The sequence below is a fragment of the Electrona antarctica genome (assembly GCF_951216825.1).
Source record: "Electrona antarctica genome assembly, chromosome: 15".
Lineage (NCBI taxonomy): Eukaryota > Metazoa > Chordata > Actinopteri > Myctophiformes > Myctophidae > Electrona > Electrona antarctica.
The window spans coordinates 2,587,200-2,731,378 of NC_136796.1; the positions used below are offsets into that span (position 1 = coordinate 2,587,200).

Consider the following 144,179-nt stretch of genomic DNA (forward strand, 5'->3'; position numbering starts at 1 on the left):
TCCACAGTTCAAATATGATTATTTTTAGGGGTCCTCAGTTCAAATATGATTATTTTTGGGGTCCTCAGTTCAAATATGATTATTTTGGGGGTCTCCAGTTCAAATATGATTATTTTGGGGGTCCTCAGTTTAAATATGATTATTTTGGGGTCCTCAGTTCAAATATGATTATTTTGGGGGTCTCCAGTTCAAATAAAATCACACTGTGGAGACTTTAAGACATTCTGCCCCCTGGTGGTTGGACTCTAACACTTCACCCGACAGTGACGATCTTCTTTATTACATTTTAATTGTATTGAGTCTTAATTTAGTCGACTACACTAAGACTAAATGATGTACAAATGACTAAAATAGGACTAAAACTAAAATGGTGTGTTATTCAAAAGACTAAATCAAAATTAACACTTCTGTGTGTGTGTGTGTGTGTGTGTGTGTGTGTGTGTGTGTGTGTGTGTGTGTGTGTGTGTGTGTGTGTGTGTGTGTGTGTGTGTGTGTGTGTGTGTGTGTGTGTGTGTGTGTGTGTGTGTGTGTGTGTGTGTGTGTGTGTGTGTGTGTGTGTGTGTGTGTGTGTCCATTGTACTTACTGCTCACACAGACATGCTGAGGAGGAGGAGGAGTCTAACCCAAACCCAGCATAGAGAGGTCCAGTGGGCGTGGTCTGGTAGGTGTACAGGTGACTCAGTGAGTCAGAGCACACTGTGTAGAAGGACAGAGTCCCAGCGGGACGGTCCACATACACTGATACTCTGTTGGAGCCTCTAGAGGGACTGACAGGGAGGACAGTCCTCTGTCCGTTGTGCATGACATAGTACCTGAGACCACCATCACCATCACAGTTCAGACTCCAGGACTTCTCATTCCATCCAAACCAACAGTCACCACCAGCTCCTTTCCTGCTGATTGTTCCGTCAGCCACTGCTATACGAACCCTTCCACTGCACTCTACCTCCCAGGAACAGCGTCCAGTCACACTCTGTGAACTCAGAACCTGTTCACAGACATCAAACCTGTCTGGATGATCAGGAGGACGCTGACCCCCTGACCTCTGTGACCCCCGTGTGACCTTCCTGTTGTCCTCAGACAGAGAGAGGGCTCTGTGTGCTGTGTTTGTGTCCAGTGTGAGACGCTGGAAATCTGATGAGAAAACAACACAGTAAACATTAAATACATCATTCACTGACTGACACTAGCATAGACACACACACACACACACACACACACACACACACACACACACACTGATCTACAAACTCACTGCAGTGTTAATTTTGACAACAGTTTTAGTCCTATTTTAGTAATTTGTACATTTAGTCTAATCTTAGTCGACTAAATTAAGACTCAATACAATTAAAATGTAATAGAGAAGATCGTCACTGTCGGGTGAAGTGTTAGAGTCCAACCACCAGGGGGCAGAATGTCTTAAAGTCTCCACCAGGGGGCAGAATGTCTCTGCACCCCTGGGCAGAGACATTCCACAGTGTGATTTTATTTCAACTGAGGACCCCCAAAATAATCATATTTGAACTGGAGACCCCCCAAAATAATCATATTTGAACTGGGGACCCCCCAAAATAATCATATTTGAACTGAGGACCCCCAAAATAATCATATTTGAACTGAGGACCCCCAAAATAATCCAGTTTGAACTGAGGACCCCTAAAATAAAAATATTTGAACTGAGGACCCCCAAAATAATCCAGTTTGAACTGAGGACCCCTAAAATAAAAATATTTGAACTGAGGACCCCCAAAATAATCCAGTTTGAACTGAGGACCCCTAAAATAATCATATTTGAACTGAGGACCCCCAAAATAATCATATTTGAACTGAGGACCCCCAAAATAATCATATTTGAACTGAGGACCCCCAAAAGAATCCAGTTTGAACTTGGGACCCCAACATTGACAAGCACTTGGAATTGTAGGCATTGAATTTAGTTTGAGGCATTGTGAGCTTGTAGATCTGCTATTTTCACAATATTTTCCACTTTCTTACACTATTTGACATTTTTGGCCATCTGGGGACCCCCCACAATCATCATGGGGACCCCCACAATCATCTGGGGACCCCCACAATCATCTGTGGACCCCCCCCCACAATCATCTGGGGACCCCCCCACAATCATCTACTTTTGGTACTTTAAGTACATATTGATACCAATAAATACTGTTGTACTTTTACTGAAGTAAATGTTGAATTCCAGACTTGTACTGTAACAGAGTATTTCTATATTGCAGTACAAGTTGTCAACATGGTGAGACTCGACGCGTTGAAATCTCAGATCTGTAGTTTTATGAGCGGTGCCTCCTCTCCATTACACAGCTTTGTACCTGTCTGTCTCTCTGTGTACCTGTCTGTCTCTCTGTGTACCTGTCTGTCTCTCTGTGTACCTGTCTGTCTCTCTGTGTACCTGTCTGTCTATCTGTGTACGTGTCTGTCTCTCTGTGTACCTGTCTGTCTCTCTGTGTACCTGTCTGTCTCTCTGTGTACCTGTCTGTCTCTCTGTGTACCTGTCTGTCTATCTGTGTACGTGTCTGTCTCTCTGTGTACCTGTCTGTCTCTGTGTACCTGTCTGTCTATCTGTGTACGTGTCTGTCTCTCTGTGTACCTGTCTGTCTCTCTGTGTCTGTCTCTGTGTACCTGTCTGTCTCTCTGTGTACCCGTCTGTCTCTCTGTGTACCTGTGTGTCTCTCTGTGTACCTGTCTGTCTCTCTGTGTACCTGTCTGTCTCTATGTGAACCTGTCTGTCTCTCTGTGTACCTGTATGTCTCTGTGTACCTGTCTGTCTCTATGTGAACCTGTCTGTCTCTCTGTGTACCTGTCTGTCTCTCTGTGTACCTGTCTGTCTCTCTGTGTACCTGTCTGTCTATCTGTGTACGTGTCTGTCTCTCTGTGTACCTGTCTGTCTGTCTCTATGTGTACGTGTCTGTCTCTCTGTGTACCTGTCTGTCTCTCTGTGTACCTGTCTGTCTCTCTGTGTACCTGTCTGTCTCTATGTGTACGTGTCTGTGTCTCTGTCCGAGCACGGAAAGTTGCAACACGGTAACTGGGCCGGCCCCCTGAACGCGTTCCTGGGGGTCTGGGTTTTCTGGGGACCCCCCGGGGACCCCCGCGCTGTAACACACGGTAACTATTTTTTCCCCCAAAATAATCAAAGTACAGCATAGAGCACAGTACCCTACAATACAGTACAGAGCACAGTGCAGTACAACAATAAATGTATAGTTGCACCGCTCAGTTCACACACGTGTGATTTATATTTCCGGTTGTCTTGTATGGTGTTAAATGGAGCGTGGAATGATGCCAATGATCGACATGGGAGATCACTTGTGACTTTCAAACCAAAACGAGATCCACCTGTGATCTGCACACATCACGGCATCATATATATTCATCATATATTACCTTGTATTTCTTAACTATTCAATTAATTTGAACATGTATATATTTACAATAATCATGAAGAATTTATAGATTTAACATTTGTAAAACATTAAAATATTGGTAGGGTAGGGTAGGCCTACTACTGGCCAATCTTTCATGCATCGCACGTCAGAACTGAACTTATGCCAATATAGACGAAATGTTGTTTACGACCAGGTTAGTGAATGAATGAGGCCCATTGTTTCTGTCAAACCACATGACCTCATCTTGATGGTGTTAAGGACCAGGCCAAGAGCAGAGAGTAGAGAGCACAAGAGTTTTCAGGACAACATCAACCAAGTATACAACAGTGTATAAATGTGAGTGTGTGATGTTGACACAGACAGACAGATACTCACGTTTTGTAATGAGTTGACTCAGTTGAGGATTAGTAAGCCAATCTTCTCCTCCATGTTTCACTCTGTAGGAAGTAGAACAACAATGCATCAATGTCTAATTGTCTAACACAACGTCTCCACTAGCTGACACTACAGTGTTTCACTCTGTAGGAAGTAGAACAACAATGCATCAATGTCTAACTGACTATGAAAACCCACCTCTTCAGACTCCATCTTAGCCCGTAGCCCCTCCCCTAGCCTCCAGTGCCGTCTCCAGGCACTAATCAGCAGGGGGCATACTTTTTTCCAAAGGGGGGCATTTATTTGTATGACAAATAGTCGCCTATTAACAAAGTGATGCTTGAAAAAGGCTACAAGTAGGCTACAATAAGCAGCACCAACAACAAACAAAGAAATATTATAATGTCTTCTGCATGCGTATATTACCTTGTATTTCTATTAACTATTCAATTAATTTGAACATGTATATATTTACAATAATCATGAAGAATTTATAGATTTAACATTGGTAAAACATTAAAATATTGGTAGGGTAGGGTAGGCCTACTACTGGCCAATCTGGACTGGAGGGGCACAAAATCAGATTTGGGGGGGCAATGCCCCCCAATGCCCCCCTGTAGAGATGGCACTGCTAGCCTCGACGACCTTACATGCGTATGCAATGGCCAAATTACGTAATTTAGATAGCATTATGTAGACGTAGCACTCTATAGTGTATATGCATAGTTTAATTGTACAGATATTCTACTGTTAGATTCTTAGCTTACTTATGACTATTTGTGTTTGATGTGTTTCCATGCGTTCTTGCTTACTGTAAATCACTCTGATTAAGAGCGTCTGATAAATTGTGACAGATGTTCATTGTTTACGTCTGATATCCTAGAGTTTCTTTGAGGCACTGCATTGTTCTCTCTGCATGCTTTGTGACGTCGTGTCAGAGTGAATACACTGCACTGTCCAACATGGACACAGCCCAAGTCTACTCACTTGCAGTTCTCCAGGACTGAATCATTCACCACGTTGAGGCTCAGGTCCAACTCTCTTAGGGAGGGATTAGAGCTTACAGCTGAGGCCAGAGCTTCACAGCATCTCTCTGACAGGCCGCAGTGAGCCAGGCTGAAACATACATACATAAATAAATAAATTAATTAATAACACATTTAAATATGCATTATTCCTGGATTTAGAACCTGCTTCCAGCATCTATTAAAGGACTCTCTTGTCCCACTTAGGGTGCCTTCACACCTGGATGCTTTAGTTCAATTAAAACAAACCCTGGCCCCCAAAATAATTATATGTAAACTGGGGACCCCCCCAACATAATCATATTTGAACTGGGGACCCCCCAACATAATCATATTTGAACTGGGGACCCCCCAACATAATCATATTTGAACTGGGGACCCCCCAACATAATTATATTTGAACTGGGGACCCCCCAACATAATCATATTTGAACTGGGGACCCCCCAACATAATTATATTTGAACTGGGGACCCCCCAAAATAAAAATATTTGTACTGGGGACCCCCCCCCCCCCCCCCCCCCCCCCCCCCCCAAATCACATTTGAACTCCAACATATTTATATTTGTACCGGGGACCCCCCAAAATAATAATATTTGAACCGGTGACCCCAAAATAATAATATTTGAACTGGGGACCCCCCAACATAATTATATTTGTACCGGGGGGACCCAAAAATAATAATATTTGAACTGGGGACCCCCCCCCCCCCCACCCTTAGAAGCACTTGGAATTGTAGCCATTACATTAATGTGAAAATATCAAACTACAAGCTCACAACGCCTCACGGTGAGCTTGCAGATCTGCTATTTTCACAATGTTTGCTTCTTTCTTCTGTAATATTAATATTAATTATTATAATATTATTAAGAAGCTTGATAACTGTGGCGTAGCTGCAACGGGTCGCAAGTCGAAAAAAGTCAGAAACTCTGTTATATGATGAAGTAGCCAAGTGTGGTTTATCTTAAAAAAGTCCTTAGTCTGACCCAACCCTTTGGTGTGGGTTGGGCTTTAGAAATGTGCAGATAGTCTGTATACTGTACACTGTATACTGTAACTTATACTGTTGGTTTGTCTACTGTTCAGTGAGAAAACAATGCTGCACATTAAGCTAATCCTCTGGGGACCCCCTTGGGGGTCCAGACCCTCAGTTTGAGAACCACAGACCTAGACTAATATAATGATAATTGATTGGTACAGTAGGTAGATGCAGACTATTGATTATGTATTCATGCGTACCACGGTAAAGATTGATAACTGTGGCGTAGCTACAAGGGGTTGAACGTCGAAAATAGCCGATCTACAAGCTCACAAGTGTTGCGTCCTCGACGCGCTGCGATTCAATTCAGTTCAATGTTACTAAAGTGTCAACTCACAACAAGTTGTCTCAAGACACTTTACATGTAGAGCAGAGAACCAACATAGATCCCACCCTGAGCATTAAGACATTTGGAGACAGTGAGCTTGTAGATCATCTATTTTCGGTGCTCAACCATCTATGTCCAAGTAGCCTGTACATTTGCCTTAAAGGGATATTAATTATTCAATATCAAGCTTATTAACCCTGAGGCCGATTCTACAAAATGTCTTCTAAATCTGAACATTTCTGATGTAATAGGCCGCCGACCCCCATCTGAAAACAGATAGCAGATCTACAAGCTCATAGCGCCCCACCGAGCGCGCCACTCGGTGGCGCGCTCGGTGTAGATCTGCTATTTTTCAATAGATATATTATAACATAATGCTAACAACAAAAGGGGTTCCCGCCCAGAATGGGTTAAAACACCAAAAGGGGTTCCCGCCAAGAATGGATTAATACATTCTTACCACAGCATTCATATTATATTCACATAATACAGTACATAATAAAACAGAAGTGATGAAAATAAATGTGGTAAATGTATCTTACTTTAGAACTTCCAGTCTACAGTGTGGGCTCTTCAGTGAAGCACAGAGCAGCTCCACTAGTCCTGAGTCCTGCAGGTCGTGTCCACTGAGGTCCAATTCTCTCAAATGGGAAGGATTAGAGCTGAGAGCTGAAGACACAACTTCAACGTCTGTCTCTCTGAGATTACAGCCAACAAGTCTGTAAATGCAGATTAAACAAGAGATTATAAATACAAATTATACCTAGTTCACTGTCATGGAAGTTAACTGAAAACAAATTGATGTAGTTATAAAAAAATAAAATACCAATCTAGATGTAAAGAGTGTTTAGAGGAGCAGAGTGTGGGATAGACCAGGGGTTCTCAACCTGGGGGTCGCGACCCCTCAGGGGGTTATTAACCCATTTAGACCCGAGTTAAAAACATTCACTTTGAAAGAATATATATTCAAAGATTTGCGCCACATTTTTACGATTTTTCAAAAATAGCAGACCTACAAGCGAGCTTTCACAGATTGAGCTTGTAGATCTGCTATTTTTCAATAGCTAAATTATAACATAGTGTTTAAAACACCAAAATGGGTTCCCACCCAAAATAAAAATGGGTTAAAAAACTAACTTTTTTTTCTTTTGTAACTGAATAGCTGGAAAATGGAAATTTTGAGTTTACATACACAGTGCATGCATCAACTCTCCTTAATGATTATATCTGGGTTTCAGTATTTATTTATGATGTATGTTCTCTATTATTAAAGGACAACTTTAGTAAAAGATGAGTCTGGCCACGAAAGATCACAGGATCTACTGAATGTGAAGGGGGTGACAAACTAGATCCTGTGGGCCAGATGTAATTTCAATGTGTTAACTACTAACCGAGCCTTTCTGCAGTTCCTCACAGCTGGGACCAGTCTCCTTCGCCCCTCCTCTGATGTGTTGTATTTGTCCAGGTCCAACTCTTCCAGAACCTCCTCTGACATCTGCAGCATGACGGCCAGAGCTGAACACTGGGTCTCAGACAGTTTCTCTTTTCTGTTCTCTGACTTCAGGAACTGTTGGATCTCCTGATGTAATGAGTGGTCGTTCATCTCCATTAGACAGTGGAAGATGTTGATACATCTGTCAGGAGAGACATCATCACGAGTTAACATCCCCTTCAGGTTCTGGATGGCTTTCTGGATCTCCTCTGGGCTGTTCTCTGTCTGACCCAGCAGGCCTCCTAACAGACTCTGGTTGGACTGCAGTGAGAGGCCATGAAGGAAGCGGACTAAGAGGTCCAGGTGGCCATTTTTACTCTTCAGGGATTTTTCCATAGCAGCTTCCAGGAAGTCTGAGAGGGAGCTGTTATTGTAATAATAACGTCCCATGAATGTCTTCAGTACCTCCATGTTCTTCTGTGTGAAACAGTGGAACAGGTAGACTGCAGCCAGAAACTCCTGGATGCTCAGATGGACAAAGCTGTAGACCGTTTTCTGGAACAGCACACTCTCTGTTTTGAAGATCTGTGTGCACACTCCTGAGTACAGCGCGGCGTCTTTCACATCAAGACCACACTCTTCCAGGTCTTCTTGGTAGAACATGATGCTACTTTTCTTCAGGTGTTTAAACGCCATCATGCCCAACCTCAGAAGAACATCCCTGTCAGTCTCTGTGAGCTGCTGTCGATTATCTTTCTTTTTTTTGCTTCTTTTCTTTTTTCTTTTTTCCCCCTCATGAGTCTCATCATACTTCTCCTTCTTAGTGTTTGTCTGAACCAACAGGAAGTGGCAGCACATCTCAGTCAGGGTCTTGGGCAGCTGTCCTATCGTGGTGAGTGTCCTCAACATGTCCAGCAGAACGGTAGCAATGATCCAACAGAAGAGTGGGATGTAACACATGATGTGGAGGCTCCTCGATGTCTTCAAGTGTGAGAGGACTCTGTCGGCCAGCTTCTCTTCACTGAATCTCTTCCTGAAGTACTTCTCCTTCTGGGGGTCTGTGAACCCTCGCACTTCGGTCACCATGTCAACACATGCAGGAGGGATCCGATTGGCTGCTGCAGGTCTGGTGGTTATCCAGAGGAGGGCCGAGGGGAGCAGATTCCCCTTGATGAGGTTTGTCAACAGAGCATCCACCGATGATGTCACTGTGACATCAGAGATGATTTCCTTTTTGTCGAAGTCCAACGGAGACCTGCTTTCATCGAGGCCATCAAAGATGAAGCAAACTTTCCAGGCAGCGAGCTGCTCTGCTGTGACCTTCTTTAACGTTGGGTGGAAATCATGGATCAGGTTGAGAAGACTGTACTGCTTATCTCTGACCAAGTTCAGCTCCCGGAATGAAAAGAGAACCAGGAGATCTATATCTTGATTCTCCAAACCTCTTGCCCAGTCCAGAGCAAACTTGCGCGCAGAGAATGTTTTTCCGATGCCAGCGATGCCATTGGTCAGAACTGTTCTCCCAGGGAACAGGATCTTAAGGATTTTACAGCAGTTGATTGGATCGTCATGGAAGGTCTTCATGTTGGAAGTTCTCTCAAGCTGTATCACCTCATGTTGGCTATTAACCCCTTCACTCTGTCCCGCTGAGATGTAGAGCTCTGAGTAGGTGCTGGTGAGGGAGGTTCCAGACTCTTCCATCATGTTGTCTTTCACTTTATCAAGACTGTCCAAACTGACCTTATAATCGTTCAAATCATCTGAAATGAGGAGAAAATGTATGTTTTAAACATTCAGGTTAATTTATAACATTACATGTTTACAGCACACATTACTAATTAATTACCCCCAGAGAATATGCTTTTTGATAAGAAACATTGCCAAAGGTAACAACACAAGATCAGCTGTCTTTGTCCAGAGTTCGTAATTGTTTAGCTTCATTATTTGCACTTAGATATAATTGATACATACAGTCATTTGAACATTTAGTCTGACTATGAATTTTCAATCAGTGCACATTCTTACTTTGTCCACTTGTGGATTGACTGGGTGTCTTCAGTCCCGGTGTGGTTTGACTGGGTGTCTTCAGTCCAGGTGTGGTTTGACTGGGTGTCTTCAGTCCAGGTGTGGTTTGACTGGGTGTCTTCAGTCCCGGTGTGGTTTGACTGGGTGTCTTCAGTCCAGGTGTGGTTTGACTGGGTGTCTTCAGTCCAGGTGTGGTTTGACTGGGTGTCTTCAGTCCAGGTGTGGTTTGACTGGGTGTCTTCAGTCCAGGTGTGGTTTGACTGGGTGTCTTCAGTCCAGGTGTGGTTTGACTGGGTGTCTTCAGTCCAGGTGTGGTTTGACTGGGTGTCTTCAGTCCAGGTGTGGTCAGACCTTTCGGCCTGAAGAAGGCCGAAAGGTCTGACCAACGTTGGCTACGTGTGTGCGGCCTTTTCTTATTCTTAGTGGTTTGACTGGGTGTCTTCAGTCCAGGTGTGGTTTGACTGGGTGTCTTCAGTCCAGGTGTGGTTTGACTGGGTGTCTTCAGTCCAGGTGTCTGATCAGCCTCAGTCACAACGCCCGTCTCTCTGTGGACACGAATACATATAATAGTCCTTCTAATAGTTTGTATGTACATATTGTGTGTGTGTGTGTGTGTGTGTGTGTGTGTGTGTGTGTGTGTGTGTGTGTGTGTGTGTGTGTGTGTGTGTGCGTGCACGCACATATTTATGTATTCATGTCTGATATAAGTATATGTTCACATGCAATAATAATATCTAATAATATCTTATAGTATATCTTATTAGTGTTGTGTATTTTGTACAGAGGATTGACATACTGTGTATCTGGAGGTCCAGGTTCATTACTGAAGTCAGGAGGTTCTCCTTTAGACGTGTCACTCTTCACAGACAGAAGGCTGGGTGTTGGAGACTCTGCTCTGTGGTACAGACTTCTGGAATCACACAAATAGGCCTAATGTTACAATTATCACTTGAATAATACAAAATACCATGTGTTCAAAATTATTCATTGTTATGTCCCACGAGTGAAATCTTTAGGTTTTATAGCAGATTTTGTATTGACCTGTACTTTCTTTGAAATGTCCATTCTACAAACTGACACTGTTAATAAGATAATCAATCAATCAATCAATCAATCAATCTCACAACATACAACATGAAAACAGAAAATTAGCAATTAAATAATAGATATTGATTTAACAGTGTATATCATAGACAGGACATTGTGCATAGAAGCAGCCAGTCTATATAGTGCAGCTTCACCTCTGAACTCCACATTGTAAAATGGTACAACTTAATTCACAAACTGCACACGTCATAGTAACTTAAACATATTATTTAGCCCTAGAACACTAAACACAGGTGGTTTTCACCCAGACAATTACATTTGTGTAATTTTCATAATGTTTCTGATGTCTGAGGTGGGTGAGGCAGGTGTTTAGTGATAGAGAAAAATCCCATACACGCACAATGGGATTTTCTTTGTTTTTTCTTTTTTTCACTGGACCATTCTGACAAGTCCCAGGAATGGGTGGACCAAAGGAGAAGTTCTATAGAGCGTCGCAGTCCCGCCCCCTACCATGGACCAGGAAATGAATCCCAATGCATTTTTCCCATAGACATTTCATAAAGTATTTATTTAAAGACGGTTTAAAGACGCCGCGGACAAAGCCAACTCGAGTCGTGACAACTCATGACAACACAAACAATATTTTGGACCAAACAAATAATTACAAAGAAGAAAAACAACAAAAAAAGTGTTGTAACCTGCCGTTTTTTTCTTCTTTCCGATAATTTTTTCGGCCCCAAAAATTGTGTTTGTTGTCATGATTTGTCACGACTCGAGTTGGCTTTGTCCGCGGCGTAAACGTCTTTAAATAAATACTTTCTGAAATGTCTATGAGGAAAATTAACGGAGAATCATTTCCTGGTCCATGGTAGGGGGTGGGACTGCGACGCTCTATAGGCTACCAGTCACAGACTACTCTTGTTATCATAATCTGTATTTGTCATTCATGTAATTCACATTTTAATGCTACTCAGAATGTAATGTTTTCATATTTGGAAATGTGCGCTGTCACATGGCATGCATGCATTGCACAAATGTGCAAATATCAATGGTCATACGTCATCGACATGTCATCGACATGTCATCGATATGTCATCGATGACTGAAGTCACAAGCTGGTCACCTGAAAGAGAGAGTGCTTTTTCACAAACAACAGGGTCAATGTTCTTCCAGTCACAGTCAGACTACTGTTGTTATGATATTCTGTATTTGTCATTCATGTAATTCACATTGTAATGCTATCCAGAATGTGTGTAGCAGGCCAATGTAATGTTTTCATATTCGGAAAGGTGTTGTTGTATATTACGGAGCCACATTATGATGAAATATCCATATTGCTTATATGTTATAATATAACATATAAGCAATATGGATATTTCATATTTCACCTATATATGCTTAAGCAGTATATTATACTGCTTAAGCATATATAGGTGATGACAAACAACTGGCTGCTACAGGGAACCCACAAGTTGATATTGGAGGGTCCCCTGCCAAAGTTGATATTGGAGGGTCCCCTGCCAAAGTTGCCGCAGCCAAGAAGCGCCTATAGTGATCAATTCTAAAGGTTTGCTATGAGATTGTAAAGGCTATTGAATTGGACCGTGGATATACCATTGTATAGATTTGGCTGCAATAGTGTTACTGGGGACGCACATGCACGTGCACACCCCACATGCACTATTTGGAGAATTATATAGGGTCTCAAATGTGCGGAGATCCACAGTCAGTTGAGAGTTGACAGAGAGGCAGTGAGATCATGCAAGGTTCCAGATGAGATCGGGGACTGCTATGATAGGACTGCTCTAGGATGGCTCTGGAGTGGACTGATCATGATCATTTGGTAACTAAGCTTTGTCCTTAATAAAATGATACAGAAATAAGGACATGCCTGGTCTTCTCCAATAATTTATGCTACAAGGGTCAAAAGTGCTTCCTGGACACTCAATATACGACAGTGTGCTGTCACAATAATTAACCAGATGATCACACCAGCAAAACTATATGTTATTCATCACTAGTTGTATAGTGTAAAAGGGTAACATATTTTAGTTTCCTCTCACAACATTGCAGCAAAAGGAAAACTGAATAAAATAGCAACAAAACATAATATAAATTGTTATGTTGTGGTTGTACTAGGCATGTAAAAAAAAAAGTGTAGTAGTTACAGGGCCTGGCCAAGAGGGGGCACCAGTACACCAGACTAGGACTAGGCTGTCAGTAGGAGGGAAGTGACTTTATTATGTGGCGATAGAGCTTCCAGTCTGTTTCTCACTTGTGAAATAAACAAGCATAATATTGTACTGTAACCTTGTGTGGCGTCTTTAAGTTACCACAGCAATATAAAATCTTACTAAATATACAATAGGCCTACACTAACAGGTGATAGTTTAAATGTATATGTGGCATACTGTACACTACTGTACACATACTGTACTCATACATACTGTACTCATACTGTACACATACTGCACACAAGCAGCCAGCCTGTCTACTGAACACCACACTGTGATTTGTACCACTTCATTCACAAACTGCTCACACAGTAACTTACAATCTGTAGATGAACTTTGAACAGGGTTGATACAACATTATTAGATGTTATGTCTTGTTTTTGTCATTCATGTAACTTAGCATGAGATCACATTGTTGATGTGAATCAAATGTGAATAAGTTTTACTCTCATGTACCTGTAGTGTACACAAGATGGAACAATAAAGTTTTATTGTTATGTACCTGTAGTGTACACAAGATGGAACAATAAAGTTTTATTGTTATGTACCTGTAGTGTACACAAGATGGAACAATAAAGTTTTATTGTTATGTACCTGTAGTGTACACAAGATGGAACAATAAAGTTTTATTGTTATGTACCTGTAGTGTACACAAGATGGAACAATAAAGTTTTATTCTTATGTACCTGTAGTGCATTTCTGTAGACAGACTTATACCATGTTATGTAGACAGCACTATAATTGCATTGTATGTAGTCATATGCACATCATAGTACATTATGTATAGCATAGTATAGTATAGTATAGTATATGTATAGTTTATATGTATAGTTTCATTATATAGATATGCCACTGTTACATTCTTAGCTTACGGTACGCATGTTTCATGATAAATGCTTTTTTATGTGATGTATTCCCAATGCTTTTTTGTTATTGCTTAATGTAAGTCGCTCTGGATTAAGAGCGCCTGCTAAATGCCTAAATTGTAAATTGTAAATTGTAATGTACACAAGCTGGAACAATAAAGTTGTATTCTTATGAACCTGTAGTGTACACAAGATGGAACAATAAAGTTGTATTCTTATGAACCTGTAGTGTACACAAGATGGAACAATAAAGTTGTATTCTTATGTACCTGTAATGTACACAAGATGGAACAATAAAGTTGTATTCTTATGTACCTGTAGTGTACACAAGATGGAACAATAAAGTTGTATTCTTATGAACCTGTAGTGTACACAAGCTGGAACAATAAAGTTGTATTCTTATGAACCTGTAGTGTACACAAGATGGAACAATAAAGTTGTATTCTTATGTACCTGTAGTGTACACAAGATGGAACAATAAAGTTGTATTCTTATGAACCTGTAGTGTACACAAGATGGAACAATAAAGTTGTATTCTTATGTACCTGTAGTGTACACAAGATGGAACAATAAAGTTGTATTCTTATGTACCTGTAGTGTACACAAGATGGAACAATAAAGTACAACATTGAACCTTGAACTGTAGGCTATTGGAGGATTGACATACTGTGTATCTGGAGGTCCAGGTTCATCACTGAAGTCAGGAGGTTTTCCCATAAACGTGTCACTCTTTACAGACAGAAGGCTGGGTGTTGGAGATACAGGTCTGTGGATGAGATGTTTGTCAGCTCCCTCCTCCTCTCTCTGCTCACACTGACTCCTCTCTGCTCTGTGGATGAGATGTTTGTCAGCTCCCTCCTCCTCTCTCTGCTCACACTGACTCATCTCTGCTCTGTGGATGAGATGTTTGTCAGCTCCCTCCTCCTCTCTCTGCTCACACTGACTCCTCTCTGCTCTGTGGATGAGATGTTTGTCAGCTCCCTCCTCCTCTCTCTGCTCACACTGACTCCTCTCTGCTCTGTGGATGAGATGTTCGTCAGCTCCCTCCTCCTCTCTCTGCTCACACTGACTCCTCTCTGCTCTGTGGATGAGATGTTTGTCAGCTCCCTCCTCCTCTCTCTGCTCACACTGACTCCTCTCTGCTCTGCAGGAAACCTGTCAAGACAATACACCAGGAAACACCTGCGTTATTTGATGCAGAACTGGTCTGTTGCATCACAGACATTTGAGTCCACGGGTAAATATTGTGAAAATAGCAGATCTACAAGCTCACACATTTTTGCCCCTTTCTCATATAAGCCCATGTTTAATCAATCAAGACAGTTCTTATAGTATAGTTTGTTGATTACTTTTTGATGCAGTAATGCTCTGTCAATTGTTCTTGTATTGTAAAGCAGTGGTTCCCAAAGTGGGGTCCGGGGACCCCCAGGGGTACTTGAGGGAGTTCCAGGGGGGACCCAGCTAAATGATAATTTGGAACCAAATGGACCCTTATGGGTCTGTAACTCAGAGCGTGTACGGGTCCATTTGGTTCCATTTGTACACTCTCAGAGTTAAATTAGCATTGATTTTACAATATAAATTGGGGGTCCCAGAGATAGAAATGCTATTAAATGGGGGACTGTAGACTAATGCATGTCTCTTATGGGGGTCCCTGGCATGTATTTTCAAATGGGGGTCCGCGGGCTAATTAGTGTCAATTTGGGGGTCCTTGGCATGAAAAAGTGTGGGAACCACTGTTGTAAAGGTCTTAAAGGCCCTTCATTTGCCACTTTACTGTCATCTGGGGACCCATCCAAAATCATGTGGGGACCCCCTGGGGGTCCCAGCCCACATGTTGAGAACCTTACAGGTGACTCATAACAGTCATAGAGACACACGGGGACTACAAATGTCACGCCCCCAAATGAGACAGCGACCTCTCAACTGTGTACTGCAGCTGCCAATGCAATCCCTATGAGAGGCATCATGAAATACCCTCATTTCACTGGTTCATTACTGAGGCTATAGCGATTTTGATTGTCCTTTTCAATGTCACATACCTGCCATCTCAATAGAGCGTCGCAGTCCCGCCCCCTACCATGGACCAGGAAATGATTCTCCGTTCATTTTCCTCAGACATTTCAGAAAGTATTTATTTAAAGACGTTTACGCCGCGGACAAAGCCAACTCGAGTCGTGACAAATCATGACAACAAACACAATTTTTTGGGCCGAACAAATAATTAGAAAGAAGAAAAAAACGGCAGGTTACAACACTTTTTTGTTGTTTTTCTTCTTTGTAATTATTTGTTTGGTCCAAAATATTGTTGGTGTTGTCATGAGTTGTCACGACTCGAGTTGGCTTCGTCCGCGGCGTAACCGTCTTTAAATAAATACTTTCTGAAATGTCTATGAGGAAAAATCGGGGAAAAATGCATTGGGATTCATTTCCTGGTCCATGGTAGGGGGCGGGACTGCGACGCTCTAAATACATCCTACAATGTACTATAATATACTCCATCAGTTTGTGAAAAGTACTAGCATTGTAATTCTCAAGTCAAAGTGGTCGCACGGTATATACGTAACGGTTGCATCCCTTGAGGTTTTCAATACCCAGATGTATTTGTTGTATTTCGTTTTATATGCTATGTATTTGTTGAAAATGATCTAAACAGCATCTTGCAAGACTATTATTAATACTCATCTGGAGAATTCACTAGGTAGTTGAAAATGTCAGGATGTCACTCCTCCATTTAGCTGGGTTATTTTCCCATGAAACTATTCAGCAAAGTTAATTATACAACAAGTTGACAGCGGTAAAACACACCGTCGGAGCTCCGCGGTAGGTAGAACATATTAGTAAGCCTGTGACATGTTCAAAATATAGACATGAATAACAAAGTCAGTCGGGATCGGGATTCATTATTGAGAATTCCACTCTTCAAAGTTTGATTGATTGATTGATTGAAGAATTTATTAACAGTTTGCAGAATTACAGTACATTTCAAGCACAAACTCAATACAAAGGCTGTTAACTGTGAGTGGACGACCCAATTAAGCATTACACTTGTTTCCAATAGGGTCCACCATGTTCAAATCATCAAAACATTTAGAGACGTACAAATAGACACTTCTATAGACAGAACAGGAATTCATCATAAAGGAGGTAAAAAGGGAAAAGAAACATAAACAGTGAGGGGAAAAAAAAGGGTGGGCGGTGGGGGGGATTCACGTTCAGCTCCGTTAATTTGTTTGTTTTCCTTGGAGGAGCTGCGTTGGGTCCCCAAGTCAGCTCCGTGGCCGTACCTTGAGTTGGCTGTGTGGCCGTGACCGTCTCTTGTCGGCGCTCGTAGCGCCGACAAAGGCAGTGACGTCCCTTAAAAGCGACAGGTTCTCTGTCTGCCGTCTCCCCTCTGCTCCGTTAACATTATGGGTAACTCATTCAAGTGGTAAATTAAATGTGAAATACATCCTCTATTGAGAAAACAACAATATATGTTGACAAAGACACTTCATACATTTGGAAACATATTTTTATTCAAATCAATATAGTCTTCAGTTCATTTCATATTATTTTAAAAGTAGGCTAACTACAGTTGCATTTCAATGGACTTCTATGGGCTGGCCTGCAGTATCCGTGCCAACGGACCAGAAGTGGGGACGCTGTCTCATTTGGGGGCAATTTGTAGTCCCCGTGTGTCTCTATGCCACACAGCAACATGGCAGAGAGGAGTGATGATTGGTTAACATTCTTAGCCACTCCCTGACTCACACTGGCTCACGCCAGCATGGAGGTGTTACAGTGAAATCGGTGACCTGCTGAAATATGTGACAATCGTGTAGTAGACCGTTGAGAACAATCAAGGGAATCTCTTGTTTAATTTCTGTTCATTAAATTAGTTACTTTTAATGACTCTTTACAGTCAGAATTACTTTTTACAATCAGGATACCGAGTCTATTTCTTATTGATTCTTTCTGTTCACCAGTGAAGTGTAGGCAGAATAGAAGCGAAACTTAATCGTTCAACTTTTATGACCGTCTCAACACCCTAAAAACATCATATTTCTTATCAAAAGCAATACATAGCGGCCTGGGCCGTGGCTCAGCGGTCCAGCCACCTTGGCTGGTAATCCAGTCTGGCAGTGTGCCGCGGGTTCGACTCCCGATCCCGAAGGCCTTTACTGCATGTCTTCCCCCCCATCTCTCTCCCCATTTCCTGTCAGCCTACTGTCTGTCCCTCCATAAAAAATATAAAATAAAGGCGAAAGCCACAAAAAAACATAAAAGAAACTGTATAATACCAGACTATAGACATTAGTTCCAGTAAAGTGATTAAAACACTTACCCGATATTAACCTTTAGGCTTTAATCCAACGCAGCAAAATGGAGTCCATATACACGTAGTGTTCAGCTCTCTGTCGTTGTTGTGTCAAAATGGTCGACTGTGTTTTAACACACATACAGTAGGAAGTGTCTAGAGAGGAAACAGGTTTTGCCAGTGTACAGGTGTGTGTGGGTGGGTGTGTGGGCGAAGTAAAGAACGATAGGCATCCAACAGTGACGATGATGTGGTTTAGGGTTTTGTAATAATGGACTCTGACATTTACTGGAGTTGGAACTAGACATGTAACCATTCACTCAACTCACCGTACCTTGTTTTCACAAGTTTTAAAACATTATATTCCAGACAAAGTATTATTTCTCTTACACAAATCCAGTATTTTCTTTCTCTTTCAATTTTATTTTCCTCTTTTCAATACAGTAGCAAATGACAGACAGGATCATATACAGACTACAACATGACGTAACGATATCATCCGCTCCCGACAGGATCATATACAGACTACAACATGACGTAACGATATCATCCGCTCCCGACAGGATCATATACAGACTACAACATGACGTACCGATATCATCCGCTCCCGACAGGATCATATACAGACTACAACATGACGTAACGATATCATCCGCTCCCGACAGGATCATACAGACTACAACATGACGTAACGATATCCTCCGCTCCCGACAGGATCATACAGACTACAACATGACGTAACGATATCCTCCGCTCCCGACAGGATCATACAGACTACAACATGACGTAACGATATCCTCCGCTCCCGACAGGATCATACAGACTACAACATGACGTAACGATATCATCCGCTCCCGACAGGATCATACAGACTACAACATGACGTAACGATATCATCCGCTCCCGACAGGATCATACAGACTACAACATGACGTAACGATATCATCCGCTCCCGACAGGATCATACAGACTACAACATGACGTAACGATATCATCCGCTCCCGACAGGATCATACACAGACTACAACATGACGTAACGATATCCTCCGCTCCCGACAGGATCATACAGACTACAACATGACGTAACGATATCCTCCGCTCCCGACAGGATCATACAGACTACAACATGACGTAACGATATCATCCGCTCCCGACAGGATCATATACAGACTACAACATGACGTAACGATATCATCCGCTCCCGACAGGATCATATACAGACTACAACATGACGTAACGATATCATCCGCTCCCGACAGGATCATATACAGACTACAACATGACGTAACAATATCATCCGCTCCCGACAGGATCATATACAGACTACAACATGACGTAACGATATCATCCGCTCCCGACAGGATCATACAGACTACAACATGACGTAACGATATCCTCCGCTCCCGACAGGATCATACAGACTACAACATGACGTAACGATATCCTCCGCTCCCGACAGGATCATACAGACTACAACATGACGTAACGATATCCTCCGCTCCCGACAGGATCATACAGACTACAACATGACGTAACGATATCCTCCGCTCCCGACAGGATCATACAGACTACAACATGACGTAACGATATCATCCGCTCCCGACAGGATCATACAGACTACAACATGACGTAACGATATCCTCCGCTCCCGACAGGATCATACAGACTACAACATGACGTAACGATATCCTCCGCTCCCGACAGGATCATACAGACTTTTGAAACAGAGATCAGGCTTTCCTCCGAGGTGGTGGAAAGCCTGGTGAGGCGAGGTTAGGAGTCAAGACAGTTGTGTGTGTGAGGTTCGATGTTAGGGAAATATCCTGGCCAATGGCATTGCAAGACTAAACCATAGGATCCAATGTTGATTACCCATATAGGCCGACTTCAAGATACTCCTCCTGACCTATAAAACCTTAAACGGACTCGCACCACCTTACATGTCCAGTTTAATAAATATATACATCCCTCCAAGACCACTACGCTCTCAGGATGCTGGGAAACAAGACACAATAAAATAAGGGTTGGGGGCAGAGCTTTCACACATCGTGCCCCCTGTCTCTGGAACGCTCTCCCTCAGGATGTCAGAAATGCAAACTCCCTGGACATTTTTAAGTCGAGGATAAAAACACACCTTTTTTCTATGCACTATACGGTTCCGCCTAGTTTGAATCTGTATGAGCCACAGCTATGCACATTTTACCATGTTTAGTCAAAGAACAGAACAGGAATTAATCCTGTTTTCCTCTTCACTATGTTTTTTATTGCCATGTTTTGTGTCTTTGATTAGTTTTTTGATGTAATAATGCTGTAAAGTGCACAGAGACCCCTTGGGGTGATTATGTACTGTACATAAAATAAACTGATAAACAATTTACAATGTAGGCATTTAGCAGACGCTCTTAATCCAGAGCGATTTACATTAAGCAAGAACAAAAAGCATGGGAATACTTAGCCGCAATTTGCAACTCTAGATTTTTTTATAATGGGATGAATCTAGAGTTGCAATACCCTCCATTGACTCCCCACTCATCATTTTGCGTTTGCGATCTGCTTGTCTTAAACGACGTTAAACTCACCAACATTGCAGCTGTAGTCCAAGCTTGAATTATTCTCTTTCAATCTGCAAAGCTTGTTTTTCATAAAAATCCCCCGTAGACATGTTATGAGCTACTTTCTGTCAAGAAATTCTGTGCAAGTGATTCTTTTTCTAAGTTCTGGAGTTTGGAAGCGCTCGTCGTATGTCACTGAACGTCCCTGCATGCATCTGTTTCGCATTTGCACATAATGCAGGAGGCAGCAGCGCGACCCCTTAATACAAACGAGCGCTTCCAAACTCCAACATTTCTTCTTCTTGACAGAAAGTAGCTCATAACATGTCTACGGGGGATTTTTATGAAAAACAAGCTTTGCAGATTGAAAGAGAATAATTCAAGCTTGGACTACAGCTGCAATGTTGGTGAGTTTAACGTCGTTTAAGACAAGCAGATCGCAAACGCAAAATGATGAGTGGGGAGTCAATGGAGGGTATTGCAACTCTAGATTCATCCCATTATAAAACAATCTAGAGTTGCAAATTGCGGCTAGGGAATACTGTTACTTTCAGTTTGTTTTGAGTTCTTTTTGGTTAATTTTGCATTAAGTTTATTGTTTAATTTACAGTTAAACACCCGGCTTATGTCATGATATATCCACCCTGCAATCAAAATAAACATTTACACAATCGTGGGATAAAATGTAGTAATTTTAGGATATACTCTATGGTAGGTACCCTCAGACATACAAATAGACACTTCTATTTAGTCAAAGAACAGAACAGGAATTCCGACCCTCCCACAGCAGGCTCCACACACACACACAGCTCCTGTCAGTCCAACACACACACACACACACACACACACACACACAAAGGTAAGAGAGAAGCTTGTCATTGTCGCTGTGATTATTTGTGTTTTGTTTGTAAACTCAAAACCGTTAATTCCTTTAACTTTATAGGCAGATTCCCAAACAATGGTGTGTGTGTGAACCTCAGAAGACACTGTGAGGGTATAATTCTACCCTAAGACTCTCGTTAGATGTTTTATTTTTTATCGATTCTGACATTTAAAATATAAAAAAACATCTGCGAGCGTCTCTAATCTTAAGGCTATGGGGGTGATTGAGTCATTGTTTAGTTGTTTAGTTTAAAGGGAAATACTGATATATAGTGAATGATATAGTCTGTCCCAAATGCTACGTTAGCATGCTAGCCTAGCCACACCATAGTATAAAGTGCCACAGAGAGTGACTTCATGACAGCAGGGATTTCATTTTTTGGTTGTGGAATGTTTAATTTATTCTGTTTTTTCGTGGGGTTTTATGTCTGTGTTTTTATTTTAGTTTAGTTGTGCATATTAGTTACAGTTCCAGCTGGTGTTGTGTTGTTGTTGCTATTGTACTGGTTATTCAAGCCAGTGGTTCCCAAACTTTTTCATGTCAGGGACCCCCAAATTGACACTAATTAGCCCCGCGGACCCCCATTTGAAAATATACGCCAGGGACCCCCCATTAGAGAAGATTCTTTACGGCTCTAGCAGTGACTCTCAACTATTTAAATTTCAAGGACCCCCCAGTGTGACATGCATATTAATCTACAGACACCCATTTAATGGCATTTCTATCTCTGGGACCCCCAATTTATATTGTAAAATCAATGTTAATTTAACTCTGCCACCCTAACGGGTCCGTTTGGTTCCATTTGTACACTCTCAGAGTTACAGACCCATAAGGGTCCATTTGGTTCCAAACTATCATTTAGCTGGGGACCCCCTGGAACTTCCTCAGGTACCCCTGGGGGGTCCCCGGACCCCACTTTGGGAACCACTGATTCAAGCTATAGCTATAGCAGCTATAGCTAATTGACACATTGTGACTGTCAGTCAGTTGAGTTGAGTTGAGTTTAGTTCAGTGGTCCCCAAACTTTTTCATGATGTCAAGGAAAGGACCCCCAAATTGACACTAATTAGCCTGCGTACCCTCCCCCTCCCTCCCCCTCCCCATTTGAAAAGGTATGCCAGGGGACCCCCAAACAAGAGCAGATTTGGAAGAGGCTCTAGCAGTGATTCTCAACCATTTTCTTTTTTGTTTAGCTTGTTTATTTCCATTATGAGATCATTTTTGTTCGTTTTCTCTCAACCATTTTCACCCCCAGTTTGACATGCATTAGTCTACTTTAAGTGTCAGAGATAGACATGCCCTGATTAAATGGGGGGGTCCCCCCATTTAATCAGGGCATGTCTATCTCTGGGACCCCCAATTTAAATAGTAAAATCAATGTTCATTTAACTCTGATAGTTTTGTACACTCTCAGAGTTACAGACCCATAAGGGTCCATTTGGTTCCAAACTATCATTTTAGCTGGGGACCGCCTGGAACTCCCTCAAGGGGTCCCCCTGGTGGTCCCCGGACCCCACCTTGGGAAGCGCTGGTTTGTTTTAGTAATGTGGCTTGGCTGTTGTTTACAGAGGCTGACTGTCTGGGCCACAAAAGGCTCGACTGTATTTCTATATTACATTAACATGTTAAAGCCATGATGGTGTAATGAAATGAAATGAAATCTATATTTACCCAGGGTATCTGGGCTAAGCTCAAGAACTTGTTTCCCGCCAGGCCCTGCTCATAGAACACATTTCATCGTAGTGGTTGATGCCTTGTTCAAGGGCATTTCAGCGGTGGTAATTTTAACGTGTCGGACGGCTGATTCGAACTGGGAACCTTCCGGTATCTAGACCGCGCCGCTATCCGTTCGGCCACCGCTGCCGCATGTCAGCATGTGACTGACGAGGCAACAAGAAGGGTGTGCTTTTTATTATCAATGCGGTCTGTCTGTTATGTTATTACTGTGTGTGTGTGTGTGTGTGTGTGTGTGTGTGTGTGTGTGTGTGTGTGTGTGTGTGTGTGTGTGTGTGTGTGTGTGTGTGTGTGTGTGTGTGTGTGTGTGTGTGTGTGTGTGTGTGTGTGTGTGTGTCTGGCTATGCGGAAGTGCATTAGGTTCTCATTTAATGTAGGTGAGCGAATCTAAATGAAAGTGGTTCTCAACCTTTTCCCCCCCAAAATAATCACATTTGAACTGGGGGACCACCCAAAATAATCACATTTGAACTGGGGGACCACCCAAAATAATCACATTTGAACTGGGGGACCACCCAAAATAATCACATTTGAACTGGGGGACCACCCAAAATAATCACATTTGAACTGGGGGACCACCCAAAATAATCACATTTGAACTGGGGGACCACCCAAAATAATCACATTTGCACTGGGGGACCCCCCCCCCCCCCCCAACACACACACACCCTTACAGACACTTTGGAGTTGAGGCATTCAATTTAGTTTGACTCGGTCCCACAGATAAATATTGTGAAAATACCACCTGTGTGCAACCTAACACACACAAACACACACGCACAAATTAACTGTATATATGATGCTTTCGGGTGTGCCAGTACAGTGACAGTACAGTACAGTACAGGGTACAGTAGAGGGACCGCCACACGGTAACTGTCATTTCTCAACCGTTTCGGACACGGGGCGGCACGCCGGAAACGGGAACCCCCACATGGATTTGCACCACTCACTTCACACGGGTGTGATTTTATTTGTTGATCTGCTATTTTCGGCTAACATTTTAGTCTAGTTTTTATTTGTTGACGAAATTGTCAGTATATTTAGTCTTAGTTTTAGTCGTCATGGCTTAGTTTTCATTTAGTTTCCATTTAGTTTCCATTTAGTTTTAATTTAGTTTCCATTTAGTTTCCACTTAGTTTCCATTTCGTCAGTGGAAAAAAGGTAGTTGACGAACATTTTTTTTTTTTTAAAGGCATTTGAAATGGCATAAAAATGTTAATTTTCAGGATTCCAATTCAAAAATAGCAAAAAATAATGCAAGATTTCAATTCGAATATAGCAAAAATAGCCGAACTACAAGCTCAAAACGCGTCGCGTTTCACATTGCAAAGATTTTTTGCAAAGATTTTTCCCAAAATGTAAAAAAAATATATATAATAAGGAATTAATTTGGATAATGGTAATGGAGATATTGTAAAAGTTGTCACTTTATTAATCCTCAAGGGGTTTTTTTATTCAATAAAGTCTGCAGTTCTATATGGCTATGGGCTGTGGCAATAATTTAAAAAAAAGAAGAAAAAAAAAAACGAAAAACTAACTTTCCCCACACTGCTCCTAACCCTGTGTGTGTGTGTGTGTGTGTGTGTGTGTGTGTGTGTGTGTGTGTGTGTGTGTGTGTGTGTGTGTGTGTGTGTGTGTGTGTGTGTGTGTGTGTGTGTGTGTGTGTGTGTGTGTGTGTGTGTGTGTGTGTGTGTGTGTGTGTGTGTGTGTGTGTGTGTGTGTGTGTGTGTGTGTGTGGTGCAGATGCAGACCATAAAGTGTGTGGTGGTGGGTGACGGCGCCGTGGGAAAGACCTGCCTCCTCATCTCCTACACCACCAACAAGTTCCCCTCGGAGTACGTTCCCACGGTGAGTACCGGGTCTGTTCCCCTCGGAGTACGTTCCCACGGTGAGTACCGGGTCTGTCCCCCTCGGAGTACGTTCCCACGGTGAGTACCGGGTCTGTTCCCCTCGGAGTACGTTCCCACGGTGAGTACCGGGTCTGTTCCCCTCGGAGTACGTTCCCACGGTGAGTACCGGGTCTGTTCCCCTCGGAGTACGTTCCCACGGTGAGTACCGGGTCTGTTCCCCTCGGAGTACGTTCCCACGGTGAGTACCGGGTCTGTTCCCCTCGGAGTACGTTCCCACGGTGAGTACCGGGTCTGTTCCCCTCGGAGTACGTTCCCACGGTGAGTACTCCCGGTTCGATCCCGGGCTGCCCCAGAGTCTGTGTCGAAACCCAGGCGTTTTTATTTCCACTTCAATTCGGCATACAGTAGCGCAAACGTCGATCACTCTCTGCTGATTTCTGATCGTCTGCACCTTTGTTAAATTGACACACACACACACACACACACACACACACACACACACACACACACACACACACACACACACACACACACACACACACACACACACACACTCCTCTCTGGCCAGTCTGGTGCATCTCAGAGGCCTCTAGCCTATAGCAGGCCAGTCTGGTGCATCTCAGAGGCCTCTAGCCTATAGCAGGCCAGTCTGGTGCATCTCAGAGGCCTCTAGCCTATAGCAGGCCAGTCTGGTGCGTCTCAGAGGCCTCTAGCCTATAGCAGGCCAGTCTGGTGCATCTCAGAGGCCTCTAGCCCAGTGTTTCCCAACCTGTGTGCCGCAACACTTTACTGTGCCGTTTGATGTGTCCAGGTGTGCCGCCTGATTTGACCGAAAATAACACTAACCCTCCCCCGAAAGCAATATTATAGCTACTGGGCTGCAGGCTTCCTATTGTTGCGTCGTTGTTGTTGTTGTTGTTGTTGTCACACGTCTAACCATTAGACGTGCGATAACGACGGAACAATAGACTCTACGACCCTCGGCCATTGAAATGTTAATGCAAAAGAGATGCATCCAGAAGACGCTACATTTCGCGCATATGCACGTAGACAGCAGACACATACAGCCAACACAATATATCTCCCTCCCTCCACAGAAGCGCAGTGATGCCTGATTTATTCTTCGTCGTACACGTGTTCCATGCTGAAAATGGCTGATTTACAAGCTCACAACGCGTTGCGGACGCAACGCGTTGTGAGCTTGTCGATCAGCTATTTTCAGCACGTGGAAATATGCAGGCTGTGAGAACTGAGACCCTTCACAATAAAAGCATGCAGCTTTCACAAGTTGGCCCATAATAAAGACAAGGAAAAGGATTAAGAATTAGGTGGCATTTCACATTGCATATGAGCTATTTTTTAAAGGAATTATTTTTTTATTATTAAATCCCCCAAAGTTTTTTTATTCAATAAAGTCTGAGGTTCTATATGGCTATGGGCTGTGGTAATAATAATAATAATAATTCAAAAAAGAAAGAACGAAAAATAACAAATAGTTAATTTTTTGGAACCATGAACTTTAGTTCAAAATATTGAATGATGAATATATATATATATATATATATATATATATATATATATATATATATATATACTTTATATATTATATACACATACATACACATATGTATGTATATAGATAGGCCTATACACCGTATATCTAGGTGTGCCCTGAGATTTTTAGGCTATGAAAAGTGTGCCCTGGGACAAAAAAGGTTGGGAAACACTGCTCTAGCCTATAGCAGGCCAGTCTGGTGCATCTCATAGGCCTCTAGCCTATAGCAGCCCAGTCTGGTGCATCTCAGAGGCCTCTAGCCTATAGCAGGCCAGTCTGGTGCATCTCAGAGGCCTCTAGCCTATAGCAGGCCAGTCTGGTGCATCTCAGAGGCCTCTAGCCTATGGCAGGCCAGTCTGGTGCGTCTCAGAGTCCTCTAGCCTATGGCAGGCCAGTCTGGTGCGTCTCATAGGCCTCTAGCCTATAGCAGGCCAGTCTGGTGCATCTCAGAGGCCTCTAGCCTATAGCAGGCCAGTCTGGTGCATCTCAGAGGCCTCTAGCCTATGGCAGGCCAGTCTGGTGAGTCTCAGAGGCCTCTAGCCTATGGCAGGCCAGTCTGGTGAGTCTCAGAGGCCTCTAGCCTATGGCAGGCCAGTCTGGTGAGTCTCAGAGGCCTCTAGCCTATGGCAGGCCAGTCTGGTGAGTCTCGGAGGCCTCTAGCCTATGGCAGGCCAGTCTGGTGAGTCTCAGAGGCCTCTAGCCTATAGCAGGCCAGTCTGGTGAGTCTCAGAGGCCTCTAGCCTATAGCAGGCCAGTCTGGTGAGTCTCGGAGGCCTCTAGCCTATAGCAGGCCAGTCTGGTGAGTCTCGGAGGCCTCTAGCCTATAGCAGGCCAGTCTGGTGAGTCTCGGAGGCCTCTAGCCTATAGCAGGCCAGTCTGGTGAGTCTCGGAGGCCTCTAGCCTATGGCAGGCCAGTCTGGTGAGTCTCAGAGGCCTCTAGCCTATGGCAGGCCAGTCTGGTGAGTCTCAGAGGCCTCTAGCCTATGGCAGGCCAGTCTGGTGAGTCTCAGAGGCCTCTAGCCTATGGCAGGCCAGTCTGGTGAGTCTCAGAGGCCTCTAGCCTATGGCAGGCCAGTCTGGTGAGTCTCAGAGGCCTCTAGCCTATGGCAGGCCAGTCTGGTGAGTCTCAGAGGCCTCTAGCCTATGGCAGGCCAGTCTGGTGAGTCTCAGAGGCAGGACAGGTTACAGGAGGAAAGGAGCCACTGGAGCACATGGATATATATAAGAAAGCTAGATGGCTCACCCGCACTGCTGGCCAATGAAGAGCGACGTTGCTTCGTGGCGGCCATTTTACCTCGGGGCAGCATAACATTGTGTCTATGGGGCATGTACTTTTTAAATAACCACAACTTGCTTAATTTCCAACCGATTTTCAAACGGTTTGGTTTGTTATAAACGTCAGACGTCCGCATACTTAAATGCTTTTATATGACATTTTTATAAAAAATAAAATTAAGCAGATAAGCGTCCTGAATCATAGCCACGTTGACAACGTTTGTAATAAACCAACCCGTTTGTAAATCCGTCAAGATTTGAGCGAGTTATGACTGTTTTAGTTTGAGCTGCCATTTAGCTGTACTGTAGTCTGTACTGTAGCCCCTCAGCAAGATGGCCGCCGGGTGAACTACGTCAGAGACTCCGCCTTGAGCCATCTAGCCTTTCTATATGTCTATGCTGGAGCAGCTCGGACAGTTTAAGCCCTTTGTAACGAAGACTCTGACTAGGACGTTGGGCTATATGACATATGACATGTCTAGTATGACAATCCCTATATTTGGGCCCGAGCCGACTTAGTGCTGATATCAGATAGATGTGGCAGAACCATATATGGATATAGATCTAACTGGCTTAGTCATCGTGACAAGCATAGTCGGAGAGTATATAACAAGGGTCGGCTTCAGGGAGAAGTCGAAGCATCCTGGTTTAAATTCTAATCTGACACCACTGCTGTGGGTTTAAATTCTAATCTGACACCACTGCTGTGGGTTTAAATTCTAATCTGACACCACTGCTGTGGGTTTAAATTCTAATCTGACACCACTGCTGTGGGTTTAAATTCTAATCTGACACCACTGCTGTGGGTTTAAATTCTAATCTGACACCACTGCTGTGGGTTTAAATTCTAATCTGACACCACTGCTGTGGGTTCTAACCTAAGTAATCAGCAATATAGCCTAGAGCTATTTTATACCCTTATTTCATTATCAGGATGCAAAGTAAAAAAGCGACAATGTTTCGATGTGTCAGTCTGACGAAGATGTAACTGAAACATCGTTAATTAACGTTGCTTTTTTCTACCTGATAATAAAATAAGGCCTTAGACCATTTACACCTGAGGGTGGATTGGATGCAGGCACAAACCCTGAAATTCCGTAGTAGAATAAGTGAATCTGTCCGGTACATGACTTTATTAAAATGGCACAAAATGCATTTTATCGAGAAGCTGGGGACCTGAGATATTTCCCAGCCCGGAGAATATACTTTTTCCTAGGTCTAGCAGGCTTTATTTCGGCGAGTAGCTACGTGGTTTTGTTTATTTTCTTTAAAGTATAACCCCTCGCACGGCTGGTGATGGTTGTATGTGATGTGTACAGGAGAAGTCCGCACATTGTTTCGTAGAGCCCACAGGAATCGGTCTTCGCCAGGTGTCGCCTGACGAAGACCCACAAGGGGTTGAAACGTTCATGTCATCCTTCTAATTTAACCCATTCTGGGCGGGAACCCCTTTTGGTGTTCTAAGCATTATGTTATGCTTTAGCTGTTGAAAAATAGCAGATCTACAAGCTCATAGCGCGCTATGAGCTTGTAGGTCTGCTATTTTTTTTAAATCGTGAAAGTGTGGCGCAAATCTTTGAATATATATTCTTTCAGGGCAAACGTTTTTAACTCAAATCTTTGCCTCTGGGGGGCGGGGGGTCACTGGAACAACATATTTTCAGATGGGGGTCGGCGGCCAATTACATACATTTTTGGGGGTCCTTGACATGAAAATGCTTCCATTGAATTGGTGGTGAGGAGATACGGCCCTGTTTCTGACACACATTCATTCATTCAGACAGACAGACATTGACTGAATTATAGTATGATTATAGTATGATGATGATGATATGATTATAGTATGGTGATGATGATGATGATGATGATGATGATGTGGCCGTGGACCCCCATGTGAAAATAATAAGTAGTTCCAGTCTCCCCCAGAAGCAAAGATTTGAGTTGAAAACGTTAGAATAAATATTCAAAGATTTGCACCACATTTTCACGACTTTTCAAAAATAGCAGACCTACAAGCTCGGTGGCGCGCTACGAGCTTTTCAATAGCTAACAATAGCTCAATATGTCAAACTGACATATTGATCCTATGACACACAGTGTGGCTTCCCCCCAGTAGGATACCTTCACATTCAGTAGATCCTGTGATCTTTTGTGGCCAGATGTAATTTCTTGGGGTCTAGTATAGGACTATAGTAAATAATAAAAAAAAAACATTTTGTAAAGAAATACATATTTAGCCCCATGCTCGAATGCCCCCGCCCCCTGTCAAAAACAGCTAAAATCCCTAAAACGAAAGAAAGCAGCAAATGATTTTTTTTTTTTTTACACTCATCTTTTACTTTCTCTAATAACAACCTAAAACATGAACCTTGGTTGAAAAAGTTGTCCTTTAAGGCAACGTTTAACTGGTGAGTGTGTTTAGCCCAGAGGAGCGTCTGAGTGCTGCGTCAGGGCCAGCAGGTGATTTATAACAATACTGGGGTTGTTAGTTGTCTATGATTCGGTGCTGCGTGCGTGCGTGCGTGTTTGTGTGCGTGCGTGTGTGGGTGCATGTGTGTGTGCGTGCGTGTGTGTGGGTGCGTGCGTGCGTGTGTGGATGCGTGCGTGCGTGTGTGGATGCGTGTGTGTGCGTGCGTGCGTGTGTGTGTGTGTGGGTGCGTGTGTGGATGCGTGCGTGCGTGTGTGGATGCGTGTGTGTGGGTGCGTGTGTGCGTTTCGGTGCCTGTATTTGACTGATGCATGCTGGGGTTTTTCCATGCCTCGCCTCACCTCTCTCTGCCATGTCCCGACACATCACTTTGTGTTTGTCTTAACTTGAACTGCCTAGAAACTAGTACAGTGCATGACATGCACGTGTGTGTGTGTGTGTGTGTGTGTGTGTGTGTGTGTGTGTGTGTGTGTGTGTGTGTGTGTGTGTGTGTGTGTGTGTGTGTGTGTGTGTGTGTCTGTGTCTGTGTCTGTGTCTGTGTCTGTGTCTGTGTCTGTGTCTGCATGTATGTATGTATGTATATGCATGTGTTTTTGGTTGTGTCTGACTCTATGAGATCGTATGTGTATGACTTGGCAATGTTGCAAAGTGATGGTTGTATGTGATGTGTACAGGAGAAGTGATGGTTGTATGTGATGTGTACAGGAGAAGTGATGGTTGTATGTGATGTGTACAGGAGAAGTGATGGTTGTATGTGATGTGTACAGGAGAAGTCCGCACATTGTTTCGTAGAGCCCACAGGAATCGGTCTTCGCCAGGTGTCGCCTGACGAAGACCACAAGGGGTTGAAACGTTCATGTCATCCTTCTAATTTAACCCATTCTGGGCGGGAACCCCTTTTGGTGTTCTAAGCATTATGTTATGCTTTAGCTGTTGAAAAATAGCAGATCTACAAGCTCATAGCGCGGCACTCGGTGCCGCGCTATGAGCTTGTAGGTCTGCTATTTTTGAAAAATCGTGAAAGTGTGGCGCAAATCTTTGAATATATATTCTTTCAGGGCGAAGTTTTTAACTCAAATCTTTGCCTCTGGGGGGCGGGGGGTCACTGGAACAACATCTTTTCAGATGGGGGTCGGCGGCCATCTGGCTAACGGTACCTACTGGTGCTATGTACGCGTATGTTCGTAACCGTATACTCGCACCAACCGTGTGTTTACCTTTTAGCATTTAATGGCTCCGGTTACTATGGAGAGCCTCCGTCCCCACCGGCTATGGGATTTTTAAATCCAGCTCCGTTGAGCCTCCATTATAATAGGATTTTCAAAACGCTGTATCTCTAAAGGTTCGAGTGCTGTCCATGGTGCGCCGCTGGCGCATACCCGACGATCGTAAATCATTTGTGAGTTTGTACCGCATCGCTGAGCACATGTATCTGGTTGTAATGCTAGCTAAAGGCTGTGAGCTAATGCGAGTGGTGTTGTTCTCCTCACAAAGGCCCCCACCTTCCTGAATAACCCGGAAGGGAAACAAGCTCCGTAGAGATTTTGAGGTCAGGCCTAAATGGGTTAAAGAATGTAGAATGCAAACCAAAAATACTCTCTCACACACTTGCCAGTGTGCCAGTGGTCACCCTCCTTTCTGCCAATGTTGGCACTGGTGCCTAAGGTTGCCTAACCTGACTCCGCCAGATGGGGCAGCAGAGAGTACACTGGGTTCCCCCCTCCTGCTCCCATCTGGGAACTCTCAGGCAGACTTGATGCCCGGCCACAAAACGGCCTGGCCAATCAGCAGCAGCTAGAGGCGGGATAGCTGCTGCTGATTGGCCAGGCCGTTTTGTTCTACTGGTCCAAAGCTCTTGACGCAGCTCAATTCATTATTTCATTGATATGACGTTGTGACCAACGGTTTGCTTTTGACTCCCCTGTCTGTATCTGTAGCCCTTGTACTGTACATGTCTTATTTGTCCTGTCTCGTCCTTGTCTGTGTTTGTTTGTTTCTTGTTTGTGTCTCGTACTGGTCTGTAGTGTCTGTATGTTTTGTATTTGTTATGTTGTTTTTCTGTTTGTTGTTTCCCCCCCCCCTTTTTTTTTTCATTATATTTTGCTGACTCATGAGTTTTCCAAGTTACAGTATATTTATGAATATTATATATTATATGAATGTTTTTGTCTTTAACGGTTCTTTTTTCCCCCTCCATTTCCCACCCCTTTTTTATTGTCTTTTGTTTCATTGTGTTAGCTGTCCCTGTGTAAGGCCACCTATGTGCATTGGTGATTTACATGTTTGTTTTGTTAAGAAAATATAAAATAAAACATTGAAAATAAAACTACAAAATAATAATTCAACATAATATCGGTATTAGTATCGGCTAAATTGTTATGGTATCGGTATCGGCCAAGTCCTTAGTGGGGACTCCCAGGGGAGATCGCACACCAGAGGGCACCATCAGGTATGTGCACTTTCTTTAACTGACATATTCTGTCACACCCTGTGTTTATTGTTTTTAGGTATTGTATAATGTTTTTTTAAGATCATGTCTTTTTTATGATCATCATCATTATTATCATTTATTTTATTGGAGCTTCTGAGCATATAAGTTTCTTCAGTACGTACCTCTAAGTCAGGGGTTCTCAATGTTTTTGGCCGGGGACCCCCGGAAATGCTTTGGCCATGTGTCACAACCCCTGCCCCGCCCCCCCCTCCCCACCACCACCAATACAAACTGACTGCAAAAATAACCTTAATAATAGAGAAAATATATCATAAATGAATACTGAAACCAGATATAATAATTAAGGAACGTTTATGCATGTACTATGTGTACTATGTAAACTCTTCATTTCCAGCCATTCAGTTGCAAAAAAAATAAAAAAATGTAAAGATTATTTGGGGACCCCCCAAAATAATGTGGTGACCCACTGAGGGGTCGCGACCCATGGGTTGAGAACCCCTGCTCTAGGTGACGATGAAGTGAATCTGAATCTGAAATCCTACAAATTAACAGATCTGCAGATCTGGGTATTTCCAAAGTGAACATGCATCTTTCAGATTAGGATTTGGTGACCCTTTAGAAGTTCACACCCTTAAAATGTGCCTCAGCATCACAGCACATGATTTAAAACTGAGATTTTGATGCAGAGGAGAACATACATCTGTATTTAATCTGTATTTCCTACTTGTATTAGACCTTGTTTCTATTATAGTAACCGTGTTTGGACATTGTAATGTTAGCACAGTCTGACAGTCTGTAGGCTACTTGTATCATGAGCATCAGGTGACAAATAAAACCTTCATTCTTTAAACTATCAAAGTCTGTAGGCTACTTGTATCATGAGCATGTGACAAATAAAACCTTCATTCTTTAAACTATCAAAGTCTGTAGGCTACTTGTATCATGAGCATCAGGTGACAAATAAAACCTTCATATTCCCTGGAACAACATATTTCCAGATGGGGGGGGGGGGGCGGAGGCCAATGAAATATTGAGAACCACTGATAGAAACATGAGGTTTTTCAGAAAAATATACATTTTAAAAAGGCATTTTTTAAATTTCGATGTCAGGCCTAAATGGGTTAAGAAACATTGTATGACCAAATCTTAACAACCATCTGTAGGTCTACAGAATGACCACTGGGTGTCGCTCTTAACCCTCTTTCAGTGATGCTTTAGCGTTTAGCCAATAGAGAGTTGACTGCATTGAGAACATGACTTCTGAAGGAACTATTCAATGAAACAGCAGCGAGTTGTGAGTAATATTATGTTCTTGTTCTCATATGCTTTCTTCTTTAGCATTGTGACATTATGAAGCATTCATTATGTATTCTTAGATGACATGTAAGGGCTATAGCCTATAGGTCCTACTGTTCTACTGAAACTAAAACTCAATACACTCTTTATTTTTATTGTTTTTGTAGCAGACATGGATTTCCTATAAATGTTCCGTGCGAAGATATAGTGCGCTGTAGTGTGACGTCATGGTGACAACAAGCCATAGAAAACAAAACAGAGTTGGTTACAATTAATTTATTATTGACATCTGGCGCATTAGAAGCTGCAACAACAACAACAAAGACACCTTATGGCTTATGTACTGTTCTCGTTCATTTCCAACAGTTTTCTTATCTCTGACGTTTCACTTTAGTGTAGCTTATTTTCATTTCAGGTTATTGTAATTATAATAAGGTCCATATATTATGTTCTTGTTGAATAGACACGTGTTGTTGGCGGAAAGAAGTTATAACGTTTGATTTATTTTGGATAACTTCAAGTCACCATGCGGTCTGTCTGCCAGGCCAAACATTACGTCTGTCAGACTGTCACCATAACCATACCGTGAGTACAGGCTAGGCTTTCAGAATAAGAAAATATAGGCTAGAAAAGTATCTCTGGTCCATAGCCTAATGCACTTTGCTGACTGTCCCCGTAAAACCTTTCCCTTTTTACCTCCTTTTATGATGAATTCCTGTTCTGTTCTTTGTCTATAGGCTATAGAAGTGTCTAGGCTATTTGTGTCTCTAAATGTTTTGATGAATTGAACAAGGTGGACCCTCTTGTAAACAAGTGTAATGCTTTATGGGGTCGTCCACTCACAGTTAACAGTCTGTGTATTGAGTTGTGCTTGAAATGTACTGAAATTCTGGAAACTGTTAAATACTTCAATCAATCAATCAAACCAGAGCTAGGCTAGAAGTAAGCTGAGATTGTTTTAGTATCATATTCTGCTTTCTTATTCAGTTCCGAATCAGAATGTAAACACACTGACACTGGGTTATATATCCTGGTGGTTATCATGATGCTACAGAGGCTATACTTGTTTTGTTTTGTTGTGAAATAATTATCCCCTTTCAGGACCCCTGTTTGTTTGTCCCAAATATAAAACAAGGGTCCAGAAAGGGGCTATCCTATACGCCTACCGGTGGTTCCTATAGGCCTACCGGTGGTTCCCCAAACTTTTTCACAGGACCCCCAAATAGACACTCATTAGCCCCGCGGACCCCCATTTGAAAAGATATGCCAGGGACCCCCATAAGAGAAGATTTGTACGGCTCTAGCAGTGATTCTCAACCATTTTAATTTCAAGGACCCCCAGTTTGACATGCATTAGTCTACGGACCCCCATTTAATGGCATTTCTATCTCTGGGATCCCCAATTTATTTAGTAAAATCAATGTTAATTTAACTCTGAGAGTGTACAAATGGAACCAAATGGACCCGTTAGGGTCCATTTGGTTCCATTTGTACACTCTCTGAGTTACAGACCCCATAAGGGTCCATTTGGTTCCAAACTATCATTTAGCTGGGGACCCCCTGGAACTCCCTCAGGTACCCCTGGGGGTCCCCGGACCCCACTTTGGGAACCACTGGCCTATACCATGTGATGATAGATCTAGCCATCTTGATATTATAAATACAATAAAAGTATTTGCCCAAGGCAGGCGCAGTACCCTACACCAGTGGTTCCCAAAGTGGGGTGTTTTTTTAACCTTTATTTAACCAGTAAAAACCACATTGAGACTGAAGTGTGAACTGGCCAAGACAAGAGGCAAAATAAGTGACACAGCTCTGCCAATAACAAAAGAAATACACAACAAAAAACAGGACAGACATACAATGCTCATAAATACAGAACCCACTACGGAAGCTCAAAGGGAGAACAGGAACGCCTATTAACGCGACCAATAAGGACTAATAAAATAAAAAACTAAGCAACGGAAAATTGCTAGTAGACTAAAAAGCAAGCAGACATTTGCTATATGTCAAAGCAGGAGCAGTGCATGGGAAGTGTGCCCATGATGGCAATCCTTTTAAAGCTCACTAGGGGAATCACAGCAGCCAGTTTGAGTCTGGTCTGTAGGTCATTAAGACCAGGGTCCAGTTTGAGTCTGGTCTGTAGGTCATTAAGACCAGGGTCCAGTTTGAGTCTGGACTGTAGGTCATTAAGACCAGGGTCCAGTTTGAGTCTGGTCTGTAGGTCATTAAGACCAGGGTCCAGTTTGAGTCTGGACTGTAGGTCATTAAGACCAGGGTCCAGTTTGAGTCTGGTCTGTAGCTCATTAAGACCAGGGTCCAGTTTGAGTCTGGTCTGTAGGTCATTAAGACCAGGGTCCAGTTTGAGTCTGGTCTGTAGGTCATTAAGACCAGGGTCCAGTTTGAGTCTGGACTGTAGGTCATTAAGACCAGGGTCCAGTTTGAGTCTGGTCTGTAGGTCATTAAGACCAGGGTCCAGTTTGAGTCTGGTCTGTAGGTCATTAAGACCAGGGTCCAGTTTGAGTCTGGACTGTAGGTCATTAAGACCAGGGTCCAGTTTGAGTCTGGTCTGTAGATCATTCCAAGACCAGGGTCCGAAATGAGCTTTTTTTTTCCAGCCTCAGATTTTGTTGGGGGCACGACGTAGCGTAACCAAGCATTGTATCTGAGGTTGAGAGAGTTTTGGACAAGTTCAAATTTAGAACCAATGTAACGTGGTAGATTACCAAGAATGGCTTTATAAATGAGAATTGAGAATTCCACTCTTCAAAGTCGGCGCTCGTAGCCTCGTAAAGGCAGTGACGTCCCTTAAAAGCGACAGGTTCTCTGTCTGCCGTCTCCCCTCTGCTCCGTTAACATTATGGGTAACTCATTCAAGTGGTAAATTAAATGTGAAATACATCCTCTATTGAGAAAACAACAATATATGTTGACAAAGACACTTCATACATTTGAAAACATATTTTTATTTAAATCAATATAGTCTTCAGTTAATTTTGTTACATTTTAAAAGTAGGCTAACTACTGTTGAATTTCAATGGACTTCTATGGGCTGGCCTGCAGTACACCGTTCTAATGGACCAGAAGTGGGGACGCTGTCTCATTTGGGGGCGTGGAATGTGTAGTCCCCGTGTGGCTCTATGGGCTGTCAATCAGACAGGACTTTTCTTCTTTCGTGTAACGTCAGAGGTCCAACTCGGTGTCGTGGAGCCACGCCCGCATCTCTGGTCCCAGGTCAAAGAGGCTGGCTTCCGAGGGTGGTCTGTATAAGGGGCAGGTGTATATGATATGGTCGGCGGTCTGCTCAGGGTCACCGCACTCGCATGCCGCACTGTCCGCCAATCCCCACTTCTGCATTGATGCGTTGAAGCGCCCAACCCCAGTTCTTAAGCGGTTCAGTGTGGTCCATTGCTTTTCTGATTGGATGTATGGGCTGTCAATCAGGACTTTTCTGTTTGGATGTATGGGCTGTCAATCAGATAAGACGTTTCTGTTTGGATGTATGGGCTGTCAATCAGATAAGACTTTTCTGTTTGGATCTATGGGCTGTCAATCAGATATAGGACTTTTCTGCATGGATCTATGGGCTGTCAATCCGATAGGACTTTTCTGATTGGATGTATGGGCTGTCAATCAGATATAGGACTTTTCTGATTGGATGTATGGGCTGTCAATCAGATATAGGACTTTTCTGTGTGGATGTATGGGCTGTCAATCAGATAGGACTTTTCTGTTTGGTTGTATGGGCTGTCAATCAGATAGGACTTTTCTGATTGGATGTATGGGCTGTAAATCAGATATAGGACTTTTCTGTTTGGATGTATGGGCTGTCAATCAGATAGGACTTTTCTGATTGGATGTATGGGCTGTCAATCAGGCCAGAAAGTAGTTTTTGCCACTCAGTAGGCGTTCCCACATAACTTCTGGGTATGATGATGATGTCATACATATACCCTCTATTCTGGGGGGAACCTTCAGCCAAAAATAGCAGATCTACAAGCTGATTTCTGGCAACATTTGGTGTAGACAACTCTGGTCCAGTTTAGTAAGTCTGAGGCTAACAAGCTGTTTTATAGTGTATATGAATGTATTTTAACAAGCTGTATTCTACTATATGTGTGTGTATGTATATGAATGTATTTTAGGTCTTTTTTAATTTAATGGCATTTCTATCTCTGGTGCCCCAATTTATATTGTAAAACCACTGTTAATTTAACTCTGAGTTACAGACCCATAAGGGTCCATTTGGTTCCCAACTATCTCTAATTGAGCTAGGGACCCCCTGGAACTCCCTCAAGTACCCCTAGGGGTCCCCGGACCCCACTTTGGGAACCACTGCATTACAAGTCGGGTGTAAAAGTGCCATCCAGCCGTTTCTCTAATTTCTTTGACAGTGGACTCTAACCACTTGAACCCCAGCACCCATATTCTGGGGGGAATAGTAGACAAAATAGCAGATCTACAAGCTGTAGGAGTATATTTTGGCAACATTGGTGGAGAAAAAAGCAGTCCCAAGTACAGAGACAACTCGGGTCCTGTTTACCAGGGATGGAAGAATTACTCATATGTTTACCTATAAGTAAAAGTATCAATACTGTAATGTAGCCATACTCTGTTACAAAGTAAAAGTACCGTATTCATGGGAAATATATACTTTTTTTTTTTTTCATGGGCGTCAATGGGAAATTGTGACATCACCTATTTATTATTATAATGATCTGTCCATGTTCATTTATTTTAATTAAATCTCTGCGTCGTATATATAGCAGATCTACAAGCTCACATTATGTTTTAAATGACTGGACCATCTGTAAATGGGTGGTGTTGGTGTAAACAGGACATTGAGTGATTTAAGAATGCTTCCAAACTCCAACAACTCATTAAATAAATGTTTGCACAGAACGTTTATTGACATAAAGTTGATCATAACGTGAACAACTGTTTTTTTTTTAAAGAAACAAAGTATTGACAGTGATAAAGTTGAATACAATCATATATAAAATGACTTTTACAGTTTAATTCATGGTTTAATGCAAATCATCAAATATAAAGGTTTATATGAAAATATGAATCAAATGCATTAGATATACAGGTTTATCTAAAAATACATCATCAAATATAAAGATGTATATAAAAGTATAAAAGTCTATATTCAAGATCAGATATAAGATCAGATATAAGGGTTTATATAAAAATGCATCAAATATAAAGGTTTATGTACAAAGGTAAATAAATATACAGTGTTCCCAGTTTGTGTGAAATGTCACAAATCAAACATACATGAATACATCTGACACTGATATTTAATAATAATCTACATTACATTTACATACCTTTTATTTGTAGCACCTTTCATGACATCTCAGCTCAAAGAGCTTTACAGAGCAATACAAATCACACCCGTGTGAAGTGAGGGGCGCTCTCGTCGTCATACTGTACACCGTCTCATTCCGGCCAATCAAAATATGCGTCATGACGAACATAAAAATAAATAATAATAATAATAATAAAATAAAATCCCATGAACAAGCACGGGACAAAGACTGAGACACGCAAATGGACGCGACGACGAAGGGGGACATCTGGTGGACAAGCAGGGAAGCACAGCCGGGACAACAACACTCCTGGTCCATCAACAGCATCACTTACTTCCTAACAGGAAAAGAACAACAACAACAACAACAACAACGCTGTGAATAACAATATCTGTGCAGAAACAACAACGCTGCTGTGAATAACAATATCTGTGCAGAAACAACAACGCTGCTGTGAATAACAATATCTGTGCAGAAACAACAACAACGCTGTGAATAACAATATCTGTGCAGAAACAACAACGCTGCTGTGAATAACAATATCTGTGCAGAAACAACAACGCTGCTGTGAATAACAATATCTGTGCAGGGGAAAAAAAATATTCACATGAACAATATTGGTGATGAGGATCTATTGAGAGAGATACAAAGCAAAGCCATCTACTAACTGTTCATCAGCTGAGCCAAACTGCTGGCATTTTAATCTACATTTGGAGTCGATAACACCATGGAAAGACTCACTACAGATCAGGATAACACCATGGAAAGACTCACTACAGATCAGGATAACACCATGGAAAGACTCACTACAGATCAGGATAACACCATGGAAAGACTCACTACAGATCATGATAACACCATGGAAAGACTCACTACAGATCATGATAACACCATGGAAGGACTCACTACAGATCAGGATAACACCATGGAAAGACTCACTACAGATCAGGATAACACCATGGAAAGACTCACTACAGATCAGGATAACACCATGGAAAGACTCAGATCAGGATAACACCATGGAAAGACTCACTACAGATCAGGATAACACCATGGAAAGACTCACTACAGATCAGGATAACACCATGGAAAGACTCACTACAGATCAGGATAACACCATGGAAGGACTCACTACAGATCAGGATAACACCATGGAAAGACTCACTACAGATCAGGATAACACCATGGAAGGACTCACTACAGATCAGGATAACACCATGGAAAGACTCACTACAGATCAGGATAACACCATGGAAGGACTCACTACAGATCAGGATAACACCATGGAAAGACTCACTACAGATCAGGATAACACCATGGAAAGACTCACTACAGATCAGGATAACACCATGGAAAGACTCACTACAGATCAGGATAACACCATGGAAAGACTCACTACAGATCAGGATAACACCATGGAAGGACTCACTACAGATCAGGATAACACCATGGAAAGACTCACTACAGATCAGGTGTCAAGACTTCAGGTTGCCATGATTATGTTGTCGTGGTCGTGGGACCAGGACAACGTTTTGGTCAAACAACGTGGTAGGTTTTCTAACCAGTTAGCATCAAGTGGCTACATTACATTACTAAATATTTACAGGTTCACAAAGAAAAAGTAGGCTAGGGCAACATCAATCTGTAGATTAACATTGGAATGAATGTGTGGGGCGCTCTTGGGAATCAAGTGATGAATTATAATGATTCATATAGCACTGCCTGAAAAGCTCCATTCTCTTGTAACTTGTAAAAAAAATAAAAATGCAAATGACTTACAGATCTTCAAGGAGAGAATTCTCGTGTTCCTGGAGAGCTTTGTGGAAAGTGTCTCTGGCTCTGCTGGAGGTCAGGAGTTCATAGAGTGCCCTCATCATCTCCTGAGGGGTGGGCTTGGACCTCACATTTCTGTAGCTCTCAAAGTCGATGATATCCTTCTCAAGGAGTACATCTAGGATGGGACCCACCATCCTCACGTTGCGAATCAGGGAAGACCGATGTTGGTCCACAAAGTGTTTCTCTGAAGTTAAGGAGGATTGAATATTGAGTTGTTGGTGAAACTATGTGTGAGTGAAACATGTTTAAACTTTCATTTGACATTGTTTCAAAATGGAAAGCCATAGGTCTATAGGAGAAAACAATTCTTATTAAAATAAATTGCCCTACTTGATCTCACTACAGTGTCTAAACACTAAAACACTTGATCTCACTACAGTGTCTAAACACTAAAACAGGTGCACACACTTTTTAGACTTGAGAGCTACTTTCAAAATGACTCAATGCTCAACCAGATCTACCCCCCAAAAAATATATATTATCACATTGCTGAAAATAGTTCCATATTAGGGAAATGCACTTGGAATGGGAAATAGAGGGAAATGGATTTTTTTTTCTTGTTGTAAATAACTTTGTAATACTGACGTTTGTGCGAAACTCTCTTGAAAACAAAGTATGCTATTGCATTTTGGGTTTGAGCTTCCCTTTTCGTCTTTTAATCAAATTAATCAAGTGAAGTCACTTTAATTCAAGTGGGAATTGACAAAAATAGTTTTTGTTTTTATTTAAATTATATATTTTTACAGATCTACAAGCTAGAAACTCACCTGGTGCAGAAGCAGCTGCTCCTGTAGATTGTGCTGCAAGAAATAAAAGTGTTCAAATTATGAACAGAAACTAACCAGAGAGTCTCTACATCGAGGCCCATAAATGGTAAATGGTGCATTTATATAGCACCTTTATCCAAGGCGCTTTACAGAGATTGTGCATTACATTCACCCATTCACACACACATTCACACACCGATGGCGGCGGAAACCATGCAAGGCACCAACCAGCACATCAGGAGCAATTAGGGGTTCAGAGTCTTGCTCAAGGACACTTCGACACCAACTCTGGGGGAGCCCGGGTTCGAACTGGCAACCTTGCGGTTACCATCCAGCCACTCTACCCCTGAGCCACCGCCGCCCATCTCACCACGGTGAAATACCACGGACTGGCAAGTCCCTACATAAACCCCCACAATCCTACACTACTACTGTTTTGACTGCGACGGATTGCTATTGCTATTTCACCGCATGAGGGGAGTGAGATCGGGTTTGACATGATTTACGATTCGGTGTCGGCTCCACCGGACTTCACCAAAGTTCGACGCTACAACTGGCGCGCTTCAGCGTGCTCGGTGGTGTCCCCAAGCCCCCAGTAAGGCTAATCCAACGTTGACGCTGCCACTACCTACTGGCGAAAAGTGGAACTGCAGCACGTTCCATGGAAGTGGACGTGACGTTCAGTGACGTCATGTGCGTAACGCTGCGTCATCCCGGGCTTAACTTCCGCTCACTGGAGACGTTGAGTGTTACGACTCACCGAGTCTAGGACGGTTATTGTTATAACGGTACTTACGGCAGTCTTCCGGGTGCTTCAAAACGCCACTGAGCAACTTCCATTGAAATTAATGGCTCGGGGGGCGGGGCTGTATCCTTTTATACCTCTATGGGTGTCCCTCGTGGCTCAGGTTGGGTAGAGACGGCTGACGGAGGGGCCCCTATGTGGAGGGGCTCCTATGTGGAGATAGGGGCCCTATGTGGAGATAGGGGCCCCTATGTGGAGATAGGGCCCCCTATGTGGAGATAGGGGCCCCTATGTGGAGCATTTCAGTTTCAGTGTAATATGTACGGATTTGGGGGTTTTCTAGGTGTGTATTTGAATTGCCAATCTGTGCTATTTCACCGTATTTGGGTGAGACCGGCTTGCTACATCCCAAGGTTGAATGAAAGTCCATAACTTTACCTTCCAGGGTAATGTCTTGCTACATCCCAAGGTTGAATGAAAGCCCATAACTTTACCTTCCAGGGTAATGCCTTGCTACATCCCAAGGTTGAATGAAAGTCCATAACTTTACCTTCCAGGGTAATGTCTTGCTACATCCCAAGGTTGAATGAAAGTCCATAACTTTACCTTCCAGGGTAATGTCTTGCTGCCAGACCGGTCCAGAGTCGGGGCTCAGTTCCCTTCTCAATTCCATTGAGAAGTTTTCTGCATTGACATCCATAGACACCACGAACGTTGGATGGTAATTTGGTGCAATGTCTCCAAAATAAGTTGCAGCCTGAAAACAGAGACTTGTGTTGTGTTACAGCAGCCTAGTAGTGATACAGTAGTGATTATAGTTGTATACTAATGGTAGTAGTGATACAGTAGTGATTATAGTTGTATACTAATGGTAGTAGTGCTACAGTAGTGATTACAGTTGTATACTAATGGTAGTAGTGATACAGTAGTGATTATAGTTGTATACTAATGGTAGTAGTGCTACAGTAGTGATTGTAGCAGCAGTAATAACATTAGTATTGGTAGTAGAGGTGTAGTGGTTATACTAGTAATAATGTTAGTTAGTTAGTAGTAGTGTAGCGCCGGCCGGGAGGCGAACCCGGAACCTCGTATCAGTAAGCCGCGTACGTTACCATTCGGCTAAAGAGCCATGGCCCGATAGGCAAGTAGTAACGCAGCCACCTATAGCGCGACGGAACGGGCTGCGATGCGATTATTGTTTCTTAATTATTTATTTTTTTAAACACTGCCTAGCGCGAGGCCCTGTGCAGCGGCACCATTCGCACTACCCAAAAAGCGGCCCTGGTAGTAGTAGTAGTAGTAGCAGCAGCAGCAGCAGCAGCAGCAGCAGCAGTAGTAGTAGTAGCAGTAGCAGCAGAAGTAGTAGCAGTAGCATGCTAGCAGTAGGAGTAGCAGCAGCAGCAGTAGTAGTAGTAGTAGTAGTAGTAGTAGCAGCAGCAGTAGCAGTAGTAGCAGCAGCAGTAGTAGTAGTAGTAGTAGCAGTAGCAGCAGCAGTAGTAGCAGTAGCAGTAGTAGCAGTAGCAGCAGCAGTAGTAGCAGTAGTAGCAGTAGCAGTAGTAGCAGTAGCATGCTAGCAGTAGGAGTAGCAGCAGCAGCAGCAGTAGTAGCAGTAGTAGTAGTAGTAGTAGTAGCAGTAGCAGTAGTAGCAGCAGCAGCAGTAGCAGTAGCAGCAGCAGTAGTAGCAGTAGCATGCTAGCAGTAGCAGTAGGAGTAGCAGCAGTAGTAGTAGTAGTAGCAGCAGCAGCAGCAGCAGCAGCAGCAGCAGCAGCAGCAGCAGCAGCAGCAGTAGTAGTAGCAGTAGCAGCAGCAGTAGTAGCAGTAGCATGCTAGGAGTAGCAGCAGCAGCAGCAGTAGTAGCAGTAGTAGTAGTGGTGGAGGAGTGAAAATAACAGTTTTCTTGACTCACACTGCTTTACCATACAATAAACAGATATTGTAGGTTTAAAACGTACCTCAGGTTGTACTTTCTGTGAAGGACACTGCAGCACTGACAGACTGTAGGTTTAATACGTACCTTAGGTTGTACTTTCTGTGAAGGACACTGCAGCACTGACAGACTGTAGCGTTGGTCTGGGATGAGAACACAGTCGGAGGTGAGCGGCTCGATGCGTTGCTTGTTTTCATGAGCTTCCTTCACCTATAATGACACCAACACAGTTTGATCAGATGGTTCATTCATACCTTCACCTATAATCACAGTTTGATCAGATGGTTAGGCAGAGCTGGTATGTAGGCAGAGCTGGTATGTAGGCAGATCTGGTATGTAGGCAGAGCTGACATTTCTCAGGAGCCAAATTAAATGACCCCCCTAGGCCAGTGGTTCCCAAAGTGGGGTCCAGGGACCCCCAGGGGTCCTTGAGGGAGTTCCAGGGGGTCCCCAGCTAAATGATAGTTAGGAACCAAATGGACCCTTATGGCTCTGTAACTCTGAGAGTGTACAAATGGAATTTTGTGCACATGTGTGCACTCTCAGAGTTAAATTAACATTGGTTTTACAATGCAAATTGGGGGTCCCAGAGATATAAATGCCATTAAATGGGGGGTCCGTAGACTAATGCATGTGAAACTGGGGGGTCCTTGAAATTAAACAGGTTGAGAATCACTGCTAGAGCCGTACACATCTTTGGGGGTCCTTGACATGAAAAACTTTGGGAACCACTGCCCTCTAGGGGCCACATGCAGCCTCCTTGGTTGTCGTCTTCAACACCCCTGTATACCTCAAGATGCTCTTCTATAGAAGGACATGCTAAACTAAGTGAGTTATGTATACAGTAATGACTGTATACCTCAAGATGCTCTTCTATACACTGACACCACGGCGCGTAAACAGCGCCTCAAACTGTGACTCCGCCCACCACCGGGGGAAGTTGTGATTTGCGCTCGTTAACTGCAATGCAATTTGCGGCATTTTCAAAACAATATTGAGCAGAGTAGCGATTATCAAACGTTTTTTCAATGCCATACGTTGAAAGATCTGTTGCCCGTGGACAAGGCACGCTACCTCCGCAAGTTAGATAGCATCGGCATAGATGTTTGTTCGTATGTGATTAAGGATTGGACCAAGTTGCATTGGCAGCCATAGAAAATTCTTACCCCAGGCTAAAACCGGATGTGACGTTTTTGGGCGTTCCTGTCTAGCGTGGTGTCAGTGTACAGAAGGACATGCTAAACTAAGTGACGGTACAGTAATGCTGACTGGTCAAGTTAAGTAGTGTCCATACTATACAGTAATGCTGACTGGTCAAGTTAAGTAGTGTCCATACTATACAGGCTATATTTACCTCTCCGTAAGACACATTACTTAACAGATATATTTACCTCTCCGTAAGACACATTACTTAACAGATATATTTACCTCTCTGTAAGACACATTATTTACCTCTCCGTAAGACACATTACTTAACAGATATATTTACCTCTCTGTAAGACACATTACTTAACAGATATATTTACCTCTCTGTAAGACACATTACTTAACAGATATATTTACCTCTCTGTAAGTCACATTACTTAACAGATATATTTACCTCTCTGTAAAGCACATTACTGGGCAGCAGTAACACACTCAGCGTCCTCCGTATCCGTAACTCTTGACGGAACAGCAACACCTGAGCACGTTTTGGTTTGGGTTGTAGAAAGTAGCTCAAGATTCTTTCCAGGATCCCAAAGAGAGACAGATGGTTCACATTTACAACCACATGAGTCTGGGTCACTCTCTGTGGTTGTAAGAGTTCCAGACCCTCCTCTGTGATGTGGGCCACGGACAGATCATCACCTGTGGGGAAAAGAACATAACGTTATAGATTCCATTCCATATAAACAACATCTTAAGAGAAACACAATAGATTGTACAGTATTTTATCTATCTTACAGTATCGCTAAGCCCCACCCACTCCACTGCTTCTCACTCATTGACTTACTTGTTATATGATGGATTTCTCCAAATGAACAATATATCATTTTAGTAGCAATTAAGAGCTTCAAAATGTCTTCTAAATCTAGTCAACAAGGCCTGCAGTAGGCTATGAACTGGAACATTTAAATCTATAGTCAACCAGGCCTGCAGTAGGCTATGAACTGGAACATTTAAATCTATAGTCAACCAGGCCTGCAGTAGGCTATGAACTGGAACATTTAAGTATATAGTCAACCAGGACTGCAGTAGGCTATGAACTGGAACATTTAAATCTATGTATAGATATAGACACCAGGTGGCTGTTAGCTTTGTTCGCGCCATGCCCGTCCGCGCAACTTCTCGTCTTTGCATTGACTTTGTATGTAATCACGCCGCTCTAACCATCCAAGTCTCAACAGTGACTCACCAGGTGTGACGTCACAGTGTGGCAGGTGTAGCTGGCAGACAGACTTCTGAGGACACTGGATGTCAAACAGAGGACCTGCAGGAGTCCTTCCTGTTGGCTGGAACCATCTCTCCTCCCACTGAACAGTCCTGTAGAGGACCTCTCCTTCGCCTGTCGTTTTAAACACCAACGCTGTCTCGCTGCACTGGAACAGCCCGGACCTGGCGAACTTGAACCTGTGACCAGTGGTGGAAAAAAGTACTCAAATGTTTTACCTAAGTAAAAGTATCAATACTGCAACGTAGACATACTCCGTTACAAGTAAAGTCCTGTATTCAAAATGTACTCGAGTGAAAGTACAAAAGTATTGGCATAAAAATGTACTTAAAGTACTAAAAGTAAAAGTACTCGTATGGCAGAATGTCCCATTTCACAAGTTCAAAATGTGTACAAAATCTTGTGAAAATAGCTGATCTACAAGCTCACAATGCGTCGCATCGCGACGCATTGTGAGGTTGTAGATCGGCTATTTTCAGCAAGTGTAAAAACTGTCATTACGACAGCATGAAGGCCCGCCAAAATACACTTTAGTCGACTAAAATCTTATGACATTTAGTCGACTAAAACTAGTTGACTGTCCTGTGTTTAGGATAACTCACCTGTACTGATTGGTTGACTAGGATAACTCACCTGTAGTGATTGGTTGACTAGGATAACTCAAATGTAGTGATTGGTTGACTAGGATAACTGACCTGTAGTGATTGGTTGACTAGGATAACTCACTTGTAGTGATTGGTTGACTAGGATAACTGACCTGTACTGATTGGTTGACTAGGATAACTCACCTGTACTGATTGGTTGACTAGGATAACTCACCTGTACTGATTGGTTGACTAGGATAACTGACCTGTACTGATTGGTTGACTATGATAACTCACCTGTACTGATTGGTTGACTAGGATAACTGACCTGTACTGATTGGTTGACTAGGATAACTCACCTGTAGTGATTGGTTGACTAGGATAACTCACTTGTAGTGATTGGTTGACTAGGATAACTCACCTGTACTGATTGGTCGACTGCTCTGTGTGCACACTGGGTTCAAAATGGCTCTGAAAGACACAACAAAGCAGACAGGAAACAATCAGTGTCTTTCCTGGTGTTCAGTCAGTGTGATTATTGTGCAGAGCAGAGGGTTCTGTACTCACTATGTCCACTAGAGGGTTCTGTACTCACTATGTCCACTAGAGGGTTCTGTACTCACTATGTCCATGTTGGAATGATGGAGTCTAGAGGGTTCTGTACTAACTATGTCCATGTTGGAATGATAGAGTCTAGAGGGTTCTGTACTCACTATGTCCATGTTGGAATGATGGAGTCTAGAGGGTTCTGTACTCACTATGTCCATGTTGGGATGATGGAGTCTAGAGGGTTCTGTACTCACTATGTCCATGTTGGAATGATGGAGTCTAGAGGGTTCTGTACTCACTATGTCCATGTTGGAATGATGGAGTCTAGAGGGTTCTGTACTCACTATGTCGGAATGATGGAGTCTAGAGGGTTCTGTACTCACTATGTCCATGTTGGACTGATAGAGTCTAGAGGGTTCTGTACTCACTATGTTGGAATGATGGAGTCTAGAGGGTTCTGTACTCACTATGTCCATGTTGGAATGATGGAGTCTAGAGGGTTCTGTACTCACTATGTCCATGTTGGAATGATGGAGTCTAGAGGGTTCTGTACTCACTATGTCCATGTTGGAATGATGGAGTCTAGAGGGTTCTGTACTCACTATGTCCATGTTGGAATGATGGAGTCTAGAGGGTTCTGTACTCACTATGTCGGAATGATGGAGTCTAGAGGGTTCTGTACTCACTATGTCCATGTTGGACTGATAGAGTCTAGAGGGTTCTGTACTCACTATGTCCATGTTGGGATGATGGAGTCTAGAGGGTTCTGTACTCACTATGTCCATGTTGGACTGATGGAGTCTAGAGGGTTCTGTACTCACTATGTCCATGTTGGACTGATAGAGTCTAGAGGGTTCTGTACTCACTATGTCCATGTTGGAATGATAGAGTCTAGAGGGTTCTGTACTCACTATGTCCATGTTGGAATGATGGAGTCTAGAGGGTTCTGTACTCACTATGTCCATGTTGGAATGATGGAGTCTAGAGGGTTCTGTACTCACTATGTCCATGTTGGAATGATGGAGTCTAGAGGGTTCTGTACTCACTATGTCCATGTTGGGATGATAGAGTCTAGAGGGTTCTGTACTCACTATGTCCATGTTGGAATGATGGAGTCTAGAGGGTTCTGTACTCACTATGTCCATGTTGGACTGATGGAGTCTAGAGGGTTCTGTACTCACTATGTCCATGTTGGACTGATAGAGTCTAGAGGGTTCTGTACTCACTATGTCCATGTTGGAATGATGGAGTCTAGAGGGTTCTGTACTCACTATGTCCATGTTGGGATGATGGAGTCTAGAGGGTTCTGTACTCACTATGTCCATGTTGGAATGATGGAGTCTAGAGGGTTCTGTACTCACTATGTCCATGTTGGGATGATGGAGTCTAGAGGGTTCTGTACTCACTATGTCCATGTTGGAATGATGGAGTCTAGAGGGTTCTGTACTCACTATGTCCATGTTGGGATGATAGAGTCTAGAGGGTTCTGTACTCACTATGTCCATGTTGGAATGATGGAGTCTAGAGGGTTCTGTACTCACTATGTCCATGTTGGAATGATGGAGTCTAGAGGGTTCTGTACTCACTATGTCCATGTTGGAATGATGGAGTCTAGAGGGTTCTGTACTCACTATGTCCATGTTGGAATGATGGAGTCTAGAGGGTTCTGTACTCACTATGTCGGAATGATGGAGTCTAGAGGGTTCTGTACTCACTATGTCCATGTTGGACTGATAGAGTCTAGAGGGTTCTGTACTCACTATGTCCATGTTGGGATGATGGAGTCTAGAGGGTTCTGTACTCACTATGTCCATGTTGGACTGATGGAGTCTAGAGGGTTCTGTACTCACTATGTCCATGTTGGACTGATAGAGTCTAGAGGGTTCTGTACTCACTATGTCCATGTTGGAATGATAGAGTCTAGAGGGTTCTGTACTCACTATGTCCATGTTGGAATGATGGAGTCTAGAGGGTTCTGTACTCACTATGTCCATGTTGGAATGATGGAGTCTAGAGGGTTCTGTACTCACTATGTCCATGTTGGACTGATGGAGTCTAGAGGGTTCTGTACTCACTATGTCGGAATGATGGAGTCTAGAGGGTTCTGTACTCACTATGTCCATGTTGGACTGATGGAGTCTAGAGGGTTCTGTACTCACTATGTCCATGTTGGACTGATAGAGTCTAGAGGGTTCTGTACTCACTATGTCGGAATGATGGAGTCTAGAGGGTTCTGTACTCACTATGTCCATGTTGGACTGATAGAGTCTAGAGGGTTCTGTACTCACTATGTCCATGTTGGGATGATGGAGTCTAGAGGGTTCTGTACTCACTATGTCCATGTTGGACTGATGGAGTCTAGAGGGTTCTGTACTCACTATGTCCATGTTGGACTGATAGAGTCTAGAGGGTTCTGTACTCACTATGTCCATGTTGGAATGATAGAGTCTAGAGGGTTCTGTACTCACTATGTCCATGTTGGAATGATGGAGTCTAGAGGGTTCTGTACTCACTATGTCCATGTTGGACTGATGGAGTCTAGAGGGTTCTGTACTCACTATGTCCATGTTGGACTGATAGAGTCTAGAGGGTTCTGTACTCACTATGTCCATGTTGGGATGATAGAGTCTAGAGGGTTCTGTACTCACTATGTCCATGTTGGAATGATGGAGTCTAGAGGGTTCTGTACTCACTATGTCCATGTTGGAATGATGGAGTCTAGAGGGTTCTGTACTCACTATGTCCATGTTGGAATGATGGAGTCTAGAGGGTTCTGTACTCACTATGTCCATGTTGGAATGATGGAGTCTAGAGGGTTCTGTACTCACTATGTCCATGTTGGAATGATGGAGTCTAGAGGGTTCTGTACTCACTATGTCCATGTTGGAATGATGGAGTCTAGAGGGTTCTGTACTCACTATGTCCATGTTGGAATGATGGAGTCTAGAGGGTTCTGTACTCACTATGTCGGAATGATGGAGTCTAGAGGGTTCTGTACTCACTATGTCCATGTTGGACTGATAGAGTCTAGAGGGTTCTGTACTCACTATGTCCATGTTGGGATGATGGAGTCTAGAGGGTTCTGTACTCACTATGTCCATGTTGGAATGATGGAGTCTAGAGGGTTCTGTACTCACTATGTCCATGTTGGAATGATGGAGTCTAGAGGGTTCTGTACTCACTATGTCCATGTTGGAATGATGGAGTCTAGAGGGTTCTGTACTCACTATGTCGGAATGATGGAGTCTAGAGGGTTCTGTACTCACTATGTCCATGTTGGACTGATAGAGTCTAGAGGGTTCTGTACTCACTATGTCCATGTTGGAATGATGGAGTCTAGAGGGTTCTGTACTCACTATGTCCATGTTGGAATGATGGAGTCTAGAGGGTTCTGTACTCACTATGTCCATGTTGGAATGATGGAGTCTAGAGGGTTCTGTACTCACTATGTCCATGTTGGAATGATAGAGTCTAGAGGGTTCTGTACTCACTATGTCCATGTTGGAATGATGGAGCTCATCAGAGTGGAGTCTAGAGAGACACACACACACACACACACACACACACACACACACACACACACACACACACACACACACACACACACACACACACACACACACACACACACAATCAATAATAGATTCCAACGTTAACTTTGAGTGACATAATGCTAAACAGAGTTTTGTGTGTGCGTGTGCACGTGCACGTGTGTGTGTGTGTGTGTGTGTGTGTGTGTGTGTCCTCAGTTCAAATATGATTATTTTGGGGGTCCTCAATTCAAATATGATTATTATGGGGGGTCCACAGTTCAAATATGATTATTTTTAGGGGTCCTCAGTTCAAATATGATTATTTTTGGGGTCCTCAGTTCAAATATGATTATTTTGGGGGGGTCCTCAGTTCAAATATGATTATTTTGGGGTTCCTCAGTTCAAATATGATTATTTTGGGGGTCTCCAGTTCAAATATGATTATTTTGGGGGTCCTCAGTTTAAATATGATTATTTTGGGGGTCCTCAGTTCAAATATGATTATTTTGGGGGTCTCCAGTTCAAATAAAATCACACTGTGGCGACTTTAAGACATTCTGCCCCCTGGTGGTTGGACTCTAACACTTCACCCGACAGTGACGATCTTCTTTATTACATTTTAATTGTATTGAGTCTTAATTTAGTCGACTACACTAAGACTAAATAATGTACAAATGACTAAAATAGGACTAAAACTAAAATGGTGTGTTATTCAAAAGACTAAATCAAAATTAACACTTCTGTGTGTGTGTGTGTGTGTGTGTGTGTGTGTGTGTGTGTGTGTGTGTGTGTGTGTGTGTGTGTGTGTGTGTGTGTGTGTGTGTGTGTGTGTGTGTGTGTGTGTGTGTCCATTGTACTTACTGCTCACACAGACACACTGAGGAGGAGGGGTATAACCAGAACCCAGCATAGAGAGGTCCAGTGGGCGTGGTCTGGAAGGTGTACAGGTGTCTCAGTGAGTCAGAGCACACTGTGTAGAAGGACAGAGTCCCAGCGGGACGGTCCACATACACTGATACTCTGTTGGAGCCTCTAGAGGCAAAGACAGGGAGGTCAGTCTGCTGTCCGTTGTGTATGACAGAGTACCTGAGAACACCATCACAGGACAGCCTCCAGGACTTCTCATTCCATCCAAACAGACAGTCATCACCAGCTCCTTTCCTGCTGATTGTTCCGTCAGCCACTGCTATCTCAACCCATCCACTGCACTCTACCTCCCAGGAACAGCGTCCAGTCACACTCTGTGAACTCAGAACCTGTTCACGGACATCAAACCTGTCTGGATGATCAGGAGGACGCTGACCCCCTGACCTCTGTGACCCCCGTGTGACCTTCCTGTTGTCCTCAGACAGAGAGAGGTCACAGTGTGCTGTGTTTGTGTCCAGTGTGAGACGCTGGAAATCTGATGAGAAAACAACACAGTAAACATTAAATACATCATTCACTGACTGACACTAGCATAGACACACACACACACACACACACACACACACACACACACACACACACACACACACACACACACACACTGATCTACAAACTCACTGCAGTGTTAATTTTGACAACAGTTTTAGTCCTATTTTAGTCATTTAGTCTAATCTTAGTCGACTAAATTAAGACTCAATACAATTAAAATGTAATAGAGAAGATCGTCACTGTCGGGTGAAGTGTTAGAGTCCAACCACCAGGGGGCAGAATGTCTTAAAGTCTCCACCAGGGGGCAGAATGTCTCTGCACCCCTGGGCAGAGACATTCCACAGTGTGATTTTATTTCAACTGAGGACCCCCAAAATAATCATATTTGAACTGGAGACCCCCCAAAATAATCATATTTGAACTGGGGACCCCCCAAAATAATCATATTTGAACTGGAGACCCCCCAAAATAATCATATTTGAACTGGGGACCCCCCAAAATAATCATATTTGAACTGAGGACCCCCAAAATAATCATATTTGAACTGAGGACCCCCAAAATAATCCAGTTTGAACTGAGGACCCCTAAAATAAAAATATTTGAACTGAGGACCCCCAAAATAATCCAGTTTGAACTGAGGACCCCTAAAATAATCATATTTGAACTGAGGACCCCCAAAATAATCATATTTGAACTGAGGACCCCTAAAATAATCATATTTGAACTGAGGACCCCCAAAAGAATCATATTTGAACTGAGGACCCCCAAAAGAATCCAGTTTGAACTGGGGACCCCAACATTGACAAGCACTTGGAATTGTAGGCATTGAATTTAGTTTGAGGCATTGTGAGCTTGTAGATCTGCTATTTTCACAATATTTTCCACTTTCTTACACTATTTGACATTTTTGGCCATCTGGGGACCCCCCACAATCATCATGGGGACCCCCACAATCATCTGGGGACCCCCCACAATCATCTGTGGACCCCCCCACAATCATCTGGGGACCCCCCCACAATCATCTACTTTTGGTACTTTAAGTACATAATTGATACCAATAAATACTGTTGTACTTTTACTGAAGTAAATGTTAAATTCCAGACTTGTACTGTAACAGAGTATTTCTATATTGCAGTACAAGTTGTCAACATGGTGAGACTCGACGCGTTGAAATCTCAGATCTGTAGTTTTATGATCGGTGCCGCCTCTCCATTACACAGCTTTGTACCTGTCTGTCTCTCTGTGTACCTGTCTGTCTCTCTGTGTACCTGTCTGTCTATCTGTGTACGTGTCTGTCTCTCTGTGTACCTGTCTGTCTGTCTCTCTGTGTACCTGTCTGTCTCTCTGTGTACCTGTCTGTCTCTCTGTGTACCTGTCTGTCTCTATGTGTACGTGTCTGTGTCTCTGTCCGAGCACGGAAAGTTGCAACACGGTAACTGGGCCGGCCCCCTGAGCGCGTTCCTGGGGGTCTGGGTGTTCTGGGGACCCCCCGGGGACCCCCGCGCTGTAACACACGGTAACTATTTTTTCCCCCAAAATAATCAAAGTACAGCATAGAGCACAGTACCCTACAATACAGTACAGAGCACAGTGCAGTACAACAATAAATGTATAGTTGCACCGCTCAGTTCACACACGTGTGATTTATATTTCCGGTTGTCTTGTATGGTGTTAAATGGAGCGTGGAATGATGCCAATGATCGACATGGGAGATCACTTGTGACTTTCAAACCAAAACGAGATCCACCTGTGATCTGCACACATCACGGCATCATATATATTCATCATATATTACCTTGTATTTCTTAACTATTCAATTAATTTGAACATGTATATATTTACAATAATCATGAAGAATTTATAGATTTAACATTTGTAAAACATTACAATATTGGTAGGGTAGGGTAGGCCTACTACTGGCCAATCTTTCATGCATCGCACGTCAGAACTGAACTTATGCCAATATAGACGAAATGTTGTTTACGACCAGGTTAGTGAATGAGGCCCATTGTTTCTGTCAAACCACATGACCTCATCTTGATGGTGTTAAGGACCAGGCCAAGAGCAGAGAGCAGAGAGCACAAGAGTTTTATAAACCGTGTATAAATGTTAATGTGTGATGTTGACACAGACAGACAGATACTCACGTTTTGAAATGTGTGTAGAATTAAACCAATCTTCTCCTCCATGTTTCACTCTGTAGGAAGTAGAACAACAATGCATCAATGTCTAACTGTCTAACACAACGTCTCCACTAGCTGACACTACAGTGTTTCACTCTGTAGGAAGTAGAACAACAATGCATCAATGTCTAACTGACTATGAAAACCCCCCTCAGACTCCATCTTAGCCCGTAGCCCCTCCCCTAGCCTCCAGTGCCGTCTCCAGGCACTAATCAGCAGGGGGCATACTTTTTTCCAAAGGGGGGCATTTCTTTTTCACCCCCCACCCCCCCCCCCCCCCCTCCTATGTATAACAAATAGTCGCCTATTAACAAAGTGATGCTTGAAAAAGGCTACAATAAGCAGCACCAACAACAAACAAATAAATACTAATATGTTGAGCATTATAATGTCTTCTGCATGCATATATTACCTTTCTATTTCTTCCTTTCTATTAACTATTCAATTAATTTGAACATGTATATATTTACAATAATCATGAAGAATGTATAGATTTAACATTGGTAAAACATTAAAATATTGGTAGGGTAGGGTAGGCCTACTACTGGCCAATCTGGACTGAAGGGGCACAAAATCAGATTTGGGGGGGCAATACCCCCCAATGCCCCCCAATAGAGATGGCACTGCTAGCCTCGACGACCTTACATGCGTATGCAATGGCCAAATTATGTAATTTAGATAGCATTATGTAGACGTAGCACTCTATAGTGTATATGCATAGTTTAACACTAGCGCGTCGACGGAGCGGTCTGGCTGACCGATTTTGATATTTTGAAGTGGATTTTCTTTGCCCATGAAGTCCTGAGAAAGTTCCCCTTGCATGACTTTTTCTAAATGTTCGATTCAAACCATCTCTGTATTTTTTTCATCTGAAACGTTTTGGAAATATGATTTTAGACATAATTCTACTAAAATGTCTGCTCTTTTTCGGTCCGTGGGACCGCTCATAGACTCTCACCCTTTCTCCCCCGCAAGCAGTGAAGTTCACACCTCCCTCCCGGCTGGAGACGGGCATTGTTCAAGCTAATGTGTCATTTGCATTCCAACTACTTCCACATGTATCTAGGCAAACTTACATTACGAATGTACATAAACTAAATGTTGTTTTAGATGTTATATGCGGTTTGCAGAAATAACGATGTCTGACTTTATTTCTCGAAACGGAAAAAGAAATATGGTGTGTGGTATTGTTTCCACCAAGCGCATAGCTCAATAGATATAAATACATGTTGACTATACACGCCATCTTTATAGCATAATTGAATGCCACAGACGAATAACAGTCTAAGTCCACACTATTTATCCATAATGTATAAATGATAGATAAGGGTTCAGGACAACGAGGCCTTTTCGTGGAGGGGTCAGAATGAAATTTGGACTTAGACTGTTTTTCGTCTGTGGTACTCAATTATGTAAGGTGGCGATGATAAAAATGAATCAATTATCCTGGAATAATAAAGTTTATAGCATGGTCTGTTTGACCCGACCGACATTTCCTTTCCTTGGAGCGAGAATGCTTGCCGATGCGCGATGCCAAATAAAAATGACAGTGTTTGAAATCAGTCCAACCCGATAGACGTCCCGAACTTCTAAATGTTTTGTCAGTCAGAAGAACAGTTCTGTCCGTCCTTCTTTGTCTGTAAACTTTTCTGCACGCGACCAGTGGAACTGATTTCCACGCATCACGGCTCTCTTTTTTTCTCTCCCCCTCTCTCGTGAAGAGGGAGAGAATATCCAAGTAACTGACGGTGAGGTATGCGGAAGTGCATTTTAGATAACGCTGTATTTGTGGCGGTGATGCGTCACATGACTTGATCTATCCTATGGTGTATATATAAACCGTGCTGCTGCTACGGACCTCTCTGCTGGCACAATAAATCAAATATATATAAATTAAATCGATCGTAGGCGGCGGGTATGTAAGGCTAGGCCAGGCTTAACCTTCCCAAACATTATGCTGGGTATTTTTAAAATATATATAGGCTAATATGTGCGCAGCATTATATAGAAGGCTAGCCGCTCCTAAACTCCCAACTCCTTTGTCTGTAAACTTTTCTGATTTGCACGCACGCACGCACAGCTCTTTCCTTTTTTTGGCACAATCAATCAAATATATATTAATTACATCGATGTTTCCCCCTCTATATAAAAATGACAATATATAACTAATGTCGTATTTCGTCTGAGCAATGTGCCTGGCTCTGGCAATAATGTGTGGTAGCCTATTTTATTGGCTCAATACAAAGTCGGACAGTGTTTGCTGCACAAGGGTATTCAATATAGCGCTCACACCGTCACTATAATTATAGTTTGGTAAACTGAAATAAAAAATAACTTGAGTTGTCCTGTCGAGTTGAAACTGCTGCCTTGATTAGTTGGAATGTAACATTTAGAAGACAATGGCAAGCCGTCAACGGGTGCAGAGAGAGGTGTGAAGATCATTAGACAGTGGGGGAGAGAATGGCCAATCAAATATCACGAAAAACACGGTCATCCTGACCGTTAGCCGTCATAGTAGTAGTGCATTTTTTTCAGACATCCTAGTGTTAATTGTACAGATATTCTACTGTTAGATTCTTAGCTTACTTATGACTATTTCTATGTGTTTGATGTGTTTCCATGCGTTCTTGCTTACTGTAAATCGCTCTGATTAAGAGCGTCTGATAAATGCCTACATTGTGACAGATGTTCATTGTTTACGTCTGATATCCTAGAGTTTCTTTGAGGCACTGCATTGTTCTCTCTGCATGCTTTGTGACGTCGTGTCAGAGTGAATGAAACACTGCACTGTCCAACATGGACACAGCCCAAGTCTACTCACTTGCAGTTCTCCAGGACTGAATCATTCACCACGTTGAGGCTCAGGTCCAACTCTCTTAGGGAGGGATTAGAGCTTACAGCTGAGGCCAGAGCTTCACAGCATCTCTCTGACAAGAAGCAGTGAGCCAGTCTGAAACACCAGATGAAAACATACATACATAAATAAATACATTAATTAATAACAGATTTAAATATGCATTATTCCTGGATTTAGAACCTGCTTCCAGCATCTATTAAAGGACTCTCTTGTCCCACTTAGGGTGCATTCACACCTGGATGCTTTAGTTCAATTAAAACAAACCCTGGCCCCCAAAATAATTATATGTAAACTGGGGACCCCCCAACATAATCATATTTGAACTGGGGACCCCCCAACATAATCATATTTGAACTGGGGACCCCCCAACATAATCATATTTGAACTGGGGACCCCCCAACAATCATATTTGAACTGGGGACCCCCCAACATAATCATATTTGAACTGGGGACCCCCCAACATAATTATATTTGAACTGGGGACCCCCCAACATAATCATATTTGAACTGGGGACCCCCCAACATAATTATATTTGTACCGGGGACCCCCCAAAATAATAATATTTGAACCGGGGACCCCCCAAAATAAAAATATTTGAACTGGGGACCCCCCAACATAATTATATTTGTACCGGGGGGGACCCCAAAATAATAATATTTGAACCGGGGACCCCCCCACCCTTAGAAGCACTTGGAATTGTAGCCATTACATTAATGTGACAATAATACCAAACTACAAGCTCACAACGCCTCACGGTGAGCTTGCAGATCTGCTATTTTCACAATGTTTGCTTCTTTCTTCTGTAATATTAATATTAATTATTATAATATTATTAAGAAGCTTGATAACTGTGGCGTAGCTGCAACGGGTCGCAAGTCGAAAAAAGTCAGAAACTCTGTTATATGATGAAGTAGCCAAGTGTGGTTTATCTTAAAAAAGTCCTTAGTCCTGACACAACCCTTTGGTGTGGGTTGGGCTTTAGAAATGTGCAGATAGTCTGTATACTGTACACTGTATACTGTAACTTATACTGTTGGTTTGTCTACTGTTAAGTGAGAAAACAATGCTGCACATTAAGCTAATCCTCTGGGGACCCCTTGGGGGTCCAGACCCTCACTTTGAGAACCACAGACCTAGACTAATATAATGATAATTGATTGGTACAGTAGGTAGATGCAGACTATTGATTATGTATTCATGCGTACCACGGTAAAGATTGATAACTAGCCGATCTACAAGCTCACAAGTGTTGCGTCCTCGACGCGCTGCGATTCAATTCAGTTCAATGTTACTAAAGTGTCAACTCACAACAAGTTGTCTCAAGACACTTTACATGTAGAGCAGAGAAGCAACATAGATCCCACCCTGAGCATTAAGACATTTGGAGACAGTGAGCTTGTAGATCATCTATTTTCGGTGCTCAACCATCTATGTCAAAGTAGCCTGTACATTTGCCTTAAAGGGATATTAATTATTCAATATCAAGCTTATTAACCCTGAGGCCGATTCTACAAAATCCCCCCCCCCCCCCCAGAGGCAAAGATTTGAGATAAAAATGTTCGCTCTGAGAATATATATTCAAAGATTTGCGCCACATGCCGCGCTATGTGCTTGTAGATCTGCTACTTTTCAATAGCTAAAGTATAACATAATGCTTAACCCATTTTGACCTGAGATCAGATTCTAAAATTGTCTTCTAAATCCAGACAGTTTTCTAAAAAAAGCTATGTTTCTATGTCAGTCGTTCTTGGATTTTTCAAAAATAGCAGACCTACAAGCTCGTAGAGCTATGAGCTTGTAGATCTGCTATTTTTCAATAGATATATTATAACATAATGCTAACACCAAAAGGGGTTCCCGCCCAGAATGGGTTAAAACACCAAAATGGGTTCCCGCCAAGAATGGATTAATACATTCTCACCACAGCATTCATATTATATTCTCATCATAGAGCACCGAAGTCCTGACGTCACTGTCAGTAGAGGGCGTCAATCCACAGGTTCGTCTACTTTTTATTTGCATTGTAATCTCCATAGGAGGATTTTAGATCGCCTCATATAAGAACTGTGTTTGAAAAATAAACCGATCACCCCGGCCTTTTCATTCATATGGATATGAAGCATCGACTGAAGGTGGAAATGTACAAATATACCCAAAGAGTAACAAAAAAAGCGTTAGAAACGAGTGAAACAACCCAGAGACTACATTTCCGGTATAGGCGGGTGGCTGCATCTGCCCGTCGCACAACAGAAACTGAATGTTAATTACGTTTATTTTTATTTTTATTTTATTGATATTTAATGTTTCGTGGTTAGTACAAGTCGAGTCACCACCACCTGAGCTTACGTCAACGAGGAATCTCAGGAACGCAATGTGTTGACAGCTGGGCGTGACGTATATTAGCAGCGACATTGCCTTCATATGTAGTTTCAAGGCTTTTGCGGCAACATTAATTCCATTTTCTCCAGAAACTGGCTGTATCAAATATGAATGGACATCATTAACGACGCACAGCCACTCCCCTGACAGAAAGGCTGGGGTGGTCGGTTTATTTTTCAAACACAGTTCTTATATGAAGCGACCTAAAATCGCCCTATGGGGATCTCAATGCAACTAAAAAAATCCATGAACCTGTGTATTGGCACCCTCTACTGAAAGTGATGTCAGACTTTGGTGCTCTATACAGTACATAATAAAACAGAAGTGATCTAAATAAATGTGATAAATGTATCTTACTTTAGAACTTCCAGTCTACAGGGTGGGCTCTTCAGTGAAGCACAGAGCAGCTCCACTAGTCCTGAGTCCTGCAGGTCGTTTTCACTGAGGTCCAGTTCTCTCAAATGGGAAGGATTAGACCTGAGAGCTGAAGACACAGCTTCAACACCTGTCTCACTGAGTTTACAGCCAACAAGTCTGTAAATGCAGATTAAATAAGAGATTATAAAACAAATGATACCTAAATAATCATATCTGAACAGAGGACCACCTACCTGACAAGGACTTGGAATTGTAGGCATTACATTTAGTTTGACTCGGCTCCACAGATACATATTGTGGAAAATAGCCAAACTATAAACTCACAAAGCCTTGCAGTGAGCTTGTAGTTCGGCTATTTTCACAATGTTTGCCTCTTTCTTCCGTAATATTTGACAATTTGGTTTTAAAAATGTTTTAAAAGTAATTTAATTGTACCTTAAAGCCCAAACCACACCAAAGGGTCGGGACAAGGTTTATGTTTTTATTTTTTTTAGATCAACCACACCAATGTAACTCGATGAGTTTCATTGGTGTGGTTTAGCTTAAAAAAACATCTTGTCCCGACCCAACCCTTTGGTGTGGGTTGGGCTCTAGAAATGTGCAGATAGTCTGTATACTGTATACTGTAACTTATACTGTTGGTTTGTCTACTGTTCAGTGAGAAAACAATGCTGCACATTAAGATAATCCTCTGGGGACCCCCTTGTCCAGACCCTTAGTTTGAGAACCACAGACCTAGACTAATATAATGATAATTGATTGGTACAGTAGGTAGATGCAGACTATTGATTATGTATTCATGCGTACCACGGTAAAGATCGATAACTGTGGCGCAGCTACAGAGTGTTGAACGTCGAAAATAGCCAATCTACAAGCTCACAAGTGTTGCGTCCTCGACGCGCTGCGATTCAATTCAGTTCAATGTTACTAAAGTGTCAACTCACAACAAGTTGTCTCAAGACACTTTACATGTAGAGCAGAGAAGCAACATAGATCCCACCCTGAGCATTAAGACATTTGGAGACAGTGAGCTTGTAGATCAGCTATTTTCGGTGCGCAACCATCTATGTCAAAGTAGCCTGTACATTTGCCTTAAAGGGATATTACACATTCAATATCAAGCTTATTAACCCTGAGGCCGATTCTACAAAATGTCTTCTTAATCTGAAAATGTCTGAAAAACCTATATTTCTATGTCAGTGGTTCTCAAACTATTTTATGTCAAGGACCCAAAAAATTATATGTAATAGGCCACCGACCCCCATCTGAAAACATGCCCCCCCCCCTCAAAGATTTGCGCCACATTTTCACGATTTTTCAAACATAGCAGACTATACAAGCTCATAGCGCGGCACCGAGTGCTGCGCTATGAGCTTGTATATATTTTTCAATAGCTAAAGTATAATATAATGCTTAAAACCCCAAAAGGGGTTCCCGCCAAGAATGGATTAATACATTCTCACCACAGCATTCATAATAAAACAGAAGTGATCAAAATAAATGTGATAAATGTATCTTACTTTAGAACTTCCAGTCTACAGTGTGGGCTCTTCAGTGAAGCACAGAGCAGCTCCACTAGTCCTGAGTTCTGCAGGTCGTTTTCACTGAGGTCCAATTCTCTCAAATGGGAAGGATTAGAGCTGAGAGCTGAAGACACAGCTTCAACACCTGTCTCACTGAGTTTACAGCCAACAAGTCTGTAAATGCAGATTAAATAAGAGATTATAAATACAAAGTATACCTATAGTTCACTGTCATGGAAGTTAACTGAAAACAAATTGATGTAGTTATAAAAAAATAAAATACCAATCTAGATGTAAAGAGTGTTTAGAGGAGCAGAGTGTGGGATAGACCAGGGGTTCTCAACCTGGGGGTCGCGACCCCTCAGGGGGTTATTAACCCATTTAGACCCGAGGTAAAAACATTCACTTTGAAAGAATATATATTCAAAGATTTGCGCCACATTTTTACGATTTTTCAAAAATAGCAGACCTACAAGCGAGCTTTTACAGATTGAGCTTGTAGATCTGCTATTTTTCAATAGCTAAATTATAACATAGTGTTTAAAACACCAAAATGGGTTCCCTTCCAAAATAAAAATGGGTTAAAAAACAAACATATTTTTTTATTTTGTAACTGAATAGCTGGAAAATGAAAATTGAGTTTACATACACAGTGCATCAACTCTCCTTAATGATTATATCTGGGTTTCAGTATTTATTTATGATGTATGTTCTCTATTATTAAAGGACAACTTTAGTAAAAGATGAGTCTGGCCACGAAAGATCACAGGATCTACTGAATGTGAAGGGGGTGACAAACTAGATCCTGTGGGCCAGATGTAATTTCAATGTGTTAACTACTAACCGAGCCTTTCTGCAGTTCCTCACAGCTGGGACCAGTCTCCTTCGCCCCTCCTCTGATGTGTTGTATTTGTCCAGGTCCAACTCTTCCAGAACCTCCTCTGACATCTGCAGCATGACGGCCAGAGCTGAACACTGGGTCTCAGACAGTTTCTCTTTTCTGTTCTCTGACTTCAGGAACTGTTGGATCTGCTGATGTAATGAGTGGTCGTTCATCTCCATCAGACAGTGGAAGATGTTGATACATCTGTCAGGAGAGACATCATCACGAGTTAACATCCCCTTCAGGTTCTGGATGGCTTTCTGGATCTCCTCTGGACTGTTCCTTGTCTGACCCAGCAGGCCTCCTAACAGACTCTGGTTGGACTGCAGTGAGAGGCCATGAAGGAAGCGGACTAAGAGGTCCAGGTGGCCATTTTTACTCTCCAGGGATTTTTCCATAGCAGCTTTCAGGAAGTCTGAGAGGAGGCTGTTATTGTAATAATAACCTGGCAGGAATGTCGTCAGTACCTTCTTGTTCTTCTGTGTGAAACAGTGCAACAGGTAGACTGCAGCCAGAAACTCCTGGATGCTCAAATGAACAAAGCTGTAGACCGTTTTCTGGAACAGTACACTCTCTGTTTTGAAGATCTGTGTGCACACTCCTGAGTACAGCGCAGCGTCTTTCACATCAAGACCACACTCTTCCAGGTCTTCTTGGTAGAACATGATGCTACTTTTCTTCAGGTGTTTAAATGCCAGCTTGCCCAGATTCAGAAGAACATCCCTGTCAGACTTCATGAGCTGCTGTCTATTATCTTTCTTGTTTTTGTTTCCTTTATTTTTTCTCTTTCCCCCCTTATGAGTCTCGTCATACTTCTGCTTCTTCGTGTTTGTCTGAACCAACAGGAAGTGGCAGCACATCTCAGTCAGGGTCTTGGGCAGCTGTCCTATCGTGGTGTGTGTCCTCAACATGTCCAGCAGAACGGTAGCAATGATCCAACAGAAGAGTGGGATGTAACACATGATGTGGAGGCTCCTCCATGTCTTCAAGTGTGAGAGGACTCTGTCGGCCAGCTTCTCTTCACTGAATCTCTTCCTGAAGTACTTCTCCTTCTGGGGGTCTGTGAACCCTCGCACTTCTGTCACCATGTCAACACATGCAGGAGGGATCCGATTGGCTGCTGCAGGTCTGGTGGTTATCCAGAGGAGGGCCGAGGGGAGCAGATTCCCCTTGATGAGGTTTGTCAACAGAGCATCCACTGATGATGTCACTGTGACATCAGAGATGATTTCATTTTTGTCGAAGTGCAACGGAGACCTGCTTTCATCGAGGCCATCGAAGATGAAGCAAATTTTCCAGGCAGCGAGCTGCTCTGCTGTGACTTTCTTTAACGTTGGGTGGAAATCATGGATCAGGTTGAGAAGACTGTACTGCTTATCTCTGACCAAGTTCAGCTCCCGGAATGAAAAGAGAACCAGGAGATCTATATCTTGATTCTCCAAACCTCTTGCCCAGTCCAGAGCAAACTTGCGCGCAGAGAATGTTTTTCCGATGCCAGCGATGCCATTGGTCAGAACTATTCTGCCAGGGAACAGGATCTTAATGATTTTACAGCAGTTGATTGGTTCGTCATGGAAGGTCTTCATGTTGGAAGTTCTCTCAAGCTGTATCACCTCATGTTGGCTATTAACCCCTTCACTCTGTCCCGCTGAGATGTAGAGCTCTGAGTAGGTGCTGGTGAGGGAGGTTCCAGACTCTTCCGTCATGTGGTTTTTCACTTCATCAAGACTGTCCAGACTGACCTTATAATCGTTCAAATCATCCTGCAAACTGACGTCTGAAATGAGAAGAACATTTATGTTTAAAACATTCAAGTTAATTTATAACGTTACATATTTACAGCACACATTACTAATTAATTACCCCCAGAGAATATGCTTTTTGATAAGAAACATTGCCAAAGGTAACAACACAAGATAAGCTGTTTCTGTCCAGCTGTTGAGTTGATAGATTAATTATTTGCACTTAGATATAATTGATACAGACAGATCATTTGAACATTTGTGACCAGATTTGACTGAGAGCCTGCCATCGAGCAGCCTCCAGCTTTTCACCAGAGGAGAAAAACTAATATTTTTGTTTAATCCAAAATTAGTTAATAGCACAGGCAGACTCTTCACATACTAGAGCATGTTTGAAATAAGTGTCAGAGCTGAAATTGAAAATGATTGTAAATATGAAATAAATGCTTAAACATGTAGCTAGGTGTAATGTTAGAGACCACAGAAGTGAACCTTTCAAGCCTGTTTTCTCAACTCGCTGTTTCTCTGCAAGACATTACTCTATAAGCCATATCTCCAAAACTGGTGGGTCAAACTGAACAACCAATATGTCAACTTGAAGCTGTGATTCCCTGCTTTTATATGACATGAAAAAAACGAAATTACAAAAACTCCAATGGGCCCCAGTCAAATTTGTCACATTTAGTCTGACTATGAATTTTCAATGAGTGCAGATTCTTACTTTGTCCAGGTGTGGTTTGACTGGGTGTCTTCAGTCCAGGTGTGGTTTGACTGGGTGTCTTCAGTCCAGGTGTGGTTTGACTGGGTGTCTTCAGTCCAGGTGTGGTTTGACTGGGTGTCTTCAGTCCCGGTGTGGTTTGACTGGGTGTCTTCAGTCCCGGTGTGGTTTGACTGGGTGTCTTCAGTCCAGGTGTGGTTTGACTGGGTGTCTTCAGTCCAGGTGTGGTTTGACTGGGTGTCTTCAGTCCAGGTGTGGTTTGACCGGGTGTCTTCAGTCCAGGTGTGGTTTGACTGGGTGTCTTCAGTCCAGGTGTGGTTTGACTGGGTGTCTTCAGTCCAGGTGTGGTTTGACTGGGTGTCTTCAGTCCAGGTGTGGTTTGACTGGGTGTCTTCAGTCCAGGTGTGGTTTGACTGGGTGTCTTCAGTCCAGGTGTGGTTTGACTGGGTGTCTTCAGTCCCGGTGTGGTTTGACTGGGTGTCTTCAGTCCCGGTGTGGTTTGACTGGGTGTCTTCAGTCCAGGTGTGGTTTGACTGGGTGTCTTCAGTCCAGGTGTGGTTTGACTGGGTGTCTTCAGTCCAGGTGTGGTTTGACCGGGTGTCTTCAGTCCAGGTGTGGTTTGACTGGGTGTCTTCAGTCCAGGTGTGGTTTGACTGGGTGTCTTCAGTCCAGGTGTGGTTTGACTGGGTGTCTTCAGTCCAGGTGTGGTTTGACTGGGTGTCTTCAGTCCAGGTGTGGTTTGACTGGGTGTCTTCAGTCCAGGTGTGGTTTGACTGGGTGTCTTCAGTCCCGGTGTGGTTTGACTGGGTTTCTTCAGTCCAGGTGTGGTTTGACTGGGTTTCTTCAGTCCAGGTGTGGTTTGACTGGGTGTCTTCAGTCCAGGTGTGGTTTGACTGGGTGTCTTCAGTCCAGGTGTGGTTTGACTGGGTGTCTTCAGTCCAGGGTTCTGCTCAGTCTCACCACGCCTCTCTCTGTGGACATGATTACATATTTAGATCCACATTGGAGCCACCTGGTTCCTGTAGATCCCATAATCCATCATTGATTGATTGATTAATTAATACATTTAGTTTGTATATGTGGCTAATAATATTAACCAGATAATGTCAGCTAAACAGTTTTTCTATCCCTAGGCTAGTTGTATAGTGTTATAGTGTATATTGTATAGTGTTATATTGTATAGTGTTATAGTGTATATTGTATAGTGTTATAGTGTATAGTGTAGTGTTATAGTGTTATAGTGTATATTGTATAGTGTTAGTGTATAGTGTAGTGTTATAGTGTTATAGTGTATATTGTATAGTGTTATAGTGTATATTGTATAGTGTTATATTGTATAGTGTTATAGTGTATATTGTATAGTTGTTATAGTGTATATTGTATAGTGTTATAGTGTATATTGTATAGTGTATATTGTATAGTGTTATAGTGTATATTGTATAGTGTTATAGTGTATATTGTATAGTGTTATATTGTATATATTTATAGGTGCATTCACATACTTAGCATCAGGAGGTCCAGGCTCATTACTGAAGTCAGGAGATAGAGGTATAGACGAGTCACTCTTCACAGACACACAGCTGGCTGTTGGAGACTCTGCTCTGTGAATGAGATGTTTGTCAGCTCCCTCCTCCTCTCTCTGCTCACACTGACTCCTCTCTGCTCTGTGGATGAGATGTTTGTCAGCTCCCTCCTCCTCTCTCTGCTCACGGCGACTCATCTCTGCTCTGTATTAAACCTGTCAAGATCACATAAGTCACAATACACCAGACAACAGTCAATGTTTGCTGTATATACTAGAGCTGGGACTCGATTAAAATTTTTAATCTAATTAATTAGAAGCTTTGTGATTAATTAATCTCGATTAATCGCATTTTAATCGCATATCAATATTCAACCCGAGAACAGTGATAAACCTATTTTTTCAAATGTTTTTTGGTATCCCAGTGAATCAAGGAATAGTGACTAAAGGATACCACTCGTTTTCAACATTTTACTGTCATTAATATACCTTAGAGCTGTTGTGTGGAAATAATAAAAAAGTCACCCCATTCTGTGTTGCCTAGAACTGGAGGTCTGAAAAAAATCAGTAACAGTAACAAGTACATCTCAGTGACATCACAAAGCTGTACTTCATAGTGTTACTGTTTTTTGTCAGACCTCCAGTTCTAGGCAACACAAAATGGGGTGACTTTTTATTATTTCCAGTTTTCCACACAACTCCATAGAAAAATGTTGAAAATGAGGGGTATTCCCCTTTAAGCAATACAACTTTTTTTTCTCCAACAGATAAACAAGTGCAGCAAGTGCCTATATAAAGTGTCTATGAATACTCAAATGTGCTTTACATGGTGGGGCATGAGAAAAAAAATAAAAACAACTTTATTAGGGGGTAAACACTTAGACAAAGGAAGAAAATAAAAAAACGGTGGAATGAACTAGCTGGGGAGTGCATTTCACGTGGGGTTGGGGCAGACCATTGTCTGACCACGGACTTTCACACTTGCTGCTTCAGTATGTTTCGCATCGAGGACAGCTTGACAGCTTCGTGCTGTGGTGAAATCTCCGCGAGCCTCTGCAAGGCGTGCAAGCCTCTACTCTGCGAGACATGCTAAGCTGAAGCAGCTAGCATGGAAGCTAGCTCTGATCCATAGCTCTGGCTATGGACCAGAGATAGCATGAGGCATGGAAGCTAACATTGGTCATATGGCTTATGGATCCTTTCCCTCTAACATTGCACACAGCCATGCTGCTATCCACGCTTCCATCCGATAGCTTTTAAATCTAAATGTCCCATCCACGGAGCAAACGTTTGGGTGTTGTAAGTTGTTGTCTGACGGAGCTGTAGTGTAGAGTGGACTGCTGCTGCTGCTCCTCCCCCTGCAAGCCGTGCAAGGAGTGCAGCAGCCTAATGAGCCTAGAAATGCGCCCAGTGAGAAACGTTCCGCCGTGAAAAAAAAGGTGCGATTAAATGCGTTAATTTTTTTAACGCGTTAATTTTTCTGTAGTTAATTAATCTCAATTAACGCGTTAAAGTCCCGGCCCTAGTATATACACAATGTGCGGACACGCCAGCACAGCGCGCACACACACAAACGTTCATGTTCCAACATGTAGGGGAATTTGTGCTCCACATCAACGCGACGCAGCCTCGTCGGCCCGAGCCGAAGGCCCTGCACGCCAGATGGACTGTAACTGGACCCTGGGGCCTTATTGAACTGTAACTGGACCCTGGGGCCTTATTGGACTGTAACTGGACCCTGGGGCCGTATTTAACTGTAACTGGACCCTGGGGCCTTATTGAACTGTAACTGGACCCTGGGGCCTTATTGGACTGTAACTGGACCCTGGGGCCTTATTGGACTGTAACTGGACCCTGGGGCCTTATTGAACTGTAACTGGACCCTGGGGCCTTATTGAACTGTAACTGGACCCTGGGGCCTTATTGGACTGTAACTGGACCCTGGGGCCTTATTGCGACTGGAGGTCGCAGTTAACAGGTCGGGCGCCCAGGACGGAGATGTCCGTCCGGGTACTTAGTACGGTCTGATGCCAGAGACGGAGATTGATAAAAACGACGGAGATTAATGATATCAAAACCGGTCGCATCGCATTGTTGCGCAATCCTGGATGTTGCACAACAGTGAGACGCCATCGAAAATGTTCCCAAGATGTTCCCAATGTTCCTCAAGCTCATAGCGCAGATCTACAAGCTCATAGCGCGGCACTCGGTGCCGCGCTATGAGCTTGTAGGTCTGCTATTTTTGAAAAATCACGAGAATGTGGCACAAAACGTTTTTAACTCAAATCTTTGCTTCTGGAGGGTCCCTGGAACATATTTTCAGATGGCGGGGGGAGGCATATTACATATAATTTGTGGGGTCCTTGACATGAAATATTGAGCACCACTGATACAGTATTGGTACTGTATATATATATATATATATATATATAAATATTGAGCACCACTGATACAGAAACATGAGGTTTTTCAGAAAACCCTCATGTTTCTGTCAAGTCAGGTCTAAATGGGTTAAACATAGCTTCAATGTGAGTTTTGTAACTATTTAAATAGTCTTGAGGGAACAAAATGCTATTTGTGCCAAAGTTACTGCAAACAATGCTATTTGTTTCAAAAAAGCTTCATATTATAGGCCTACCATAACATATAAGGATCATGCAATGTGACATAGCTGTGTGTTTTTTGTGTGCCGGTGTGTGTTTTTGTTCAATTCTTAGCCTATTCTCGGCCAATTTGGCCAAAATTCCCCTTTGGCTATAGGCGAAAATGACAGTCTCCGTTCAACCAGTGTTAAATGGACCAATAGGATTCCATATTCAACCAGTGTTAAATGGACCAATAGGCTTCCATATTCAACCAGTGTTAAATGGACCAATAGGATTCCATATTCAACCAGTGTTAAATGGACCAATAGGCTTCCATATTCAACCAGTGTTAAATGGACCAATAGGCTTCCATATTCAACCAGTATTAAATGGACCAATAGGATTCCATATTCAACCAGTGTTAAATGGACCAATAGGATTCCATATTCAACCAGTGTTAAATGGACCAATAGGCTTCCATATTCAACCAGTGTGAAATGGACCAATAGGATTCCATATTCAACCAGTGTTAAATGGACCAATAGGCTTCCATATTCACCCGGGGGAAACAGTTGCTGAGTTGCTGAGGTCCAAGTGGAAAAATCACACCCGTGTGAAGTGAGGGGTGCTGATATATTAACCCATTTTGACCTGGGAACGATTCTACAAATGTCCTGTCAGTTTCCTGAAAAACCCTATGTTTCTATGTCAATCGTTCTCAAACATTTTCATGTCAAGGACCCCCAAAAATATATGGAATTGGCCGCTGACCCCCATCTGAAAATATGTAGTTCCAGGGAACTATATGTAGTTCCAGCAAAGATTTGAGTTAAAAACGTTCTGCTCTGAAAGAATAAATATTCAAAGATCTGTGCCACATTTTCACGATTTTTCTAAAAATAGCCGCGCTACGAGCTTGTAGATCTGCTATTTTTCAATTGCTAAAGTAGAACATTACGCTTAAAACACCAAAAGGGGTTCCCGCCCTGAATGGGTTAAAGTCTAAACTCATGTTGATGTAATGGTGGTGTAAAACAAACGGTGTCAAAGCAAACATTAAATTGTCTTTATTGTTAAATGGCATTTAATGTGTGTGTGTTAGGGACAAGATGACGTGAAGTTTCCCTTCATTGTCAATATGGTGTTTTTAAAACAAACATTGAACTAGAAACAAACATTAAACCTGTATCCTCAAAAAAACTAAAAAACAGTCACTCGGGTGGTTAAATGTGTCAAGTGTGTGTGTGAGAGAGAGAGAGAGAGAGAGAGAGAGAGAGAGGAGGGGGGGGGGGAGAGAGAGTGAGGAGGAGGGGGGGAGAGAGAGAGAGAGAGAGAGAGAGAGGAGGAGGAGGGGAGAGAGAGAGAGAGAGAGAGAAAGAGGAGGGGGGAGAGAGAGAGAGTGAGAGAGAGAAAGAGGAGGAGGGGGGAGAGAGAGAGAGTGAGAGAGAGGAGGAGGAGGAAGAGGAGGAGGGGGGGAGAGAGAGTGAGAGAGAGGAAGAGGAGGAGGGGGGGAGAGAGAGAGTGAGAGAGAGAAAGAGGAGGAGGGGGAGAGAGAGAGAGTGAGAGAGAGGAGGGGTGAGAGAGAGAGAGAGAGAGAGGAGGAGGAGGGGGAGAGAGAGAGACAAGGAGGAGGAGGGGAGAGAGAGAGAGGAAGAGGAGGAGGGGGGGAGAGAGAGAGAGAGAGAGTGAGAGAGAGAGAGAGAGAGGAGGAGGAAGAGGATGGGGGGGGGATTAATTGATGGCTTGTTTTTTAGTAAAGTTAAATGTTGGTAGTTTAACTAGTAGTTTGCATTATAGGCTTGTTCCCTAATGTTGTTTAAACCTGTGATTCTGATCAAACATTGTCATGAAGGACCCCCATGTATTTGTGCACACGGACCCCCATCTGAAGAATGTTCTGGGCCAGGTTTTTGAGTGGTGCAACCACTCCAAGGAACAGCAATGGGCCTCATGCGCCAACCGTTCTTAAGAAGTTCTTAAGAGGAAATTTGTTCTTAGACCCACTTAGGAGGTTTTTAAGAAGGTTTTGGGATCCCTCAATCTTTTCTTAGCTGTGATTTGTTCGTAGGTAAGAACAGAATCTACGCACACTGTGGAGCACTCTTAGGGTGCCTTTTTCGTTCTTAAGTGCAATCTGAAAACATAAAGGGAAAACAGCGCCATCTGCATGATGCTCAAAGTTTGGTCTGAGGACCTCAAAGGGTCCTTGAGGAAGTTACAGGCAGTCCACAGCAAAATATGGAATATTTTACCACTTTAATCCCATTTTATACTTTGAAAATAGCCAATCTACAAGCTCACAAACGCGTCCCATTACTGCCCATTTTGAGCTTGTAGATCGGCTATTTTCAAAACATTTTGATAAATCTTCAAAACATTACCCTAGCAGAAAATATTTTCATATGGGGGTCTGCAGAATGCATGTCAATTTGGGGGTCCTTGACATGAAAATGTTTGAGAACCACTGGTTTAGAGTTCACAACCCAACCCAAACAAACGCACCATACCCACCACATAACCCCCCCCCCCCCCCCAGTTGACTATTGTGAGATAAATATTAAAATACATTCATGAATATTGAAAATATTAAAATATTGAAATATTGAAAATGTGAACATTTCTGTTCACTTCAGTACCTCCACAGTATTATTGATTTTTAATGTTTGGAGTCTGGTGTTCCACCATATTTAGACTTTAGTTTAGGTATTCTTGACTTCACTCAACTTTATTTCTGTGTGTGAGGTCCTGTGAGCTGCAATCACACACAGGTGTGACTGCAGGCAAGGCCATGGAGTCATGCAAAACTACACCCACCTGGGTGAACACAGGTAGGAAAGTGAATTCCCAATGCCTTATATGGGATTGGTGGGGCGGTTCCCTATGGTAATTAGGATGCTAATTAGGATATGTGGGGCGTCTACCTATGATAATTTGAATGAACTGGCACACCCCTTCAAGTTACGAGGATTTGGATTCATCATCATAAGAACATGCTTACGAACAATTCTGCCTACTTAAGAACGTTTCATGAATCTGACTGGACTTCTCTTAGGAATTCACTTAGGAAGAAATGTAAGAGGAAAAGTTAGGAACTTATTGGCGCATGAGGCCCAATGTCCTGCCAGTAGGGGGGAAAGTGGCGCTGTTGTGCCAGAAACAGAGAGAGAGAGATATTGTTGCACTGTTGCCTGCTAATTACAGAGAGACAGAGAGAGAGAGAGCTATTTAGCTTATTTCTCTCAAACAATCTGGCAACACCTACCTCTCGCCTCCAGCTGTTATACACAGCCGTGTAACAACCGGTGTTGCCAGATTGTATGAGAGAAATAAGCAATCAGGTCTATGAAAAGAAGCAACTCCACAAATGAGCTGTACTATATTACTTAATATTTATATACTAAGACTATACATCGGCAGCTAATTCAGAATAGCAGATCTACAAGCTCACAATGTGTCGCTGTGAGCTTGTAGATCAGATGTTTTCCAAAATAGTTTTTGTTTTATACAAATAAAAAATAAAAAAAATGGCACAAAATATTTTTCTGATGGGGGTCCGTGTGCACAAATACATGGGGGTCCTTCATGACAATGTTTGAGCAGAATCACAGGTTTAAACAACATTAGGGAACAAGCCTAAATAAGCAACTACACTTTAGAAACAAGCCCCAATAACAACTCCATGAAGAACTCTCGTTTTTGTTAACAGGAGATTTAAGACGTTTCTAACTCATGTCGTCATGTCGACGTCGCAAAACAAATAATACAAACTATGAAAAACTACGCCATCACATTATCAAATGAAATAATGTGGTTTAAAGAACTGAAATGTATTCCTACAAAAGCACGACCGTATAACGTTCACAGTTGATTGATTGAAATATGTATTAACTACAGTTTGCAGAATTACAGTACATTTCAAGCACAAACTCAATACAAAGACTTAATTGTATATGTTTCTTTTCCCTTTTTACCTCCATTATGATGAATTCCTGTTCTGTTCTTTGTCTATATAGAAGTGTCTATTTGTACGTCTCTAAATGTTTTGATGAATTGAACATGGTGGACCCTGTTGTAAACAAGTGTAATGCTTAATTGGGTCGTCCACTCACAGTTAACAGCCTTTGTATTGAGTTTGTGCTTGAAATGTACTGTAATTCTGCAATACAATTTTCAATCAAAATCAATCAATCAATCAATCGAAACACAGCTCATCCAACGAGCACAGAACATTGCATTAACCGTGTGAGTGCACCCTAAGGCTGAGCTCACACCTTTAATGCAATTCTCGTGCTCGTTGGATGCATGTTGTGTAGTGTCATGGCCGCCCAATGCATTTCCAATGGAGGTCACATGGTTTGACACAACATTGTGTTGTGTGAGGGGGAGGGGCGCAGCTGAAAGCCATACAACAGACCCCTCCCCCTATGTTGTGTCAAACCATGTGACCTCCATTGGAAATGCATTTGGCGGCCATGACACAACACAAAATGCATCCAACGAGCACAGAACATTGCATTAACCGTGTGAGTGCACCCTTACACTTAAGTAACTAGTAACTAAAGTTTTCAAGTAATTGTAGTGGAGTAAAAGTACAATATTTACCTCTGAGATGTAGTGGAGTAGAAGTAACAGTATTGGAAAATGGAAACACTCAAGTAAAGTACAAATATCGCAAAATTGTACTTAATAAGTACAGTACAGTATACTCAAGTAAATGTTACTTTCCACCACTGGGAACCAAATGCATCCTTACAGGTTGTGAGTGGCACAAATGCAACGTGAAGAAATGTAAGGGAACTTGGAAAGACAAGTTCATTTCAGATTTTTTTTTCCTTAGACGAGAAAATTAAAGAAGGAACTGAAACCTCAGCCAATTAGCTGACCATGCATATACGGCCCCAGGAAGAGGAGACTTCACTGCGGCCGTGAGGGCTAAATGGGGAACCGCAATAAACCGTAAACGCATGAAACTGGATCACAAGCATGGATGGCATCAATGTTTTACTGTACGTTTTGTCGCATCGACAACTGTGATGGTGGGAAAGTGGAAATTGGACAAAGACACACCACACAATGACTGGCAGTGAAGTGGCAAGAAAGACAGAACTGAAATCTTCAGTCATATGACTGAGATTTCGGTTCTTTCTTCCAGTATCGCGTGTGTGTGTGTGTGTGTGTGTGTGTGTGTGTGTGTGTGTGTGTGTGTGTGTGTGTGTGTGTGTGTGTGTGTGTGCGTGTGCGTGCGCGCGCATGTGCGTGTGTGTGATTTATTTATGCCTTTATTCATATTAAACTAGTGTTAGTTTACTGTTAGTTTCAAATTATTTAATTATTCCGTTTGCATTATTCAAATTAGCAGCCTATAAAACATAAAAGTAGCAGTGATTTTCTCTGGTGATTTTATTATGTTTTAATCTATAACTAATTGTGTTGTGGTTTATTTAATTTAACGCTAGTACCGTATGTCCATTGAAACCAAAGATCTAGTTTAATCGGTTTAGGTTCAAAACATATATTTTCTACCAGCATTAATGGTATAAGTGTACAATTGTTTTATTACAATTTGTCATATAGCTGTAGCTCCTCATACCCACTTACGCAGGGTCTGAGGCGTGACCATATATGGATGTCACAGTGATGTCACGAGGCGTGACCATATATGGATGTCACAGTGATGTCACAAGGCGTGACCATATATGGATGTCACAGTGATGTCACAAGGCGTGACCATATATGGATGTCACAGTGATGTCACGAGGCGTGACGTGGAGGTGTGATGTCGTGAGGTGTGACCATATGGAGGCGTGACCATATGGAGGCGTGCATGGGGTGACTAACTAACGGACGGACGGACGCACAGGAAATGCAGGTTTTCATAGTAAAATATAAACATGTTTTTGAGGCATTTTGTTCCAAAAATGTGTTTTGCAAAAATCAACCTGTTGGTGGCGCTATAACAGGCCAATGTGAAAAGGGTGGGATATATTCCTCAGCCTAGTAAGAAAATGTGTGAAAGATTTCACGTAAATTGCATGCTGCGTTCATGATTTGAGGCTTTTGTTCAAAACGGGGCAATCTTGCAAACTGTGAAAGCTAATTATAGCCAATTAGGATGGAATATGAAATATCGGACAGATCCGACTTGAGCACATGACCATAGAAATAGTGTGTAACGATTTGTGAGATTTTTGGACAGAATCTGGAGGAGTAATATCCAAAAATGTGTTTTACAAAAGTCGGCCTCCTGGTGGCGCTCTAAAAGGCTGTGTTCATGCAACGTTTCACGCAGATCGGTGCAGTTTTAGGTAAAAAATGTGAAAAGCTGCCTCATGGTGGCGCTATAACAGGCCGTTGTGGAAAATGTGGGGCAGAGGTTCATCGTTGGCCTCCAGGGGGTCTGTGTGCAAAGTTTGGCATCGACCGGGTTAACGGTGCCGGAGATTAGCTGTTCATAGACGGACGGACACACACACGGACGGAGTGCTCTCTCCCCAAAACATACTCTCTCCCCATGCCTTCGGCCTGGTGGAGACAATGACTCTGCCCGGTAAATTCAGGGTACATTGCGTTATTAAAATGGCACAAAGTGCATTTTAGAGAGAAGCTGGGGACCTGAGACGCTTCCCAGCTCCGAGAATAGACTTTTACCAAGGTCTAGCAGGCTTTGTTTCGGTGAGTAGTTACGTCGTTTTGTTTATTTGCTGGTATTTGAAAACCCGCGCACGGGAGTGAGAATGTGACCAGAGGGCTGCGGAAGGGACTTCCACAGGGCGTCGTCAGAGAGAGACTCGCTGTAAGCACTGGACCAGGAGAGAGACTCGCTGTAAGCACTGGACCGGGGCTAAAGAGGGTCCACCTTGTTCAATTGAATACGAGACATCTCACCCCGGTGAGTTGTCTTCACTTTTTGACATGTCGGGGTGAGTTGTCCGGACAGCTCACCCCGGACAGCTCACCCCGGAAAGTGAAGACAGCTCACCCCGGAAAGTGAAGACATCTCACCCCGGTGAGATGTCTTTACTTTCCGGGGTGAGCTGTCTTCACTTTCTGACATTGCGGGGTGAATAAAATGTATCTTGTATCTGGGGCGCGGGTACTGCCTGCGAGGCTGCGACTTAGCATTCTTGGTGGCTAGCGCACTTCAGGCTACTAGTTTTGAGGTCACGTTTAGCTCCATACTGGGCGAAAGTGTCGTTCAAAGAATTATTTTTTCGATCGAAACTCTTAGTTAGAATGCAATTGAGGGTTGCGTGGGGTTTTTTTTAGGGGAAATGCAGCACAAGCGCAAATTTCGGGCTCGAGTCCCACGTTCCCCCGGTCACCAACTTGCTTCTGCCCGCTCTGAGCCCCGCAGCGGGACTCAGAGCACAAGGAAGCTACCTTGATCGACTTCCAGCTGCGTATGGTGTCAGAGAACAAGCTACGCCGCTACCAGCGAAAGCAGACCAAGGCTACACAGGGCAATCTGGCCCAGTTGTGGAAGGACTTGGAAAGGAACGATCTGACCATCATGGACATGCTAACTCTCGCTTCTGAAGTGAATGCCCCAGTGTGGAGATGAGCACACTGCACAACTTTTGACCAAAATGGGACAGCACACTGCACTGCACAACTTTTTTCTTTCTTTTTGTAGATATGACAACTTTTTAGTGCACAACTTTTGACCAAAATGGGACAGCACATGCACTGCACTGCACACAGCACAACTTTTTTCTTTCTTTTTGTAGATATGACAACTTTTTAGTGTTTTTGTAGCAAACTGATGTTTTTCTTTTTTTTTATGACAACTTTTTACTATATTTTTTAGTTTACATTTTTTCTATACTTAACTTTTTTCTATATTCTTTTGTACAAACTGATGTTTTTCTAAACTTTTGATGTTTACCTTTTTTTTTATATTTTTTGTACAAACTGCTGTTTGAACTTTGTTTACAATGTTTCTATATTTAAATAAACTACATTACATTTGACTCTTGTGTTATATTCTTGTGAAATATTCAGTAAAGTATAGTTCAAAGGCTACATATTCAGTCAGACTTTTGGTGAGTTGTCCTGACAACTCACCCCTAAACGTGAAGACATCTCACCCCGAAAGTGGCCAAAAGTGAAGACATCTCACCCCGGAAAGTGAAGACATCTCACCCCTAAAAAAGCAGGGGTGAGATGTCTTCACGTTTAGGGGTGAGTTGTCTGGACAACTCACCAAAAGTGAGTTTAGGGGTGAGTTGTCTTGTTACCGTTCAATTCATCATAACATTTAGAGACGTACAAATAGACACTTCTATATAGTCAAAGTTATAGGCTGCATAGAACCCATTATGATGAATTGAACACGGTGGACCCTGTTGCAAAACAAGTGTTTAATATATAGTGTTTAATATATAGTGCGTCATGGTTTTGTCCACAATAAAGTAGCAGTTTTTGTACTGTCTTTATTGTGATTTCGTCTGAAATGTAACCATAATTCGACGGAATGTGAAAAAACAAAACAAATCGATTGATTATTTCTGCCATTGTATAAACGCTGTAAAAACGGGACAGTTCCAAAGTGATTAAAAACACTTACCCGATATTTATCTGTAGGCTTTCATCCAGACGAGGCTACATGGAGTCCAGAGTGGTCCGTTGTCTGTGTCCAACTAGTTGTCCACAATCTAAATGGTCAACTGCAGTGTTCTGTGTTTTAACCAAATTGAAAGTGCTCTCTGAGACCCGATACTATGCGAAACCCCACCCACCGTGCGCGCACGCACGCACACAGACACACAAGTGCAATGCTGTATGGTGTTATTGTTCACAGTTAGCAGGTTTGTCTAGGGCCAGTGCAAAATAAAAGATAGTAAAAATTAAATATAAAATAAGAAATAAAAACATAGAAGAAAAAAAAATACATAGCAAAAATCACTTTCAACAAATTATACATTTGAATTATTATTTTTTTCCCCAGGGCTACTACAGGATGGTTTACATAAGATGTTCTTTTAACTTGATTGTAAAGATGAATTTTGTATTTGTATTGGTTATAGGCCTACACTTTGGTAATGCATTCCAACCCATTACAGCTCTATAGAAATATTTGTTCTTGGTTTAAGTGCCACCAATGAAATATCAGAGGTTTAGCTGCCAGAATGATGGTTTTGGCAGTATTTTTGTTATTTGTTATTTTCTATTTTGCTATTTTGGTCATGTATGTATTTGTTGCGGAGTTTAATTTCGTCATTTCCGGTGTTATGACCATATATGGCTGACGACTGACGAGCCTTGTAGGCTTCCGTCTGAAGTGGGCAGACGGAGGTTTGTTTGACAACAGCGTGTCACCATGTTAAGGTTCGTTTGTTTGTTTCTGTGTCAATATTTTCTGTTTGCTTGTCAAGATTTAAGTTGTGTGTTGTATTTGGTTATGAGTCTAATTTATCAATTGTGTTTCTTTTCAGTCTGGGTTGCTTTTGATGTTATTGTGGGTTCACTCCTTCATTCCCTTTGATCCCTATGTGCAGCCAGTGAGGTGAATATTTGTTTGTGTATTTTCGTATGTTTATGTGCTTTATGCTTCATTTATTGTTGTTCTGAACCTGATCACTGTTTGTCTCTATTTGTCAGTTTTACGTTGGCTTTGGAGAAAGAAAGTTGCTCGAAATAAAGCCACCAGTACAAAGAAACAGCTGACTCGTTTTTAAGACATCACTGGGAGTGACAAGAGGTATAGACCAAGATGCCAATACTACTGAAATGAATAAGCCATATCACAGTCTCATGGACTGGTACAAATAATAACATAGCCTACCTATAAATTACAGAGAGAGAGAATTACATCTCTCAAAGGGCTCCTACGGACGGCTGCAATTCGAAACTGCATGGCCCCGTAAAATCGGAATCCCCCCCACCTTTTTCCCCCCTCACTGTATATGTTTCTTTTCCCTTTTTACCTCCTTTATGATGAATTCCTGTTCTGTTCTTTGGCTATATAGAAGTGTCTATTTGTACGTCTCTAAATGTTTTGATGAATTGAACACGGTGGACCCTCTTGTAAACAAGTGTAATGCTTTATTGGGTCGTCCACTCACAGTTAACAGTCTTTGTATTGAGTTGTGCTTGAAATGTACTGTAATTCTGCAAACCGTTAATAAATATTTCAATCAATCAAAAAGAAAGAAGGAGAGAGGGAGGGATGGAGAGAGACAGCGGGATAGATTTCTTACTTAATAATTAATTATAAATAAATAATTATAATACATATAATTATTAATTACTGCTGTGTGCAGACAGTCGCGTGCATGCATGTTGCTGGTCACTGAGAGCGTTGTACATGCATGGTGCTGGTCACAGAGAGCGTTGTACATGCATGGTGCTGGTCACTGAGAGCGTTGTACATGCATGGTGCTGGTCACTGAGAGCGTTGTACATGCATGGTGCTGGTCACAGAGCGTTGTACATGCATGGTGCTGGTCACAGAGAGCGTTGTACATGCATGGTGCTGGTCACTGAGCGTTGTACATGCATGGTGCTGGTCACAGAGTGTTGTACATGCATGGTGCTGGTCACTGAGCGTTGTACATGCATGGTGCTGGTCACAGAGCGTTGTACATGCATGGTGCTGGTCACTGAGAGCGTTGTACATGCATGGTGCTGGTCACTGAGAGCGTACATGCATGGTGCTGGTCACTGAGAGCGTTGTACATGCATGTTGCTGGTCACTGAGAGCGTTGTACATGCATGTTGCTGGTCACAGAGCATTGTACATGCATGGTGCTGGTCACAGAGCGTTGTACATGCATGGTGCTGGTCACAGAGCGTTGTACATGCATGGTGCTGGTCACTGAGAGCGTTGTACATGCATGGTGCTGGTCACTGAGAGCGTTGTACATGCATGGTGCTGGTCACTGAGAGCGTTGTACATGCATGGTGCTGGTCACTGAGAGCGTTGTACATGCATGGTGCTGGTCACTGAGAGCGTTGTACATGCATGGTGCTGGTCAATGAGAGCGTTGTACATGCATGGTGCTGGTCACTGAGAGCGTTGTACATGCATGGTGCTGGTCACTGAGAGCGTTGTACATGCATGGTGCTGGTCACAGAGCGTTGTACATGCATGGTGCTGGTCACTGAGAGCATTGTACATGCATGGTGCTGGTCACTGAGAGCATTGTACATGCATGGTGCTGGTCACTGAGAGCGTTGTACATGCATGGTGCTGGTCACAGAGCGTTGTACATGCATGGTGCTGGTCACTGAGAGCGTTGTACATGCATGGTGCTGGTCACAGAGCGTTTTACATGCATGGTGCTGGTCACTGAGAGCGTTGTACATGCATGGTGCTGGTCACAGAGCGTTGTACATGCATGGTGCTGGTCACTGAGAGCGTTGTACATGCATGGTGCTGGTCACTGAGAGCGTTGTACATGCATGGTGCTGGTCACTGAGAGCGTTGTACATGAATGGTGCTGGTCACAGAGCGTTGTACATGCATGGTGCTGGTCACTGAGAGCATTGTACATGCATGGTGCTGGTCACAGAGCGTTGTACATGCATGGTGCTGGTCACTGAGAGCGTTGTACATGCATGGTGCTGGTCACAGAGTGTTGTACATGCATGGTGCTGGTCACTGAGAGCGTTGTACATGCATGGTGCTGGTCACAGAGCGTTGTACATGCATGGTGCTGGTCACTGAGAGCATTGTACATGCATGGTGCTGGTCACAGAGCGTTGTACATGCATGGTGCTGGTCACAGAGAGCGTTGTACATGCATGGTGCTGGTCACTGAGAGCGTTGTACATGCATGGTGCTGGTCACTGAGAGCGTTGTACATGCATGGTGCTGGTCACTGAGAGCGTTGTACATGCATGGTGCTGGTCACAGAGCGTTGTACATGCATGGTGCTGGTCACTGAGAGCGTTGTACATGCATGGTGCTGGTCACAGAGCGTTTTACATGCATGGTGCTGGTCACTGAGAGCGTTGTACATGCATGGTGCTGGTCACAGAGCGTTGTACATGCATGGTGCTGGTCACTGAGAGCGTTGTACATGCATGGTGCTGGTCACTGAGAGCGTTGTACATGCATGGTGCTGGTCACTGAGAGCGTTGTACATGCATGGTGCTGGTCACTGAGAGCGTTGTACATGCATGGTGCTGGTCACAGAGAGCGTTGTACATGCATGGTGCTGGTCACTGAGAGCGTTGTACATGCATGGTGCTGGTCACTGAGCGTTGTACATGCATGGTGCTGGTCACTGAGAGCGTTGTACATGCATGGTGCTGGTCACAGAGCGTTGTACATGCATGGTGCTGGTCACAGAGCGTTGTACATGCATGGTGCTGGTCACTGAGCGTTGTACATGCATGGTGCTGGTCACTGAGAGCGTTGTACATGCATGGTGCTGGTCACTGAGAGCGTTGTACATGCATGGTGCTGGTCACTGAGAGCGTTGTACATGCATGGTGCTGGTCACAGAGAGCGTTGTACATGCATGGTGCTGGTCACAGAGAGCGTTGTACATGCATGGTGCTGGTCACAGAGCGTTGTACATGCATGGTGCTGGTCACTGAGCGTTGTACATTCATGGTGCTGGTCACAGAGCGTTGTACATGCATGGTGCTGGTCACTGAGCGTTGTACATGCATGGTGCTGGTCACTGAGCGTTGTACATGCATGGTGCTGGTCACTGAGCGTTGTACATGCATGGTGCTGGTCACAGAGAGCGTTGTACATGCATGGTGCTGGTCACTGAGAGCGTTGTACATGCATGGTGCTGGTCACTGAGCGTTGTACATGCATGGTGCTGGTAACAGAGAGCGTTGTACATGCATGGTGCTGGTCACAGAGCGTTGTACATGCATGGTGCTGGTCACTGAGAGCGTTGTACATGCATGGTGCTGGTCACTGAGAGCGTTGTACATGCATGGTGCTGGTCACTGAGAGCGTTGTACATGCATGGTGCTGGTCACTGAGCGTTGTACATGCATGGTGCTGGTCACTGAGCGTTGTACATGCATGGTGCTGGTCACTGAGCGTTGTACATGCATGGTGCTGGTCACTGAGAGCGTTGTACATGCATGGTGCTGGTCACTGAGAGCGTTGTACATGCATGGTGCTGGTCACAGAGCGTTGTACATGCATGGTGCTGGTCACATAGCGTTGTACATGCATGGTGCTGGTCACTGAGAGCGTTGTACATGCATGGTGCTGGTCACAGAGCGTTGTACATGCATGGTGCTGGTCACTGAGAGTGTTGTACATGCATGGTGCTGGTCTCTGAGCGTTGTACATGCATGGTGCTGGTCACTGAGCGTTGTACATGCATGGTGCTGGTCACTGAGAACGTTGTACATGCATGGTGCTGGTCAAAGAGCGTTGTACATGCATGGTGCTGGTCACAGAGCGTTGTAACATGCATGGTGCTGGTCACTGAGCGTTGTACATGCATGGTGCTGGTCACTGAGAGCGTTGTACATGCATGGTGCTGGTCACAGAGCGTTGTACATGCATGGTGCTGGTCACTGAGCGTTGTACATGCATGGTGCTGGTCACTGAGAGCGTTGTACATGCATGGTGCTGGTCACTGAGAGCGTTGTACATGCATGGTGCTGGTCACTGAGAGCGTTGTACATGCATGGTGCTGGTCACTGAGAGCGTTGTACATGCATGGTGCTGGTCACTGAGAGCGTTGTGCTGTTTTGACTTGATAATTCCCATTGTTCAGAAGAAGGCACTTTCACACACATACCAGCTAGTTTGACCCGAAACAAGCCAGGAGGATCTTCTTTGCACAAAGCAACAAAACATGCTGTTTTCTGTCCACGCCCAGAACTTTGTGGCAGCGGTGGGCGAACGGTTTGCGGAGCGGTCTTGATACCGGAAGGTCGCCAGTTCGTATCCCCGGACCGGCACGTTAAAATTACCACCGCTGAAGTGCCCTTGAGCAAGGCATTGAACCACTACCATTAAATGTTCTATGAGCAGGGCCTGGCTGTAAACAAGTATCTGATGCTTAGTCCAGTTACCCTGGGTAAAATATAGTAACTTGTTTTGCAACAATGACGGTGTTGTTTACCGAAAGTGAGCCTATCTGGGGCCTATTTCACGAAACTTGGATTAACTAATCCAGGATTTAAGACAAAACCAGGCTTGTTAAATCCTGTTCTGTACAGTTTATTCCGTTCCACTAAAGCCAAGCGAGGCTTAGAATGGGCGGATTTAGCGAGCCAGGATCATAAAGCCTGGCTGAATAGACAGCCTGGCTTTTTGTCTCTAGACGTTCTAATGGGGTATTATGGCAGTTTGCATCCTTAATAGTTGCATTACTGCCCCCTTCTGTATATCTCAGTATCTTTACTAATCTATTTAAGTCTTACTGATACAAGGACTTGAGCTTCTAAAATAAATACTGCTGCTGTAATTAAAGAGAGAACATACTCTCAATAGTGGATAGACTGAATGATTAACTACCCCAAAAATATAGTTTACATTTTACCACTACCATTAACTTAAAACAGAATTCTTAATATTGTAAGCATAATGATATTGTCATTGTGATATTTGGCCATAACTCCCTCCTCTGAGGGAGCTACCTTTTGGGGAAGGGGGTTGTTGTCCAGACAGGGACCAGATGAACTGTGGGTCATGGGTTCAATAGTGGGTGAAACGTTACAATGGTAATATGTTGTAAAACAATGAGTAATGGTAATATTTAGTGGTTTTCACTTTTACAAAAATAAAATAAAACATTATAATATAATATAATAATAATAATTCTTCTTAACCACTTGCACGACAGCGAACCTATTCTGGGGAACATTCACCAAAAGTAGCTGATCTACAAGCTCACAAGCTGTCATGATGTTGTGCAGCCTATATATTTTGGTTCTTTGATTTTATATAGTGCTTAAATTAGTCCTTTAATGCAGACCGATACAAATAAGGCAACATAAACCCATAATAATTGAATAAGTGTGGAAAACATCATTGGTTTGTGATCAGTTTGACTGCTTAATGAACAGTAAAGACATCAGGATTAGGTTAAACCTGGCTGTTAGCCTGGTCCGGAGCAGGTTAAGTCCAAAGCATTAGTTTCCATGGGAACTAATGTGGCATCACTTTCATGAAACCGAATCAAGCCTCAACATATCCAGGTTAACTGGCCAAGTTAATCTGGCAAGATTAATCAGCTTTCATGAAACCGGTTAATCGCTGATCCAGGCTATAATAAACCAGGATAGGCTATGTGTTAAATCCCGGTTTAATCTCTAATCTAAATTTCGTGAAACGGGCCCCTGTTCTGCTCAGCGCGTCGTGGATGCATGCTGCAGCTGTGCTTACGTGGACTTGTAAATCGACAACATCACACCCACTTTTTCTCAGCAGGTAGAGCATACAGCTCAGTAGTGCATGAACGCATCGTGTGGTTAGAAATGCTAGAAATTACTTTTCCACACTGAAAGCACAACACAAATATTTTTGACCATGACGGGCCGGCGGGCCGCACAGACGTGTTGCACGGGCCGCGGGTTGAGTAGCGCTGCTTGTATGGTTTGGGTGTCAGATGACAAAATAACACAACAGTAGGCCTAATGGGTCTGCCCTGTCGTTTTTATACCCTATAACATTCCACCGCGGGCTGTCAGAATTATGCTTCCATTGTAGCCTTGCAGTGCGTTCACTGTCTGAGATAACAAATAATTAAATACATGTTGTATGGTGTCTTTGATTTGGGTGTCAGCTGACAAAATATCATAACCTTCAGCAACATTCCCAAACACATGTATGCTCTCTACCTGTCCTCAAGCGAGCACGACAGTGTAATCAAAATAATAATGGTCAGACAGATTATTTATTTACTGTGGAGAGAACACATGTTTGGCTGATCACTCGTCATGCACTCTCGTGGGGTTTTCCCCTCTGGTTCCATAAGGATAATGTCCACATTTATTCTCGTCAAGTAAGATGTAAACATTAAGAACTGTTTTGACGTGAGGGGAGGGGAGGCGCCTATCAGATCAGAACACCCGAACATTTTCTAACGACGAATAATAATAATAGCAGACTGGCAGGTGGCAGCCAAGTAGCCTAGCATCCTACTAGCCTACATGTAGGCAGGACGCGAGGAGGGTAACTTCAGCGAGTTCCGTCATTCTTCCGGATTCTTGGAAACCCCCCCAGCCACTGCGTTTAGTTTTACTGAGGTTAGGTTTAGGTATAGTTTACTGAGGTTAGGTTTAGGTATAGTTTACTGAGGTTAGGTTTAGGTATAGTTTTACTGAGGTTAAGGTTAGGGTTAGGTTTAGGTATAGTTTTACTGAGGTTAAGGTTAGGGTTAGGTTTAGGTATAGTTTTACTGAGGTTAAGGTTAGGGTTAGGTTTAGGTATAGTTTTACTGAGGTTAAGGTTAGGGTTAGGTTTAGGCTGTCAATCACAGCGACTGGCCAGTCACAGCGCACCCTCTACGTCACTCTGTACTCAACCCGCTGAAAGAACCATGCTCGCAGGCAGGAAGATGGTGCCCAAATAAGCCAGAATCCTACCGAACGCGTCACTATGCCTCTTTCGTTTGAAATGTACCCATTCTGCAATCAGTCAGTCAATCAATCAAACTTTTTCCACCACCACCTTTCCTTAATAGTGATATATTTTCTGCTCTGATACTTATATTGAGCTATAGCCAGGTTGTCCACATGATGGCGCATTTGACCAGCTATTTTCAATGTGAGTTTGAAACTATGACCAATTAAAAAAACTCTCATAGCTATTGGTAGAAATACAACAATATGTTATGGTTTAAACTACCACCTATTGGTAGAAATACAACAATGTGTTATGGTTTAAACTACCACCTATTGGTAGAAATACAACAATATGTTATGGTTTAAACTACCACCTATTGGTAGAAATAAAACAATGTGTTATGGTTTAAACTACCACCTATTGGTAGAAATACAACAATATGTTATGGTTTAAACTACCACCTATTGGTAGAAATACAACAATATGTTATGGTTTAAACTACCACCTATTGGTAGAAATACAACAATGTGTTATGGTTTAAACTACCACCTATTGGTAGAAATACAACAATGTGTTATGGTTTAAACTACCACCTATTGGTAGAAATACAACAATATGTTATGGTTTAAACTACCACCTATTGGTAGAAATACAACAATATGTTATGGTTTAAACTACCACCTATTGGTAGAAATACAACAATGTGTTGTGGTTTAAACTACCACCTATTGGTACTAGAAATACAACAATATGTTAGTGTTTAAACTACCACCTATTGGTAGAAATACAACAATGTGTTGTGGTTTAAACTACCACCTATTGGTAGAAATACAACAATATGTTATGGTTTAAACTACCACCTATTGGTAGAAATACAACAATATGTTAGTGTTTATAAAAGCACCTTAAATATTTTATTTCTTTCATAAATAGAGAATCTTTCACTCAATAGGGACTGCTCCTGTCACAAGTTGATGATGTCATATGCCCATGTGTGGTCCAGCCCTATGGAATTATGGAATGCACGTGATAATAACAAATATTAATAATAATAATAATACAATAAAGAAACAATGCCAACAGAAGGAAACACCAGTCGTAGTTCCACGAGGCATAACTTCACACTTTATGCACGGAACTGAGACGGGCCTGCTTGTTCATCAGTCTATACTTATAGAACTGAGACGGGCCTGCTTGTTCATCAGTACTATATTATAGAACTGAGACGGGCCTGCTTGTTCATCAGTCTATACTTATAGAACTGAGACGGGCCTGCTTGGTCATCAGTCTATACTTATAGAACTGAGACAGGCCTGCTTGTTCATCAGTCTATACGTATAGAACTGAGACGGGCCTGCTTGTTCATCAGTCTATACTTATAGAACTGAGACGGGCCTGCTTGTTCATCAGTCTATACTTATAGAACTGAGACGGGCCTGCTTGTTCATCAGTCTATACTTATAGAACTGAGACGGGCCTGCTTGGTCATCAGTCCTATATTATAGAACTGAGACGGGCCTGCTTGTTCATCAGTACTATATTATAGAACTGAGACGGGCCTGCTTGTTCATCAGTCTATACTTATAGAACTGAGACGGGCCTGCTTGGTCATCAGTCTATACTTATAGAACTGAGACAGGCCTGCTTGTTCATCAGTCCTATACTTATAGAACTGAGACGGGCCTGCTTGTTCATCAGTCTATACTTATAGAACTGAGACGGGCCTGCTTGTTCATCAGTCTATACTTATAGAACTGAGACGGGCCTGCTTGTTCATCAGTCTATATTATAGAACTGAGACGGGCCTGCTTGTTCATCAGTCTATACTTATAGAACTGAGACGGGCCTGCTTGTTCATCAGTCTATACTTATAGAACTGAGACGGGCCTGCTTGTTCATCAGTCTATACTTATAGAACTGAGACGGGCCTGCTTGTTCATCAGTCTATACTTATAGAACTGAGACGGGCCTGCTTGTTCATCGGTCCTATACTTATAGAACTGAGACAGGCCTGCTTGTTCATCAGTCTATACTTATAGAACTGAGACGGGCCTGCTTGTTCATCGGTCCTATACTTATAGAACTGAGACAGGCCTGCTTGTTCATCAGTCTATACTTATAGAACTGAGACGGGCCTGCTTGTTCATCGGTCCTATACTTATAGAACTGAGACAGGCCTGCTTGTTCATCAGTCTATACTTATAGAACTGAGACAGGCCTGCTTGTTCATCAGTCTATACTTATAGAACTGAGACGGGCCTGCTTGTTCATCGGTCCTATACTTATAGAACTGAGACAGGCCTGCTTGTTCATCAGTCTATACGTATAGAACTGAGACGGGCCTGCTTGTTCATCAGTCTATACGTATAGAACTGAGACGGGCCTGCTTGTTCATCAGTCCTATACTTATAGAACTGAGACAGGCCTGCTTGTTCATCAGTCTATACTTATAGAACTGAGACGGGCCTGCTTGTTCATCAGTCCTATACTTATAGAACTGAGACGGGCCTGCTTGTTCATCAGTCCTATACTTATAGAACTGAGACGGGCCTGCTTGTTCATCAGTCCTATACTTATAGAACTGAGACGGGCCTGCTTGTTCATCAGTCTATACTTATAGAACTGAGACGGGCCTGCTTGTTCATCAGTCCTATACTTATAGAACTGAGACGGGCCTGCTTGTTCATCAGTCCTATACTTATAGAACTGAGACAGGCCTGCTTGTTCATCAGTCTATACTTATAGAACTGAGACGGGCCTGCTTGTTCATCAGTCCTATACTTATAGAACTGAGACGGGCCTGCTTGTTCATCAGTCTATATTATAGAACTGAGACGGGCCTGCTTGTTCATCAGTCCTATACTTATAGAACTGAGACGGGCCTGCTTGTTCATCAGTCTATACGTACAGAACTGAGACGGGCCTGCTTGTTCATCAGTCTATATTATAGAACTGAGACGGGCCTGCTTGTTCATTAGTCTATATTATAGAACTGAGACGGGCCTGCTTGTTCATCAGTACTATATTATAGAACTGAGACAGGCCTGCTTGTTCATCAGTCTATATTATAGAACTGAGACGGGCCTGCTTGTTCATCAGTACTATATTATAGAACTGAGACAGGCCTGCTTGTTCATCAGTCTATATTATAGAACTGAGACGGGCCTGCTTGTTCATCAGTCTATATTATAGAACTGAGACGGGCCTGCTTGTTCATCAGTCTATACTTATAGAACTGAGACGGGCCTGCTTGTTCATTAGTCTATATTATAGAACTGAGACGGGCCTGCTTGTTCATCAGTACTATATTATAGAACTGAGACGGGCCTGCTTGTTCATCAGTCCTATACTTATAGAACTGAGACGGGCCTGCTTGTTCATCAGTCTATACTTATAGAACTGAGACGGGCCTGCTTGTTCATCAGTCTATACTTATAGAACTGAGACGGGCCTGCTTGTTCATCAGTCCTATACTTATAGAACTGAGACGGGCCTGCTTGGTCATCAGTCTATACTTATAGAACTGAGACGGGCCTGCTTGGTCATCAGTCTATACTATAGAACTGAGACGGGCCTGCTTGTTCATCAGTACTATATTATAGGAATAAATGATCTTGAGGCCCTAGCCTGCAGAGAAGGTACCATGTACCGTCGCCCCGGTGGTAGAAGATGGTATTGGCTGTGTAACAGGTGTGCATGCTGAAGCCATATGAACCATCTATAGACCAATTATTTGTTTACAAACATTGGGACTGGGCGCACGGGTGACTGTTTCGTGTAATCAATTCCCAACAGATCTCCATTCAACCTCCTCTTGTGAGTTGGCTAGTGAGGTGCACCCTAGGAGACATTGATACAAATATACTCAAATAAATGTGGCCTGACCGCCAAAGCCACAACTGACTTCCTGTTCAATGTTTCTCTTTCTTAGCAAGACCTGTTGCACAGTGACACAAAACAAGGTTCCAAACATTGCCTAGGCAGGTTACATTGCCTGCAGAATCAATGACCAATATACTCGTCAAATTAAATACTGTTAAATAATAATACGATGGTGAATTATGTGACCTCTATTCTGTGATAGTGATCAAACTCAAGCTGAGTGCAGGGTGCTTGTCAGCAGCTTTGCAGCTTCACTGATTAGTTGAACGAGTGGCATGCTGTTTTAATTTGTTATACTAACATGTCTCATTACTACTGTAGCCTGATCAACAAGTCTGTATCGCACTTTGGCCAACTCTGTTATTTTAAAATGTGTTTTATAAAGGATAATAAAATTTGACTGGATTGGATTGTGTAGACAGCACCCCTAAGATTATACAGTAACCTTATTTTTTTAATTAAATATATTATAAACCTGAAAAATACAGTGGGAATTGTACTTTTTGAAAATTGTACTTCCATTGCATGTTGCATCATGTGCTAGTAATTAATTATACATACTTTCTTTCGAGTAGGCTACACCTATTGTGTACTTTTTCGTTGGATCAATACCAGGGTATATTTGTAAGCTTTGCGTGCAATATATATAAGTCACAAAGTCAACTTACAAATTGGTCACAGCAGTCCTTTTCCAGCTAATTGAATATATTCACATGCAGCATCCATTTTGCTCATCACCTTGGGTTGGAATCCCCACTCTGTCTGGGTAATGGTTCTGATAAGACACTTTTGGAGTTATCAATTAAATACAGTCACCATTGCACCCTTCCTAAATAAGATGTTCCTCTTTTATTGTTGTCACAAACAGCTGATATTATCTCCATTTAAACATTATGGCTCTGTTTTTCTAATTATAGACATTACAAAATACTTACATAATACTATATGTAAATCATAATGCATCTATTCTATACTCTAGATTTATTCTTATAACTATAACTAAAGATGACAATGGGCCTACCTCTGGTTTTCGAAACATGTCAGTGATTATTGTCACAGTGGGTGTTGTTTAAGGATTGTTTATGATCAACCAACTCTTGTTCTTGTTTTTACTCTACAAAAAGCTGCTTCCAAACTATAGGCCTACTCAATTATATAGGTAGAACTCATACAGCAAACTGGTGTCACACTGTCAATATTACTATTAGTGATCTCTTTAAAAGAAATCTACACAAAACAAATGATGTTGTGCCATGCTGGTGCATGAGCATGCATGTTAACAAAGAAACAAGGTGTCCCTCTCTGCTTTGAGAGGCAGAAAGCAGAAGTAAAAGTTCAGTCGTGCTGATTTTGCAAAGGCGTGAGCAGCTGCGTCTTCAATCATGATGTGGTTTTCACAACTTTGAGCTTGGCAAGTTTGGCAACATCACGACCTCTGAGGGGGAGCAAAAAACTGTCTACAATATAGAGGCCTCCTATTAGGACATTTTGTCAAGGCAACGCGAGGGCTGTGAGCAAGGCACATTTAGTTCAGGGACACACTGGTGTCACACTGCATGCCATGCGTGAATCAAATGTAAAACAATGCATTGACTCAGTTTATCCGCTGAATTTTATTTGGATTTTTGTTTTTTTTTCTCGTCCAGGGAGCGGAAATGTGTGCGGAAAGTCTGAGGTTTGAGACAGGAAGCCTGCTCAGTTCAGATAACGACACCTGACAAGTACTCCCGTTTGCAACTATAAATTATTCTTTAAATAACCTTATTTTTAAAAACAACACCAACTTAACACAAGAGCACTCCAGAACATTTATCTCAACTGTATAAATGTTGCAAATGTAAGCTACAGTGTGTGGGCCTATGTGAGAGGCCAGGGGGCAATGTCACATCTTGCCATTCATTTGTAAAATGTACATCTAGGCTAGCCTGATTGGAACCCAATTATGGAATGATGTTGTTTAAATACAGTAAAACTCCAGTCTATTTTAAATTAGGCTATAAATGGGCATTGGATTCTTATAGCGCAGGCTAAACGTCTATTTTAAGAACAAATAAAGACGGGATAGCTTAGACGAGGATTTCGTTATTTCCCCATTTAATAAGTTAAAAAGTCGTCTTTCATTCAAGCTGAGTGGAGGAAAACTTAATTTGTGTTTTATCCAAACTGACATGTTATGCAGTAGCCCACAGTAGGCTATCTGGCCAAGCGGTAGGCCATTGCATCGAAAATCTACACATTTGCGCACCCAAAAGTGAAAGGATTATATGTAGGCATATATCTCATAGCCTGAAATGATTAAAAAGATTAGCCCGCACAGACAATATAGGCCTAGCGTTCAGCGTGGCGTACATGCTCAGTGCAAAAAATCCCCAATCGATTAATAAAGTAGGCTAAGGCTAGGCATTATATCTGCTATGTGCCATAGAGTAATATTAAACATTTCATTCTAATTTCCTTTGCGATATTACCCCAATACATGTTTTGCCTTCACTTTAATTATAATGTATCAATATGAAGAGTTACAATCAATGCATGTGTTCTTTGATTTTTGTATTTTTTTCTAGAAAACAAAAGGAACTAGAAAAGGTGCCCTTCTGGGCACAGGTCTCCAACAGGAGGATAGGATTGTATGTGATGTTTGGTGTGTGTGTGTGACGCGACTTGGCCTGTTGTAGCGCCACCATGAGGCTGATTTGAAAACTGTCAAGTGGCATTTCTTCCTCAGCCTAGTAGTGGGAATAGGCATGCACAGTTTCACCGCAATCGGACGCTGCGTTGCGGAGTTGTGGTAATTTGTACAAAACGGCTACTCCTGAAAACTTTAGAAGCCAATCGTAGGCAATCAGGATGGATAATTATGAGAAATCAAACAAATCACATGATCGCATGACTATGGAGAGCATGTGTACCGATTTGCGTGAAATTTGGATAAAATCTGAAGGAGTAATATTAGAAAATGTGTTTTACATATGTCGGCCTCCTGGTGGCGCTATAAAGAGCAGATGTGAGAAATTCCAGGCAAAGGTTTTTCCTTGGCCTCTAGGGAGTGTGCATACATGGTTGTACACAGATCGGTGCAGTTATAGGTAAATCACAAATCGGCCAGTTATAGCGCCACCATGAGGCTGAGTTGAAAATATTCAAGTGGCATTTCTTCCTCGACCTAGTGGGAATGTGCGTGCAAAATTTCACGGAAATCACACCATGTGTTCATGATTTGCAGCATTTTGTTTGAAACGGAGCACTCGTGCGAACTTTGGAAGCCAATCTTAGCCAATCAGGATGGAGTCTGAAAAATCTGAAAAACGTGTTTCGTTGAATGGCTCTAGAGAGACTGTGTACCAATTTGCTTAATGTTTGGACAAAATCTGTAGGTGTACTGTCAAAACATTTGTTTTGCACAAAGCGGCCTCCTGGTGGCGCTATAACAGGCCAATGTGAAAACTTTGGGGCAGAGGTTCAGCTCTGGCATTCAGGGAGTGTGTGTGCAGAGTATGGCTGCGATCAAGCCAACGGTGCCAGAGATTAGCTGTTCACAGACGGACACACGGACGGACGGACACACGGACGGACACACGGACGGACGGACGGAGTGCAAAACATACTCTCTCCCCATGCCTTCGGCCTGGTGGAGACAATTATCCATATACCCCCTGACCAATTAGGGCTATACCGGTATGCTTTTTTACTGACATTTTCGAGATGATTGCGTTAACGAATTCTGCGGCTGACTATTATATAAATAAGCCAATGTTAGGATGTAGTATCAAATGTATATGTCACCTCATGAAATTCCTTCGTCTCTTTGGAGATTTATCTCATTGTGTCCAACTGGGTCCATGGCGCCATCAGGCACCTGCAGCGCACCAATATCCTTGCTATTCCTAATTAAATTGAGTTCGCAACAGATGTTTACAGTTTGCAAAGTAAAAATAAAAATAAAAATAGTTGGTCCTGTCTTTTGTGTCGTCCTTTAGCCTATAGATCACCCTGATCAAACGAAGCAATTAATTTTGGTAATCGTCTTTTTACGCGTAGGCTACGAGTCACCAATTTGTTTTTATCCGAGTGTAAAGATGTAGTGGTTACTTGTGTTGTTATAGAGCCGACATACAACCACGAACGGGAAGGAAGAAGGAAAGAGTGGGGACCTCGCATCACCGCCTTGCCTCTTTCACTCAGCAAACAGAGAACTGATGTGGGTGGCTTTCACAAGCAATGTTAAAACCAGATCAAACACCTACCTTTATCGTACAGTCCATTGCAGAAACGTCTCAGTCTTTGTCATTTAGTCGTTTAGAAATGTTAACGTTAACTGAGTCCTTTTAACGTCGCTTAATCGCATCAATTCATGGCGGGGAGCATTTACTCTTTGGCGCAAACCATTGCAGTAGCAATTTTCTCTCAGAGACCATAACCGGATGACAACGTTTTTTTCTCTCGCTCGCTCTCTAAATAGGCCTATCTCACAGCCCGCTTTCCACGCCCACTTCCGGTAAATAGTGGTGTCATTTAACATTAGCATTTACACGTTTTTTTTCTCTGGAGAATCTAAGTACATTTTCTAATGTAAAAATGTGACAGACCAATATTATTATGAAGCAAACAAGATGGTAAATCAGCTCGAACAGATAGAACAAACCTTACCTTGAGAAAACCTTACCTTGTTCCTTCTGACAATTTTATATTTATTTTATTTGTATACAATCATTGTATATAAATACAATACATATACATATTATTACAATCTAATATTTAAGGGGACCTCACCTCATAAAGTAAACTATAGTCTTCTTCTTCTTCTTCTTCTTTGGGTTTAATGAAAGAATCGTTCCCTGACCGGGAATCGAACCCGAGCCGCAGTAAACTATAGTCATGGGAAGAAGCTGTTTAAATATAGCAGGGAGGCCGCAGGCCCGCATACGTATATCTGATTGACTTAAGTGATGTATATGGGTCATCACTCATCACAGATATGGGTTTACCTTATAGCCATAGGTTTTATCTTCATCTTAAGTGATGTATATGGGTCATCACTCATCACAGATATGGGTTTACCTTATAGCCATAGGTTTTATCTTCATCTTAAGTGATGTATATGGGTCATCACTCATCACAGATATGGGTTTACCTTATAGCCATAGGTTTACCCTAACCCTTAAGTGATGTATATGGGTCATCACTCATCACAGATATGGGTTTACCTTATAGTGATGTATATGGGTCATCACTCATCACAGATATGGGTTTACCTTATAGTGATGTATATGGGTCATCACTCATCACAGATATGGGTTTACCTTATAGCCATAGGTTTACCTTATAGCCATAGGTTTAAGTGATGTATATGGGTCATCACTCATCACAGATATGGGTTTACCTTATAGCCATAGGTTTACCTTATAGCCATAGGTCTTAAGTGATGTATATGGGTCATCACTCATCACAGATATGGGTTTACCTTATAGCCATAGGTTTAAGTGATGTATATGGGTCATCACTCATCACAGATATGGGTTTACCTTATAGCCATAGGTTTAAGTGATGTATATGGGTCATCACTCATCACAGATATGGGTTTACCTTATAGCCATAGGTTTAAGTGATGTATATGGGTCATCACTCATCACAGATATGGGTTTACCTTATAGCCATAGGTTTAAGTGATGTATATGGGTCATCACTCATCACAGATATGGGTTTACCTTATAGCCATAGGTCTTAAGTGATGTATATGGGTCATCACTCATCACAGATATGGGTTTACCTTATAGCCATAGGTTTAAGTGATGTATATGGGTCATCACTCATCACAGATATGGGTTTACCTTATAGCCATAGGTTTAAGTGATGTATATGGGTCATCACTCATCACAGATATGGGTTTACCTTATAGCCATAGGTTTAAGTGATGTATATGGGTCATCACTCATCACAGATATGGGTTTACCTTATAGCCATAGGTTTAAGTGATGTATATGGGTCATCACTCATCACAGATATGGGTTTACCTTATAGCCATAGGTCTTAAGTGATGTATATGGGTCATCACTCATCACAGATATGGGTTTACCTTATAGCCATAGGTCTTAAGTGATGTATATGGGTCATCACTCATCACAGATATGGGTTTACCTTATAGCCATAGGTTTACCTTATAGCCATAGGTCTTAAGTGATGTATATGGGTCATCACTCATCACAGATATGGGTTTACCTTATAGCCATAGGTTTACCCTAACCCTTAAGTGATGTATATGGGTCATCACTCATCACAGATATGGGTTTACCTTATAGCCATAGGTTTACCTTAAGTGATGTATATGGGTCATCACTCATCACAGATATGGGTTTACCTTATAGCCATAGGTTTTCAATGGGATTTTTTTTATTTTTTATGGACAACACAAAAGTTATAGCCTATAGGCCTACTATCCTGTTGTCTGTCTATATGCGAAACATTTGCGAATGGCTTAGGGTCGACGACAGAGTACAGCATCTTGCAATGGGTCTGGTCCACAAGATTCGATACACCACCAAGATACCCATGTACCTGTCTAGATACTTCCTTAATGTTAACGAAGTCCACACCCACAACACCAGAGGGAGTGCAACGAACCATGTACAACCCAGATTCGGCACAAACAAGGGACTAAATTATTTTCGCTCCTATGCCACAAAAATGTGGAACCCCCTACCAACAGCCATTAAGACACGCAAATCCCTTGACTCCTTCAAAACCTCTCTCAAAGGGCACCTACGGATGGCTGCAATTCGAAACTGGCCCCCGTAAAATCTGAATCCCCCCCCCCCCTTTCCCTCACTATATGTTTCTTTTCCCTTTTTACCTCCATTATGATGACTTCCTGTTCTGTTCTTTGTCTATATAGAAGTGTCTATTTGTACGTCTCTAAATGTTTTGATGAATTGAACATGGTGGACCCTCTTGTAAACAAGTGTAATGCTTAACTTAATTGGGTCGTCCACTCACAGTTAACAGCCTTTGTATTGAGTTTGTGCTTGAAATGTACTGTAATTCTGCAAACTGTTAATAAATATTTCAATCAATGTCTATGCGAAACATTTAATAGGACTACCGCCATTTGGTGGTTATTTATATATTTTCACTGACATTCGATTAATTTGACTTACATCTTAATAATACTTTCGATTGTATCAACCAATCCCCAAAACATCTTTATTATATTAGATTATTATTTTCTGTGGTTCTTCCTTTTAGTTCCTTCCTTGAGACATATACTTCAAAGCCCAACAGTATCGCGCACAGAGAACAGCTGATATACAAGCTCACATCGCATCGCAGATGCAACTGTTGTGAGCGTAGAGATCTGCGTGCGCGACACCATCGCGGGACGAAGCATAAATTATACTTGATGGGCTGCAGGTGCGCGTGCAGCCGTGCACAAATAGGCTCTGCTGCCGTGTTCATGAGCGCACCTCCCGTTCTTATGACAGCGACTGGAGGTGTGGTTTTGAGGACAACTGTTTTGAATTGCTATTATTGTTCAAACACAACAGAAACCAAGGATTATATATTTCAAGGGCGAGAGATCACAATAAAAATCCTAATGATTCTTCCTCCACACTGGGAGAAAACTAGCCTGGCTAATAAGCCAGACTAATATCACAACACTGTCGCGGTATATCATGGTAGGCAACTTTTTTTTGCCAACGGCTGATTCGGTCTGGTTTATTAACCAGGCTAGGAGAAAACAGCATCTGAAAGTTTGATGGGGCATTTTTTACACGTGAGTGCAGTTAGAACTTTTCCATTGCATCTTATGAGAGGTGGTGTTCTTCTGCTGCCTTTATGCGCCCGCATTCCGTTTCTTATCATTGGGACGTCGTCTATAGAACCCTTAAGGTCATCTGGGGCTGGCCTACTAATGGTTCATCCCATAGTTGGAACAAAACATGGTGAAGCAGCATTTCACTATTATGATTATTATTAAATATTATGCACCACAAATTATATTATAATATTATTATGCACCACAAACCTGGAATAATATCCCAGGTTACATTAGGAAATCCCCAACCATCGCTGTTTGAAAGTCTAATTTAAAAACATATGTATTTAACATTGCCTATCCTAATGATGTTTAATAACAGCTATAGGTCTTGCCTGGGCTTTTAATCAAAGGTGGGTGTATTTGTTCGAATTTATATGGCCATTATCTTAGTATTTAATTGTGTCACTATTGTGTTTGTCAATCAGTGGACCATGACACAGTTTTAACACAACTCTTCTTTACTTTCAAACTTAGAATAATAACAACGCAGCAAGCAGCAACATCACAACATGTTGTGTATCAAGACTGAAGTACTAGATCCCAGATAATCCCCCCAATCATCACACAGGCAACACAGGAGTATGCAACGAGCGCAGCACAATCAAACAGCTGTCAGTTCACAAACAGCTGTCAGTGAGACATAACAGTCACTGTCTATTGTAATCTTTGTTTATTTCTGAAGTGCACTGTTGCACTCTGTTTGTTTTTATTTCTGTAAAGCACTTTGAATTGCCTTGTGTATGAAAGGTGCTATATAAATCAAATGGCATTACCTTGCCTTGCCCGTTGTAGTAGCTTTCCCCTTGCTGAGCGAATCTATCTTCCTAGCCGCTGTTCCACGGTATTCCAGTGGAGGGCGGGATTGAGCTTCTTTACCGCACAACAACGTGCTGCTGCTGACAGCAAAACAAAGGAGGAAAAGGCAGAAGTAGAAGAAGAGCCAACAACAGGATGTTTATATTTAGCAGCTCAAAGAAAACACGGAGCAGTTTATCAATGATTTAGTTTGATATAAACCGTTAATAATCCTTGTTTTATCTATCGCACGCGTCACGTCACGGTCAGGGCGGTTGGTAGTGTCAGATATGGGTCCTCCAGGACTTCACTGTCAGGTAATTATCAATTATTAATTTATTTTAACTAACTACAGGTTGTTGTTGACACTTTCCTTTCTATGCCACTTAAGGTTCGTTTTGTTATTTCTCACCCATGCCATAAGAAGTTTGTCAACATTTCAGTTTCTATGTTATATTTCTGTATGAGTTTCATTGATCGTTTGTTTATTGCTTTTCCTTTCAGTCCTGGTTGTTCAAACGGGTTCCTTTACATGTACACATTCGTTCATTGTCTCCACCAGGCCGAAGGCATGGGGAGAGAGTATGTTTTGCACTCCGTCCGTCCGTCCGTCCGTCCGTGTGTCCGTCCTTCCGTCTGTGAACAGCTAATCTCCGGCACCGTTAACCCGGTCGATGCCACATTTTGCACACACACTCCCTGGATGCCAACATGAACCTCTGCCCCAAAATTTCCAGAACAGCCTGTTATAGCGCCACCAGGAGGCCGCTTTGTGCAATACAAGTTTTTGGACAGTACACCTACATATTTTGTCCAAACATCACGCAAATTGGTACACAGTCTCTCTAGAGCCATTCAACGAAACGTGTCTTTCAGATTTCTCAGACTCCATCCTGATTGTCTAAGATTGGCTTCCAAAGTTCGCAGGAGTGCTCAGTTTCAAACAAAATGCTGCAAATCATGAACACATCGTGTGATTTCCGTGAAATTGTGCACGCACATTCCCACTAGGCCGAGGAAGAAATGCCACATGAACATTTTCAACTCAGCCTCATGGTGGCGCTATAACTGGCCGAAAAGTGTTTTTACCTCTAACTGCACGGATCTGTGGATAACTTTGTATGCCAACTCCCTAGAGGCCAACGAAAAACCTTTGCCTGGAATGTTTCACATCTGCTTTTTATAGTGCCACCAGGAGGCCGACATAATGTAAAACACATTTTCTAATATTACTCCTTCAGATTTAGCCAATTTCACGCAAATCGGTACACATGCGCTTCATAGTCATGTGATCAAGACGGGTTTGTTTGATCTCTCATAATCCACCCTCATTGGCTACGATTGGCTTCTGAACTTTTAGGAGTAGCCCGCTTAGTACCCGTTTTGTACATATCGCCACAACTACTCAACACAGCGTCCGATTGTGGTGAAACTGTGCATGCATATTCCCACTAGGCTTTGGAAGAAATGCCACTTGACAGTTTTCAAATCAGCTTCATGGTGGCGCTACAACAGGCCAAGCCGCGTCTCACACACACACACACACACACACACACACACACACACACACACACACACACATTGCTCCTAAACATTTTGCCAAACATCACACACACACTCCTATCCTCCTGGTGGAGACCTGTGCCCAGAAGGGCACTTTTTCTAGTTCCCTTTGAGATCCGTGCAGTCAGTAAGGTAATTCAGTTGTTCATGTTTCCTTTTCTTTATATTTCGTTTATATGCTTTATTTGTTGTTTATTATTTGATCACTGATTATTGTTTGTCTTTGTGTTTCGTCAGTTTTGACGTGGGTTTTTGGAGTAAATAAACCGCCAGTACATGCTGCTATACTGCCTTGTCTCAAGTTCGTATCAGAGGGAGTGACAGTCTATTTATTTTAACTAACTAGACTAACTACAGGTTGTTGTTGACACTTTCCTTTCTCAACCTTTCTCGTGTCCAGGATGATGTATTATTATTATAACTCTACTCTATGTCTAAGGACCCCCAGAATGACATGTATTATTATTATAACTCTACTCTATGTCTAAGGACCCCCAGAATGACATGTATTATTATTATAACTCTACTCTATGTCTAAGGACCCCCAGAATGACATGTATTATTATTATAACTCTACTCTATGTCTAAGGACCCCCAGAATGACATGTATTATTATTATAACTCTACTCTATGTCTAAGGACCCCCAGAATGACATGTATTGTTATTATAACTCTACTCTATGTCTAAGGACCCCCAGAATGACATGTATTATTATTATAACTCTACTCTATGTCGAAGGACCCCCAGAATGACATGTATTAACCGACCCCCAACTCGACCCCGTGAAATGTTTTTTGATTAATTGATTGATTGATTGATTTATTAACAGTTTGCAGAATTACAGTACATTTCAAGTACAACTCAATACAACAACTGTTAACTGTGAGTGGACGACACCATAAAGCATTACACTTGTTTACAATAGGGCCCACCATTTTCAATTCATCAAAACAATTAGAGACGTACGAATATACACAACTATATAGTCAAAACAGGAACTCATCATAGGTATCTTGGTGGTGTATCGAATCTTGTGGACCAGACCCATTGCAAGATGCTGTACTCTGTCATCAACCCTAAGCCATTCCAGCCTATCAAAGTGGGCAGGGGTGAGGTGGGTTCGGGGAGTGAGGCCAAGTAGTAGCCTGACCAGTTTGTTTTGGGAAGTCAGGAGCCTAGTTTTAAGGGCCTTAAAGGTGCTGTGGTACCAGGAGGTGCATGCATAGTCGAAGAAACCTTGTACGAGGGCTCCTGTTAAGGTCTTCAAGGTGTTTTTGTTGACCAGTGAGGAGATCCTGTATAGGAATCTTGTTCTTTGGTTGACTTTTTTGATTACGCTGGTGGCCATCTTATCATGTAGTTAACAGTTAATTTAGTATTTCCCTCCCTCTCTGAAATCTGGAATTATCTTGTATACAGATTTATTTGATTGTACAGTAGTCGATCTCTATACCCTGTAAAATTTAGAAAGAATATGACAGAGACGATGACTGCTTAATTAAGTCAATTTAGGACCTTCTAGCAGTTAATTTCGTTTTATTAAACACATTTCTTCCATGTTTTATAATGGCATCATCACGCTATTATGCCCGTGGTTATACAGAGTGAACTTAACAATGATAAATTAATATGATAATACCTTTTATATAATCACCAACATGAATTATGTTTGTTATTTACAGCTAGGTAGAGTAGTGGGGCGAGATGGAAAAGGGGCGACCGTACCTGTTACCTCTCAACCCCCCCTCCCTGGCAGGCACAACATGTGTTAGAGATGGGGAACATTTGAGTTCATACTTTATTTATAGCTATAATATTATGTGTACTTTTTGTCTTATAGTTTTTGGTTTGTGTTTCAGTTTTTCCCATTATTTTTGTCTTATTAATCTGTTACTCAATACTTGTTTGTTTATACTTTTTTTTTTTAAAAGCCCTGCAAACACAAATTATACATTTGTCAAAAATAGCAGATCTATTTTTGAATAGCCAAACAAAGTATAAAATGTTGTTAAAGTGATAAAATTGTTGTGATGCTGTATTAACATTATTTAAAACACAATCAAGCAGCAGAACACCTATATAGAAACGGACGCGTTTCTTCCTTAGCGTTTCAAAGCAGTTACATATAGCATCAACCCAGATTCAGCACAAACAAGGGACTAAATTCGTTTCGCTCCTATGCCACCATAATGTGGAACGCCCTACCAACAGACATGCAAATCCCTTGACTCCTTCAAAACCGCTCTCAAAGGGCACCTACGGACGGCTGCAATTCAAAACTGGCGCCCATAAAATCTGAATCCCCCCCCCCCTTTTTCCCCTCACTGTATATGTTTCTTTTCCCTTTTTACCTCCTTTATGATGGATTCCTGTTCTGTTCTTTAGCTATATAGAAGTGTCTATTTGTACGTCTCTAAATGTTTTGATTAATTGAACAAGGTGGACCCTCTTGTAAACAAGTGTAATGCTTTATTGGGTCGTCCACTCACAGTTAACAGTCTTTGTATTGAGTTTGTGCTTGAAATGTACTGTAATTCTGCAAACTGTTAATACATATTTCAATCAATCAATCAATCATACGCTTATAACTTCACTGCTTTGTGTATTTCCGACTGTTTCAGCTGGGATGCCTACTGTCTACGCACGCACGCACGCACGCACGCACGCACGCACATTAACTCATGTAAATTCTGCCCCTCTCAGGACCTGAGAGACTACATCCATCAACTGGAGGAGGAGGAGGAGGAGGAGGAAGCATACATGGACTCTGTTGACGGTGAGTTATGAACACACACACACACACACACACACACACCAGAAAACCGCAAGGTTGCCAGGGGGGGATAAGCGTCTCCAGAGGGGGCTTAAGCCCCCAGCCCTCCCATGAGACACAGACCGAGTATGGTATTTTATCATGAGCATTAGTGAGGACCAATTATATGAAGATAGGTTGAAAAGTGGTGAAGTGGTCCTTTAATATGAACGCCAAGTTGCTGTATACCCTGCTCTGATCCTCTCTCCTCATTGACTCCTCAGCTGTGAAGGAGGCGGAGCAGAAGGAGAAGGAGACGGGGCCTGTCATCGTGCTCACGCTGTCCTCTCACCGCGAGGTGGACACGCCCCTGGAGTTCATGACGGACGCCATGGATGTACGTATGCGAGAAACCCTGTGATTGTACAGACACCATGGATGTACGTATGAGAGAAACCCTGTGATTGTACAGACACCATGGATGTACGTATGAGAGAAACCCTGTGATTGTACAGACACCATGGATGTACGTATGAGAGAAACCCTGTGATTGTACAGACACCATGGATGTACGTATGAGAGAAACCCTGTGATTGTACAGACACCATGGATGTACGTATGAGAGAAACCCTGTGATTGTACAGACACCATGGATGTACATGTATGTACTGTATCTCTGTATAGATTGTCGCAGTCCCGCCCCCTTTCATGACGACGCCAGGCCCAGTCCCGCCCCCTTTCATGACGACGCCAGGCCCAGGAAATAATTCCCAATGCATTTTTCCTCATATACATTTCAAAAAGTATTTATTTAAAGGCCTTTTAAGCGTTGTACGAAGCCAACTCGAGTTGTGACAAATCATGACAACAAACACAATATTTTCGACCAAACAAATAATTACAAAGAAGAAAAACCACAAAAAGTGTTTATTGTCATGATTTGTCACGACAAGAGTTGGCTTTGTCCACGGCGTAAACGTCTTTAAATAAATACTTTTTGAAAAGTCTATGAGGACAATGAACGGGGAACTCTTTTCCGGGTCTCTCAAGGGGGCGGGACTGCGACGCTCTATAGAGACACACGGGGACTACAAATTTCACGCCCCCAAATGAGACAGCGGCCCCTCTTCTGGTCCGTTTCAACTGTGTACTGCAGCTGCCAATGCAATCCCTATGAGAGGCATCATAAAATACCCTTATTTCACTGGTTCATTACTGAGGCTATAGCGATTCTTTTTGTGTTCTAATAAAGTGCCCCATATGTTTGATTTGTCCTTTTCAATGTCACATACCTGCCATCTCAATATATACATCCTACAATGTACTATAATATACTCCAGTCAAAGTGGTCGCACGGTATATACGTCACGGATGCATCCCTTGAGGTTTTCAATACCCAGATTTGTTGTATTTCGTTTTATATGCTATGTATTTGTTGAAAATGATCTAAACAGCATCTTGCAAGACTATTATTAATACTCATCTGGGGAATTCACTAGGTTGTTGAAAATGTCAGGATGTCACTCTTCCATTTAGCTGGGTTATTTTCCCATGCAACTATTCAGCAAAGTTAATTATACAACAAGTTGACAGCGGTAAAACACACCGTCGGAGCTCCGTGGTAGGTAGAACATATATAGTAAGCCTGTGACATGTTCAAAATATAGACATGAATATCAAAGTCAGTCGGGATCGGGATGTATATTGAGAATTCCACTCTTCCAGTCGGCGCTCGTAGCCTCGTCCCGTAAAAGCGACAGGTTCTCTGTCTGCCGTCTTCCCTCTGCTCCGTTAACATTATGGGTAACTCATTCAAGTGGTAAATTAAATGTGAAATACATCCTCTATTGAGAAAACAACAATATATGTTGACAAAGACACTTCATACATTTGGAAACATATTTTTATTCAAATCAATATAGTCTTCAGTTAATTTCATATTATTTTAAAAGTAGGCTAACTACAGTTTAATTTCAATGGACTTCTATGGGCTGGCCTGCAGTATCCGTGCCAACGGACCAGAAGTGGGGACGCTGTCTCATTTGGGGGCGTGAAATTTGTAGTCCCCGTGTGTCTCTATAGTCTTATCTCTCTGTGTCTCTTGTCCAATCAGGAGTGGTCCGCCTCAACGCACTGAGCCCACCCTCAGGTGAGCACACCTTCATTCACCTGTTTTAAAGCTGACTTTGATTGATTGAGTATTTATTAACAGTTTGCAGAATTTCAGTACATTTCAAGCACAACTCAATACAAAAACTGTTAACTGTGAGTGGACAACACCATAAAGCATTACACTTGTTTACAAGAGGGTCCATCTCAATTCATCATAACATTTAGAGACGTACAAATATACAACTACCAAGTTCTGTTCTGTATCTATCATGCATGTTCTGTGCCTATATGTATGTAACATGTATTTATTTATACAACATGTATGTTTAAGTGATCACCGCTGTGTTCTTGACCAATCACAGTGACAATGATATCTACATGTGGTAGTAACACGGAGGAGCCTGAAGGTGGCGCCGTTGAGACGGATCTGCCAGAGGAACCCTCCGGGCACGATGCGCTGCCAGGCATCGTCAGGAGTTACATGAAGTGTGCCTTTTTTTTGTTTGTCATTAAACTGGTGTTTTGAAGGATTCAGTAGTGGTTTTCAACCAGTGGTCCTTCAGGGGGTTCCAGGTGGTCCCCAGCTCAATGATGAATGGGGACCACCTGCTAACCAAATGGACCCTTGTAGAATAGAGCATTTTGGACCCTAACGGATCCTTTTGTTATTTTGATCAATATTTGCCTGTGGTCTCTCTGGTACCACATTATTACAGCGTGGAATTGTGGACAAAATCTCATCCAACGACATCAAAATTAAAGTTTTGGGTCTAAAGCCCAAACAACACCAAAGGGTCGGGTTGAGACAAAACTGTTTTAAGGTAGACCACACCAATGCAACTCATTGCGTAGAGAACCTGTGATATAAAAAATAAACAGTTGTACAAAAGTACAACTACAGTGTGTGTGTGCGCGTGTGTGTGTGTGATAAAGCATGAAGTAAGTTATTATAATATTATTACTATATTATACTTATATTTGTACAAATGACGATACACTTCCACGTTGTCGGACTGATGCGTGCGTGTCGTACAGGGCAGTGTCACGCACCAAAAATAACAGATCTTCAAGCTCACAGCTTGTTGACGGGTCACAGGCCATACGACACAGTATGCTACACGTGGAGACAACAGAGGACTCTAATGAACGTTCTCAAAGTACATTGTGACATTTATTTGTGCAAAACACATACAATTTTACATACTATAGTATGCCATTTTTTACATGAAAAAGGTTGAGCACCACTGACATAGGTTTTTCAGAAAACTGTCATGATTTAGAAGACATTTGTAGAATCGTCCTCAGGTGGGTTAAACAACTGTTGAAAATACCAAATAAAGTATCAAATAAATAGTCATCCGCTTGCGGCAAGCTATACACCTTGAAAAGTACAACGTCATGACTCTTACTAAACACCAAAACTCAAGTGTACACTTAAACTGTATGTTGGCTTGTTTACTGTTTTACTGTTGAGTGAGACCCACAGTTCAGGAAAACACTGCATTAGATCAAAGTGTCTCCCAAATAAATGTAAACATAAAGAAGGGAGGGAAACAGATCGTTTTAAATGCTGGCTATTCCAAGAAAGTAGAAAACAGGAGGGGGTCAGACAAGGATGAGCTGTTATGTTATATTTTGCTACTCTTTTTGTGTGTGTGTAAAGGGTGTAATTACAGAGCTGTCTGGGTGCTGTAAATGTGACAATTAACATTTTCACACAAATTACGTTGTATTACTGTATGATAGACAATATATTAAAAGTGGGTTTCAGGTGTGGTAATCTGAATACAGCGTCTTTACACTCTAGTGAAATAGTGCATTTCATATTGAATGTAAACATACAACAGGACTAAGGTGAGGCAGTCAGCTGGTCACAGCTCTGTAGGGCTTCAACAGGACTAAGGTGAGGCAGTCAGCAGGTCACAGCTCTGTAGGGCTTCAACAGGACTAAGGTGAGGCAGTCAGCAGGTCACAGCTCTGTAGGGCTTCAACAGGACTAAGGTGAGGCAGTCAGCAGGTCACAGCTCTGTAGGGCTTCAACAGGACTAAGGTGAGGCAGTCAGCAGGTCACAGCTCTGTAGGGCTTCAACAGGACTAAGGTGAGGCAGTCAGCAGGTCACAGCTCTGTAGGGCTTCAACAGGACTAAGGTGAGGCAGTCAGCAGGTCACAGCTCTGTAGGGCTTCAACAGGACTAAGGTGAGGCAGTCAGCAGGTCACAGCTCTGTAGGGCTTCAACAGGACTAAGGTGAGGCAGTCAGCAGGTCACAGCTCTGTAGGGCTTCAACAGGACTAAGGTGAGGCAGTCAGCAGGTCACAGCGCTGTAGGGCTTCGAACCAGGACTAAGGTGAGGCAGTCAGCAGGTCACAGCTCTGTAGGGCTTCAACAGGACTAAGGTGAGGCAGTCAGCAGGTCACAGCTCTGTAGGTCTTCAACAGGACTAAGGTGAGGCAGTCAGCAGGTCACAGCGCTGTAGGGCTTCAACAGGACTAAGGTGAGGCAGTCAGCAGGTCACAGCTCTGTAGGGCTTCAACAGGACTAAGGTGAGGCAGTCAGCTGGTCACAGCTCTGTAGGTCTTCAACAGGACTAAGGTGAGGCAGTCAGCAGGTCACAGCTCTGTAGGGCTTCAACAGGACTAAGGTGAGGCAGTCAGCAGGTCACAGCTCTGTAGGGCTTCAACAGGACTAAGGTGAGGCAGTCAGCAGGTCACAGCTCTGTAGGGCTTCAACAGGACTAAGGTGAGGCAGTCAGCAGGTCACAGCTCTGTAGGGCTTCAACAGGACTAAGGTGAGGCAGTCAGCTGGTCACAGCTCTGTAGGGCTTCAACAGGACTAAGGTGAGGCAGTCAGCAGGTCACAGCGCTGTAGGGCTTCAACAGGACTAAGGTGAGGCAGTCAGCAGGTCACAGCGCTCGCTGTAGGGCTTCCAACCCTATATCCAGGCTTGGATAGTAGGCTACTTATTACTACCAGTGCTTTTTTTTGCCTCTGCAACAACATTACATGCCTTTACTTGCATGTGCATTATTTTGTTTTGACGGTACTTGTACTACTGTTCTACATTTTTGTCTAATAAAATAGGATATTCATTTAATCAATCAATCAATCATCAAACTGCATTAATTATAACAGAGATGCTATACCAAGCTATCCATATCAACATGCTCTATAGGAGTCTCAATAACAGGTAGGCTATACGTAACGTTTAATGTTTAGTAATGTTTAATGTAGCAGAAGAGGCAATTCATTGAACAGAGTTTTGCACAATTTTAACGATTGAAATGTGAATCCACTGTGCTGCCATGATATATTAGGAGTACAATAACTTTGCATTGTGAATAAAAACGTAGCCACAGTGTGGTTGCAGTGTAATGCTAAAGGTTTAATCGCAGTGCTGTCTGCTTCATGTAATATAATTAAAAGTGTATTCTGGTATTATTGTGAATCAATGGATTGAGTGCTATCCTTACTTTCACCAACTTCAGTGTTTACGGACTGAAACATACAATAGGCCTATAGCCTACAATAGCACAGTGAGTCTCAGACTGGGGGGTCCGGGGAACCCCTGCAGTACCTACCTGTCAGTTGCTGGGGTCCGGGGACCCCCAGTAGCCTACCTACCTGTCAGTTGCTGGGGTCTGGGGACCCCCTGCAGTACCTACCTGTCAGTTGCTGGGGTCTGGGGACCCCCAGTAGCCTACCTACCTGTCAGTTGCTGGGGTCTGGGGACCCCCTGCAGTACCTACCTGTCAGTTGCTGGGGTCTGGGGACCCCCAGTAGCCTACCTACCTGTCAGTTGCTGGGGTCCGGGGACCCCCAGTAGCCTACCTACCTGTCAGTTGCTGGGGTCTGGGGACCCCCTGCAGTACCTACCTGTCAGTTGCTGGGGGTCCCAGAGATAGAAATGCCACTAAATGAGGGTCCGTCCGTAGCCTAATGCATGTCATTGTCAAACTAGCCCTATCTCCATCGGTTTTCAGAAAAACGTGGCCGGTGTGCCTATAATAATAATAATAATAATAATAATAATGGATTTTATTTATAACGCACTTTATATTCGTCAGAATCTCAAAGTGCTAGAAAGTGCTTTACCTTTACCGTAACCTCACAAAAACAAGTATTCGTGTGTTGGAAAATTACCAACGGGGTTCGAACAGGAAAAGTTATGAAGTTAGGACTCTAAATCGGATGACTAGCCCACTAGACCAGGGGTTCTCAACCCGTGGGTCGCGACCCCTCGAGGGGTCGCCAAATTATTTTGATTGGCTGATTTCTTTTAACCCTTTTCTATTTATTAAAGAGCTGGAGAGACAGGGATATTCCTGTTACTGAACAATGAACACATACTCTATATAGCAATGATTACTGTCACAATATAGTTATTTAACACTGTTACTGAACACACACTCTATAGCAATGATTACTGCCACAATATAGAGCTATTTAACACTGTTACTGAACACACACTATAGCAATTATTACTGTCACAATAACTTTGTAATGCTACTAACGTTTGTGTGCAACATTTGAGCTGACAGACCTTTTTTATGTCAATCAATCAAGTCACCTTAATTCAAGTGATAGATTATATACATGCCATGTGGTCTACCTGCACAGCCTTTGTGATCTGCTGGTAGATCACAATGTACCTTTTGGGCACCCCTGTAATACAGGATTCCTGTCCAGAATTGTTTTATTAAATATAGAGGGTTTAAGTCGTTCTGAATTTATGTGTTTCTTTTTCTGTCTTTCTTTCTTAGGACGGAGATCAACGTAGACGCCGTTGGAAGGCTCTAGCCAGCAAGCCCGCTCAGTCAGCCAATGCAGCCAGCCAGCCCCGCCAGTCAGCCAGTGTAGAAGGTCAGGCTGCCAAGCCAGCGCACATCAGCCCTTGCAGTCAGCCATTGCAGCCAGCCTTGCTCAGTCAGCTCAGCCAGGCCTCTCTCACGGCCTGGCTCTCTGTCTGCCTGGCCCGGTCTGCCCCGCCCTGCCTTGCAGCAACAGAACTAGGCGGCCTGGCAAGCCAGCCAGCTCAGAATGTGAGCCCAGCAAGCCAGCGCAGCGAAAATCTTTACAAGCCCATACTCAGCATGCCCAGACAGCCTGTGCAGCCAACAGTCAGCCAGCCCAGACCAGCATTTGCAGCAAGCCAGGATCCAACCCTTGCAGTGCAGCCTTAGGCCGGATAGTCCCCCTGCCTGCACTTTGTTGCTTAACTGCGCCTTGCCTGCTTGCCTCGGTCTGCCACAAACTGTCTGTCTGAAACTGGCTTGCCTGACTGCGTGCTTGCCTGCCTGCGTTCTTGCCTGTGGGCTTGCCTGACTGCTTGCCTCATGCCTCAGCTGCCTGCGTGCTTGCCTCGCCTCTGCCTGCTTGCGTCCCTGCCCCTGCCTGGCTGCCTGCCTCGGCCGGCCTACCTACGTGCCTGCCTCAGCCTGCTTGCTTGCCTGCGTGCTTGCCTGTCTCTGCCTGCCTGCCTGCCTGCCTGCCTGCCTGCAACTTGAATGAGGTGTGTAAACATTTATTTCACGGGTGTGGGTGTTGAACTTGGCTTTTGTGTTCTCCTGGTGTTTTTTGAAGGAGAGTCCTGTCCAATGTAACTCCAAGTTACATGGTGTGTGTATGGTTGGAGAGTTTGTGACCATCCCAAGTGACGCTCAGTTCTTTTTTCGCGTCACGGTTCCTCAGGTGGAAGCTGCATAGTTGGGTTTTTGATGGGTTGGGTTTCAGGTGGTTGTATTGTAGTAGCTTGACATTTCTTGGAGGGCACTTTCAAGGACAGACTCAATCTTCTGGAAGTCTGCTTGTTGAGTGGTAATGCAGAGGTCGCCGGCGTAGATGAAGCGCTGGCATTCTGTGGGTAGTGGCTGGTCGTTTGTGTAGATATTGAAAAGGAGGGGGGCGAGCACGCTACCTTGTGTGAGGCCGTTCTTTTGGGCTTTCCATTTACTCCTCTGGTCATTTAACTGGACATAGAAGTGCCTGTTGTTGAGGAGGCTTTTCCTGACCATTGTGCTGTGTTGGACAGTGTCATAGGCAGCAGAGAGATCTCTGAATGCTGCTCCAATTATTTGTTATCCCTCAAACCCCTCCTCAATGTGTTGGGTGAGGTTGAGCTCTGTCCAGCACAGGAGCGGCCGGGACTGAAACCAGCTTGGTCTTTAGTCAGCTTGGTGTCTGAGTGGCATGAGGCGTTGGAGTAGCAGCCTCTCATAGAGCTTGTAGGTGATGCAGAGGAGGGAAATGGGTCGGTAGCTCTTTGGGGATGATGTTGGTTACGACTGTTGGTCACCAGTTGTGATGCAACAGATTTTGCTGTGACCGTTGTGAATTATGGGTTGTGTGGTCTTTGCCAAGGTGGATTGTGGTCCATGCCTTCCTGCTGTTATTTGTCATGTTGGTGTTCTCTATATCTTTTCGTCCTGGGCATGACGTTAAACTGTTCCGTTCGAGAGGACCGGCGACCCTCAAATGTAAACAGCCACAAAACAGGTCTGTCATTCTGAGTGTAACACATGTAACCAAATGGACCATCCATTACATGTCTGTAACGCTGAGAGTGTAACACATGTAACCAAATGGACACTTACAGGTCTGTAACTCTGAGAGTATATATGGTGGCCGACGGGCATGTACAGGTCTAGTGTAACCAAATGGACCATTTGGTCCATGTCTGTAAGTCTGAGAGTGTAACACATGTAACCAAATGGACCCTTACAGGTCCAACACTGTTTTTTGTTAATCATCGAATGAAATGTGGGAGGTCGGCAAGAGAAAGTGTGCTTCTGTGTTTTTCTTCTTTATATATTACTTTACTGTTGAAATGTAAAATTTATATTTCAACGAAAGGACCTGTAAATGACAACACAAAAACTAAGGCACTGGTGTCGTACTTCTGGTTTACCGGAACGGGGTTCAGCTCCCTGCAGTGCCCTGCTTAATGTGTTTACATGGTTCATTGGTCCATGGTCTCAGAGGATTTTTAAAAAAGGTGAAAATCGCGGAAAAGCGAAAGGCTATAGTCCATGGTGTCGGAGGGCATACTATAGTATGTCGTGTTTCACGATTTTGGAAGATTTGAAAAAAAGGTGGAAATCGCGGAAAGGCTATAGTCCATGGTCTCGGAGCACATGCTACAGGGTGGCATTTTTCACGGTTTCGGAGGATTTGAAAAAAAGGTGAAATTCACTGAAAAGCGTCAGGCTATAGTCCATGGTCTCGGAGCACATGCTACAGGGTGGCATTTTTCACTGTTTCGGAGGACTTTAAAAAAAGGTGAAAATCACTGAAAAGCGACAGGCTATAGTCCATGGTCTCGGAGCACATGCTACAGGGTTGCATTTTTCACGGTTTCGGAGGATTTGAAAAAAAGGTGAAAATCACTGAAAAGCGACAGGCTATAGTCCATGGTCTCGGAGCACATGCTACAGGGTGGCATTTTTCACGGTTTCGGAGGATTTGAAAAAAAGGTGAAAATCACTGAAAAGCGACAGGCTATAGTCCATGGTCTCGGAACACATGCTACAGGGTGGCATTTTTCACTGTTTCGGAGGATTTGAAAAAAAGTGAAAATCACTGAAAAGCGACAGGCTATAGTCCATGGTCTCGGAGCACATGCTACAGGGTGGCATTTTTCACGGTTTCGGAGGATTTGAAAAAAAGGTGAAAATCACTGAAAAGCGACAGGCTATAGTCCATGGTCTCGGAGCACATGCTACAGGGTGGCATTTTTCATGGTTTTCGGAGGATTTGAAAAAAAGGTGAAAATCACTGAAAAGCGACAGGCTATAGTCCATGGTCTCGGAGCACATGCTACAGGGTGGCATTTTTCACTGTTTCGAAGGATTTGAAAAAAAGGTGAAAATCACTGAAAAGCGACAGGCTATAGTCCATGGTCTCGGAGCACATGCTACAGGGTGGCATTTTTCACGGTTTCGGAGGATTTGAAAAAAAGGTGAAAATCACTGAAAAGCGACAGGCTATAGTCCATGGTCTCGGAGCACATGCTACAGGGTGGCATTTTTCACGGTTTCGGAGGATTTGAAAAAAAGGTGAAAATCACTGAAAAGCGACAGGCTATAGTCCATGGTCTCGGAACACATGCTACAGGGTGGCATTTTTCACTGTTTCGGAGGATTTGAAAAAAAGGTGAAAATCACTGAAAAGCGACAGGCTATAGTCCATGGTCTCGGAGCACATGCTACAGGGTGGCATTTTTCACGGTTTCGGAGGATTTGAAAAAAAGGTGAAATTCACTGAAAAGCGTCAGGCTATAGTCCATGGTCTCGGAGCACATGCTACAGGGTGGCATTTTTCACTGTTTCGGAGGACTTTAAAAAAAGGTGAAAATCACTGAAAAGCGACAGGCTATAGTCCATGGTCTCGGAGCACATGCTACAGGGTTGCATTTTTCACGGTTTCGGAGGATTTGAAAAAAAGGTGAAAATCACTGAAAAGCGACAGGCTATAGTCCATGGTCTCGGAGCACATGCTACAGGGTGGCATTTTTCATGGTTTTCGGAGGATTTGAAAAAAAGGTGAAAATCACTGAAAAGCGACAGGCTATAGTCCATGGTCTCGGAGCACATGCTACAGGGTGGCATTTTTCACTGTTTCGAAGGATTTGAAAAAAAGGTGAAAATCACTGAAAAGCGACAGGCTATAGTCCATGGTCTCGGAGCACATGCTACAGGGTGGCATTTTTCACGGTTTCGGAGGATTTGAAAAAAAGGTGAAAATCACTGAAAAGCGACAGGCTATAGTCCATGGTCTCGGAGCACATGCTACAGGGTGGCATTTTTCACGGTTTCGGAGGATTTGAAAAAAAGGTGAAAATCACTGAAAAGCGACAGGCTATAGTCCATGGTCTCGGAACACATGCTACAGGGTGGCATTTTTCACTGTTTCGGAGGATTTGAAAAAAAGGTGAAAATCACTGAAAAGCGACAGGCTATAGTCCATGGTCTCGGAGCACATGCTACAGGGTGGCATTTTTCACGGTTTCGGAAGATTTGAAAAAAAGGTGAAAATCACTGAAAAGCGACAAGCTATAGTCCATGGTCTCGGAGCACATGCTACAGGGTGGCATTTTTCACGGTTTCGGAGGATTTGAAAAAAAGGTGAAAATCACTGAAAAGCGACAGGCTATAGTCCATGGTCTCGGAGCACATGCTACAGGGTTGCATTTTTCACGGTTTCAGAGGATTTGAAAAAAAGGTGAAAATCACTGAAAAGCGACAGGCTATAGTCCATGGTCTCGGAGCACATGCTACAGGGTGGCATTTTTCACGGTTTCGGAGGATTTGAAAAAAAGGTGAAAATCACTGAAAAGCGACAGGCTATAGTCCATGGTCTCGGAACACATGCTACAGGGTGGCATTTTTCACTGTTTCGGAGGATTTGAAAAAAAGGTGAAAATCACTGAAAAGCGACAGGCTATAGTCCATGGTCTCGGAGCACATGCTACAGGGTGGCATTTTTCACGGTTTCGGAAGATTTGAAAAAAAGGTGAAAATCACTGAAAAGCGACAGGCTATAGTCCATGGTCTCGGAGCACATGCTACAGGGTGGCATTTTTCACGGTTTCGAAGGATTTGAAAAAAAGGTGAAAATCACTGAAAAGCGACAGGCTATAGTCCATGGTCTCGGAGCACATGCTACAGGGTTGCATTTTTCACGGTTTCGGAGGATTTGAAAAAAAGGTGAAAATCACTGAAAAGCGACAGGCTATAGTCCATGGTCTCGGAGCACATGCTACAGGGTGGCATTTTTCACGGATTTCGGAGGATTTAAAAAAAAAGGTGAAAATCACTGAAAAGCGACAGGCTATAGTCCATGGTCTCGGAGCACATGCTACAGGGTTGCATTTTTCACGGTTTCGGAGGATTTGAAAAAAAGGTGAAAATCACTGAAAAGCGACAGGCTATAGTCCATGGTCTCGGAGCACATGCTACAGGGTGTCATTTTTCACGGTTTCGGAGGATTTGAAAAAAAGGTGAAAATCACTGAAAAGCGACAGGCTATAGTCCATGGTCTCGGAGCACATGCTACAGGGTGGCATTTTTCACGGTTTCGGAGGATTTGAAAAAAAGGTGAAAATCACTGAAAAGCGACAGGCTATAGTCCATGGTCTCGGAGCACATGCTACAGGGTGGCATTTTTCACGGTTTCGGAGGATTTGAAAAAAAGGTGAAAATCACTGAAAAGCGACAGGCTATAGTCCATGGTCTCGGAACACATGCTACAGGGTGGCATTTTTCACTGTTTCGGAGGATTTGAAAAAAAGGTGAAAATCACTGAAAAGCGACAGGCTATAGCCCATGGTCTCGGAGCACATGCTACAGGGTGGCATTTTTCACGGTTTCGGAAGATTTGAAAAAAAGGTGAAAATCACTGAAAAGCGACAGGCTATAGCCCATGGTCTCGGAGCACATGCTACAGGTTGGCATTTTTCACGGTTTCGAAGGATTTGAAAAAAAGGTGAAAATCACTGAAAAGCGACAGGCTATAGTCCATGGTCTCGGAGCACATGCTACAGGGTGGCATTTTTCACGGTTTCGGAGGATTTGAAAAAAAGGTGAAAATCACTGAAAAGCGACAGGCTATAGTCCATGGTCTCGGAGCACATGCTACAGGGTTGCATTTTTCACGGTTTCAGAGGATTTGAAAAAAAGGTGAAAATCACTGAAAAGCGACAGGCTATAGTCCATGGTCTCGGAGCACATGCTACAGGGTGGCATTTTTCACGGTTTCGGAGGATTTGAAAAAAAGGTGAAAATCACTGAAAAGCGACAGGCTATAGTCCATGGTCTCGGAACACATGCTACAGGGTGGCATTTTTCACTGTTTCGGAGGATTTGAAAAAAAGGTGAAAATCACTGAAAAGCGACAGGCTATAGTCCATGGTCTCGGAGCACATGCTACAGGGTGGCATTTTTCACGGTTTCGGAAGATTTGAAAAAAAGGTGAAAATCACTGAAAAGCGACAGGCTATAGTCCATGGTCTCGGAGCACATGCTACAGGGTGGCATTTTTCACGGTTTCGAAGGATTTGAAAAAAAGGTGAAAATCACTAAAAAGCGACAGGCTATAGTCCATGGTCTCGGAGCACATGCTACAGGGTGGCATTTTTCACGGTTTTCGGAGGATTTGAAAAAAAGGTGAAAATCACTGAAAAGCGACAGGCTATAGTCCATGGTCTCGGAGCACATGCTACAGGGTGGCATTTTTCACGGTTTTCGGAGGATTTAAAAAAAAAGGTGAAAATCACTGAAAAGCGACAGGCTATAGTCCATGGTCTCGGAGCACATGCTACAGGGTTGCATTTTTCACGGTTTCGGAGGATTTGAAAAAAAGGTGAAAATCACTGAAAAGCGACAGGCTATAGTCCATGGTCTCGGAGCACATGCTACAGGGTGTCATTTTTCACGGTTTCGGAGGATTTGAAAAAAAGGTGAAAATCACTGAAAAGCGACAGGCTATAGTCCATGGTCTCGGAACACATGCTACAGGGTGGCATTTTTCACTGTTTCGGAGGATTTGAAAAAAAGTGAAAATCACTGAAAAGCGACAGGCTATAGTCCATGGTCTCAAAGCACATGCTACAGGGTGGCATTTTTCACGGTTTCGGAGGATTTGAAAAAAAGGTGAAAATCACTGAAAAGCGACAGGCTATAGTCCATGGTCTCGGAGCACATGCTACAGGGTGGCATTTTTCATGGTTTTCGGAGGATTTGAAAAAAAGGTGAAAATCACTGAAAAGCGACAGGCTATAGTCCATGGTCTCGGAGCACATGCTACAGGGTGGCATTTTTCACTGTTTCGAAGGATTTGAAAAAAAGGTGAAAATCACTGAAAAGCGACAGGCTATAGTCCATGGTCTCGGAGCACATGCTACAGGGTGGCATTTTTCACGGTTTCGGAGGATTTGAAAAAAAGGTGAAAATCACTGAAAAGCGACAGGCTATAGTCCATGGTCTCGGAGCACATGCTACAGGGTTGCATTTTTCACGGTTTCGGAGGATTTGAAAAAAAGGTGAAAATCACTGAAAAGCGACAGGCTATATAGTCCATGGTCTCGGAGCACATGCTACAGGGTGGCATTTTTCACGGTTTCGGAGGATTTGAAAAAAAGGTGAAAATCACTGAAAAGCGACAGGCTATAGTCCATGGTCTCGGAGCACATGCTACAGGGTGGCATTTTTCACGGTTTCGGAGGATTTGAAAAAAAGGTGAAAATCACTGAAAAGCGACAGGCTATAGTCCATGGTCTCGGAGCACATGCTACAGGGTGGCATTTTTCACGGTTTCGGAGGATTTGAAAAAAAGGTGAAAATCACTGAAAAGCGACAGGCTATAGTCCATGGTCTCGGAGCACATGCTACAGGGTGGCATTTTTCACGGTTTCCGGAGGATTTAAAAAAAAAGGTGAAAATCACTGAAAAGCGACAGGCTATAGTCCATGGTCTCGGAGCACATGCTACAGGGTTGCATTTTTCACGGTTTCGGAGGATTTGAAAAAAAGGTGAAAATCACTGAAAAGCGACAGGCTATAGTCCATGGTCTCGGAGCACATGCTACAGGGTGGCATTTTTCACGGTTTCGGAGGATTTGAAAAAAAGGTGAAAATCACTGAAAAGCGACAGGCTATAGTCCATGGTCTCGGAACACATGCTACAGGGTGGCATTTTTCACTGTTTCGGAGGATTTGAAAAAAAGGTGAAAATCACTGAAAAGCGACAGGCTATAGTCCATGGTCTCGTAGCACATGCTACAGGGTGGCATTTTTCACGGTTTCGGAAGATTTGAAAAAAAGGTGAAAATCACTGAAAAGCGACAGGCTATAGCCCATGGTCTCGGAGCACATGCTACAGGTTGGCATTTTTCACGGTTTCGAAGGATTTGAAAAAAAGGTGAAAATCACTGAAAAGCGACAGGCTATAGTCCATGGTCTCGGAGCACATGCTACAGGGTGGCATTTTTAACGGTTTCGGAGGATTTGAAAAAAAGGTGAAAATCACTGAAAAGCGACAGGCTATAGTCCATGGTCTCGGAGCACATGCTACAGGGTGGCATTTTTCACGGTTTCGGAGGATTTGAAAAAAAGGTGAAAATCACTGAAAAGCGACAGGCTATAGTCCATGGTCTCGGAGCACATGCTACAGGGTGGCATTTTTCACGGTTTTCGGAGGATTTGAAAAAAAGGTGAAAATCACTGAAAAGCGACAGGCTATAGTCCATGGTCTCGGAGCACATGCTACAGGGTGGCATTTTTCACGGTTTCGGAGGATTTGAAAAAAAGGTGAAAATCACTGAAAAGCGACAGGCTATAGTCCATGGTCTCGGAGCACATGCTACAGGGTTGCATTTTTCACGGTTTCGGAGGATTTGAAAAAAAGGTGAAAATCACTGAAAAGCGACAGGCTATAGTCCATGGTCTCGGAGCACATGCTACAGGGTGGCATTTTTCACGGTTTCGGAGGATTTGAAAAAAAGGTGAAAATCACTGAAAAGCGACAGGCTATAGTCCATGGTCTCGGAGCACATGCTACAGGGTGGCATTTTTCACGGTTTCCGGAGGATTTAAAAAAAAAAGGTGAAAATCACTGAAAAGCGACAGGCTATAGTCCATGGTCTCGGAGCACATGCTACAGGGTTGCATTTTTCACGGTTTCGGAGGATTTGAAAAAAAGGTGAAAATCACTGAAAAGCGACAGGCTATAGTCCATGGTCTCGGAGCACATGCTACAGGGTGGCATTTTTCACGGTTTCGGAGGATTTGAAAAAAAGGTGAAAATCACTGAAAAGCGACAGGCTATAGTCCATGGTCTCGGAACACATGCTACAGGGTGGCATTTTTCACTGTTTCGGAGGATTTGAAAAAAAGGTGAAAATCACTGAAAAGCGACAGGCTATAGTCCATGGTCTCGTAGCACATGCTACAGGGTGGCATTTTTCACGGTTTCGGAAGATTTGAAAAAAAGGTGAAAATCACTGAAAAGCGACAGGCTATAGCCCATGGTCTCGGAGCACATGCTACAGGTTGGCATTTTTCACGGTTTCGAAGGATTTGAAAAAAAGGTGAAAATCACTGAAAAGCGACAGGCTATAGTCCATGGTCTCGGAGCACATGCTACAGGGTGGCATTTTTAACGGTTTCGGAGGATTTGAAAAAAAGGTGAAAATCACTGAAAAGCGACAGGCTATAGTCCATGGTCTCGGAGCACATGCTACAGGGTGGCATTTTTCACGGTTTCGGAGGATTTGAAAAAAAGGTGAAAATCACTGAAAAGCGACAGGCTATAGTCCATGGTCTCGGAGCACATGCTACAGGGTGGCATTTTTCACGGTTTTCGGAGGATTTGAAAAAAAGGTGAAAATCACTGAAAAGCGACAGGCTATAGTCCATGGTCTCGGAGCACATGCTACAGGGTGGCATTTTTCACGGTTTCGGAGGATTTGAAAAAAAGGTGAAAATCACTGAAAAGCGACAGGCTATAGTCCATGGTCTCGGAGCACATGCTACAGGGTTGCATTTTTCACGGTTTCGGAGGATTTGAAAAAAAGGTGAAAATCACTGAAAAGCGACAGGCTATAGTCCATGGTCTCGGAGCACATGCTACAGGGTGGCATTTTTCACGGTTTCGGAGGATTTGAAAAAAAGGTGAAAATCACTGAAAAGCGACAGGCTATAGTCCATGGTCTCGGAGCACATGCTACCAGGGTGGCATTTTTCACGGTTTCGGAGGATTTGAAAAAAAGGTGAAAATCACTGAAAAGCGACAGGCTATAGTCCATGGTCTCAGAGCACATGCTACAGGTTGGCATTTTTCACGGTTTCGAAGGATTTGAAAAAAAGGTGAAAATCACTGAAAAGCGACAGGCTATAGTCCATGGTCTCGGAGCACATGCTACAGGGTGGCATTTTTCACGGTTTCGGAGGATTTGAAAAAAAGGTGAAAATCACTGAAAAGCGACAGGCTATAGTCCATGGTCTCGGAGCACATGCTACAGGGTGGCATTTTTCATGGTTTTCGGAGGATTTGAAAAAAAGGTGAAAATCACTGAAAAGCGACAGGCTATAGTCCATGGTCTCGGAGCACATGCTACAGGGTGGCATTTTTCACTGTTTCGAAGGATTTGAAAAAAAGGTGAAAATCACTGAAAAGCGACAGGCTATAGTCCATGGTCTCGGAGCACATGCTACAGGGTGGCATTTTTCACGGTTTCGGAAGATTTGAAAAAAAGGTGAAAATCACTGAAAAGCGACAGGCTATAGTCCATGGTCTCGGAGCACATGCTACAGGGTTGCATTTTTCACGGTTTCGGAGGATTTGAAAAAAAGGTGAAAATCACTGAAAAGCGACAGGCTATAGTCCATGGTCTCGGAGCACATGCTACAGGGTGGCATTTTTCACGGTTTCGGAGGATTTGAAAAAAAGGTGAAAATCACTGAAAAGCGACAGGCTATAGTCCATGGTCTCGGAGCACATGCTACAGGGTGGCATTTTTCACTGTTTCGAAGGATTTGAAAAAAAGGTGAAAATCACTGAAAAGCGACAGGCTATAGTCCATGGTCTCGGAGCACATGCTACAGGGTGGCATTTTTCACGGTTTCGGAGGATTTGAAAAAAGGTGAAAATCACTGAAAAGCGACAGGCTATAGTCCATGGTCTCGGAGCACATGCTACAGGGTTGCATTTTTCACGGTTTCGGAGGATTTGAAAAAAAGGTGAAAATCACTGAAAAGCGACAGGCTATAGTCCATGGTCTCGGAGCACATGCTACAGGGTGGAATTTTTCACTGTTTCGGAGGATTTGAAAAAAAGGTGAAAATCACTGAAAAGTGACAGGCTATAGTCCATGGTCTCGGAGCACATGCTACAGGGTGGCATTTTTCACGGTTTCGGAAGATTTGAAAAAAAGGTGAAAATCACTGAAAAGCGACAGGCTATAGTCCATGGTCTCGGAGCACATGCTACAGGGTGGAATTTTTCACTGTTTCGGAGGATTTGAAAAAAAGGTGAAAATCACTGAAAAGTGACAGGCTATAGTCCATGGTCTCGGAGCACATGCTACAGGGTGGCATTTTTCACGGTTTCGGAAGATTTGAAAAAAAGGTGAAAATCACTGAAAAGCGACAGGCTATAGTCCATGGTCTCGGAGCACATGCTACAGGGTGGCATTTTTCACGGTTTCGGAGGATTTGAAAAAAAGGTGAAAATCACTGAAAAGCGACAGGCTATAGTCCATGGTCTCGGAGCACATGCTACAGGGTGGCATTTTTCACGGTTTCGGAGGATTTGAAAAAAAGGTGAGAAGCGACAGGCTATAGTCCATGGTCTCGGAGCACATGCTACAGGGTGGCATTTTTCACGGTTTCCGGAGGATTTTAAAAAAAAAGGTGAAAATCACTGAAAAGCGACAGGCTATAGTCCATGGTCTCGGAGCACATGCTACAGGGTGGCATTTTTAACGGTTTTCGGAGGATTTGAAAAAAAGGTGAAAATCACTGAAAAGCGACAGGCTATAGTCCATGGTCTCGGAGCACATGCTACAGGGTGGCATTTTTCACGGTTTTCGGAGGATTTAAAAAAAAAGGTGAAAATCACTGAAAAGCGACAGGCTATAGTCCATGGTCTCGGAGCACATGCTACAGGGTTGCATTTTTCACGGTTTCGGAGGATTTGAAAAAAAGGTGAAAATCACTGAAAAGCGACAGGCTATAGTCCATGGTCTCGGAGCACATGCTACAGGGTGTCATTTTTCACGGTTTCGGAGGATTTGAAAAAAAGGTGAAAATCACTGAAAAGCGACAGGCTATAGTCCATGGTCTCGGAACACATGCTACAGGGTGGCATTTTTCACTGTTTCGGAGGATTTGAAAAAAAGTGAAAATCACTGAAAAGCGACAGGCTATAGTCCATGGTCTCGGAGCACATGCTACAGGGTGGCATTTTTCACGGTTTCGGAAGATTTGAAAAAAAGGTGAAAATCACTGAAAAGCGACAGGCTATATAGTCCATGGTCTCAGAGCACATGCTACAGGGTGGCATTTTTCACGGTTTCGGAGGATTTGAAAAAAAGGTGAAAATCACTGAAAAGCGACAGGCTATAGTCCATGGTCTCGGAGCACATGCTACAGGGTGGCATTTTTCACGGTTTCGGAGGATTTGAAAAAAAGGTGAAAATCACTGAAAAGCGACAGGCTATAGTCCATGGTCTCGGAGCACATGCTACAGGGTGGCATTTTTCACGGTTTTCGGAGGATTTGAAAAAAAGGTGAAAATCACTGAAAAGCGACAGGCTATAGTCCATGGTCTCGGAGCACATGCTACAGGGTGGCATTTTTCACGGTTTCGGAGGATTTGAAAAAAAGGTGAAAATCACTGAAAAGCGACAGGCTATAGTCCATGGTCTCGGAGCACATGCTACAGGGTGGCATTTTTCACGGTTTCGGAGGATTTGAAAAAAAGGTGAAAATCACTGAAAAGCGACAGGCTATAGTCCATGGTCTCGGAGCACATGCTACAGGGTGGCATTTTTCACGGTTTTCGGAGGATTTGAAAAAAAGGTGAAAATCACTGAAAAGCGACAGGCTATAGTCCATGGTCTCGGAGCACATGCTACAGGGTGGCATTTTTCACGGTTTCCGGAGGATTTTAAAAAAAGGTGAAAATCACTGAAAAGCGACAGGCTATAGTCCATGGTCTCGGAACACATGCTACAGGGTGGCATTTTTCACTGTTTCGGAGGATTTGAAAAAAAGGTGAAAATCACTGAAAAGCGACAGGCTATAGTCCATGGTCTCGGAGCACATGCTACAGGGTGGCATTTTTCACGGTTTCGGAAGATTTGAAAAAAGGTGAAAATCACTGAAAAGCGACAGGCTATAGCCCATGGTCTCGGAGCACATGCTACAGGTTGGCATTTTTCACGGTTTCGAAGGATTTGAAAAAAAGGTGAAAATCACTGAAAAGCGACAGGCTATAGTCCATGGTCTCGGAGCACATGCTACAGGGTGGCATTTTTAACGGTTTCGGAGGATTTGAAAAAAAGGTGAAAATCACTGAAAAGCGACAGGCTATAGTCCATGGTCTCGGAGCACATGCTACAGGGTGGCATTTTTCACGGTTTCGGAGGATTTGAAAAAAAGGTGAAAATCACTGAAAAGCGACAGGCTATAGTCCATGGTCTCGGAGCACATGCTACAGGGTGGCATTTTTCACGGTTTTCGGAGGATTTGAAAAAAAGGTGAAAATCACTGAAAAGCGACAGGCTATAGTCCATGGTCTCGGAGCACATGCTACAGGGTTGCATTTTTCACGGTTTCGGAGGATTTGAAAAAAAGGTGAAAATCACTGAAAAGCGACAGGCTATAGTCCATGGTCTCGGAACACATGCTACAGGGTGGCATTTTTCACTGTTTCGGAGGATTTGAAGAAAAGGTGAAAATCACTGAAAAGCGACAGGCTATAGTCCATGGTCTCGGAGCACATGCTACAGGGTGGCATTTTTCACGGTTTCGGAGGATTTGAAAAAAAGGTGAAAATCACTGAAAAGCGACAGGCTATAGTCCATGGTCTCGGAGCACATGCTACAGGGTGGCATTTTTCACGGTTTCGGAGGATTTTAAAAAAAGGTGAAAATCACTGAAAAGCGACAGGCTATAGTCCATGGTCTCGGAGCACATGCTACAGGGTGGCATTTTTCACGGTTTCGGAGGATTTGAAAAAAAGGTGAAAATCACTGAAAAGCGACAGGCTATAGTCCATGGTCTCGGAGCACATGCTACAGGGTGGCATTTTTCACGGTTTCGGAGGATTTGAAAAAAAGGTGAGAAGCGACAGGCTATAGTCCATGGTCTCGGAGCACATGCTACAGGGTGGCATTTTTCACGGTTTCCGGAGGATTTTAAAAAAAAGGTGAAAATCACTGAAAAGCGACAGGCTATAGTCCATGGTCTCGGAGCACATGCTACAGGGTGGCATTTTTCACGGTTTTCGGAGGATTTAAAAAAAAAGGTGAAAATCACTGAAAAGCGACAGGCTATAGTCCATGGTCTCGGAGCACATGCTACAGGGTTGCATTTTTCACGGTTTCGGAGGATTTGAAAAAAAGGTGAAAATCACTGAAAAGCGACAGGCTATAGTCCATGGTCTCGGAGCACATGCTACAGGGTGTCATTTTTCACGGTTTCGGAGGATTTGAAAAAAAGGTGAAAATCACTGAAAAGCGACAGGCTATAGTCCATGGTCTCGGAACACATGCTACAGCGTGGCATTTTTCACTGTTTCGGAGGATTTGAAAAAAAGTGAAAATCACTGAAAAGCGACAGGCTATAGTCCATGGTCTCGGAGCACATGCTACAGGGTGGCATTTTTCACGGTTTCGGAAGATTTGAAAAAAAAGGTGAAAATCACTGAAAAGCGACAGGCTATAGTCCATGGTCTCGGAGCACATGCTACAGGTTGGCATTTTTCACGGTTTCGAAGGATTTGAAAAAAAGGTGAAAATCACTGAAAAGCGACAGGCTATAGTCCATGGTCTCGGAGCACATGCTACAGGGTGGCATTTTTCACGGTTTCGGAGGATTTGAAAAAAAGGTGAAAATCACTGAAAAGCGACAGGCTATAGTCCATGGTCTCGGAGCACATGCTACAGGGTGGCATTTTTCATGGTTTTCGGAGGATTTGAAAAAAAGGTGAAAATCACTGAAAAGCGACAGGCTATAGTCCATGGTCTCGGAGCACATGCTACAGGGTGGCATTTTCACTGTTTCGAAGGATTTGAAAAAAAGGTGAAAATCACTGAAAAGCGACAGGCTATAGTCCATGGTCTCGGAGCACATGCTACAGGGTGGCATTTTTCACGGTTTCGGAGGATTTGAAAAAAAGGTGAAAATCACTGAAAAGCGACAGGCTATAGTCCATGGTCTCGGAGCACATGCTACAGGGTTGCATTTTTCACGGTTTCGGAGGATTTGAAAAAAAGGTGAAAATCACTGAAAAGCGACAGGCTATAGTCCATGGTCTCGGAGCACATGCTACAGGGTGGCATTTTTCACGGTTTCGGAGGATTTGAAAAAAAGGTGAAAATCACTGAAAAGCGACAGGCTATAGTCCATGGTCTCGGAACACATGCTACAGGGTGGCATTTTTCACTGTTTCGGAGGATTTGAAAAAAAGTGAAAATCACTGAAAAGCGACAGGCTATAGTCCATGGTCTCGGAGCACATGCTACAGGGTGGCATTTTTCACGGTTTCGGAAGATTTGAAAAAAAGGTGAAAATCACTGAAAAGCGACAGGCTATATAGTCCATGGTCTCGGAGCACATGCTACAGGGTGGCATTTTTCACGGTTTCGGAGGATTTGAAAAAAAGGTGAAAATCACTGAAAAGCGACAGGCTATAGTCCATGGTCTCGGAGCACATGCTACAGGGTGGCATTTTTCATGGTTTTCGGAGGATTTGAAAAAAAGGTGAAAATCACTGAAAAGCGACAGGCTATAGTCCATGGTCTCGGAGCACATGCTACAGGGTGGCATTTTTCACGGTTTCGGAAGATTTGAAAAAAAAGGTGAAAATCACTGAAAAGCGACAGGCTATAGTCCATGGTCTCGGAGCACATGCTACAGGTTGGCATTTTTCACGGTTTCGAAGGATTTGAAAAAAAGGTGAAAATCACTGAAAAGCGACAGGCTATAGTCCATGGTCTCGGAGCACATGCTACAGGGTGGCATTTTTCACGGTTTCGGAGGATTTGAAAAAAAGGTGAAAATCACTGAAAAGCGACAGGCTATAGTCCATGGTCTCGGAGCACATGCTACAGGGTGGCATTTTTCACTGTTTCGAAGGATTTGAAAAAAAGGTGAAAATCACTGAAAAGCGACAGGCTATAGTCCATGGTCTCGGAGCACATGCTACAGGGTGGCATTTTTCACGGTTTCGGAGGATTTGAAAAAAAGGTGAAAATCACTGAAAAGCGACAGGCTATAGTTTATGGTCTCGGAGCACATGCTACAGGGTTGCATTTTTCACGGTTTCGGAGGATTTGAAAAAAAGGTGAAAATCACTGAAAAGCGACAGGCTATAGTCCATGGTCTCGGAGCACATGCTACAGGGTGGCATTTTTCACGGTTTCGGAGGATTTGAAAAAAAGGTGAAAATCACTGAAAAGCGACAGGCTATAGTCCATGGTCTCGGAACACATGCTACAGGGTGGCATTTTTCACTGTTTCGGAGGATTTGAAAAAAAGTGAAAATCACTGAAAAGCGACAGGCTATAGTCCATGGTCTCGGAGCACATGCTACAGGGTGGCATTTTTCACGGTTTCGGAAGATTTGAAAAAAAGGTGAAAATCACTGAAAAGCGACAGGCTATATAGTCCATGGTCTCGGAGCACATGCTACAGGGTGGCATTTTTCACGGTTTCGGAGGATTTGAAAAAAAGGTGAAAATCACTGAAAAGCGACAGGCTATAGTCCATGGTCTCGGAGCACATGCTACAGGGTGGCATTTTTCATGGTTTTCGGAGGATTTGAAAAAAAGGTGAAAATCACTGAAAAGCGACAGGCTATAGTCCATGGTCTCGGAGCACATGCTACAGGGTGGCATTTTTCACTGTTTCGAAGGATTTGAAAAAAAGGTGAAAATCACTGAAAAGCGACAGGCTATAGTCCATGGTCTCGGAGCACATGCTACAGGGTGGCATTTTTCACGGTTTTCGGAGGATTTAAAAAAAAAGGTGAAAATCACTGAAAAGCGACAGGCTATAGTCCATGGTCTCGGAGCACATGCTACAGGGTTGCATTTTTCACGGTTTCGGAGGATTTGAAAAAAAGGTGAAAATCACTGAAAAGCGACAGGCTATAGTCCATGGTCTCGGAGCACATGCTACAGGGTGGCATTTTTCACGGTTTCGGAGGATTTGAAAAAAAGGTGAAAATCACTGAAAAGCGACAGGCTATAGTCCATGGTCTCGGAACACATGCTACAGGGTGGCATTTTTCACGGTTTCGGAAGATTTGAAAAAAAGGTGAAAATCACTGAAAAGCGACAGGCTATAGCCCATGGTCTCGGAGCACATGCTACAGGTTGGCATTTTTCACGGTTTCGAAGGATTTGAAAAAAAGGTGAAAATCACTGAAAAGCGACAGGCTATAGTCCATGGTCTCGGAGCACATGCTACAGGGTGGCATTTTTCACGGTTTCGGAGGATTTGAAAAAAAGGTGAAAATCACTGAAAAGCGACAGGCTATAGTCCATGGTCTCGGAGCACATGCTACAGGGTGGCATTTTTCACGGTTTCGGAGGATTTGAAAAAAAGGTGAAAATCACTGAAAAGCGACAGGCTATAGTCCATGGTCTCGGAACACATGCTACAGGGTGGCATTTTTCACGGTTTCGGAAGATTTGAAAAAAAGGTGAAAATCACTGAAAAGCGACAGGCTATAGCCCATGGTCTCGGAGCACATGCTACAGGTTGGCATTTTTCACGGTTTCGAAGGATTTGAAAAAAAGGTGAAAATCACTGAAAAGCGACAGGCTATAGTCCATGGTCTCGGAGCACATGCTACAGGGTGGCATTTTTCACGGTTTCGGAGGATTTGAAAAAAAGGTGAAAATCACTGAAAAGCGACAGGCTATAGTCCATGGTCTCGGAGCACATGCTACAGGGTGGCATTTTTCATGGTTTTCGGAGGATTTGAAAAAAAGGTGAAAATCACTGAAAAGCGACAGGCTATAGTCCATGGTCTCGGAGCACATGCTACAGGGTTGCATTTTTCACGGTTTCGGAGGATTTGAAAAAAAGGTGAAAATCACTGAAAAGCGACAGGCTATAGTCCATGGTCTCGGAGCACATGCTACAGGGTGGCATTTTTCACGGTTTCGGAGGATTTGAAAAAAAGGTGAAAATCACTGAAAAGCGACAGGCTATAGTCCATGGTCTCGGAACACATGCTACAGGGTGGCATTTTTCACTGTTTCGGAGGATTTGAAAAAAAGGTGAAAATCACTGAAAAGCGACAGGCTATAGTCCATGGTCTCGTAGCACATGCTACAGGGTGGCATTTTTCACGGTTTCGGAAGATTTGAAAAAAAGGTGAAAATCACTGAAAAGCGACAGGCTATAGCCCATGGTCTCGGAGCACATGCTACAGGTTGGCATTTTTCACGGTTTCGAAGGATTTGAAAAAAAGGTGAAAATCACTGAAAAGCGACAGGCTATAGTCCATGGTCTCGGAGCACATGCTACAGGGTGGCATTTTTAACGGTTTCGGAGGATTTGAAAAAAAGGTGAAAATCACTGAAAAGCGACAGGCTATAGTCCATGGTCTCGGAGCACATGCTACAGGGTGGCATTTTTCACGGTTTCGGAGGATTTGAAAAAAAGGTGAAAATCACTGAAAAGCGACAGGCTATAGTCCATGGTCTCGGAGCACATGCTACAGGGTGGCATTTTTCACGGTTTTCGGAGGATTTGAAAAAAAGGTGAAAATCACTGAAAAGCGACAGGCTATAGTCCATGGTCTCGGAGCACATGCTACAGGGTGGCATTTTTCACGGTTTCGGAGGATTTGAAAAAAAGGTGAAAATCACTGAAAAGCGACAGGCTATAGTCCATGGTCTCGGAGCACATGCTACAGGGTTGCATTTTTCACGGTTTCGGAGGATTTGAAAAAAAGGTGAAAATCACTGAAAAGCGACAGGCTATAGTCCATGGTCTCGGAGCACATGCTACAGGGTGGCATTTTTCACGGTTTCGGAGGATTTGAAAAAAAGGTGAAAATCACTGAAAAGCGACAGGCTATAGTCCATGGTCTCGGAGCACATGCTACCAGGGTGGCATTTTTCACGGTTTCGGAGGATTTGAAAAAAAGGTGAAAATCACTGAAAAGCGACAGGCTATAGTCCATGGTCTCGGAGCACATGCTACAGGGTGGCATTTTTCACGGTTTTCGGAGGATTTGAAAAAAAGGTGAAAATCACTGAAAAGCGACAGGCTATAGTCCATGGTCTCGGAGCACATGCTACAGGGTGGCATTTTTCACGGTTTCGGAGGATTTGAAAAAAAGGTGAAAATCACTGAAAAGCGACAGGCTATAGTCCATGGTCTCGGAGCACATGCTACAGGGTGGCATTTTTCACGGTTTCGGAGGATTTGAAAAAAAGGTGAAAATCACTGAAAAGCGACAGGCTATAGTCCATGGTCTCGGAGCACATGCTACAGGGTGGCATTTTTCACGGTTTCGGAGGATTTGAAAAAAAGGTGAAAATCACTGAAAAGCGACAGGCTATAGGCTATAGTCCATGGTCTCGGAGCACATGCTACAGGGTGGCATTTTTCACGGTTTTCGGAGGATTTGAAAAAAAGGTGAAAATCACTGAAAAGCGACAGGCTATAGTCCATGGTCTCGGAGCACATGCTACAGGGTGGCATTTTTCACGGTTTCCGGAGGATTTAAAAAAAAAGGTGAAAATCACTGAAAGCGACAGGCTATAGTCCATGGTCTCGGAGCACATGCTACAGGGTTGCATTTTACACGGTTTCGGAGGATTTGAAAAAAAGGTGAAAATCACTGAAAAGCGACAGGCTATAGTCCATGGTCTCGGAGCACATGCTACAGGGTGGCATTTTTCACGGTTTCGGAGGATTTGAAAAAAAGGTGAAAATCACTGAAAAGCGACAGGCTATAGTCCATGGTCTCGGAACACATGCTACAGGGTGGCATTTTTCACTGTTTCGGAGGATTTGAAAAAAAGGTGAAAATCACTGAAAAGCGACAGGCTATAGTCCATGGTCTCGGAGCACATGCTACAGGGTGGCATTTTTCACGGTTTCGGAAGATTTGAAAAAAGGTGAAAATCACTGAAAAGCGACAGGCTATAGCCCATGGTCTCGGAGCACATGCTACAGGTTGGCATTTTTCACGGTTTCGAAGGATTTGAAAAAAAGGTGAAAATCACTGAAAAGCGACAGGCTATAGTCCATGGTCTCGGAGCACATGCTACAGGGTGGCATTTTTAACGGTTTCGGAGGATTTGAAAAAAGGTGAAAATCACTGAAAAGCGACAGGCTATAGTCCATGGTCTCGGAGCACATGCTACAGGGTGGCATTTTTCACGGTTTCGGAGGATTTGAAAAAAGGTGAAAATCACTGAAAAGCGACAGGCTATAGTCCATGGTCTCGGAGCACATGCTACAGGGTTGCATTTTTCACGGTTTCGGAGGATTTGAAAAAAAGGTGAAAATCACTGAAAAGCGACAGGCTATAGTCCATGGTCTCGGAGGACATGCTACAGGGTGGCATTTTTCACATTTTTCGGAGGATTTGAAAAAAAGGTGAAAATCACTGAAAAGCGACAGGCTATAGTCCATGGTCTCGGAGCACATGCTACAGGGTGGCATTTTTCACGGTTTCGGAAGATTTGAAAAAAAGGTGAAAATCACTGAAAAGCGACAGGCTATAGTCCATGGTCTCGGAGCACATGCTACAGGGTGGCATTTTTCACGGTTTCGGAGGATTTGAAAAAAAGGTGAAAATCACTGAAAAGCGACAGGCTATAGTCCATGGTCTCGGAGCACATGCTACAGGGTGGCATTTTTCACGGTTTCGGAGGATTTGAAAAAAAGGTGAAAATCACTGAAAAGCGACAGGCTATAGTCCATGGTCTCGGAACACATGCTACAGGGTGGCATTTTTCACTGTTTCGGAGGATTTGAAAAAAAGGTGAAAATCACTGAAAAGCGACAGGCTATAGTCCATGGTCTCGGAGCACATGCTACAGGGTGGCATTTTTCACGGTTTCGGAAGATTTGAAAAAAGGTGAAAATCACTGAAAAGCGACAGGCTATAGCCCATGGTCTCGGAGCACATGCTACAGGTTGGCATTTTTCACGGTTTCGAAGGATTTGAAAAAAAGGTGAAAATCACTGAAAAGCGACAGGCTATAGTCCATGGTCTCGGAGCACATGCTACAGGGTGGCATTTTAACGGTTTCGGAGGATTTGAAAAAAAGGTGAAAATCACTGAAAAGCGACAGGCTATAGTCCATGGTCTCGGAGCACATGCTACAGGGTGGCATTTTTCACGGTTTCGGAGGATTTGAAAAAAAGGTGAAAATCACTGAAAAGCGACAGGCTATAGTCCATGGTCTCGGAGCACATGCTACAGGGTGGCATTTTTCACGGTTTTCGGAGGATTTGAAAAAAGGTGAAAATCACTGAAAAGCGACAGGCTATAGTCCATGGTCTCGGAGCACATGCTACAGGGTGGCATTTTTCACGGTTTCGGAGGATTTAAAAAAAAAGGTGAAAATCACTGAAAAGCGACAGGCTATAGTCCATGGTCTCGGAGCACATGCTACAGGGTTGCATTTTTCACGGTTTCGGAGGATTTGAAAAAAAGGTGAAAATCACTGAAAAGCGACAGGCTATAGTCCATGGTCTCGGAGCACATGCTACAGGGTGGCATTTTTCACGGTTTCGGAGGATTTGAAAAAAAGGTGAAAATCACTGAAAAGCGACAGGCTATAGTCCATGGTCTCGGAACACATGCTACAGGGTGGCATTTTTCACTGTTTCGGAGGATTTGAAGAAAAGGTGAAAATCACTGAAAAGCGACAGGCTATAGTCCATGGTCTCGGAGCACATGCTACAGGGTGGCATTTTCACGGTTTCGGAGGATTTGAAAAAAAGGTGAAAATCACTGAAAAGCGACAGGCTATAGTCCATGGTCTCGGAGCACATGCTACAGGGTGGCATTTTTCACGGTTTCGGAGGATTTGAAAAAAAGGTGAGAAGCGACAGGCTATAGTCCATGGTCTCGGAGCACATGCTACAGGGTGGCATTTTTCACGGTTTCCGGAGGATTTTAAAAAAAAAGGTGAAAATCACTGAAAAGCGACAGGCTATAGTCCATGGTCTCGGAGCACATGCTACAGGGTTGCATTTTTCACGGTTTCGGAGGATTTGAAAAAAAGGTGAAAATCACTGAAAAGCGACAGGCTATAGTCCATGGTCTCGGAGCACATGCTACAGGGTGTCATTTTTCACGGTTTCGGAGGATTTGAAAAAAAGGTGAAAATCACTGAAAAGCGACAGGCTATAGTCCATGTTCTCGGAACACATGCTACAGCGTGGCATTTTTCACTGTTTCGGAGGATTTGAAAAAAGTGAAAATCACTGAAAAGCGACAGGCTATAGTCCATGGTCTCGGAGCACATGCTACAGGGTGGCATTTTTCACGGTTTCGGAAGATTTGAAAAAAAAGGTGAAAATCACTGAAAAGCGACAGGCTATAGTCCATGGTCTCGGAGCACATGCTACAGGTTGGCATTTTTCACGGTTTCGAAGGATTTGAAAAAAAGGTGAAAATCACTGAAAAGCGACAGGCTATAGTCCATGGTCTCGGAGCACATGCTACAGGGTGGCATTTTTCACGGTTTCGGAGGATTTGAAAAAAAGGTGAAAATCACTGAAAAGCGACAGGCTATAGTCCATGGTCTCGGAGCACATGCTACAGGGTGGCATTTTTCATGGTTTTCGGAGGATTTGAAAAAAAGGTGAAAATCACTGAAAAGCGACAGGCTATAGTCCATGGTCTCGGAGCACATGCTACAGGGTGGCATTTTCACTGTTTCGAAGGATTTGAAAAAAAGGTGAAAATCACTGAAAAGCGACAGGCTATAGTCCATGGTCTCGGAGCACATGCTACAGGGTGGCATTTTTCACGGTTTCGGAGGATTTGAAAAAAAGGTGAAAATCACTGAAAAGCGACAGGCTATAGTCCATGGTCTCGGAGCACATGCTACAGGGTTGCATTTTTCACGGTTTCGGAGGATTTGAAAAAAAGGTGAAAATCACTGAAAAGCGACAGGCTATAGTCCATGGTCTCGGAGCACATGCTACAGGGTGGCATTTTTCACGGTTTCGGAGGATTTGAAAAAAAGGTGAAAATCACTGAAAAGCGACAGGCTATAGTCCATGGTCTCGGAACACATGCTACAGGGTGGCATTTTTCACTGTTTCGGAGGATTTGAAAAAAAGTGAAAATCACTGAAAAGCGACAGGCTATAGTCCATGGTCTCGGAGCACATGCTACAGGGTGGCATTTTTCACGGTTTCGGAAGATTTGAAAAAAGGTGAAAATCACTGAAAAGCGACAGGCTATAGCCCATGGTCTCGGAGCACATGCTACAGGTTGGCATTTTTCACGGTTTCGAAGGATTTGAAAAAAAGGTGAAAATCACTGAAAAGCGACAGGCTATAGTCCATGGTCTCGGAGCACATGCTACAGGGTGGCATTTTTAACGGTTTCGGAGGATTTGAAAAAAAGGTGAAAATCACTGAAAAGCGACAGGCTATAGTCCATGGTCTCGGAGCACATGCTACAGGGTGGCATTTTTCACGGTTTCGGAGGATTTGAAAAAAAGGTGAAAATCACTGAAAAGCGACAGGCTATAGTCCATGGTCTCGGAGCACATGCTACAGGGTGGCATTTTCACGGTTTTCGGAGGATTTGAAAAAAAGGTGAAAATCACTGAAAAGCGACAGGCTATAGTCCATGGTCTCGGAGCACATGCTACAGGGTGGCATTTTTCACGGTTTCCGGAGGATTTTAAAAAAAGGTGAAAATCACTGAAAAGCGACAGGCTATAGTCCATGGTCTCGGAGCACATGCTACAGGGTTGCATTTTTCACGGTTTCGGAGGATTTGAAAAAAACGTGAAAATCACTGAAAAGCGACAGGCTATAGTCCATGGTCTCGGAGCACATGCTACAGGGTGGCATTTTTCACGGTTTCGGAGGATTTGAAAAAAAGGTGAAAATCACTGAAAAGCGACAGGCTATAGTCCATGGTCTCGGAACACATGCTACAGGGTGGCATTTTTCACTGTTTCGGAGGATTTGAAGAAAAGGTGAAAATCACTGAAAAGCGACAGGCTATAGTCCATGGTCTCGGAGCACATGCTACAGGGTGGCATTTTTCACGGTTTCGGAGGATTTGAAAAAAAGGTGAAAATCACTGAAAAGCGACAGGCTATAGTCCATGGTCTCGGAGCACATGCTACAGGGTGGCATTTTTCACGGTTTCGGAGGATTTTAAAAAAAGGTGAAAATCACTGAAAAGCGACAGGCTATAGTCCATGGTCTCGGAGCACATGCTACAGGGTGGCATTTTTCACGGTTTCGGAGGATTTGAAAAAAGGTGAGAAGCGACAGGCTATAGTCCATGGTCTCGGAGCACATGCTACAGGGTGGCATTTTTCACGGTTTCCGGAGGATTTTAAAAAAAGGTGAAAATCACTGAAAAGCGACAGGCTATAGTCCATGGTCTCGGAGCACATGCTACAGGGTGGCATTTTTCACGGTTTTCGGAGGATTAAAAAAAAAGGTGAAAATCACTGAAAAGCGACAGGCTATAGTCCATGGTCTCGGAGCACATGCTACAGGGTTGCATTTTTCACGGTTTCGGAGGATTTGAAAAAAAGGTGAAAATCACTGAAAAGCGACAGGCTATAGTCCATGGTCTCGGAGCACATGCTACAGGGTGGCATTTTTCACGGTTTCGGAAGATTTGAAAAAAAAGGTGAAAATCACTGAAAAGCGACAGGCTATAGTCCATGGTCTCGGAGCACATGCTACAGGTTGGCATTTTTCACGGTTTCGAAGGATTTGAAAAAAAGGTGAAAATCACTGAAAAGCGACAGGCTATAGTCCATGGTCTCGGAGCACATGCTACAGGGTGGCATTTTTCACGGTTTCGGAGGATTTGAAAAAAAGGTGAAAATCACTGAAAAGCGACAGGCTATAGTCCATGGTCTCGGAACACATGCTACAGGGTGGCATTTTTCACTGTTTCGGAGGATTTGAAAAAAAGTGAAAATCACTGAAAAGCGACAGGCTATAGTCCATGGTCTCGGAGCACATGCTACAGGGTTGCATTTTTCACGGTTTCGGAGGATTTGAAAAAAAGGTGAAAATCACTGAAAAGCGACAGGCTATAGTCCATGGTCTCGGAGCACATGCTACAGGGTGGCATTTTCACTGTTTCGAAGGATTTGAAAAAAAGGTGAAAATCACTGAAAAGCGACAGGCTATAGTCCATGGTCTCGGAGCACATGCTACAGGGTGGCATTTTTCACGGTTTCGGAGGATTTGAAAAAAAGGTGAAAATCACTGAAAAGCGACAGGCTATAGTCCATGGTCTCGGAGCACATGCTACAGGGTGGCATTTTTCACGGTTTCGGAGGATTTGAAAAAAAGGTGAAAATCACTGAAAAGCGACAGGCTATAGTCCATGGTCTCGGAACACATGCTACAGGGTGGCATTTTTCACTGTTTCGGAGGATTTGAAAAAAAGTGAAAATCACTGAAAAGCGACAGGCTATAGTCCATGGTCTCGGAGCACATGCTACAGGGTGGCATTTTTCACGGTTTCGGAAGATTTGAAAAAAGGTGAAAATCACTGAAAAGCGACAGGCTATAGCCCATGGTCTCGGAGCACATGCTACAGGTTGGCATTTTTCACGGTTTCGAAGGATTTGAAAAAAAGGTGAAAATCACTGAAAAGCGACAGGCTATAGTCCATGGTCTCGGAGCACATGCTACAGGGTGGCATTTTTAACGGTTTCGGAGGATTTGAAAAAAAGGTGAAAATCACTGAAAAGCGACAGGCTATAGTCCATGGTCTCGGAGCACATGCTACAGGGTGGCATTTTTCACGGTTTCGGAGGATTTGAAAAAAAGGTGAAAATCACTGAAAAGCGACAGGCTATAGTCCATGGTCTCGGAGCACATGCTACAGGGTGGCATTTTTCACGGTTTTCGGAGGATTTGAAAAAAAGGTGAAAATCACTGAAAAGCGACAGGCTATAGTCCATGGTCTCGGAGCACATGCTACAGGGTGGCATTTTTCACGGTTTCCGGAGGATTTTAAAAAAAAGGTGAAAATCACTGAAAAGCGACAGGCTATAGTCCATGGTCTCGGAGCACATGCTACAGGGTTGCATTTTTCACGGTTTCGGAGGATTTGAAAAAAACGTGAAAATCACTGAAAAGCGACAGGCTATAGTCCATGGTCTCGGAGCACATGCTACAGGGTGGCATTTTTCACGGTTTCGGAGGATTTGAAAAAAAGGTGAAAATCACTGAAAAGCGACAGGCTATAGTCCATGGTCTCGGAACACATGCTACAGGGTGGCATTTTTCACTGTTTCGGAGGATTTGAAGAAAAGGTGAAAATCACTGAAAAGCGACAGGCTATAGTCCATGGTCTCGGAGCACATGCTACAGGGTGGCATTTTTCACGGTTTCGGAGGATTTGAAAAAAAGGTGAAAATCACTGAAAAGCGACAGGCTATAGTCCATGGTCTCGGAGCACATGCTACAGGGTGGCATTTTTCACGGTTTCGGAGGATTTTAAAAAAAGGTGAAAATCACTGAAAAGCGACAGGCTATAGTCCATGGTCTCGGAGCACATGCTACAGGGTGGCATTTATTCACGGGTTTCGGAGGATTTGAAAAAAAGGTGAGAAGCGACAGGCTATAGTCCATGGTCTCGGAGCACATGCTACAGGGTGGCATTTTTCACGGTTTCCGGAGGATTTTAAAAAAAGGTGAAAATCACTGAAAAGCGACAGGCTATAGTCCATGGTCTCGGAGCACATGCTACAGGGTGGCATTTTTCACGGTTTTCGGAGGATTTAAAAAAAAAGGTGAAAATCACTGAAAAGCGACAGGCTATAGTCCATGGTCTCGGAGCACATGCTACAGGGTTGCATTTTTCACGGTTTCGGAGGATTTGAAAAAAAGGTGAAAATCACTGAAAAGCGACAGGCTATAGTCCATGGTCTCGGAGCACATGCTACAGGGTGGCATTTTTCACGGTTTCGGAAGATTTGAAAAAAAAGGTGAAAATCACTGAAAAGCGACAGGCTATAGTCCATGGTCTCGGAGCACATGCTACAGGTTGGCATTTTTCACGGTTTCGAAGGATTTGAAAAAAAGGTGAAAATCACTGAAAAGCGACAGGCTATAGTCCATGGTCTCGGAGCACATGCTACAGGGTGGCATTTTTCACGGTTTCGGAGGATTTGAAAAAAAGGTGAAAATCACTGAAAAGCGACAGGCTATAGTCCATGGTCTCGGAGCACATGCTACAGGGTGGCATTTTTCATGGTTTTCGGAGGATTTGAAAAAAAGGTGAAAATCACTGAAAAGCGACAGGCTATAGTCCATGGTCTCGGAGCACATGCTACAGGGTGGCATTTTCACTGTTTCGAAGGATTTGAAAAAAAGGTGAAAATCACTGAAAAGCGACAGGCTATAGTCCATGGTCTCGGAGCACATGCTACAGGGTGGCATTTTTCACGGTTTCGGAGGATTTGAAAAAAAGGTGAAAATCACTGAAAAGCGACAGGCTATAGTCCATGGTCTCGGAGCACATGCTACAGGGTTGCATTTTTCACGGTTTCGGAGGATTTGAAAAAAAGGTGAAAATCACTGAAAAGCGACAGGCTATAGTCCATGGTCTCGGAGCACATGCTACAGGGTGGCATTTTTCACGGTTTCGGAGGATTTGAAAAAAAGGTGAAAATCACTGAAAAGCGACAGGCTATAGTCCATGGTCTCGGAACACATGCTACAGGGTGGCATTTTTCACTGTTTCGGAGGATTTGAAAAAAAGTGAAAATCACTGAAAAGCGACAGGCTATAGTCCATGGTCTCGGAGCACATGCTACAGGGTGGCATTTTTCACGGTTTCGGAAGATTTGAAAAAAAGGTGAAAATCACTGAAAAGCGACAGGCTATATAGTCCATGGTCTCGGAGCACATGCTACAGGGTGGCATTTTTCACGGTTTCGGAGGATTTGAAAAAAAGGTGAAAATCACTGAAAAGCGACAGGCTATAGTCCATGGTCTCGGAGCACATGCTACAGGGTGGCATTTTTCATGGTTTTCGGAGGATTTGAAAAAAAGGTGAAAATCACTGAAAAGCGACAGGCTATAGTCCATGGTCTCGGAGCACATGCTACAGGGTGGCATTTTTCACGGTTTCGGAAGATTTGAAAAAAAAGGTGAAAATCACTGAAAAGCGACAGGCTATAGTCCATGGTCTCGGAGCACATGCTACAGGTTGGCATTTTTCACGGTTTCGAAGGATTTGAAAAAAAGGTGAAAATCACTGAAAAGCGACAGGCTATAGTCCATGGTCTCGGAGCACATGCTACAGGGTGGCATTTTTCACGGTTTCGGAGGATTTGAAAAAAAGGTGAAAATCACTGAAAAGCGACAGGCTATAGTCCATGGTCTCGGAGCACATGCTACAGGGTGGCATTTTTCATGGTTTTCGGAGGATTTGAAAAAAAGGTGAAAATCACTGAAAAGCGACAGGCTATAGTCCATGGTCTCGGAGCACATGCTACAGGGTGGCATTTTTCACTGTTTCGAAGGATTTGAAAAAAAGGTGAAAATCACTGAAAAGCGACAGGCTATAGTCCATGGTCTCGGAGCACATGCTACAGGGTGGCATTTTTCACGGTTTCGGAGGATTTGAAAAAAAGGTGAAAATCACTGAAAAGCGACAGGCTATAGTTTATGGTCTCGGAGCACATGCTACAGGGTTGCATTTTTCACGGTTTCGGAGGATTTGAAAAAAAGGTGAAAATCACTGAAAAGCGACAGGCTATAGTCCATGGTCTCGGAGCACATGCTACAGGGTGGCATTTTTCACGGTTTCGGAGGATTTGAAAAAAAGGTGAAAATCACTGAAAAGCGACAGGCTATAGTCCATGGTCTCGGAACACATGCTACAGGGTGGCATTTTTCACTGTTTCGGAGGATTTGAAAAAAAGTGAAAATCACTGAAAAGCGACAGGCTATAGTCCATGGTCTCGGAGCACATGCTACAGGGTGGCATTTTTCACGGTTTCGGAAGATTTGAAAAAAAGGTGAAAATCACTGAAAAGCGACAGGCTATATAGTCCATGGTCTCGGAGCACATGCTACAGGGTGGCATTTTTCACGGTTTCGGAGGATTTGAAAAAAAGGTGAAAATCACTGAAAAGCGACAGGCTATAGTCCATGGTCTCGGAGCACATGCTACAGGGTGGCATTTTTCATGGTTTTCGGAGGATTTGAAAAAAAGGTGAAAATCACTGAAAAGCGACAGGCTATAGTCCATGGTCTCGGAGCACATGCTACAGGGTGGCATTTTTCACGGTTTCGGAGGATTTGAAAAAAGGTGAAAATCACTGAAAAGCGACAGGCTATAGTCCATGGTCTCGGAGCACATGCTACAGGGTTGCATTTTTCACGGTTTCGGAGGATTTGAAAAAAAGGTGAAAATCACTGAAAAGCGACAGGCTATAGTCCATGGTCTCGGAGCACATGCTACAGGGTGGCATTTTTCACGGTTTCGGAGGATTTGAAAAAAAGGTGAAAATCACTGAAAAGCGACAGGCTATAGTCCATGGTCTCGGAGCACATGCTACAGGGTGGCATTTTTCACGGTTTCGGAGGATTTGAAAAAAAGGTGAAAATCACTGAAAAGCGACAGGCTATAGTCCATGGTCTCGGAGCACATGCTACAGGGTGGCATTTTTCACGGTTTTCGGAGGATTTGAAAAAAAGGTGAAAATCACTGAAAAGCGACAGGCTATAGTCCATGGTCTCGGAGCACATGCTACAGGGTGGCATTTTTCACGGTTTCCGGAGGATTTAAAAAAAAGGTGAAAATCACTGAAAAGCGACAGGCTATAGTCCATGGTCTCGGAGCACATGCTACAGGGTTGCATTTTTCACGGTTTCGGAGGATTTGAAAAAAGGTGAAAATCACTGAAAAGCGACAGGCTATAGTCCATGGTCTCGGAGCACATGCTACAGGGTGGCATTTTTCACGGTTTCGGAGGATTTGAAAAAAAGGTGAAAATCACTGAAAAGCGACAGGCTATAGTCCATGGTCTCGGAACACATGCTACAGGGTGGCATTTTTCACGGTTTCGGAAGATTTGAAAAAAAGGTGAAAATCACTGAAAAGCGACAGGCTATAGCCCATGGTCTCGGAGCACATGCTACAGGTTGGCATTTTTCACGGTTTCGAAGGATTTGAAAAAAAGGTGAAAATCACTGAAAAGCGACAGGCTATAGTCCATGGTCTCGGAGCACATGCTACAGGGTGGCATTTTTCACGGTTTCGGAGGATTTGAAAAAAAGGTGAAAATCACTGAAAAGCGACAGGCTATAGTCCATGGTCTCGGAGCACATGCTACAGGGTGGCATTTTTCATGGTTTTCGGAGGATTTGAAAAAAAGGTGAAAATCACTGAAAAGCGACAGGCTATAGTCCATGGTCTCGGAGCACATGCTACAGGGTGGCATTTTTCACTGTTTCGAAGGATTTGAAAAAAAGGTGAAAATCACTGAAAAGCGACAGGCTATAGTCCATGGTCTCGGAGCACATGCTACAGGGTGGCATTTTTCACGGTTTCGGAGGATTTGAAAAAAAGGTGAAAATCACTGAAAAGCGACAGGCTATAGTCCATGGTCTCGGAGCACATGCTACAGGGTTGCATTTTTCACGGTTTCGGAGGATTTGAAAAAAAGGTGAAAATCACTGAAAAGCGACAGGCTATAGTCCATGGTCTCGGAGCACATGCTACAGGGTGGCATTTTTCACGGTTTCGGAGGATTTGAAAAAAAGGTGAAAATCACTGAAAAGCGACAGGCTATAGTCCATGGTCTCGGAGCACATGCTACAGGGTTGCATTTTTCACGGTTTCGGAGGATTTGAAAAAAAGGTGAAAATCACTGAAAAGCGACAGGCTATAGTCCATGGTCTCGGAGCACATGCTACAGGGTGGCATTTTTCACGGTTTCGGAGGATTTGAAAAAAAGGTGAAAATCACTGAAAAGCGACAGGCTATAGTCCATGGTCTCGGAACACATGCTACAGGGTGGCATTTTTCACTGTTTCGGAGGATTTGAAGAAAAGGTGAAAATCACTGAAAAGCGACAGGCTATAGTCCATGGTCTCGGAGCACATGCTACAGGGTGGCATTTTTCACGGTTTCGGAGGATTTGAAAAAAAGGTGAAAATCACTGAAAAGCGACAGGCTATAGTCCATGGTCTCGGAGCACATGCTACAGGGTGGCATTTTTCACGGTTTCGGAGGATTTTAAAAAAAGGTGAAAATCACTGAAAAGCGACAGGCTATAGTCCATGGTCTCGGAGCACATGCTACAGGGTGGCATTTTTCACGGTTTCGGAGGATTTGAAAAAAGGTGAGAAGCGACAGGCTATAGTCCATGGTCTCGGAGCACATGCTACAGGGTGGCATTTTTCACGGTTTCCGGAGGATTTAAAAAAAAAGGTGAAAATCACTGAAAAGCGACAGGCTATAGTCCATGGTCTCGGAGCACATGCTACAGGGTGGCATTTTTCACGGTTTTCGGAGGATTTAAAAAAAAAGGTGAAAATCACTGAAAAGCGACAGGCTATAGTCCATGGTCTCGGAGCACATGCTACAGGGTTGCATTTTTCACGGTTTCGGAGGATTTGAAAAAAAGGTGAAAATCACTGAAAAGCGACAGGCTATAGTCCATGGTCTCGGAGCACATGCTACAGGGTGTCATTTTTCACGGTTTCGGAGGATTTGAAAAAAAGGTGAAAATCACTGAAAAGCGACAGGCTATAGTCCATGGTCTCGGAACACATGCTACAGCGTGGCATTTTTCACTGTTTCGGAGGATTTGAAAAAAAGTGAAATCACTGAAAAGCGACAGGCTATAGTCCATGGTCTCGGAGCACATGCTACAGGGTGGCATTTTTCACGGTTTCGGAAGATTTGAAAAAAAGGTGAAAATCACTGAAAAGCGACAGGCTATAGTCCATGGTCTCGGAGCACATGCTACAGGTTGGCATTTTTCACGGTTTCGAAGGATTTGAAAAAAAGGTGAAAATCACTGAAAAGCGACAGGCTATAGTCCATGGTCTCGGAGCACATGCTACAGGGTGGCATTTTTCACAGTTTCGGAGGATTTGAAAAAAAGGTGAAAATCACTGAAAAGCGACAGGCTATAGTCCATGGTCTCGGAGCACATGCTACAGGGTGGCATTTTTCATGGTTTTCGGAGGATTTGAAAAAAAGGTGAAAATCACTGAAAAGCGACAGGCTATAGTCCATGGTCTCGGAGCACATGCTACAGGGTGGCATTTTCACTGTTTCGAAGGATTTGAAAAAAAGGTGAAAATCACTGAAAAGCGACAGGCTATAGTCCATGGTCTCGGAGCACATGCTACAGGGTGGCATTTTTCACGGTTTCGGAGGATTTGAAAAAAAGGTGAAAATCACTGAAAAGCGACAGGCTATAGTCCATGGTCTCGGAGCACATGCTACAGGGTTGCATTTTTCACGGTTTCGGAGGATTTGAAAAAAGGTGAAAATCACTGAAAAGCGACAGGCTATAGTCCATGGTCTCGGAGCACATGCTACAGGGTGGCATTTTTCACGGTTTCGGAGGATTTGAAAAAAAGGTGAAAATCACTGAAAAGCGACAGGCTATAGTCCATGGTCTCGGAACACATGCTACAGGGTGGCATTTTTCACTGTTTCGGAGGATTTGAAAAAAAGTGAAAATCACTGAAAAGCGACAGGCTATAGTCCATGGTCTCGGAGCACATGCTACAGGGTGGCATTTTTCACGGTTTCGGAAGATTTGAAAAAAAGGTGAAAATCACTGAAAAGCGACAGGCTATATAGTCCATGGTCTCGGAGCACATGCTACAGGGTGGCATTTTTCACGGTTTCGGAGGATTGAAAAAAAGGTGAAAATCACTGAAAAGCGACAGGCTATAGTCCATGGTCTCGGAGCACATGCTACAGGGTGGCATTTTTCATGGTTTTCGGAGGATTTGAAAAAAAGGTGAAAATCACTGAAAAGCGACAGGCTATAGTCCATGGTCTCGGAGCACATGCTACAGGGTGGCATTTTTCACGGTTTCGGAGATTTGAAAAAAAAGGTGAAAATCACTGAAAAGCGACAGGCTATAGTCCATGGTCTCGGAGCACATGCTACAGGTTGGCATTTTTCACGGTTTCGAAGGATTTGAAAAAAAGGTGAAAATCACTGAAAAGCGACAGGCTATAGTCCATGGTCTCGGAGCACATGCTACAGGGTGGCATTTTTCACGGTTTCGGAGGATTTGAAAAAAAGGTGAAAATCACTGAAAAGCGACAGGCTATAGTCCATGGTCTCGGAGCACATGCTACAGGGTGGCATTTTTCATGGTTTTCGGAGGATTTGAAAAAAAGGTGAAAATCACTGAAAAGCGACAGGCTATAGTCCATGGTCTCGGAGCACATGCTACAGGGTGGCATTTTTCACTGTTTCGAAGGATTTGAAAAAAAGGTGAAAATCACTGAAAAGCGACAGGCTATAGTCCATGGTCTCGGAGCACATGCTACAGGGTGGCATTTTCACGGTTTCGGAGGATTTAAAAAAAAGGTGAAAATCACTGAAAAGCGACAGGCTATAGTCCATGGTCTCGGAGCACATGCTACAGGGTGGCATTTTTCACGGTTTCGGAGGATTTGAAAAAAAGGTGAAAATCACTGAAAAGCGACAGGCTATAGTCCATGGTCTCGGAGCACATGCTACAGGGTGGCATTTTTCACGGTTTCGGAGGATTTTAAAAAAAGGTGAAAATCACTGAAAAGCGACAGGCTATAGTCCATGGTCTCGGAGCACATGCTACAGGGTGGCATTTTTCACGGTTTCGGAG

At 43.1% G+C, this 144,179-nt stretch overlaps 3 protein-coding genes and 1 long non-coding RNA gene across 4 annotated transcripts; 1 reads left to right on the top strand and 3 right to left on the bottom strand.

The window, feature by feature from the left end:
• Positions 1-580: 580 nt before the first annotated feature.
• On the bottom strand, positions 581-9,309 carry LOC306938693 (protein NLRC3-like; the record flags this gene model as incomplete). The annotated part of the gene is made up of 5 exons (XM_079522959.1): positions 581-1,134; positions 3,783-3,844; positions 4,770-4,898; positions 6,716-6,892; positions 7,565-9,309. 5 exons carry the CDS (start codon positions 9,307-9,309, stop codon positions 581-583), a joined length of 2,667 nt encoding a protein of 888 aa, XP_079379085.1.
• Positions 9,310-9,361: 52 nt separating this feature from the next.
• On the bottom strand, positions 9,362-18,152 carry LOC306938694 (uncharacterized protein; the record flags this gene model as incomplete). The annotated part of the gene is made up of 5 exons (XM_079522960.1): positions 18,105-18,152; positions 14,911-14,932; positions 14,445-14,723; positions 10,427-10,540; positions 9,362-9,365 (listed from the first exon to the last, which is right to left on the bottom strand). The coding sequence occupies exons 3-5, from the start codon at positions 14,660-14,662 to the stop codon at positions 9,362-9,364; spliced, it is 336 nt and encodes a 111-aa protein (XP_079379086.1). The 5' UTR covers positions 14,663-14,723; positions 14,911-14,932; positions 18,105-18,152.
• A 21,136-nt stretch (positions 18,153-39,288) lies between these two features.
• On the bottom strand, positions 39,289-65,947 carry LOC306938827 (NACHT, LRR and PYD domains-containing protein 1-like). The gene is made up of 15 exons (XM_079523148.1): positions 65,873-65,947; positions 63,371-65,186; positions 62,524-62,700; positions 58,210-58,338; positions 55,353-55,402; positions 52,651-53,191; positions 51,748-51,787; positions 48,129-48,178; positions 47,088-47,302; positions 46,293-46,540; positions 44,780-44,902; positions 43,372-43,522; positions 42,021-42,053; positions 41,197-41,437; positions 39,289-39,754 (listed from the first exon to the last, which is right to left on the bottom strand). The coding sequence occupies exons 2-15, from the start codon at positions 65,113-65,115 to the stop codon at positions 39,748-39,750; spliced, it is 3,750 nt and encodes a 1,249-aa protein (XP_079379274.1). The 5' UTR covers positions 65,116-65,186; positions 65,873-65,947; the 3' UTR covers positions 39,289-39,747.
• A 37,616-nt stretch (positions 65,948-103,563) lies between these two features.
• LOC306937906 lies at positions 103,564-106,884 on the top strand. Its single transcript, XR_013791671.1, has 3 exons — positions 103,564-103,677; positions 105,394-105,429; positions 105,755-106,884. It is a non-coding gene; the product is annotated as an uncharacterized lncRNA (long non-coding RNA).
• The last annotated feature ends 37,295 nt before the right edge of the window (positions 106,885-144,179 follow it).

Bases quoted from the DNA above. Each gene is read 5' to 3' on its own strand.
- LOC306938827 (XM_079523148.1), bottom strand. From the start codon at position 65,115: ATGACGGAAGAGTCTGGAACCTCCCTCACCAGCACCTACTCAGAGCTC. The intron at 48,179-51,747 runs GTGAGTACAGAA...TGTGTCTTTCAG, and splicing joins ATCATTCCAACATGGACATA to AGCCATTTTGAACCCAGTGT. The intron at 42,054-43,371 runs GTAAAGTTATGG...TATTTCTTGCAG, and splicing joins GCAAGACATTACCCTGGAAG to CACAATCTACAGGAGCAGCT.